Source organism: Natator depressus, chromosome 15 (assembly GCF_965152275.1).
Source record: "Natator depressus isolate rNatDep1 chromosome 15, rNatDep2.hap1, whole genome shotgun sequence".
NCBI classification, from domain to species: domain Eukaryota; kingdom Metazoa; phylum Chordata; order Testudines; family Cheloniidae; genus Natator; species Natator depressus.
In genome coordinates, this window is record NC_134248.1 from 25,187,984 (window position 1) to 25,304,414 (window position 116,431).

The following is a 116,431-nucleotide window of genomic DNA, read 5'->3' on the forward strand; positions in this document are numbered from 1 at the left end:
TTGCCTCTAAGCTGTGCGTGTGCGCACACACAGATCCTAAACCCCGCGCACACGGCAAAACACTGTGCACACAAAAATTTGCACAGAAGCACAAAAATTTGCATTGAAGAAATTTTTTGCGCACACGGCCTGTCAAAAATTAGAGGGAACATTGCCAGTGACCCATCCAGCTTGCCTCCTAGTGTCTCCCCTCAGCGACCCCAGCTCCCCTCCTCGTGTCTCCCCCTCAGTGACCCCTCCAGCTCCCCTCCTCATGTCTCCCGCTCAGTGAACCCCAGCTCCCCTCCTAGTGTCTCTCCGCAGTGACCCCTGCTCCCCTCCCAGTGACCCCCTGCTCCCCTCCTCCTGTCTCCCTCTCAGTGACCCCCCCAGCTCCCCTGCTAGTGTCTCCCCCTCAGTGACCCCTGCTCCCCTCCTCGTGTCTCTCCTAGTGACCCTTCCCAGTGACCCCCCCAGCTCCCCATCTAATATCTCCCCCTCATTGACCCCCAGCTCCCCTCCCAGCGTCTCCCCCTCATTGAGCCCCAGAGTCTCCCTTCCTCACCCCCGCGCGCGCCCTAACCGTCCCTCTCCTGCAGGGGGCGCTGCGGGTCCTGGGGCGTCACCCTCTACCCACCCGCACGGGGAGCAACCGCAGCGGCACTTCCGGTTTGGTGGCGGCTGCCGGAGCAGGGCCCGGGCGGAGCAGGCGGCGGCTGCGGCGCGGCCGGGATGGCGGTGGACACGCGGCTCCTGGAGGGTCTGACCCTGTGTCAGCTCAACGAGCTGCTGGAGGACGAGGAGCAGCTGCAGGGCATGGCCCTGGGGATGGACGAGGTGAGCGGGGCGCTGGGGCGACGGGCCTGGGGCAGTGGGCGCGAGCCGACGGGGGCTTTGTGAGGGGGCTGACACTCCGGGGGTGGGACGGGCGGAAGGGACGTGATGGTGGGGGGCGCGGGCCTGGTGGGGGGGCCCCCTCTTCGGGCAACTTCTCGTCCTGTCGCCAGGAAATCCCGCCTGTTGGGGGGCGTCTGCCCCGGGCCTCGCCGCAGCCGAGGGGAGATAGTGACACCCCCCCCCCCCGGACCGGCTCGGAGCTGCCTGAGCTCACTCTGGCTCCTGGCTGGTTTGGGGGGGCGGGGTAGGGGTAGGGTTAGGCCCCTCCACCAAGGAGAGTGATTGATGGGGCAGGTTAAAGAAACCTACTGTCCCCCCTCCCCGACCCAGGGATTGCGGGGTCCCACCTCCCCTTTGCATTTGGTGCTCTCCATTATAACTTGGTAAATGTGATGAGCTCCTGGGGTCACAGCTTCCAGTCTTGGGTGTAGCTCCCCGCCCCCCGCCATTTTCACTTAAAAGCAGGTGACCTTTTTCCTCTTTATTTGAGTTGCTGTGTCCCAACAGCGGATCAAATAAGGTACCTCTGGGTGTTGGCTCTTTTCTGTTCCATATCATATTCTCTTTTGTTTGTTGGTTGTCTACAAGGGAGTGTTTCTGCTCTGTTGTTCCTGGCTAGTACATAAAGCGCAAAGCCAGCCTAGGCTATGGGTTTGAAATGTGGAAAGTACTCAACAGATCACTGTACTCAACTATAGAGACACCACTGTAGCTGAGATTGTATCAGTCTTTCCATTAATACACCTCTTGTTTCCATGGTTTTTGTGCCTTGGGCATAAAAAAAATTGTGCTCTAGAATAAAACACGTTTATGCTCTTAGACTGAGAGCAACTGTTTTTTCAAGCTAACAGGAAAGAGAATTCCATGTGGCGCTGTGTGTATGCTGAATGCAGAAGAAAAAATTAATTGAGTTTTGGTGTTGCTTTTTACATATTTGTTTTGTTAGTGTATTAGATCCTTAGTAAATTTGGACTGGGTATACTCTTAAAATTAGTGTCTGTTAATTGTTAATATCTGTGTGAATACTGTATGCTGTAGTCTGATATAAGGCTAATTCAGTTTTACAAGATCACAGGTCCTCCCTCAAAATTTCACAGATGTTTCAATTATGTGCATAACATATGAGAGAGCCTCTTCGTACATAAAATTATTAAAGAAGCATAGATGTACCAGAGACCGTTGTGTTCCTCACTAGATTTAGGATAGTGCTGTTTTAAATGCAGTGTAAAGCCATGGGAGGAATGTTGGTGGCAGTTGGGAGATCTGCTTTAAAGAAAGCAACTTAAAGTTTTTCTTAGTTTATCTGCATGAACTCATATCCTTATGCACTTATCCTTATGCAATCATACGGGGCTGACACTGAGTCTTGTTATATCATTCTGTTAAGGAAGTAACACAAATTGAAACATGTTCAAAGATGAGTCTGAAATAACTACTGTAGTGCACCCTTTTGTGATTACCTGTTGCATTACATATTGCAAAATGCGAAATATGGAAATAAGTAGGTGATTTGGGGAGTGCCAGACATAAGTGAATTTCCTTTCTCCTGTAGGTTTGCCACTCTTTTTAATGTTAAAGAAACAGTATTTATTTGTTATCTTTATTGCTGTAATAACTAGGGTGTGCAGAGAACTTAGAGATTGTAATAGATCATATGAGAACATTGACAGTCTAATGAAATCCTATTACTAAATGTGAAGTGAATTCAACAGGGTTATTCTTCAGTCTGAGATAATGGGCCAGATTCTCAGATGGCATAAATTGGTGTTGCACCTTTCAGTGGAATCTGACAATCTATGCCAGTTGAGGATCCGGCCCATAGGGTGTGTAATTTTTTTCAGGATGTACAGGTCAAAACTGGATGTGTGTTGTGGGAGACTAGCATGAGATAAAAATGGTAGAAACCCTTTTCAGTCTGTAGAACTAGATGGTATTCTAAAGTTCATCCTATGGTTTTCCTCTTTAGTTGGCGAGAGAAACGTTTTAAATTGTAGAGTAAAGTTCCTCAGGCCTGAGGGAATATTTTGTGGTGTATGGAATGTGTGGCTAGGTTTGAAGGTATTCAGTGTTGGGCCAAAACACAACTATGTTACTGTCTACTATAGTATAGTCCTTTTTTTTATTGTGTGTATAGAGGCTTTACCAGAGTCCATTCAATTAAAAACATATTTGCCCAATTCTGGAGTGGTTAACTCTTACTAATGAGTGCTGTGAGATGTCCCTTCTCTGTTCTCAGCGCAGTCCTAAAAATGGTGAAATCACAAATTTTAATAATTTGGATTTAACTGTGTGCCAGCTATCACATTGTTTGTTTAAAGTTTTCTAATGTTCTGGTAAAATTTGTCTTCCTCCAGTTATTTCATTAAACTTTTTTGAGTATAATTGCATTTGCAATACAGGGTCCTGATCCAGCAATGTTGTGCACATGGGTGGACCCCTGTACCCATGAGGAGACCAGGTGGGATCCATTCATATACATCATGGTGCTGGGTTAAGCCCCAAGTCCCTACAAGGAATAATTTTAATTGAGCATGCTCATAAGTCATGCTTCCAGGAACATAATTTTGAGGTCACTTAGTTTTTTCACTGGCAAAACTGACTGGAGCTAATTATTCCACAATTGACAAATCCTTTGTTGTCCTTATTGTAAGAAGAACCCAGCTCATCATAGAACAATATTTTGCTCACAACAAGGAGAAAGATTTGGGAAGCCATTTGGATTTTTTTCTCAAAGCTAAAATTAACCAGCCTCTATATTAAAGGGAATGTGGCCGTGCTGTAATGTGGGCAGTGTAGACATACCCTTTGTAAGGTTGTTTTTGAAGCCTGTAGCACTTTTAACACTTGAACAGAGAACATCTTATCTGTTAGAATGAGGAAGGAAGCCAATTTTCTAACTGGGCTCCTAATCTGTTAAAGTTCTTCTGAATTTTATAAGCCTTTGGGTTTAATCTTTTAGTACATAAGAAATCTACAGTATTAATCTTCATGGAATAATAGTACTGTGTTTACATAAATCAGAGAATCTCAGTGTGACAGATTCTGAACTGAGTTGAGCAGCTAATGGCAGTATATGTGTGATCTGAGTACTAGAAGATCCAGAAACCTTCTCAGGTTCCATGTGAATATGGATTTTTCCCTTGGTACATGTGTTGGAACTATACATTAGTAACAGTGAACCATCATGATATTGAACTCTGCAGTTCTTTAAAATGTTACAAAATACAACTGGCAAAAGCATACACTGTCTATGCATTTAAATATGTAAAATCAAGAAGCCAAAAATGTAATTTCTTCATCATCCCCATGACTTCAAATACAGCAGTAAGCACAGGAAAGTTTTCAAGTGTAGTCTTTTTCTCAAAAGCTGCTTGAAAAGAACTGGCGATAAAACTCAAGCTTAAACCAAGTAAATAGATGCCCAGATCTCTTGGATCCCTAATCCTGTTTTACTTGTGGCACCTTAGAGACTAACAAATTTATTGCATGACATGCATCTGATGAAGTGAGCTGTAGCTCACGAAAGCGTATACTCAAATAAATTCGTTAGTCTCTAAGGTGCCACAAGTACTCCTTTTCTTTTTGCGGATACAAACTAACACGGCTGCTACTCTGAGACCTGTAATCCTGTTTTAAAACCACATTGTGTATGTGGTTATGTACTGATTGGCCAACATGAAACTTGGTTACAACGTTAGGAATTAATATGCCTACAACTACAGATTATTTTTTCTTAAGTGTCAAGTTAATAAATTGCCTACATCTAACAAGCACAAATTACTGTTTTGTGCTTTCTTCTGATGTAAAAATGTTTTCTTTATACCATAATTACTGCCCTGTATATTGTCATCTTTAATGTAATTATAGTTACCACAAGAAAATAAATAATTTAAACTTTATTAAAGGTCTTATTTTGAAAGGTGAATTACATGTTATCAAGAGGGCTGTCAAGCAATTAAAAAAAATAATCTCAATTAATCGTGTGATTAATTGCACTGTTAATAATAGAATACCATTTATTTAAATATTTTTGGATGTTTTCTTCTTTTTCAAATATACTGATTTCAGTTACAACACAGAATACAAAGGGTACAGTGTTCATTTTATATTTATTTTCTATTATAAATATTTGCACTGTGTGGCAAGGCACCTCCTTCGTCTCGCCAGACCAAGAACTTCCCCCTCTGGCAATGACGGGCCTGGGGTAAATCAGCCCAACCCCACTCTGGGCAGTGTTGGTCCCCCCCCACCCCCCCCAGCTGTATTTCCTGGGTAGGCCTACGGGCTGATCCTCCACCAGAAAAAAGCGGAATGGTCCCATACACGTACAAACAAAGGGTGATACCTTCCCCTGCCTCCTCAATGGGGCTGGGTGTCGCCCTGTAGCCTGTCCCGGGGTGTCAGTCCTTCCTTGAGCAGGTACTCAGGCTTGTCTGCTTCCCCTATGGGGAGGAGCATAGCCTCCCCTTCTGGAGAAGCTTACTTCCTTGCTGCCACTAGCCTGGTAGCAGCTTGTCTCTCTCTCTCCCTTCTGGTTTTAAAAGGTCTCAGGCAGCCCTTAACTGGGTCCAGGTGTTCCTAATTGACATGAGGTAACCCCTTCTCAGCTTATAGGGAAGAGGGCCTTTAACATTATAGGGCTAACATATCTGCCTTCCCACACACTCTTGCAGTCGTCCAGCCTGACTTTGTCACAATGATAAAAAAAGAGAGAGTATTTTTCTGTTCACCTAATACAAGTACTGTAGTGCAATCTCTTTATCATGAAAGTTGAACTTGCAAATGTAGAATTATGTACCAAAAAACTGCATTCAAAAATAAAACAATGTAAAATTTTAGAGCCTACAAGTCCACTTAGTCCTACTTCTTGTTCAGCCAATCGCTCAGACAAACAAGTTTGGTTACATTTGCAGGAGATAATGCTGCCCGCTTCTTGTTTACAATGTCACCTGAAAGTGAGAACAGGTATTCTCATGACACTGTTGTAGCTGGCATCGCAAGATTAATTTTTAAAATCGCAATTAATTTTTTTTTAGTTAATCGTGTGAGTTAATTGTGATTAATCAACAGCTCTAGTTATAAATACATATTTTATAAACCATCCAATTTTATAGTGTACATATAACTCACCAACACTGATGGACTCTCTTATAAAGGCTATTCTGTAAGAAGGCTGAACGCTTTCCTCCTCTGTTCTAGTTCTCTCTTTTACTGTTCCAGGATTGATCCATCCCTCCATGTTTGTTGAGCATCACTCTGATGGTTGACCTCTTGCATTGTTGCTGTACATTTTGTTCCTAATTTTAAAATATACATAGTATGTAAATCTGTTCCAATTCTCATAACTATATAATGTTTTTCCCCCCTGAAATTCATAAATTAATCTACCAACAAGCTCAAGCAAAGTGGATTAAAATGTCCACAAATACAATAATGGTTTCAGCTTCCGTTAATCTGTTTATCAGTTGCTAAGTAAAATAGTTTTTTCTTTTGTTCTGGGTTTTGTTTATAGAACTGCTAACAGGCAGTTTATAAATTTTCTCATTCAGTTATAGTGTACCCCAAAATGTGCTGGTTGCATCGCAGACAAATAAGATAGTGTACTTGCCCTGAAGACTTTGTACTGCTCTTCACTGTACTATCATCAGTGCAGTTGTGCCAGTGGAAGCACTAGTGAAGACTGGCAGCAGATATTTCTACCACTGTTGTCAGATCATTGAAACACTAGCTAGGAGGGAAGACTGGCGTGCCTCTGCACTTATTTATAGTCTGCTTTACGGTGCTCATTGCCATAATATTGTCTTACATATATTTTAACTCCTGCAACACTCCAATGAGGTAGTTATCCCCACTCTATGCATAAGGAATGATGGGTTTATGTAATTTGTTCTTGGTCACCCAGGAAGTCAGTGACAGAGCCAGGAATTGAGCCTGGGTCTCTTGAGTTCTAGTCCAGTGCCTTAACCAACAATGCCATCCTTCCGGTTCATATCTTCAGGCTGCTGTTACTGCTCTTTCAGCAGAACTTGGGCCTTAATATACCACCCTGAAAGACAGGAGGCAGAAGATCAGATGGCCTCACTGTTTTCTTCAACAGCTAATCTTTGCAATTTTGGAGAGAGAGCTATCAAAGTTTAAACTCAAATTGGTATATTTTGGGATAGTTCCATATACTATAAATAAATCAGTACTAAATCTAAATAAGATGTCAAAAACAACCCAGAGAAAATATATGCTAAATATCCACAATAACCTGATGATTTAGTTCTATAGGACAGGTACTGCCATTTATTATCTATTTCTACAGCACCTAGCCCAATAGGTTCCTGACCTGGTTGGCTCCGCAGTGCAGCAGCAGTGTAAATGTTAAATATTAAGAACTTGGACTGAATCAGCCAGACTCTGCTGTTGTAGGTTTTTGATCCATGCATCTCATCCCATCCTACGTATTTGAGTGAATGCTTGGATTCTGTGCTACATGATAGAGTTCATACACTACCACTGAAACAAAGTGAATAAATGTTGTAATGTGTAGAAGCTGAGGGAGACGGCTTCAGTCTGCCTTTCCCACAGGGCCCTAAAATCTAGTATATTCAATCTTTTGGAAGAAGGGTTTTGAGTGCACAAAAAGAGGGGGGTGTTGTAGCTTTAAATACAGTATGTGCAGAGTATAAAATCTGAGTCTGATGTTAAGGGAAAATGTGCCTCCTTCTATTAACTTAATCAACAAGTTTAATAAAAAAGCACTTCAGTGATGTATTTCAGTGCGTAAATTTAAGTTAACATTTTTCCTCCACCTGACAATGAATACATGACAAAGGGTTTTTGTTTAGCATGGACTCAGAGGAACATATTAATTTGTTGCTTTCAGTAGATTATCTAAAGCTAGACTCTCTGGAACTCCACTTAATAGATGTGAAAGTAGTGAGGGATACAAAATGAGGAGGAAAAACTATTGAGGAAAGTCCTCATCTTTTAGGTTCAAATTTGAAAAGTGAGAGTATTAATGGTTAGTCTTGCAGTATGCTGCACGTGCAGCATTTTAGAGCAAGTAAAACTATGATCATACCAGTTTCACTTTATGCCACAAGTCCTAAGTGTACTCATGCACTGAAACACTGGTATTATGAAAAGACAGAGGGTGCAGAACTGGTATTCGGTGCTGGTTCAATGGACTTCAGTTGGTAAAAATAAAGGAAACCTGCCAAAGTACCAACATGTATCTTAGAAATGTGGACTACCAACTTGTTCATAAGTACAAACTTTGCTCTGGCTTTTCTGAAATACTCCCTGTGTTTACACTAAAGAATTTTTGCAAAAATTTCCCTCTGGTAATAAAATGCCAGCAGCAGCTAGAGCTTTGTCTACACTAGATCTCCTACCAGTGATACCATCAGGTCTGGAGGTAGCAGAATGGGAGTTACTTTGCTAAATGTCTCCAGTGTAGACAGAACCTCCTTGCATCTAAGGTTAAGTATGTTGCAATGAAAATAATTTTCAAATAAGAAATTGTCACATTTGGGCAATTTTCTTTTACACAGTTTAATCTACATACCTATTTGATAAGCGTCTCTTGTTTTCTAACATACTTAAAACACAAGGAACTGTGTTGTGTATGTATAAACACTGCCTTTTAACCAAGTTTTAACCAATTTCAAGACACTAAAATTCCTTGACCATTTAAACAATTACGGTAAGAATATTTTACTAATCAAATATTAAAAATTTGCTGTCCTGCTTTAAGGAAGACTTAGCACTGTCTTAACATAGCTTCTTATTTTGGCTGTTTTCTTTTGTGTTTATACAATAGTGGTAAAAGAAAAGAGAGGACAAAAGGTGGGTGTATTAGGGTATGTGGGGTTGGGAAGGGAAGCCTGAAATTTACTGTGTGTGAGAGTTAAATCTAAAGCAGGTTAAGGGATGCAACTTGGAACATTTTTTTTTGAATTTATAATTCACTTAAAATAAGGATTTTTAATGGAAATGCTGACAGTGTATTTACTGTATTGCCTGCCAATGCAAGATTATAATTATGGTAGGATTTGCCAGACTTTGTGGCTAGTTGGGGTTAGTCTCATTCAGACCTTGCATTACAATAGGTATCTGGTTTGGAATTGTTCCCTTAGGAACACACATTCTAAAACTAAACTACACAGTAACTGACCACCATTGCGCCACACAAATGAGTCTTGGAGAATCTCTTATGTAAACCAATGTTTTTAAGTGTTGAACAAGCTTCTTTGGCAAGGCAGCAAAATCAGGGTTTTGCTCTCTTAAAAAATATATGCCTAGGTATGTGTGACTATGGTTTCAATTTCTTGCCGCATAGTCTTTTGCCTTTATAATTATATATATTTAGTTTCAGAATGACCCACTCAGCATTAAGCAATCCCTCTGTCATTAGGTCCCTCTTCTGATTAGCTCAGTATTGTTGCATTGAACATTCAGTGGGATCTGGTGAAAGCTCAAGTAGTTAAATTAGAAAGATGAGTTTAGATCCCTCCTCTAAGGCGACACTGTCTTGTTGCCAATTCTGACCAGTGCTCTGCATCTGTGTTTCAAATTGCATGTTGAAATTTTTATCTAACTTTCATTAAGGTACTCTACCAATCCCATGGGCAATTCTGCAATTGTTTTATGAGCTGCTGGTTTGTTTCATTTGGATTTAACTATTTGTCTGTACTTGGATTATGTACTTGAAAACTAATGCTTGTAGTTTGTGTTTTAATTTCCAGATTTGATCTCTTCTGAGCAAGTCTCAGAGGGAAGGCTCACATACAAGTAGCTGAAAAAAGCATTCCTCCCTGCTGGCTGGAAAGGGATCTGAGGGAGATTGCTTGAGACAGTTTTTGGTTTAGATTTCATATCTAGATTTACTAAGGCTTGGTCTTAGATGCAATCAGAAATGGAGTCCGCCACCTACATCAGAGTGCTGTTGTTGGAATATTTGACTGGTCAATTGACTGAATTGCCAAACTACTGTTACTTTAATTGGCTTGTGTGTCAGTTGTTGGGAATGGGGCAGGTTTTGAAATAGGGAATATTCCTTCATTACACAACAGTGGTAGGGCAGCCTGTGAGGCTCAGGTAATGAAATCATAGAATAGAGCTAGAAAAGACCTGTTAGGTTATCCAGTCTGTCATCTGCGTGTCAAAACCAGTTTGTTTCCTTTTGTACGTTTACCATAGTTTTGTCTAGTGTTAAACATGCCAAAGATGGAGCCTCTACTCCTTGAGAAACCGTTTCACATCTCCTCTCACTAAGAAGGTTTTCTTCCCTTCTAAGTTTTTTCCTTTTCCTAATTTTACACCCTTTATTACATTAAATAATCCCTTTTCCTCCTGGTGTTTACACTTCTCAGCTATTTGTAGATTTTTGTCTCCTTTATCCCACTGGGTGTTGCTTAAGTATGTTATATGTATTTAACAGCTCGACCAACCTGAGGAAGATCAGAGTCCACTCATAAATTGAGAATTATAGCCACCCTTACAGTTCTACAGTCCCTAGATTTGATTGTAAATTGGTGTGATGGGGAAAGCCTTTGTCTAATATTCCATTGGTGAGGTGAGGGAGAGAAGCATTTTAGATTTTTTTTTGGTCCCTGTATATACAATGTGCATCTCCTGTTTCTTCAGCAGATATCTAAGCTGCTAAAAGTTGTGCTGATGGTAGATGTGTTAATGGGAAGCTGGTGATGTATAAATTAGGTTGTTAACTATGAACAGGCATGGTTTTTTCAGTTCTATTCAAAACCCAGGGAAGGGCAAAGAGGGTGGAATGATGTTGAGCAAATGGAATCTGGCAAAATTGCGGGAGAGAACTTATTTTCAAGCTTTTAAGAATGACAAACCATTGCAGGAGTTTTTTTCAGTGCTTTAGGTGGCAAGATGAGGACGAACAAATGGGAGCAACCATGAAATATTAGACAGTCTTTATAGCATTGGATTTGGGTAGGAGTGATTTTTTTTTTTTTTTTTCCCCCTTCAGGGAATGGAGTGAATGAGGTTGAAAATATGTGGTTGGTTCTTGCTGCCCTTTATTCTGGGGAAAATCCTGTGAAAGTAAAACAAAATAGCAAATTCAGTTTGTCCTAAATTGAAAGAAATAACTTGAGTTTTGGATCCATATCACCGTTGACTTACTGGTGTGCTGAGTGGATGAGATGGGTCAGGTAGAGGAGTACAAAAAACAAAGGCAAAATAAAGCTCTTACTATACCTCAAGTACTAAGGATGATATGCATTTTAAATATAGCATTAGTCTGTGTTTGAAGTTGGCAGATTAAAGCATTACACACAATTCAGAACCTTTCAAAAGGTAACAATTACTTCTGAAGATATTGTTGACACTGCCCTTAGTACTTTGCAAATAAACATTATTTTTATTTTGATGCAGTCTGAGCACAGGACTGGAAACTAGGAACACTTGGCTTCTGATCCTCGCTCCCTCTGTGGCATGGAACAGGTCACTTGAACTCCCAGCTTTCCCGTCTCAGAAATAGGGAATTTCATACATACATACCAACTTCAGAGATGTTTCTGAGGATTCATTAACATATAGACAATGCTTTGAAGATAGAAAGTGGTATATAAATGCAAAGTACTGTGAGCCAGATTCTTCCATCCTTTCTAATGTTTAGTAGTATTGTACTCCACAAGCGTCCTTACTGAATTAAATGGGATACATCTTAATTAAGGTACTACTATCCGTGAATAATATTGGTATAATCTGTATTTTTAATGATAAAAGGTGGTTTTGGTCTTGGTGCTGGGCATGACATGTTCTTAGTAGTCATTGGCATTCTGTACTGGAAGGAGTCCTTTGGCCTGACTGTTAAAAGTATCTGTCTATCTCTGTATAACATGACTGCACAAAATACTACATGTAGGTGTGTCTACAGCACCTTACAAAACATTGGCATTGTATTTGTTGGTCTTGAAAGATTTAGTCCCTCTACCAATTTAATCAAAAATACCAAGTTTTAATCTGCATGCACACTGGCATATTGGAGAATTAAATGTTAAACTAGGAAATGGGCAGACGTTGGCATAGAGTCTATACAAAAGGCAGATGAGAGGAAGGAAGCAGCAGCTAAAATAAACAGATGGGGGTGGACAAGGCGGAAATATTAAGGAGTAAAACTGATAACACAGGGAGGGTTAGGGAGAGAACAATAAACAAAATGGAAAAACTTGCATAATTAAAAAACAAAAAACAAATAATTCATTAATAAGATCACTCTGGGGACAGTGAATTACAATTGAATTTAATTCAAGGAGAAGGGAAACCAGAAGTCATGTATGCAGAGAGATTTTTTGGCAGTTTTGACTTAACCAAACATTTTAGGAACGCAGACACTAATGGGGGCTAATATATTTAGACCTTTTAGGCAACAGAAGTGGAAGTTGTAATTTGATTATTAAATCTATCTTTATTGGGTACGCAAAGAGAGGTTTAATGCTCAGCTTGTTGATCTCTGTGTGTTGCAACTGATCAATTCCAGAATTTCAGGGAGTATTCCAGGCATCAGTGGCCAGAACCCTATTGATCTGGGGGAAAGGGGATAAGGGAGGACACTTGCAGCCCCTGGCATCTGGTTAACAAAGGCCGCCACTTCAATCACTTCTATAGTTGTCCATGGATCTACGAATCGCTTAATGGCAGCCATTAACATGTTCCAGCATCGCAATACCCCCATCTTAGCTCTGCCTGTTCTACCAATATAGTTTTAAAATGTTGACACCCTGAAAGAAAGGAAAAATATGGGGGAATGGGACACAGAGAGCTCCTGATATAGAGGAGAGTGAGGCCCTTGCATGGGCGGGGGAGGGGGTAATGGGAACACATGGAGCCCTTGGCATGGATGAAAGGGGAGTACACAAAACCCCTAGTGGGAGGAGATAAGACAGTAGTTTGGAGGAAGGTAGACATGGGGAACACAGAGCCCCTGGCATGTGGCAAAAGAATGAATGGGGGCCAAGGGGTTGAGGGAATGAGCTCCTGGCATGGTGGGGGAATGGAGAATGGGGAGAGACAGAGCCCCTGTGATCTGGTGGAGTGAATGAGGGGAGACGGAGCCCCTGACATGGGGAGGGGACAGCTGGGTTACACAGATCCCGTGGTATGAGGGAGGGGGAGTGAAGGCTGCAGGGGGTCTGAAACTGAAGGGATAGGAGAGTGGCACACAGGTCACTTGTCGGGTGGGGAGAATGGAGAGAGGCAAGGAGCTCCTGGTGTTTGCGGTGCGCTCACACTTAGCCTATAGAAGTAACAAAGTGTGCAGCTCTCTAGTATAAAGCTGATTGGAGATTTTTGAGGGAGGAATTAATCATTGTTGGTTTGAATTTAATCAAGGAGCACATTGATAGTGTGGAGAGTCACCTAGAGCATTGATTAGTCAACAAAGTGCAGTGTGGTGAATCTGCTACTGCTCTTCTCCTCATGCTGTGGAGCGACTAGCTCACAGTTCTGTGGCAGTTGGAGGAGGGGTCACAGAGGCAGGCCCTAGGAGAAGCATAATGCTGAAAGCTGTTGAGCAGACGTAGGCTGATAGAGCCTTAGCCCTGAATTGCCTACAGTGTTTGCGTGAGGCGTGATGCACCTTGAGGCATGTTACCAGGGATCATTTCACAAGGGACACTGGTGTACCACTGCACTCCCAAATTTACCACGGAAGCAAAATCTTCCTATCAAAAGGCACAAGAGGATGAAGAAATAAATAAAATTTCTTGTGAGACTAAATAGTGTGGGAGGGTAGACACTGTGTTAGTCCAGCAGGCAAAGAACACAAACTACTGAAAGTTGTAAAGATCTTTCATTGGATTAAATAATAAAGGCAAGCTTCAGAGAATCAGTCCCCCTAGCAGGCCATGGGGAAATAGTACCATGGTGTTGATTCAGACTGAACAGCTGAAATAAAATCTCTTACATTTTTCCCCTTTGATGTCTAAATCTTGTTTTGAAGTCTAAATTGAAATCCTGCCAAGGCAGCCTTTCCCACAATGCTCTGCTTTCCCAAAGTCTCATGAAGACTTTCTTGAAAAATTACTGTTTTTGGACAAACTTGGAATATCTCCTACAGTGGTCTTTGTTTCTTGCTTTTTGAGAACTGGCCATTCATTCTTTGAGAACAGTGTCATTCAAACTAGGATGTGTCAACTGGAAGGATTAAACTGGGGGGAGGAGAGGGGGGATGTCTTTTGCATCATTTCCACTTTGTGCCAGAGACAACTATTTCATAAGCTTTCTGCTTATGTGTGAAGGAAATGAAAGCAAAATCAAAGAAATGAGTCTTTAATTTCATTCTGAAAGTGATAGATTCCACTCTTATTTCCTGTGGTAGAGATTTCCATAGTTGAGGTGCAGTTCCTTTTGACAGGTTTGAGAGTAGCAGCTGTGTTAGTCTGTATTCGCAAAAAGAAAAGGAGTACTTGTGGCACCTTAGAGACTAACAAATTTATTTGAGCATAAGCTTTCGTGAGCTACAGCTCACTTCATCGGATGCATTCAGTGGAAAATACAGTGGGGAGATTTATATACATAGAGAACATGAAACAATGGGTGTTACCATACACACTGTAATGAGAGTGATCACTTACTGCTGGAAATGGCCCACTTTGATTATCACTACAAAAAGACACACACACACACACTCTCTCTCTCTCCCCCCCCCCCCCCCCCCCCCCGCTGGCAATAGCTCACCTTAAGTGATCACTCTGGTTACAGTGTGTATGGTAACACCCATTGTTTCATGTTCTCTATGTATATAAATCTCCCCACTGTATTTTCCACTGAATGCATCCGATGAAGTGAGCTGTAGCTCATGGAAGCTTTTGCTCAAATAAATTTGTTAGTCTCTAAGGTGCCACAAGTACTCCAGTTCCTTTTAAGTTTGTCTCCAGCGTTCATGTGCCTCTCCCAGAATAGTCCTTTCTATTGTAGGCATTTCTAATATGCTCCTTGCCATATACATCTTACCTGTGTCTTCTAGAGCTGCTTTGTAACTTTTTTTTATCATAAGGCTAAAGCACAGTTTTTTGAAACGGATTTTCATACTAGACTGGACAGAACACAGAAGATATGGTAGGAAACAAATCTACAATGGTTGGAATAAGGGATGTACAAGATGACCGAATAGGTCTTTCCCATCTTTAGTTTTTTGGCTTACTATGCATTGTCCAAAAATATCAGCATGTGTTTTAGGATCTGATTCAGTGGTGATGAGGATGACTCAGTTTGGATTTTGCTGCTCCGTCGAATTTATAGAAGTCTTGTGTTGTGTGCATATATATCAATATTTATCTAATATATCATTGTCCCATTATACCTTACACATCTTTCTTTTGCAGGCCCAAAATGTTCAGCTTAGCAAGGAAATGACTCTTGCCAGCAACCGTAGTCTGGCTGAGGGCAACCTTTTGTACCAACCAAAATTGGACACTCTGAAAGCAAGTTTGACCCAAAAATATCAGGAGCTGCAGGTTCTTTTTGAAGCCTATCAGATCAAGAAAACCAAGCTAGGTATAACATGTTCTTGTGGTTATATGTCTCCTATTTTCCTGTACTTTTCTCTATTATTCTAAAATATGGATAGATATACTCTTTTCTGATGCATGTCCCTAATTCTTAGCTGTGTGCGTATAGAGTATCTGTATGTGTAAAAGAACTGAAGTGTCAAAATAGTAATGTTTGGATTATAGATCATTCTATATTATTATTTATTATTTGTGCACTGGACCCTCACTAGAACGCGCGTCTATATAGTGCAAATTCACATATAATGCGGTCGCGGCCATGGATCCCAATTTAATTACTTTAATTGCATTTCATTTTAACGTGGTCCCGCACATGGATCCCAAATCCCACGTTCTAGTGAGGGTCTGGTGTACTACCATAGCACCTAGGAGCCCTAGTCATAGATCTGGACTTCATTGTGTTAGGCACTCTACAAGCACAGAACAAAAAAAATCATCCTTGCCCCTGACGAGCTCACAGTCGATAGTAGATCTGGAAAATACCACTGTTCTCAGAGATGATTAATAAGGCTGCGAGTTTGTCACAGAATTCACGGATTCCCTCTATGACTTCTTCAGTGGCCTGTGTGCCTGGCTCAGCAGCAGCTCACACAGCCCCTGTGCCAGTCGTACCAGCCACTGCTGGGGCAGTCTTGGGCCACCACCTGCTCCACTCTCCCCCCAACAGCAACAGAGTTTGGGTGTGGGAGGGGGCAGGGGGTTGGGGCACGGGACGGGGTGAGGCAGGCTCTGGGTGGCACTTACCTGGAGGGCTCCCTAGAAGAGGTGACACCCCTGTTGCTCAGCTGCTAGGCGGAGGAGTGGCCAGGTAGCTATGTTTACTGCCCCCACCTGCAGATACTGCCCCCACAGCTCCCATTGGCCACAGTTCCCAGCCAGTGGAAGCTGCAAAACCAGCACTCTGGGTGGAGGCAGTGCGCAGAGCTCGTGACCTGTCCGTGACTTTTACTAAACGTACCTGTGACTAAAACATAGCCTTAATTATTAAGTACATATTCTGCCACCTAGTAAAAAGAACTAAAGAGACGAGCATGTATTATTGGAACACGCATTCCTTTCTATGATTAAAAGAACATACATATATCTAACTACTGTTGATCTTTTGTCTGAATATGATCAAATTTCACTTGATGTTTAAAAAAAACACAATTTTTTTTCCTGAAATTGTCCAACCAATGACAATTCAGACTGACTGAATATAATATTGCATTTAATATATTCTTGTGTCATACTTCGTTATGAAGCATTTTATCTTAACACATTTACCAACTTAAGTTCATTTGATTTTTTTTCAGTTTACTGTAGTGAGTAATTTTTAAATGAAATTCTCAGAAAACACATTAAAATTTTCTACTTAGAATCCTCCTGTCTGGAGTAGAACAAAGAATAAATAATCAAATAGTATGTTTGGCCTTTAAAAGAAGTCTTATACTTACCGGAAGTGTATAATTTCAGTCAGAAATTATCGCTTGTAGCAGCTGTTCCATTAACTATTCTTTTCATATTATTACAGATAAACAATCCAGCAATGCTTCCCTGGAGACACTATTAGCACTACTTCAAACAGAGGGGGCTAAGATTGAAGAAGACACTGAGGTAACGGCAGTACATATGTAGTGCAAATAAGAGATTCTGCTACTCATCTCAGTTACACAAGGCTTCGAACAGACACAGTTGTAACATACTATTAAATAAAGATATCATAGATCTAAGGGATTTTCAAAGAATAGGGCCCAAACCATCACTTCAGACTTTTGCAAGTTGAGTTCACTGGGAATTATTTTGTCTGAGTAAGGATTGCAAGCTTACTTTAAAGATTTTTAACATAAATACTATAATTCTTCTCTAGCTTGCATGTGAAAAGCATGCTCAGGCCATAGGCACATAGCTACGGGCCTTGGGGGTGTGTGTGAAAAATTCACACCCCTGAGTTCCGTAGCTATGTCAACCTAATCCCTGGTGTAGATGCAGATAGGTGAACAGAAAAATCCTTCTGTTGACTTAGCTACCATCACTCAGGGAGGTGGTGTTCCTACAGCGACGGGAAAACCCCTTCCATCACTATAGGCTGTCTGTGCTATGGGGTTACGCTGGCATAGGTAAGGTGCCGTAGCTGTGTTGCTATGGTCCCCATAGTGTAGATGTGCCCTCAGGTTGTTTTCAACCTAATAGCATATCTGTATAGAACTCTTTAAATAAACATCCAGGTGTAATGTTGTTTGCCAGGTGCATGTATTAATCTAACACAAAATGTCAGTCGCTCTTGGAGTCTGGGCGAGATGAAAAACAGAGGTGAGCCATTCTGTCTTGCTCAAACTGAAAATGTAATATCAGTAATGAAGATACAGAATGCGCAGTGTTCTAGGGTAGGAAGAAAGCCGCCTCAGCAGCAATGGAATATTCCATTACGATTCTTCCATATCGGTCTAGTCTCTGGTCACCCCTCACTGTGCTCAAGTTTTTAGAGGCATTGATGTGGTTGGCTCTATTTGTGAATTGCGTGTGGGACATTGGCTTGTTTTTACTACATTGCTTGTTAAGGGTAATAACCAAACCTTTTAAAACTGACTTGTAATCTCAAAAAGTCATTTTCAGGGCAAATGATAATTGGTTATATTGAAATGTATTGTCGCCTGTCTTGATTAAAGTAGCATTTACCAAAGCCTCACTTTGTCCAAGCAGTGCGAATGAGTAGACTAAAAACATGGCTTAATACTGATCTCTGACTCTCTACCGATGCTGGAACCAGTTCTTGCTTGCAGGGTTCTAAGTGGTTTTCTGGTCAGTGTTGGCAGTGCTAAATCATAAAATGACAGGTTTGGCCAGCCATCTGGAAGACTGTTGAATGTGATTCATACATGTTTCCAGAGGTCAGGGAAACACGAGAGCCCTGCTAAGCAAGAGCTAGGTTTAAATGTTTCTTGCTACCATGACTTGGGTACAAAATGATAGCTGAACAGAGATGAACTCAAATACATCTGAGAAATAATTGAGAAAAACATTGCTTGGAATTGTAAAGTATACCGTCTTCCATGTCTAAGCTGGAACAAATGACAGGAAAGGAGACACAATGCTGTTAGGATATAAGCTATTTCTGGTTCCTTCAGAACATATTACTTTCTAACAGGGTTATTCAATGTTTGACAGAATATGGCAGAAAAGTTTCTTGATGGTGAAGTATCCCTGGATTCATTCATTGATGAATACCAGAGCAAACGTAAACTGGCTCACTTACGACGTGTAAAAATCGAGAAACTCCAGGAGATGGTGCTGAAGGGACAGAGACTTCCACAGGTTCAGCAGCAGCCTCAGCCAAAAGCACCTGAGACAACACCAGCACCTCAAACTTCCTACTCTTCAGATGCAAACACTCCTCCCGCAGTTTTGCCCCGGCGAATACCACCCCCACCTCCTCCATCAGTCCCAGCAGGACGCCTCCCCACTCCATTTACTGCAGCAATGGATTCAGGACCAGCTTTTCCTTATCCAGGAGCTCCATACCCTCCCCTTCCCCCACGAGTGGGAGTTCAATCTGCAGGTCAAATGCCACAGCCAGGATACCCATCTCAGTTTGTATCACAGTACCCTCCAGCACTGCCCCAAAGACCACCACCTCGTCTTCCACCACATCCTGGCTTTATCCTACAGTGAATACATCAGTACGCCTAACTCATGTATTGGTGCTTAAATTTTTGTTCTTTATCTCTCCCTCCCAGGGACTTAATATAGGCAATGGAAAACCTCTGTGCTTTGCACAATGGAACACAAAGTTTGGGCTGCAACATGGGGTTGTGAAATTGCACTCAGTAAATGTAATCCTTCTCTTTTCTGTTTCCTAAAATCAGTGACTGTGTAAACTGTTTTTTTGTAGGAAGGTGGTGGGGCTGAATTTTGTAACTCTGGCAAGTTGTGAAACAACACAGTGGATTTGTTTGCATTCTAAGTATAGACTCAATACTCCAGTGATGGTAAATGATTTTAAGGAAAATAGCATACTTGTCCGATGTGGTATTGTGTTCTCATTGCGACTGGATTTTAAGCATGGTTAATTGTGAGCTATTTATATCTCAGAAGAATTTTCTGTGCTGTCAGTTCTGGTATTTGGATGGTAACCATTGTATCTAAATGCTAAGCATAAAGCTGCAGTGGAAATGACCTGCATTCTTTGAAATAAACCCAAGGCTCCACATTGGTGGCTGGGTTCACTAACTTTGTTCTCAGAGCCTGGTAATCAGAAAATGTTCAGTAGCTTATTTTGAAAACCATTAATTCTTAAAATATTTTTAACTCCTAAATTTATTGTTGCTTTGGGTTTTTCACAATAAATATGCACACCTTTCACTTCTGTACATTGTTAATTTCCTGAAAGTCCTGGTCTTTTGAAATAAGTAACCGAATATCTTTTTCTATTAGGTGATTGATCCTGGAAGCCATGTAAAGAAAGCTATTCGTAGTGCCAATTCAAATTTTTGTACAAACTGCACCGGCCGCACCCTCTTGAACCTAGTCTCACCAGCCTCCTTCTGTTTTCCCCACTTTCCTGCCTTGCCTGTTAGGGTAGCTGCTTACTTTTTGCTTAATTTGTTCTTCCCATGCCATGGGGTTGAGAAGCAATTTTTTTTACACAAGTGTAACTTTTGATGTTGTCTTGTGATTTTAGGAGCCAGAGTGCTAGGTCTAAATTTGTCTTAATCCAGCACTGGGCAGTCATCTCATTTGGTGCCCATTCAAAGTCCACAAACACATATTTTCAACCTCTCTGCGCTCTCTTATTTAGAGGCACTCCTTGCCACTAGACATCATCATCTTCTGTCCTGCAGTGTTTGAAATTCTTTTTAATCTGAAATGTACAATTAACCTTCCCTCCAATAGTCAAAACACTCTAGGATGGCTGTTTGCATCTTGCTTAATTTGTCCTCCCATTCCCATGCCATTTGGGGGCAGAAGGGGGATCTCTACACAAGTTTAGCTTTCAATGTCATTGTGTGACTCCTGGAAGGCTCCAGTGCCTTTTTTCTGATAAAGGTCAAAACCAGATTATTTGACCCCCCCCCCCCTTTCTGTGTAAACCCTCTGACTCCCAATTAGTTATTTCCCCCTGAAGTTTGGTAGTTGCTAATAATAAATAATCTCATAACAGGAAACCCTTTGGTCTGAAAATAGGACTACATGGCTAACTCTCCCATTTGAAGATCAGAGACTGCAGATTGGTACCTGAATAGCTCCCCCTACATAAATCTGGAAAGAGGGGGAATTTTGTAAGCCTAGCAAGTTGTGAAACAATGTGCAGTGGATTTGGTTGCATAAGTATGGTCTCTCTGTAATCAAGTGGTTGTACATGATTTTTTAAAGTGTCTTTTCTTGGTATTGTGTTCCCATTGAGGCTTCATATATGCATGATTAATTGTGAACTGTTAGTCTTTCAAAATAAGTTCTGTGCTACCAGTGCTAGGATCTGGATAGTAACCATTCATTCTGAATGCTGAGCATAAAGCTGCTATAGAAATAATAAAGCCAGGTCTAGAGCTACAAGATTGATAGATGGGTACAAAAACTCTAAACAGACACTCACAGATTAGATTTGCTAAAGCTTTGTAAAAATAACCAGGTAGATTTTGTGCTTATCAATTGCCAACTTATTTTCTGAGTTAAAGAATTCCTCAGAAATGACGGTGGGGATGAGATAAGGGTATTTTGAACTTTACACTGCATTTTATATACCTAACTCTTTTTCGAATGGTATAGCCCATTATTGGTATTACTGAGAAATAGTCCAAAATATTTTTTATTACTTGTTAAATTTGTCTGGTTTTAGTACCTTTAGTGATAACAGGATCATTCAGGGATACTTTGTTTAAAAAAACCCCCACTGTATTGTGCAAACTAAATACAGATTAATTTGATGCAATTATCTGAAAACAATGCATTATCACATATGCATGTCTCTGATGTGCCTTAGAATCACTACTTGTGATTGTAATATTCTTACTAGACTATTAGCCTATCTTTCAAATCAATGGCCACTGCTTAACCCTTTTGATGTAGGGACACTTTCTTTTATGAAAGATTTTTTTACCAGTACTTTAGACTAAGACAGTATCTGCTATTTGTTTGCTTAATTGCTCTCAGTGGATGAGTAGTTTGGTTTTTAGGCACTGTCACAATGACTGACTGTTTCCGTTGTTATAAGAGTCTCAAAACTGAACTCCAGATGTTCATGGAAAATGCTTGGCCATCAATGAGTATTGGTGTATGCGCAAACTGGTTTCTAGTCACTTATGTGCTTGCTTGATGGCAGTGTTTGGTGGGTGGAGGAAGAAGAGAGCTTTGGAAAGCTTTTTGAGTCTTATTTTCAGAAACACAAATTACACCACGCTAATCTGGCTGGGTAGGGTGAGAGATGCAGGGGCTATTTCACGCCTACCACTAGCTGACACTGTTTCGAACTACACCTGTTAGAGGTAAAGAGTAGACTGTGCTATAGAAAGGATGTTTAGAACCATATAAATCTGTACTGTGTATACTGAAAGTGTTGTTAAAATGCTGTTGGCAAGTTGGCTCCTATATAAGGGGATAGCTCCATTCTCTTGCCAAAATGTTCTTTAATATACAGTGTGGTTTGATTTGAAATGTGTGCTACAAATGGCAAATACTTCCTAAAAAGAATCAGAGTTAAGGAAACATTTTTATAACATAAAAGTGGACTTGGAGCTCAAATGGCGAGGTGTAACATGGTTTTAGAATGCAGGTAGCATTTTAAATGCCCATTTTGAATGGTTTTTGCATCTGCTAACCTTTTGTATGCAACTTTTAAATGATGACTTTATTCACTTTACCTGCACTGGGTAATTAGTGTTGAATAGTAATAATTTAAGAACACTTTCGCTGCCCTGGAAAGCCATCTCCAAGGGGACCAACCAAACAGTTGTTTAGAAAGGTTGTACTGGCAACCCCTGTGATACAAATAGAGTCACTGTTTAGAGTAATCTTACATCATGTGACTCCAGGAGGCAGGATACTGAGCCCAAGCCTATGTCTTAATCCAGTCCTTGGTAGCTATATCATTTGGTGCCCAGTTAAAGCACCACAACCTCATATTCACAATCCCTTCTGAACCTTCCCGCTCCAAACTGGATCAATGATATCGAAGCAGAGTCCAAAATGTGTCTGTCTCGCGCTCTCTCTCTCTCTCTCTTGTCTGGGGGTTTCTGTGTTCAGTCCCTCATCTCCCAGTGTCCTGAAGCTTCTGTAATCTCTCTTTGGCTGGAATGATTCATGAGCTGTCTTCTTCTAAAGGTGATAATAGAACTTTTTAGAATAATAGAATATAGAACATAAAATAATAATTTTCTCTATCCAAACCATGATTTTTCAATAGGCTGTTTTCCTCCTAACACTTGGTAGTTGCTAGCAATTACTAGGAAATCTTATCAGGAAATCCTTTGGTCTAAAAATAGGACTTTTGGCTAGCTCTCCCCCTAGGAGTTCAGAGGCAGCAGATTGGTCAAAGTTCTTGGCACCTGAACCGTCCCTTAGATAAACCCTGAAAGCACTAATAGAGGGGTCATTTTAAAAGCCTAGCAGGTTGTGAAACAATGTGCAGTAGTTTTGTTTGCACAATAAGTATGGTGTCTCTGTAATCTAGTGGTGGTACATGATTTTAATAAACTAGCATATTTGTTTGTCTTAGTATTATGTTCCCATTGCAGCCTGATTTAAGCATGGACAATTGTAAACTACTTGTCTCAAAATAATGTTCTATACCATCTGTGCTGGTATTTGATGTGTGGTAACTGTATTTGAATGGTAAGCATAAATCTGCAATGGAAGTGTGCATTGCTTGAAAAACTAACCCCAAGTCTAGGCCACAGTGTTGGTGGTTGTGTACAGTAAATTTGCTCTTAGAATCAGAGGTGCACAAACTCTAAACGGACACACTTGCATTAAGAAAAGGAGTACTTGTGGCACCTTAGACTAACAAATTTATCTGAGCATAAGTTTTCTTGAGCTACAGCTCACTTCATCAGATGCATTCTTTTGCGACTACAGACTAACACGGCTGCTACTCTGAACTCTTGCATTAGATTTTCTGAAGTTTTAGAAAAAGCAACCAGGTAGATTTTACGCTTATCAAGTGCCAACTTACAGAAGAGCTCTTAAGTTTCTTTCCTTTGGTTTCAGTTTCCTGCTACATAACCTGGCTAGGAAGATAGAGCTTGCACATCCTAGATACTAAACTCTTGAAGACTGACTGTGTGGAGAAAAACCTACACATTGCTCCTGTTTTCATGCAGAAAAACTTTACACTGAACGTAGTTAAGACAATTTAAATATGGAGAAATAAGACTACCAAGTCTACTTAGGCACCTGAGCCATAGGAAGGGCAGAAGAGATACCTGGGGATACGCCCCCAAAATATCTGCCACTTTAAAAGCAGTATTAAGCAGAAACTCGAGCACAAGTAGACTGATCACCCGCTATGGTTAAGAAATCTTTTCTCTATAATATTGTTCCGTTAGCTGCATCTTGGGTGTGCAAGGATTAGGGACAGGATTTGAACACACTTCCCCCTGTGTTGCAGGAAACTGGCAATGTTGAAAGCTGGGAATATAAAAGGCTTTCTTACTGTGCCTTTAAATGATGTGGCCTGTGGGGGAAAACAGAATCAAGAAGTTGCAGTTCCTGAGCATTGATTTTCTAGGAAGTTGGGACAATGGCTGCGTTTGAAGACTGTTCATATGTAACTTCTAAAGAAGTCTGTTAAAAGCATTTACTCTGAGATCCAAATAGGCCATCCAGGAAGTTGTCAAATGTTTGGTAAGCTGAAAGCGATATTTATTCTGCATGGGCAAATGTTTCTTATGTAGATTATTGTCCAAATGGTGGTAACCTTTAGCCTTTCAGTATGGTGAAAAATGCCTTATGTTAACTCCTGGAGGTGGGGGGGAGACAAATTGGTTGCCTAACTCAGGCTTGTCTTAAATATAAAACAAAGGTGTAATATCATTAAAACTGAGATCAACATGTCATTGGCATACTGGCAACCCTGCGGATATTATAGAGCTTCTGTTTCCAGCTAGGAGTTGTGATCTATCATGAATGTTCACAGTCGTGAGAAGTTTGTGTGTATGCACTGTTCAGCTTTCCATATCCTTTTTCACCAGAAATTATTATAGATTCACCACTTTTGGTACTAGATGATCAATTCTTTTGGCCTATGTAAAGAAAACTGCTAGTATCAATTTAAAGTTCAAAACACCTCCCACCCCAATCTCAGTTTTCTCCCACACTTGCTGTGCAGGGGCGGACTGTGTGTTTGCTTAATTTGTCTAAGTATGTGGGTTAGAATGTATTTTTACATGACTTTGGAAGCTTGTATTTCATTGTGGTGATTCAAGAAACTGGAGCCAAGGTCACAAGCCTACATTTTTAATCCACCGCTGGGCAGCCTAGCTCATGTTCTAAACTCCCTTTGACCCCAGATCTCTCACCAGTGCAGCCTAAAACAATGACACCCACGAAAATGCAAGGCCCAAAATCTTTTCCATCTCTCATCTAGAGGCACCGGTCTTTAAACTACCATCTCCCACTGTTTAGAAGTGGTGGAAATAATTTTCCATCAGGAATGGTCCAGGGACTTCTTTCCCTTAAAGGTCAATATAAAATATTTTTTCTCTACACAAACCATAACTCATCTCGTTATGTCTCCCCTAGAATTTGGTAGTTGCTACATGCTAACATTAGCATAATAGCTTCTAGTCTGGAAGGAAGGCTGTTGGGCTAACTCTGCTCCTAGAAGATCAAAGGCATCTGAACAGCTCCCTGAAAGCCTGGAAAGTGATGAGAAGGGACTTGGTAAGCCTAGCAAGTTATGAAACAATGTGTGGTGAACATGTTTGCAAGTATGGTGTCTCAGTACTCTTGCTGATGGTAAATGATTTAAAATAGAATAGCATACTCTTTTCTTGGTATTGTGTTCCCATTATGGCTCGCTTTAAGCATGGTTAATTGTGAACTACTAGTGTTTCAAAATAATTTTTTTGGTGATGCCATTTGGATGTTAATTGTAGTATCTGAATGCAAAGCACAAAGCTGCAGTGAAAATGAGCTAGGCCACAAGAGGTTGTGTACAGGGAGTTTAGGGGGTTTGTGTGGTAAATATGTCCCTAATCAGATTCTGAAAAGGATAGTAAAATCAACCAGGTAGATTGCACACTTAGCAAGTGCCAATTTATTTTGAGCTAAGAAAAGTTCAGTCATGGAGGGGATAAGAAGGTGTGGTCTGAATTTTGTACTGAATACTATCTACCTACCTTCATGGGGGGAGTGGTATTGCCCAACTATTTCTAGTAAGAAATAGTCCAAGTAAAATACAAGTAAAAATTTCTATTAAGAATAGTCCAAAATATTTTTACTTGTTAAATTTTCCTCTTTTTAAAGTAATTTGTATAACGATGACAGGACCATTCAGGGATACTTTGTGTAAAAAAAACAAACCTGTACTGTGCAAATTAAGTACAAATTAAGCTGATGCAATTAGCTGTCTGAAAACAATGCGTTATCACATATGTATGTGGCTGATGTGCCTTAAAAATCACTATTTGCAATTGGGCCAGTAAGACTATGAACATACCTTTCAAACCAGTGGCCATTGCTTAACTCCTTTGATTAAGGGCTCTAAAAGGCATCCTTATTTATAAAAGATTTTTCAGCTAGTACTCTAGAAGATTAAAGGGTGGTATCTGCTATTTGTATGCTTAATTGCCCTCAATAGATGATGGATTTGATTTTTTTTTAAAAATACACTGTCAAGGAATCTTGTATTAAGTCAGTTGTAACAATCTTGTAACTGAACTCTAGCTGTTCATGGAAAATGTTCTTTCATAAAGTGTGTGTGTTCAGACTGGTTTGTGGTTACTAATATGCTTGACAGTTAGCAGTGTTTGAGGGGGGAGGAGGAAGAGAGCTTTGGAAGGTTGAATCCTGCTTTCAGAAACCCAGTTGACACCATATTAATCTGTCTAGGTGGGATGAGAGATGCAGGTGATATTTCAGGCCTATCCCCATGTGACAGCTCCCAACTATTTTTGTTAAAAAACGAGTAGTTTGTTGTAGATAGGCTGTTTAGAACTATACTAATCTGTACTCTTTATAATGAAAGAGAGATTAAAATACCATTGGCCAGTAGGATCCTATATAAAGGGACGGCTCAATTCACTTGCCAAAATGTTCTTTAATATACAGTGTGGTGTGATTTTTTTGCTACAAATGGCAAATACTTCCTAAAAATAATCTAAGTTAAGGAAATGTCTTTATAACATAGAGTGGGCACTGAGCTTAAATTGAGAGGTGTAACTTGATTTTAGAATGTAGGTAGCATTTAAAATGCCCGTTTTGGATGGTCTTTACTTCTGCTGACATTTGTATGAAACTTTGTAAACAGTGACCTTGTTCACTTTACCTGTACTGTGTAGTTAGGGTTTTAAAAAAAGATTATAAAAGTACTACAGCAATGAAGATGGACGTGCCATGTTTGTCCATAGGGTTCTTTAAAAATCTCATTTGTATACATTATCGTAGTTCTATAAACATTCAGCTAAATGAGCTGTGGATAGACAAATGGTGATGAGTTGTTAGTGGTTATAGTTCTGCGTTAGCCAAAGTGTTTATTCCTTGGAGGTACTTCCATCATGGAACTCACTGTGTTAATTGGCTTTGCTCTTCCTATGAATAAATCACTAGCACTGTTTGTACATATGCTGGAAACTTCAATGAAACTGAAGAACTACCTTCCCCTTTTTGTGCATAGTGTGACAAGTCCACTACGTATTATTTCTCAGACCTTAAAGGATGAAATTCAGGATGGAGTGAAACTGAAGAAAGCTAAGAGGTATTGGACTTACCTGACATAGTGCTGAGAACCCTATAATTATGACTAATCTGTCAACACTACTTAGCATATTAAAATAATAAACTGGTATGTAAATATCTCCCCCTCCATGCGCACTTTAATGTAGAGGTTAGGAAGGATGTAAATCTTCCAGGCGGGGTGGAGGGAACTCAGTATAGCTTGATGCATTAGACATGTTACTTGCTTTGTCAAATGACACACAAGATTAACACCAAAACCCCTATTTCAAAATCTGTATGCATTTCATACAGGGAAATCAGACCGGGGCAGCTGGAAATCAGAAGAGTCTCTAAGCAGGTTTGAACTCTCACTACGCTTACAGTGGTATTTGTTTCTAATGTAACATAATACTATAAAGGTTTTTATTTGTGCTGTATAAGAATGGAATTGTTAGTGGTTAAGAGACCACTAGTACATTTCAATAAATGATAAACCAAATTCCTTTGGTGTTTACTTTTTCTTTGGAGTTGGCGATCTGTAATTAACAGTTACAAGAGTACATTCAGTAAATGAATAGAGTGGGCTCTGCTTTGTGCAAATTTCTCCTTTAATGACTTGAGTATTTGTTGGGTGATTATTTTTTTCCTGAAAAAAATACGATTACAATTTAATCAGGTGAAAATATTAATAATTTAGATAATTAGAGGAAAGAGTGCAATATCCTCTTACACATGAAGCAAAGTCACTTCTATTATATCCATCTAATTTTGTGATAGTTCTGCGGGAACCAAAATCTGTTCTGAATATGTGTTCAGTCTTTCCTTGGCTCGCTTTCATCCCTGATGTGTGGCTTCAGGATAGATCTCAGTCCTGCAGAAGGGTTCTGTGAATGATTTGAATAAATAAAACCAGGGGCAATAACTCTCTGGCTGCCTTCCAGTGCTGAATCCTGCAGACACAGGTAAGGAAAGGAACCAATGCCTCAGACAGGAATGGTTATAGTCTACTATATGCAGGGTTGTTACAGCTGTGTCGGTCCCATTACCTCAACTAGACTTTTTTTGCCAAACATTTCTCATGGTAGCCACGACTGTTTTGGCTCAACAAGTGGTGGTGTAACCAAACTGCTGCAGCCCAGTCCAGCCCTGACATAAGCGCTAAAAGACTTTCCATTTAAGGGTTTTCTTAAATGGCTTGAACTTTGATCATTTTCTTCACTGATGTAAAAATGTAACTTGTAATTTATACAAGCCAGTCTGAAGGCTGGCCCCTTACATTACAGATTTTGAGATGTGGATATGATCTGAATTCCAGCATGTTTAATTGCTTTTCCTAAGGTCCTTCCGTGTTGCAGGCTACACATGTGGATTTGAATGCATGAAGGGAATAAGCATGGTGTTGGGAACTGAAGGCCTGAGTTCTAATCCTGGCCCTGCTACTAATCTGCTGTGAGACAAGGTGGGTGAGGTAAAATCTTTTATTGGACCAAGTCCTGTAGGTGAGAGAGAAGCTTTTGAGCTTACACAAAGCTCTGATATCCTGGGACCAAAGTGGCTACAACAGCACTGCATACAACTAATTTGTTTTAGCATTCAGCAAGCTGTTTCGCGTCTGCCATTGTTTTCCTTGCAAATGAGACAGCACTGGTTGAGGATTTTAATTGTGCAACATTTTGAATCTATAAAGACCGAGGTCCATTGTGCGTAGTTATTAAATAGCGATGGCATGAACTTTTTTCCTAACTCTGAATAAGCCAAACAGTTCTAGAGGGGGAAGAATAAGAAGGGATGATGTAAGGGAGTGGTGTAAACTTTCTGAGGTTAACAGAATGAGATGGACCCTGCCATTAGTATTTATTTAGAGTTTTGGTTGAATAGTTGCAGAAATGCAGCTCGACTCTCCCCATCTCCTAAAACACGAGTAGTGCGAGTGTACTAGCTGTATGTGGCAAGGTGCATGTTGGCATGCTTTAGAACGACGACAGTAACCTGGCAACACTGGGTCAGTTTTAGACCAAGTCTCCCAGGGTTGGTTTGTTTTTCCCTAAGATTCTCATTAATTGCTGACTTTAGCAGCTATGAGATGGAAGGATATTGTCCCTTGCTGCCAGATGGACTAAAGCCACAGGCTGCCGTCTCCCTTTGAGCTCTGTGCGCAGCCTCACTGTCACCTAAAGATGCCCACCAGTTCCCTGTTTACACTGTGAGGGGCTGACCTGTTGCCAGTGCCCCTTATATCAACGGGGATGTTAGGGAACAGGCTGAGAGCCCCTCCATGTGAGATTTCCAGCAATAACTCTTCTCCCCTACAACTACCCTTCCCCTCTCCCTTAACCATATTCTCTCCATTTCCTGAAAACCCTTGGTTGTGTCTCCCTAAATATTTGCCCTTCAAAGATGCTCCTAAGCTGTCAGTCCCTGAGCCAGAAGCATAGAGAAGATGTGTCCAGCTAGGAAAAGCAAGGAAATGAGCTAGCTCAAGCAAGTATGACTGAGCTGATCTGTCCTGGTGCTGCCTCACCTCCACCCAGACAAAAGTTTAGGGCAAGGCGAGGAAGAGACTGATACTCATCTGGGGGATGGGGATGTGCTCGCCTATTTTGAGGGATATGAATATTTACTAAACATTAGTGGTTATTTAGGGGCATGTGATCAGGTGCGGTCTTTCTGTGCAAACCAAACAGTCCCAACCAGCTGTGGTGTATTAAGAAAGGCCAATTTCCATTTCCAATGCTAAAAAAAATTGAACAGTGTGGGGAAAAGTGTGAACAAAAACTTGGCATTCAAGAACACTTCCTTAATCATAAAAAACCCAAACCTTAGCTATTGTCTGCATTAATTTGACTCATTAGCAGAACCTGCCTATTTGTTAAATTGTCTCCCCTTACCGGCTACAATTTATAATAAAGCTATTAGACCCATGAACACATTTTATTGCTTGTTTGAGATTTACAAAAGAATACAAAACCAAGCTTTCCTGCTACTAAAATATAACAAACAGATTTCAGTATAAAAACAGTTACAAGTCTTCAGTTATCCATCATGTAGTCTTGTCTTCACACTGAAAAGTTGATCGCAAGCAACTGCTGTAGACTACCTGTCAGTACTACTTTTAGAAGTGATTTGTGGTGTGGTTGTCTACATGGAAATACCTTCAATTAACTGGGGAGGGGTGCAGTGACAGGCTACGTTGTCACCTGGATTCACTTCAATTAACAGAAATCTTGGTTCTCAGTGGTCAGAAAATAAAGGTACCAGATTTCTTGTTTGAAATCCTGAAGCGACAAAAATCACTACCCTGGAAGCAAAATGTGGTTTCAGAAGACATATCAGCCACCATTTTCAATCTGGGGTGTATTGCTGCATAAATTAACCTTGTACATCCACATTTGAAATGCTGAGTACAGGGCTCTTTGCACAGTGAGCAGGGCTTAAATTCTCATAGAGTATTTCCTGGAGCCCTGCGGGAGGTGCTGGGTCTGAAAATATTTACAGGAGCTGCTCTGCTCCAGCTGAATTTAAGCTCTGAGCGTGAGACAATTCATTCTAACATACAGCAGGGGGAGTCCATTATTTTTTGTCAAAGTATAGTCAAGGTCCAGACTCCAGAGAGACATTTTTTCACACTGCAATAACCATAACAAGGAAATAAGATTTCAAGGTCTGTTCAAAAGTGTCTGGCAGTCCAGATTTGGTTGGTGGTTTGCCTATTGGCTCCCCCTGCAGTATATAGCCTGGGCCATGCTCTCACAGTGGAGGAGGCTAAGTACAAAATCACTGGTGTAGGGGGGAAAAAGGCTGCTGATCAAACAATGCCTGAAGACAACCCCACTTCCCATTTGAAAGCCTGATGTGGCAGTGTGCCCAGTGCCCTTCCCCCCCCCCCCCCCCGCAGTAGAGAATAAACAGGATGGCGAATGGGAGTTGGAGCCAGTTCCCTAAGTATTCTGTACTGAAGAGCAGTCACATATTCCTATATACTACACTTCCTAGTGACAGAGAGAGACTGTGTAGGTCTAAAACATTCCCACCAGTGCAGCAGGGGAGACCTAGGACCTGAAACTGACTGGACTTAAGAGATCTACAATGAAAGTGACTATTGTCCAAAAAGAGCAAGAAAGGGGAAAAAATACATTATTTAAATAGTGTTCTCCAATTTAAATGTTAGTAGTGACTCAGGGGAAGGAATTTTATAGTATTTAAACCAACAGTGTCTCTCTAAATTAATTAACATCTCCCCAAAATTTCTTATTGCTGTAGACTTTTTAGCAATAATTATTACATGGTTATTGTACACCAAGATTGTTTAATTATCTTAACTATAAACACAGTGAAACTATTCCCCTGACGTTGATCCATTAATAAGAAAAAAGTTTGCACACTTATTGCCATCATATATATTAACTAGTTCTCCCATGTATGAGCCCTGTCCTTTAAAGACATCTAAACATTGACAGTTTAAAACTAAATTATGCCTCTTCCTTTGAGTACTTACCATGGAGAGACATCAGTTACCCTTTCTCAAGCTGCCACATTGTTTAACTCAAATGGCTGCAAGAAAAGATCAACTCCCTACTTTAAAAATGTTTCACAGTTCCTTAAAGTTTGTGCACGACAGTACTGAGACACACCTACATTTACTTAAGATTCCTATTGCTGATAAATAAAAAGTCAATCAATGAGCTGCTCCAATCTCTTTCTGTATAACTGATGTGCCACGTGGCAGCGTTAGCATTGCTGTAGTAAACGACGGTAACCCAACTGTTCTAGTGATAGAAAGGAAGTGTAAAGTCATGTTGTTCTTCACACGTGGCCGTCAGGAGAACCAGCCGAACAACACAGGTGTGCCAGCTTGAAGGCAATTCTCAGGTTAATCCAGTTAGGATCTGTTAAAAACACAGATATAACAGCTTTGGAATGTCTACATCATGGTACGTGCCTGCACAGTCCGAGCCCAGCAGGAACAGGAGGGGCAGGAATCCTAGCCCCCTCCACCGAGACGAAGCGTACTGTGGCTGGAAGGCGACTGCAGCAGCCCACTCCTCCTCTTCCTTTTGTGCTGAATCAACTTCCGTATCCCCCTAGAAATTTACGATGTGGGCCTGAAAAATGCCGTCCTGCTGCTGCTCCAGCTAAAAATGCAATGTGGAAAAAACCCATTAATCGGTTCCATTGGTAAAAGGCATCATCATCACCAGCGCGAACAGCAACCGCCACAGCTGGGTCCTTTCAACAAAGCACTGGTGAAAGCTGTCCAAGTGCCCTCCTGCCCCATTCTCTGAACCACAGTAACCATCATCACAAGGGGAACTCCCTGCCCTTTGTCTGGAACTTGACTGTAGGTTTTTTGGGGCAGGGACCTACCTAGCCCCCAGTGGACAGGTGCACTGCTCCTCCATTCCTCCCCCCCCCCCCCCCACCAGCCCCGCTTAAGAATTCCTGGCTGGGTGGCAGGACTGTGACCAGGCAAATTGAGACACCCCCTGGCCTTCATTTGTAGGAATCCCACCAGTTTATTGACTGAAGTGTATTGGGGACTATTCATGCTGAAAACACTGAGTGCATGCAGCAGACATGGGGTTGGACTGGGCTCAGCCCTGGGAACTGCAATTCCCATGTTCTAATTCCAGTTCTGCCACTGACTCGCTGTGTAGGCCCAAGCCTGTTGCTTCACTTTGCTGTGCCTCAGTTTCCCCATCAAACAAGGATAAATAAGACACAGCAACCAACCAGGGGTGTTTAGTTAGCACTGCTGAAGGGGAATGGATCAGAGAGAGTACCTCACAGTCCTGTTTTAGGGGGTAGGCAGGTTTCTGAGCCAGTGGTGGCTTCTTCAAGATGCTCTGCTTTGGAGCCATAGCTGGTTTCCCCTCCCCCTCATCTGGGTCTTCGTACACCCCAGCCAAAGCGTAATGCTTCTTCCTCAGCTCGCCAAGACGAATTCGCTCATTCTCCAGCTTCTTCTCTAGTTCCAGCACCTTCACCTGCATAACAAGAAGCCCTTTACTCTCTAACCCCAATCTGCTGGGTGCACACCACTATGATCCCTCTAGTCATAGGCAACAAGAGTCAGAGAAGGGGACTGTTCTCCCATCACATTATGGTTTATGAAGCTCTCGATCATGGCTATGTTCTTTTCCAGGTCTGTAATGGGGCCTAAAGCACTTAACAGTATCATAGGGATCTCCTACCCCAGAAATGCAGCCACGTCTGGGGTAGAATGTGGCAGCCATTCTGCACCAGGATCACCATACAATGAGGTTAGCTTTAGGAGGGGATGTGACGAAGACATTTCTCCTGTTGAACCACAAGCTGAATTTTAGGCAGCTCCAGTATCCCATCCAAATTCAATCTTGGCTAATACAGTCTGCCATATACTCCTATTCTAGGAGACTGAACTCTTTGGCAACAACCGGACAAGGTCATTTATGTTCTGTTTTGTTGCTGAGACTGGATACACAACAATGTCTGCTTAAATCCATACCAGAGATTCTCAGAGACTAGTTCTGAGAGGATGGCTGGGAGCACTCCGTTTGCTAGATTGTAAAATGAACCCAGCCCTGTTTGCCTATTTTCAGCAAGGAGTGCCATACCTGCGTCTCCATTTCTTCCTTCTTCAGTTTGATCAGCGACATGCCAGAGAAGTCCATAGTATCTTGTGGGGGGAGAGGGAGAGAGAGGGGGGTTTATCCTGTAGCTTACAAGGATCATGTCCCAACAACGATACAGAACAGAGCCAGCTGGACACACACAATCTTTCACGCACACACACACACTCACTCCAAATAGGTGTGGAAAGTGCTAGTGTAACCCACTGGTGAGTGTGTTACTGACCCTCTCTCTGTGCCCAATCCACAGGTGATGCAAGTATGTCTCCACCCCAGGTGCAGAGTCATGATGACTCTAGCTAGATCAACCTCTTTTAGCTTTGGAGTTCCCTTGTTCGATCCCCGGTGTATCAGCGAGGATGGCCGTTGTCACACTACTTCCCTGGAAACCTTATAAACAGGGACCCAAATGTTTATAGGAAAAGACTGAAAAGTCTGATCCTGTAACAGCTAATTTTCTCTTAGTCCCTGTGGAAGTTATTAGAAATCCCTTCCTATATTGTGTCTCCATTATGGAATATTTCACATTAAATGAATGCTAAACATTCCAAAAATTACTTTTAACGGTCAATCACTGAAAAGTTGTAAGAAACAATTGCAGCTGGTAGTTGGTGTGAGACTGCAGGCTAACGACACTCATCTCATCCTGGCTGCATTGCAATTTGGTCCTGTAATTCACCGTCAGTAGTTCAGGCAGGCCTGAATGGTTGGTACCTAGACAAAGTCCCTAAGATGGCCCTGTGGACGCTGTAATATGAGCAGTGGTGTAGATGGTGGTAAAAATGACTGACTGTGCTTCCCAGAGCCCAAAGAGAGGCATAGGACTCTGCAGGCCAAGAGCCCAAAACCCCAGAATGTGGGAATCCCATAGCACTTAACACTGATCTATCACTCCATGTCTAGTTGGCAGCCGGTATCAAGTGGAGTGCCCCAGGGGTTGGTCCTGGGGCTGGTTTTGTTCAATATCTTCATAAATGATCTGGAGGATGGTGTGGATTGCACCCTCAGCAAGTTTGCAGATGACACTAAACTGGGAGGAGTGGTAGATACGCTGGAGGGTAAGGATAGGATACAGAGGGACCTAGACAAATTGGAGGACTGGGCCAAAAGAAATCTGATGAGGTTCGACAAGGACAAGGGCAGAGTCCTGCACTTAGGACGGAAGAATCCAATGCACCGCTACAGACTAGGGACCGAATGGCTCGGCAGCAGTTCTGCAGAAAAGGACCTAGGGGTTACAGTGGCTGAGAAGTTGGATATGAGTCAACAGTGTGCCCTTGTTGCCAAGAAGGCCAATGGCATTTTGGGATGTATAAGTAGGGGCATTGCCAGCAGATCGAGGGACGTGATCGTTCCCCTCTATTCGACATTGGTGAGGCCTCATCTGGAGTACTGTGTCCAGTTTTGGGCCCCACACTACAAGAAGGATGTGGAAAAATTGGAAAGAGTCCAGCGGAGGGCAACAAAAATGATTAGGGGACTGGAACACATGACTTATGAGGAGAGGCTGAGGGAACTGGGGATGTTTAGTCTTCAGAAGGGAAGAATGAGGGGGGATTTGATAGCTGCTTTCAACTACCTGAAAGGGGGTTCCAAAGAGGATGGCTCTAGACTGTTCTCAGTGGTAGCAGATGACAGAACAAGGAGTAATAGTCTCAAGTTGCAGTGGGGGAGGTTTAGGTTGGATATTAGGAAAAACTTTTTCACTAGGAGGGTGGTGAAACACTGGAATGCGTTACCTAGGGAGGTGGTGGAATCTCCTTCCCTAGAAGTTTTTAAGGTCAGGCTTGACAAAGCCCTGGCTGGGATGATTTAGTCGGGGATCGGTCCTGCTTTGAGCAGGGGGTTGGACTAGATGACCTCCTGAGGTCCCTTCTAACCCTGATATTCTATGATTCTATGACTCTAGTCTCCTCCCAACAACCCTTTATGTGTGCTTAGCAGAAAGCATATGAATTATCTGCTCATTTGAAATGCACATGTACTGACACTTGGAGAGCTTAAAGTTCAGTGTGAGAGTCATGGGGGTTTCAGTGCAGAAATAGACAAGGCTCTGTTTACACCTCACCTTTGTCTTCAATCTGCTCTTGTCCGGACTTAGTGGAAGCCACAACATTGGCAGCCATTTCATTTACATTGCGTGAGCACTCCTGGAGCTTGACCAGGTTCCTGCTGTTCTTATCGGCTTTCACCTGCAAAGATCAACCAGGTGCTTTCAGAGTTACTTAGCTACAAGGGAAATGCAAAGAGAGGCCAGTCTTTTGTATATATGTAAACACACTTCCAAATGTTTGTGTGAATGGAAACCTGAACTCTTTAGATTCTACTCAGAGCTAAATGAGACACAGCTGAACTCCAGAAACGGGGCAAGATATCATTTGCTTTTATTTGAAAGAATCTGGTTATTTTTAAGAGACACGGCATCAAGCAGGTTAGGCCCAACCTCTAGGTTTTGTTTTTAAAAGGTTATTAGAAATGTTTTTTAATTTTTTAAATTTAAACATTACTGCAGCAGCATGCTGCTAGTCCATAAGAACCTGAAGATTAAATGGACTAGAAGCAAACGTGAAACTGACTAGTTTATTTTCATTGTCCAATGTGACTAAAATAAGTGAACTAACAAAGCATCAGTGGTGAAAAATAAAATAAGCTTTTAACATATTTTTAGTTTTAATCAACTAATGTTGCAAGGCAGATAAAAGGACCCAATATCTATCGACCTAGCAATCATTTTTAACCTTTAAAAACCTCTTTTGTCCGTATATATTGGAAAGGTGGCAGAAAATGGAATATATATAATCTCCAACACAGATGTCTACAGTTATTTATTCTGGGGTTTTGTGTTGGTATCAGAAATCTTGCTACAGAGTCAGCTCACAAGGAGAGGCAAGAAGGTTTTGTATCCTCTTTTCAGAGGCCAGCGCTTCTGGAGATGAAGGATTCAACATCTCACTTAAAAAAACCCATAGTTAAATTGAAAAGTAATAATTCCTCTCCAAGAGAGAGTTTTGCTTAGCCTGCACTGATTCTGAAGGGGAGGCAGATCCCCCCACCACACTGACACCTAGAGGTGTCCCCACCAGAACAACGGAGGAGAGAGACACTTGTCACAGCTTTACACCTCTTTCTGTTCAAAAGTTTACCTTGGATGCAGCCACCAACTGGGCTGTGCTGGCTGCAATCTCACGGGAGCAGACAATCAGTTCTTCATATTTGCCCATATGCAGGACCACTCTGTCTGCAGATTCTCTAGAATATAGACCAACAGTGAAGTCTGATTAGAGAAGCCTGACATAAATTTAAAGTAGGGAAGTGCAAAGCTATTTATCCTTAGAACTCTGCATGTGGCTTTAAATAATTGCTTGCAAAGCTCTTCTTTGAAAGGGCTCATGTATAGAGGAAACATGCTAAAACCCCAGAGTCTAGAAGTACTTGAAGGGTGTAAAAACCAAGGAGGAAGGGGATGATTAGAGTGGTCCTGGATTCAGGCTATCAGAAAACGAAACTTCCTTGCTGTGAAATGTATTAGGCTGTGGAATATTCTCCCACAGATCCAATCCTACCATTCACGCCAATCAGAATGGAGGTCAGCTCCTGGCAGGACTGAGCCCTACATTATTACTACTGTTTTGATTGTGGTAACACTCAAAATGTATTCAGTATTTGCTAACAAGAGGAAGCAAAAATCCTTCCCCATGGGACAAAGCTTACAATCCAACATCTATATTATTAGGGGTCAGTGACCAGGGGGAGGTGGGGCAGCAGACAGGGAGACAACACTAGCTCTTCAACTGATTGAGGGGCTTGGGTACAGAGAACTGGGCTCCTAGGGCATATAGTCGATTTGGTCAGCTCTAAATTCAGTTGCTAGGAAACCGGAGCTCACACTGATTACAGGTTACAGCATATACAGAGGTTCTGTACACCCACAGTGCAGCACCTACTGAGAGTAACCTCCTGTGCAGTGCATGAGAAACATTTCCAATCGGTGACTATTTAAAACCGACAGGCACTGCAGATACCTACACAAGCTGCGTGGCTCCCCATCCCACAGCTTTGGAAGCAGAGATCAAGCCTTCTGTCCAACGGGAGTTCTTGGCATAAAATTCTTGTGTCGTTGCTGCCCCCTGTTGTCACAAAAATGTTAGGTTGCATTTAATAGGACACACTTTGCACCAGTTTCTAAATAAGCAATCAACATATCAAAATAGATGTCACATTTTCAAATTGTTCTTCAAAGTTTCAGCTCCCCTGAATACACCATACACAGCATGCCCCAGGGCACCGTGGTCAAACAAACGTATGCGACCAAAACCATAGAACATGCAGGTGAAATTTTCCCAACCCTGTGAGGCTCCTAAATCCATATCCAGGCACCTACCCAGAAGTGGCCCAGTTTGCAGAAGTGCTGTGCCCAAAGTCAATGGGAGCTGCAGGCACTCCACATCCCTGACAAATCAGGTCACATTCACTTAAATATCTAAATCTATAATTCTAGGCCCCCCTAGGATTGAAAATTTTGACTTCTGTTTAAAATAGACCGGATTGAGTTGTCGGCATCCTCTGTACCTTGACCAGGCTTGTTAAGATGAGAGCAAACATCTCCTAAAAGCACAAGTTATGGATGCCTTTTTCAATAAACACCCCACATTTCATGGTGTACAGTCTGCTTTAGAAACTGTGACGCTGGGTTAATGTTTGCACAAGTCGAGCAATTTTTGAAAAAAATTCCCCCAGTATTTCATGTCAACCCACAAAGAGGAGTGTCTGTATGGTCCCAAAGTGAGCCTTACCCTTCCACTTTCGACAATCTCCTTCTGTAAGTTGGTAGATGTTATTACGAGAAGCCTAATTGCCTGAAACAAATCAAAGCAGACAATTGTTTTACAAGGATTTTATAAAGAGCAATTGCTCAGCCATCCATTTTAAGTTACCCCACATATTTCCAGGAATTTTAACGTAGGTTTAATATCAGAAGTACCGACCTTCATCAGATCAGTGCAGGAGTTCAAAATTCTGTTGGAAACAAGGAGAAAATATTTAGCAAGTTTGATTCGGGGAACATCTTCCGTGTGATTAAAATAAAATGGAACTGAAACCGGATCAAGGGGAACCTGGTTTGAGGGACCCCAGAAAACAGCTTCAAACAGATGCAGCGATGTACAGTACGTGTAGTTTTGCAGTAAAATACATCTGAGCCCAGCATCTTATATACTCTGCGTGAGGTAACGTTTTGCTTGAACTAAGAATCCAGCATTGCTGTTGTACAGTAAGTGGTGATTCTACAAGGCACAGGAAAGGCAGGCTTGTCAATAGAGACACCACTACACAGATGGCTTCATTTAAAGAGAGCTATGTCCTCATTAATAGCTCTTCCCCTCAAAAACAGAAGCTCCAGATTCCACAAGTGCTAACTCTCCCTTAGTTGATGCTTTTTACTCACCTCTCGTTCACTTCCAGTTTAACACCAGAGCTTTTATTTCTGGCCTGATTCATCATTTCCTGTTGAGAAGACAGGAAGAGGTGCTTAAAAACTGCCACCTGATTGGCTGTGGTAGGAAAAATAAAGGAAGAGGGTTTCCCTTCATGAGATCCTGCCAAACGAACTGACGTGGTCAGGTCTGAGAATTCTGGATCCTTGTCTGCCTCGGGGGCCTTGACAGACACTCAGCTTTACTGGGACTCAGGCCAGAAGTCTGTCACACACAGATTTGCAATTTTTTCTCTGCTAGACACAGAGTCCACAGTCTTCATCTCACCTCTATTCTTCTGACAGCATCTTCAATCGCTGCTGAGGTGGAGGACATTTCCTTATCAACCATATCACCCAGCTCTTCTTGCTTGATGTCTAAGCTTTTAGGTCTTAACTCCTGGCAAAGGGAAGAAAGCGACGAGCCAGTGTGAAATCAGGCGCCAGGATAAAAACTTTCCTAAAGATTTCAAACAAACAACTAGCAAGAATCTCTCTTTGGCCTGGAAAGAGCAAAACCCCAAGAACAAAACTCTCCACAAAGATGAAGAGCTGGGAATGATCCAGGTGAACTAGATTCTTGCAGTAAATATATCAGAGGAAGCTCACAGAGATTCAAAGGGTCATAAAGGAAGTTTGGTTTTCTATTTAAAGAAAACACTCCGAAAACAGGGATAGAACTACACTTCACAATGGTGCCATTCTCAGCCAGCAGGAGTGCTGCAATAGCTTTGCAGAGTACACAGAAGGCAGATCAGCTCATTGTTCTATAAGTTAGCAGCATATTAATGTATAATGCTAGTGGGGATTTGGGGGCAGGAGGGTGTATGTGGCTTTGGAAGTTTTTCACAGTTTCAGGGAGCCACTTACTGGGCTAAAATAACTTGATCTGGTCTAAGGGTATTTCCACTGAAATGCTACCTACGATCATGTTATTTCAACCTCTATAAATGGCTCCTAGAATTAAAATAAAGCACACGGGGAGTAAAAAAAAACACCAAATACAAAAATTGAGATATTGGACTTTGATCAGGTTCCTGCAGAACCCAAATGCACAGGAGAGAGAGATTCAAATTAGATCTTAGATCAGGATTGTCCCCCAATCTGCGTTTGTACAGCCCCCAGCACAATGGAGCCTGCTCCTACATAAGGAGGGTGGGTGCTACAAAAATACAAACAGAATTAATGTGTGAAGGCTCCAGGCTCTCAGTGACGCCTTCACCAATATTACGTTCATTTGGGATTTGCTCTTTTAATCTAAAAAGAAAAAATAGGCATTTGCTCCACATTAATATCTAGTCAAGATCATAAAGAATAAGACATGAAACCAATTCCAAAAGAAGGTTTCCTTTTTCCAGCGGGGGCTTGGAATGCTGGATGAGAATTCAATACACATGTAGATTTTAAAATATTACCAAATACAAACACAGAACTCCTGCCCCGTGATTGCAAGAAAAAGAAATTAGAGGGGGGTTTAAATACAGAGCAGAGGAAAGAGGACTAAGGGAGGCTGGAATACATCACAGCTCTGGATTTATGGTGTAGAACAGTGAGGAGGGAGGGGCAGCCATAGATGGAAGCGGAGCAAGTCCCTCATGCTAGCACTCACCACAGCGAATGCATCATTGCCTACCAGTCTAAGACACAATGGTGGGGTCCTTTGGGGGCCTGCTGGTGGTACCAAGAGCAAACGCCCATCAGGACGAGACTCAAGGAGGGAGATGTTCTGGGACCTGGAATAGTCATTTCTGAAGAAGGTAAAAATGCCATGTCTAAAACTCAAGCCAGTCCCCAGCCTCGGGTATAACAAGCTGGAAGGATCCGACAGACTTTCCAACAAGAGAAAAAAGTGAAAGGTGTTAAGCTCCTTGCTTCTAAGCACTAATCTGCATTCATCACTAGCCAGCAGAAGCCACATCCTTGTAGAGCAAAGGCTTAACTTTGCCACTATAAATAGAAAGCAGGAAACCACCAGGCTCCGCCATGCACGTCACCGATGGCAGAGGAAGCCAGGGGGCGCCACTTGCAGACACTGTATTTCGTTTGCATCTGAATCATCTGAGCATCCGCTTACTTGCATGTCTCAGCCCCAGTGGGTTAAATCCATTCTTGGTGTGGCTCCTCTGGAGAGGATGGAGTTACACCAAGGGTGGATTTGTCCCAAGACAATGATGTGTGTCTAAGACGAAGTGCTCCTCCACGAGAGTAGCCCCACTTCCGAGAATCGTTCCCTACCTGGCCCAGTTGAAGGATACCCTGTAGAGTTCTCCTCACTTCCTCCGGGTTTGCCTGTCTCAGCAACTGCTTATCCTTCAGCTCGTTCAGATACTCCAGACTCCGATGCCCACAGTCCCTGCAGGTTTCAGTTAATTCTGACAGGAGAAAGAATCTCAGTTACAGCAACGGATTAAAAAAGAATGCAGGCAGTTTGTTTCCTTTGCGCGAGGGGGGTATGGTCTAGTGGACCAAGCACAGGACTGGGGGCCAGGAGCTCCTGAGTTCCAATCCTGGCATTGACACACAGACTCCCTCTGTGGCATCTGCCTCAGACACATTGGGTGGATTTAGCGATGTTTGTAAAATGCTTTGAAGAGTGTGATCTTGGTGCCACGTATTACAGTTGAGAAGAGAAATTAAACAACAGGAAAGACCACCAGCCATAGGAGAGAGTCAGGTGAACAAACAAGACGAGGCAAGAAATAGGGAGGCAGCGTGGCCTAGTGGCCAGAGCACTGGACTGGAGCTTGGGAGACATGGGTGGCTGTGCCACTAACTCATTGCATGCCCTTCGGCAAGTCACATTGTCTCTCTGGGTCTGTGTCCCTGCCCACTCTTTGTCCATCTTGTCTAGTTCAAATGGAAGCTCTCTGGGGCAGGGACTCTCTCACTACGTGTTTGCACAGTGCAGCCCTGATCTTAGCTGATACAGCAAGGTGCTAGTGTCATAAAAAATAAAGGAGAGCCTGCTTCAGGGACGGCTTTGCATTCATTCCTGGCAAAGAAGGAAGATTGCCCGTAACATTCAATTAGTGCATGTCCAGACAACAGAAAGGAAGATCTGCTGAAGCCTGCACCACATTTAGTAACCGGAAAGAGGCCCTGAGTCAGATCCGCCCTCCCCAGCCCTAACCAACACGCAGCGAGTCACTCAAAACCGCTCCAGCAGACACGAACCTTCCTGCTCATCGTCAGATGTGCCCCTTACGGGGCTAGGGCTGCAGCGGCACGAGCAAGTACCGGCTGCACGTGCATGTCCTCTTTCCATCAGCCAGGCGCCGACAGCAACAGTGGGTCCTGCCACCCTCCCACATTCCATGTGGGTTGGGGGGCCCCCAGAGGCCCAATGCACTAGGCAAATGGAGGGTGGGTTGTTTTCAAACCTGCACCAACCTCTGGCATCTGCTGATTACGTGGAGCTGGAAATCTGGGCATGTTTGAGAGCAGGGGAGAGCCCATGAACTAGTCACTATAAGGCATTAGATGTATTAGCTGGTTGGATCTCAGTCCAGTGTCTGCATCACACAAGTTACCAGCACCTTTGGTACTAAAGGGCACCATGCTGGCAGAGAGACCAAGGCCTGCCTGGACCACTGAGACCAAAGTCCCCTGCTCCCACCAGGGCGATCTCTCACATCAGGTTGGAGGCACCTCAGCAGGGTAGTGTGGGGGATCCTGCATTGGCCCGGGCTACACCATGGCTGCCCTGGGAGTGGACAGGACGCAGGGCTGCCTGGCTGATGCCAGTCCTCACTGCACCAGGATTTTTGAAAGCGCCTAAAGCAGGCTTTGGGTTAATTACTCACTGTCAGCATGGTCAGTGGGTGCCATGTGGGACGTGGCACTGCCATTCACGATGGTGTCAGCGGTCAAGTGAGCAAACGGGGCCAGGGCTGCTACCAACCCAGTGGCATCTATCGAAACAAAGAGAGACAGGCCACAGGGTGAGCACTGGACACCGATGCTCTCACACAAAGGTCCCTGCACCACAGAAACATTTCGGGGACCATTCTAGGCGGGAAGTTGCCTGCTTGGTAGCCATTGGCTCGCCCTTTTCCTCCCCTACACCAAACGTTTGTCAGCGACCCCCAGAGCAGAGAGCGAAGGCTAGTGTCCGAAGCACCAATGCTCAGAGCTGGGACACACGGTGAATCGGTAACCGCATGGCAAGCGCAGAGCTGTCCACGCACAGGCCTGGGAGCCAGGGACTCCTGCACCCTAGTCCGAGCCCCAACATTGACTCACTGGGCGACCCTGAGTAAAATCACCCTGGCCAACCTTTGCACAAACAGGAGCCTGATGTTGAGGCCAAAGGGACGTCTGCACCTAAGTCACTTGGCTCCCTTTGGAAATTCCACCCGGGGGAGCCTAAATATGGATTTAGGAGGCTGAACTATTTTGGCCTTAATCCCTCCAAGTCTCAGCGTTCCCCCACCTGGGAACAATAATCCTTAGCTCCCAGATAGAGAGGTTGGGACTTGAATACCCTGAACACAAGAAGAGCCTCATTAGTTAATTCACGTGCATGTATTAAAATGCGCCCGTCAGAGCTCTGGGCTTGCAGGCACTCTCCATAGAAATGACAGCCCAGGGCTAGCACACCCCATGCTCCCCAACCCATCCACAACCAGAAAGTTTCCAGCGCTCTCACTGCCCAAATCCCCCACCTCCTCCCTGCATGACTATTGCTGCTTCCCGGCGGGAGCCCAGCCTCTCAGCACGGGGGCAAAGTTACAGGGTATTGAACGTGGCCCGTTGCCGTGCGATTTATTTACACCGCACGGATTTCACAAACACATTAAGCACACGGAATTGTTCAAGTCTGGACCAAATCGCAGTGACCACGCCCAAACTTCCTTGTCTGCCCATCTCAGACGCGCCCTCCCGTGGGACTGGCCTCGGTGCCAGCTTCCGATCCGGGCACACAGCGCCCAGGCACCTTTACCTGTCATGTTGGTCATATACTGCGCGTGCCCATTCACCAAGGAGTTCATGGACTCCAGGGCTGCCTGCGCCTGGCTGATGAGGTAATCTGCAAAGACACCAAGGGTCAAGTGAAGGTGAGGAAGGGGTTACATGGGACATGGGCCTGAACTAGGCCACGTACCTGTCTGAACAGCCCAACACTTTGGAGGGTTTGGATGTTGCAGCTAGGCCCCCATCAGGAGAATTAACCTGTTCCTGGCTTTACGGTCCACACTGTCCTACCCTGACTGCATTAGTAAGACCATACCTCCGCATACTGAGCAAGGAGTCGCAATCCAATCGGAGGCTGAGCCTTTATTTTGCCACAAACCCTTTTGAGTGCTACAGTGATTTTGAGATGCCTCCTGTTTACTGAAGCCCAACACTCCTTCAGCTGTGACCGAGCTGCTGCTGACCTGAGCCCCCTGGTTCGGAAGGCCCTGCAGCTATTCGGCACCAAGAGCCATTTCCAGACCTGCATCTGAGCCAGGCATCTAAGCCTGGGCACCCAGAAGGGCACAGACATTAGCACAGAAAGTGGAGCTAACAAACGTTCTGCCGAGGCTTGGCTGGCCAGATGGGAGCGGAGGGTGGGATCAGCATTACCTATCTCTCCCTGAGGGGATCTTCCCTCTTCTCGCACTCCAGCATCACGTGTCCAGTTGACTAAGCCAAAGGGTGGTTCAAGCAGGATTAGGGTCTGACTCACGAAAGGAGGAAAATTCTGTGTCGCAGATAATTCACCTTAGGGAAAGCCAAGGAGCCCAGAACCCCTCAGGCTCAATATTTAGCCAAGAAGACGGTCTTGGGGAGGCTTATGGGGCAGCACCACCCACCTGCCAGGGAGACGGCACAGAGCCAGCTCTCATCTGCAAAGCTCGGGTCTCCCTGGCTGCCAACGGCCATCAGCCGAACAGCTCCCTACCTGGAGAGCTGGTGCATTGGACGTGCAAGGGGTCATCCAGCTTGGCAATGGCATCTTGGATGATGTTCTCTGCCTCCTTCACCATCCCCTGGAGCATACCAAACTGGTCATCCAGAAGCTTCTGCTGGAGGCTCTGCTCCTGGTTTTTCTGTAGGTTGTAAACAAAAGACATTACACATGCTGTAGGGTCTCAGAGTCCCTCCCAGCCTGCAGTTGCAGGAAGTGCTTTCTCCACCTCTGCAATAATCATTTCCCCTCAGCAGTGCCCTTCCTCCCAGGGTCTCAGTGGGCTCTACAGACATTGCTCCAGAGGCTGGTGGGAATTTCACAGATGGGGAAACTGAGAAGAGGTAAAGTGACTTGCCCAAAGCCACATAGGGAGTCTCTAGCAGAGCCAAAAGAGAATCTAGGGTATGTCTACACTGCAATTAAAAACCCGTGGCTGGCCCGTGCCAGCTGACTCGAGCTCACAGGGTTCAGCCTACAGGGCTGTTTAATTGCAGCGCAGACATTCGGCTCAGGCTGGAGCCCTCTTCTCTCCCACTCCTGTGCCTCACCCACAAGGCCAGCCTTCACCACGCAGCCACACTACACTCCAGTCCAGGAGAGGGAATGAGAAACGGGCTTCGGCAAGCCAGGGGGTTATCCGGCACGAGGCCAGAGTGAATCTTGGGGATACTGAGGAGGCCTTTCGCTGCAAGATCGTACAAAGCCCAAATTAATGGCAGAGTCAAGAAGAGATTCTCAGCTCACTGCTCTGACCACTGGGAAATACTCCCTCCCAGAAGGGCAGAGATGTGGAGGGGCTTGGTTTATTGCTGGCTGCAAATCACCTGGAGATCTGCCCATGAGAGAAGCTGAGTCACTGCGAGTGACCATTCAGGTTGTAAGGGGTTCACCGTGCCAGCCACGTGACCTTCGCAGTCTGGCCACAAAGGTGGTTTCTTTGGCATTAGGTAAATTCATTCCACATTGGCTAAGCCTCCTGCCTGGCTCTTTTCTCTGCCTGCGTGTCACTCGGGGCCCCAGCAGGTTCTGAGGGATGCTTGGGAAAGGGGCTTCTGCCTTGAGATCCTAAACATTTCTCCCCAGTACCTTTTCCATGAGTTTCCCCTGCAGCTCCCTGATTTCTTTAGCACTCCTCTCTGCCTCCTGGTTCAACAGCAGCTCCTTCTCCTGAATCAGGCCCTTTACGGACAGCAGCTCACACTCCTTCTCGCTCACCGACTTTCTCAGCGAGTCCTTCTCAGCATGCAGGGCTTCCACTTGGGAGTGGAGCTCGGAGCCAGCCTGAAAACAAAGCAGGAAGATCCAGGGTCTCAAAACTGCTCTCACACAATCCAAGCCCTCAGCATAAATCTCTGCCTGCTCCACTAAGCACCAGGTACCAACTAACCCCCATGACAGCCAATGACAGCCAGCCATGGGGGATTCTTGGCTTTCTAAAGATCTGGGAAGGAATTCAGTGCTCTTAGAAAGTGATGAGGGACAGCCCCAGACACAGAGACCCCTCCCGTTATCCAGCAGCAGGGCAAGCTTCCCTCAGACTGTTCTCCTGGAGAGACCAGCACAGGGAGTGGCATGAGATCACCATGGCCTTGGCCTCTCAACTAGTTAGCACCTAGTCCAGTGGTGGCTTCTGCAAAGAGGACATGCACCAAGTGGGAACGGGCCTGGGACCCACCGAATTCATTTACACACAAGCTGCTGGACAGCCAGCCACAGCCACTGGAATCAGTGCCCAAGACATGAAAGATTTACAGCCCATGATGAATCCCCTGAGACAGCCCATCCCCATGCAGCATCTGGGGTGAGATTCTGTGCTGCTTATCTCAGAGGCGCAGCACAGGACTCCCAGCCCTGGGCGAGTGGGCCTACAGTGGCTTTAAGCCGCCTCTGTGACCTCCGAACCCTGGGCTGCTCCAGGGCTGGACTGGCCTCCGCGGTAGCTTGGGGTGGTCCCGGGCGGTCTGTCTAAGTTACAGCAGACTCCCAGGGCTGCCTCATGAGCCACAGCTCTGCCCGGAATCTCTGCAGTGCTGCTTGCTGTACCCCAACCACGCCCCCTCTGCTGAGACTTGCAAAGGGGGGCTCACGAGGCAGCTGTACGGCTGTCTTACACAGGACCTGTGCCCCTGGAGAGAGAGGGACCTTTTAGGGCCCCTTTATGCCTTTCCAGCCCTTGTATTCGCAATAGAGGGGTTGGCACCAGGGAGACGCTCTCGGGGTTTATCCCATGTTCCTTATAACTCCAGTTCTCCAAGCTGAGGTCCATCTACAGCCTGCACAGCCTCTGCAGTATATTCAGGGTGCCACCGGGAGGCTCGCGCACTCAGAGAACCTGGTTTTAATGAGCGTGGGGAGTGGGAGAGGAGATCTCCAGGATCTGAGTGGGAGCAGTTGCCTGGTGCCCTGTGGGTCTGAAATGCTGCCTAAGAAGAGCAGGAAGTCTGCCAACATATTGTGTGGCCATCTACACAAACACACAGGGGCAGGGCATCCTTCATTTCCTTTTCCAGCGAGTCACAGGGATGCCAGAAAGTCCCCCACAGTTGAAATGCATCACCGGGAACTCTCTTACAGGCAGGATTCTGCCTGGAGTCCAATTTCCAGAGCTGCTAAGCAGCCCTGGCCCACTGCTTAGCACCTCCAAAAAGCAATCCCCTTCGTGGGTGCGTTCCTACCATCTGGGCCATGTACCTGCTTGGAATTGCTGAGTGAACTCTGAATCTGGGTCAGCTCTTCTTTCTTGGCTTCCAGTTCTCTCTTCAGCTGCTCCATCTGCAAGGTCTGGTCTTCAAGCTACATTTGCAGACAGACAGATGGGAATCAGAGAAGGCATCAGGATAGCTCTCCAGTTTTACTTCTGTGCCCATTTATACAATGGCTTTCTACAGCTCTGCAACCCAGGGGGCCACAGGCAAGGCAGGGCAGGGCAGCCTAACTGCTTAAAGAAACAGGAGCTTACATTTTCCAGAAGTGACTAGGGATTTTATTTGAGACACCTTAAAGGGCCCAATTTTCAGCAGGCAGGTGCTCGGCACATTCTGAATACCAGGCTCCCATAATCTTTAGTCACGTCTGAAAATGTCGACCCACCCTGGAGATTTCATGGACAGATGGACAATGAATCTGGAGGAGATGTGGGTGAAATGTGCCTATAAACCACCTGACTGCCGAGGAATCTGGGCAGCGACAATCTGGTCGTTAGGAAGGGTTTGAATCACTAATTGCCCTTGAAGGCAGAGGGCAGGCTATGTACTGGACACAAGGAAGAGTACTAGACCGTGTCTTGATCACACATGCAATGGGCTAGTCGGGGGACTGCTCTCTGCTTGGAGAATTTCAGTCCCATTCGTTCAGGCAGCTGTGCTGGAAAACACAAATGCCAATGGCTGATTTTTCAGAGATGCTGAGCGCTCCCAGCTTCCACTGACTTCAATGTTCAGGGAAGGCTGCCTTGGTGCTGCAGGTGCTCAGCACCTCAGAGAAATCAGGCCAGAGATGATCACTTGATCTCAAAGCAGCCTCTTATTTTGTGGCTGCCAAACCAGCAAAGACACCTGCGTGTGCAGGAGCAACGCGGCTCTATGCACCATTTTTTCAGGTACAAACACGTGCACACGCATTCCTGCAGGAACAAGACCAGCCCTCGAGGCTATTTTGGTCAAAAGCAAGGCAGAGCTTTGGGCAGCAGCAGACATACCTTCATCTCCGACTCCCGCTTCACCTGCTCCATCTGAAATGCCAGCTGCTCTTTGACACGAGCCACTTCTTCCTGGCTCTGCTGGGTGACTGTCAGTTGCTTGGCAGTATCTGCATTCTGAGCACAAGAGAGGAGGACTGGAGAGTTGTTTCAGTATATCGGGGGGCGTGTGTGTGAGGGGTGGGGATGCGGAACATCCAAGCACCACTGCTAGGGTTGAAAGTGTTTCATGGCTCATTCAATCCAGTCGATTCAAATTCCAATTTCCAAATTCCTCATTTGATCCTTCGCCTCTTTAGTCAGGCCAATGAGCCCTGGCAGGAGCTGTATTTTGGACAGCACTTTGCATACAAAGTACATATCCCAAAATACTGCCGGTAACAGAAAGAAAGAAATTGACAGGCCCAGGCAAAGATAAAGGGGGTCATGGAGAGACATAGAAAGGTTGCAGATGGCAGGAAGGGACTCTTGAATTAACAGTGCCGAGACTGCAGGGACGGACAGAAAAGAGGCCAGGGTTAGACAGGCAGTGGCAGCAGGGGAGTGGAACAGGGAGAGAAAAATATACAAGCTGATTTCTGTGACACCCTCTGGCTCCGCTAAAGCCCCAGCCAGCCTGTAGCCACACTAACCAGCCCTCACCTTTCGCAGCAGCTCTGCATGCGTGTTGATGAGCTCGCTGTGTTTCTCTTTCAGCTTGGCATAGCGCATTTCCGTGGCGCTGGCTTTCTCTGGCAGAGGCAAGAACATTCCCAGTGTCAGTTACACCCAAGAACTCCACCCCAGCGATTCAGTACTAACCAGCCTTCTCTAACCCACAGCTGCTCACACACAGGGAAAACACAGGAGAAAAGAACAGCAGAGACTAGTTGCTAAACACAGGGGCATCCTCTTAAGCAGTTTGATCCCGTTTGTTCCCATCACTTTGACATAAGCAGCTAACGGCATTTCCCTTAAAAATATCTGGTCAAACACACTGCAGCTCCCAATAGCGATACTGCAGGGTTTGGAGCTGTTCCTGACGAAACAGTGAAAGGATACATGGAACATCCTCTCCACCAGGGACAGACCCAACACCGCAGCCCTGGATTCAGCCGCCCATGGGCACCAAAGGTTTATTTTAGTTCTAGGCCCCTTGGCTCATGCTCTCCTTCTCTCTCTCAAGTCCCTGAAGATGTCACCTACTTTCAGCTTCAACGTAAAGCCCCTGCGTCCGGCTGCTCTCCAGCTGTGCCCTCTGCAGTCGCTCCACCTCATCCCGGAGTTGTTCATTATCCACCAAAGCTTTCTGCTTTTGTTTCCGTTGCTCCTCCAGCTCAGCCTCCAGGCTGTTGATCTGGGCCTTGAGCTGCGTGATGTACCGCTGAGCCTACAGACATAGCCAGCTGCAGTTACCCACCCGACTCAGCGAGCCTGGCACGGAGTGAGCACAGGGCTGGGGGCCAGGCACTCCTGAGTGCTAGGGGTGGCTTTGACAAAGACTCTGACAATGGCCTGCTCTGGATTCCCCAGAGTCTACATTGGCCTGTGAAATCCTCAGCGAATATGCTAACACACCCAATCTGACACGGGATCTCTGGGAATGGCCACTAGATCCAACTGGAGAGGAATATATTTTTCTAACTGCAAAATTGTCTTCTCCCCAGTACACTGAGCTGCCCAACTGGTGACACATTCAGCGAATGGATTTCAGGCCTGTCACCCAGCTGTGGTAATCCGGAAAGTTCTAACATGAGAGGACACAGTGCAGTGGCAGAGGACAGGAACTGGGTTCTGTTCCCATCTCTGAGAGACTTTGGGCAAGTCAGGCTCTGAGCTATCATGTGATACAAGCCACACCATCCTCTTCCTCCTCCACCCCAGCTCACCGCAGTGCCAGGCTTTACCTCCAGTTTAATTTTCTCTAGCTCAGCTCGAAGCAAGTCCACTTCTTTCTTTAGGTTTTCGATTTGGAGATCCCTGGGAATAAACAATGAGCCTCATTACTAGCCCCGAAAGCAGCAGCACCCTCCTAACGTCAGCTGACCGCGGTCCCCCTCACCTGTCATCCCGAAGGCCATTGGGGGGGCCGAAAGTCTGTTCAAATATATCCGACATGTTCTGCAAAAGAAAAATGGCACCCGAGTTAGGCTCAGCCCTTCAAAGTGTCTGACAGGGGTTGGCCTAAGTCTGAGTGGGCCTCGATTGCCTGGAAACCAGTCACAGAAAGTCTGGGAAGGCGGCCAGGTTAATCTGTTTTGCACACAAGCTGTCAGTAAAGCCAGAGACAACAGTTGCAAGAAGCTCAATACCCTGGCTACAGGAGAGAGCACTATTCATGCCACTTACTCCCTACTGGGACTCATCCACCCCAGCAGCCTCCATGACAAACCAAGGCTCTCAGCCTCCTGCCAGCCACTCAGATTGCAATGATGTGAAAAAAATAGCCCCTTTCTACCACCATGGTCCTTGAAAACATTGTTAAACGTCAGTGTCCTTCCAAATTAGAAGGCAAGGAGCTTCCTAAATCACTGGGTCTGCATCCCATGCTGCCATCAACTTCCCTGCCCTTCCCGAATCCTCACACCCAACCCAGCCATACTATACAGAATGATGCCTGGCCTCAGCTGTAACCAGCTGTTCAAAACAAGGAAGAGACAACTGTGTGGAAGGAGAGGAAGTGTCCCGACCAAGGTGGTTGTCCAGGGAGACTAACAAGGCCAAGACCAAACATCTTGTCCTTCAGCACAGCTACATGGATTGCCAGAAATGCTGCAGAAGTTTCTGTACATAGTGCAAAGAAGAGCATGTGGCTTGCTCCAATTCCATTTTTAAGCAGCACTCCTAGTTTTCAGTGCCTTGGAACGGAGAGTAACACAGACCGTTAGCACCCTAGACAGACTTTGGTTTTCTTGCCTTTCCAACACACCCCTGAGAAGAATCTCTGAGCTCCCACCTGCTGTTCCCCTGGAGGAGCCGTACTGTCCACTGCAGGAGCCGTACTGATCTCAATTAAGTTTTCTGGTTCTTCGTCTTCAGGGGCCTCCTCGGGGATGACAACCACTGGTTTCACATGCTCTGCCAGGGCAGACGCCCGCAAGAAGTTAGGGGGGCTCTGTCAAGACAACAGAAAACCAGACATGTTTCACCTGGTTGTGGTTAAATGAACTGAACAGTGCACCCAGAGTACAGTCCCGGGGGGGTGAGCACATTGCTAGATCAGAAGGGTACTGGGTACCACCATGATTATGTTCGGTTAGGCCTTCTGCACCTCAGGGTATGGGAGAGAACAAGATAGTTCAGTGGTTCTCACACTATGGCCCCTGGGCCACTGGCACCCACAGAGCCATTCCTGGCGATCTCTGGAATTGAACACTTTGAGAGCCAGGCAGCAGGGGCAGATCCAACGAGCGTTTTGCTTTCTCTGACAGAGTGGCCTGCAGAGTGAAAAAAGGGGGGAACCCCTGACATGGACAACCAACACTCCCCGATTGTCCATGGTGCAATAGGCACTGCTGCCTTCCTTTGAAAGTTGATGGGAACAAGACACACTTTCAATGTCTGGCATCGTTCCGGCCATCGGATCATCCAACGTTCCCTCTCTCTGAACATGGAGCCAGCTGGCCATCGCAGCAATCAAGGAAATTCATTGCTGAAGCTGAAGACTTCAGACCATTGAAATAAAGAGACTCCAGGACACACTCCCTGCATTGCTGTGAGCACCTTGCGATAGGCAGTCATTACAGGGAGAATTAAAGCTCAAGCGAGGCACCTCTAGCTCTGAATTCCCTTGCTCTTGGACTCTGAGGTGCATTTGGACACCTGGAGAGCCATGAGTTGCCCCATGGCAACTGAGATCAACAGGGTTACCCATTTTCTACCCTGAAGCGCCTGGCTTGGGTTGCCGGCACACCTTCTTGTTTCAGAGACCTCACTACAGCACTCTGCTTTCCATGCACCGCACGCACTTAATAGACTGCAAGGCCTTTGGGGCAGGGTATTCTGTAAAGTGTAGTGTATGTTTCTGGTTCTGTGGCTAAAGACATCAGCACGCAGTAAGGAAAGTGGATGGTACCTCTGGCAGCCTGGGGATCTGGATGAGCCGCTTGAAGTACAACATGTCTGAAGCCCTTTTAAAGAAGTTTTTGAGGCTAGAGAGAAGAAAACGGAAATCATTAAAATGGGAGTAGTGGGAGTCTTGGTGAATGGAGCATTCGGAACAGCTGCGAGTCACTACCCCGCACTAAAGCGCCCTTCGTTACCTGCGGAACTGCTCATGGAACCGGTCTCGGTGACCTTGCAGTGTATCAGCTGGCAGACCTAGAACAGTCGAGGAGATAAATGAATTACCAGCCCAGCCTGATAAACACAGCAGGTGCTAAGACAGTGCACAGAGCACAGTACCACTCAGTGCTTCAGCGGGGAAAGGATCTTTCCATACACCTGATCCAGCTAGCTGGAAGAAACTGCCCATGAAATACTGGGTGAGAAAGAGACCTCTGAACACTCCGGAGAAAATGTACTAAAATGTGATCTGACCACAAACTACTTTTAAAAAAAATCCAGGTAGGCTCAAGGTGCTAAAGCCAGTCCCCAGAAGTTTTCACGTTTGGAGATGCAGTTTAGTTACTGGTGCCTCAATAGGAATCCAACCTATTGCCTGTCAGATGAAAGTGACACTGGAATTCTACTGTGTTCTACCCCAGCTGTGGCTGCAGCTGCTGCTATATCTCTTTTACGTCTCATGGGGCACTGGAAGGCTTAGCTAGCGAGTGCTTGTGAATCATTTTGCGCTATTCAGGGGGAAGTTACTCTCAGAGTCCAAAGTGTTCCAGAAATGTACATTTCATTAAGTTTGTCCATAAAAGCTTGGCCTGGAAATTGGGAATGCAGGGTGGAAGACGGCCATTTGTGTTTCAGCCAAGCTCGATTTGATCTTTTAATCCAAGTGGGAAGCATAATGCTGAAAGGAGACAGGGCTTTGACCCTCTCACATTTCCTGGGAATGTGGAGTACTCAGGTTCCCAACCTCCAGGTGAAATCAAACCCTTCCTCGCGGCTCCCTGGGGAACCAGTAACAGAGCATGTACTGCAAACAAGGGAACTAGTCAAAAAGTCAGCAATGGAAACAAGTGGACTATAGTCCACAATCAGAGCGCATACTTTATAAACCTTCTGTACACACAGACAAGCCTGATAGTGTTACTGAGCTGCAGGGATATGAAAACTGAAAGCTGATTGCAGGGGAAGGTGCTCTGGGATTAAAGTGTATCTTTACAGTGGGGGAAGGGCCTTTAAAAGGCATCAGAAACCCAGGCACAGGAATTACTGCTCAGCTCAGAACTGTCACATGCAGATCCCTGCTTTAACTCTTCCAGCAAGAGGAAAGTGAAGCTTGGCCCCTGAAATCAAGCAAATGGCCTCAGGTGAGAGACCATCATGAAGGGAGACGTTTGCAAAATGCACCATGGGGCACCATGCACATGGCTCACATTAGTTATCTTAAGCCAACACTTGGGGTTTAATAGTGTAGCTGGCACCCAGTCACGGGGATAAAAGGATAGATTAATGGCTCATGTAAGGAATTGTATATTAGCAATCACCTACCAACACTCAGTGACAACCAGCTGCATTCACGGACCGGAGTCCGCTCCAACCTAGCACCATTTTTAAATGCAGTCATTGCTAGAAGTGTTCTAGCTGTTTCCTGACTATGGTGCACCGGGATTTTTTACTTCCAGAATCGTATTCTAACACCAAGCAATAGATACCCTGCAGGGTTAAGTCTACAGCACAGAAAAGAGAGTGCCTGTCCCCACCAGCCAGAAAATTCATGCGAGAGCCCTGCTAACACCTTGGCTGTCAGCCAGCCTGGGTCTGGTCTCACAATGGACAGGCCCTGAAACAACTGGATATTAAAAGAACAGATTCATAGATTCCAAGGGCAGAAGGGACCATTAGCTCACCTAGTCTGACCTCCACAGAATTGCACCCAGTTACCCATGTCCCCTGCTTGCACAGCCGCATGGCTCCCCTGTCCCGTGGGTAGTGCACTGAATTAGATATTAAGCCACACAGTGTCTGGCACAGTCAGAAAGCCTGGGGCGGAGGAGGGAGCAGGGGCCTGAAAGTGTTTATCACTGTCGTGAGGTGAAGGGTGCCAAGCTACTGAAGACATTTCAGTGCCACAGATAAAGCCAGCTCAGTGGTATAAACAGGAAGCTGTTGCAGGTTGGCACCTGTTAATGGCTTTAACCTGGCACCCAGGGAAGCTGAACTGCCACAGGTGCAGTGGTGGCTGCAAGTGGCAGACGCGACTGTGAGTTCAGACGCCAGAGGGGCAGAGCTTCAGGAAATCATGCATGGGGGGGTGACTCACATGCGTGGAGCTTGAACATTAACTGGACGGTGTAGTGATAGAGGTGGCTGCAGTCCTGGATCACCTGGATGAGAGGAGCCAGCCTGCACTGAACAGACGACATCTGAGACACAGCCATGGCGGTGTTGAGCTGTCTGAGAACTGCAGGAGGAAGCGGGGTTAGGACTCTGCAAGGGTTTCATCTGGTAAGAGGTGCAGTTAAATACAGGCTGCCCGGGGGCATGTTCAGGCAGGATGGAAGGGTCTCACTGACAGGCTGCTCCCAAGAGAGGAAGAACGGCCTCCTGGGACGCAGGAGATCTGGCTTCTAATCCTGAGCCGATCACAGACAACTCCTGCCTGCGTCTATCTACTGCTACCAGGCAGAATCGGGACCAGAGGGCGAGACCTGCACAAACGAAGTCTTTACCCAGTGTCAGGTTACAGTGAGACAAGTTAAAAGCCAGTTCAGTGCAGCTGGGGTGGCTAGCGAGATCTTGGATCAGATAGGTACAGACTTGGTGTCATTCTGGGGAAGCAGCATACGGGAACCCTGACTGAGCCTGCAGCTGGAGCCCTACTGTCTTTGTTTACTCAACTTCCATTGGGTGGAGTGGAGCGTGCTACCGGGATTACAAAGCTTTATAATTAACTACGAAGTCCATGTCTTTACCTTCCACAAGTGGAATGAACTCTTGGTTCACATGCAAGGCCAGTGCAGCTAAGCTACACCAGTGGGGCAAAGCAGCCGCCCTCCTTGTGATCAGAACTTTCAGAGTTCTTCCTGCTAGTCAGAGTCACTTATGAACTACCTGGGTTATCTCCAGGGGCTGGCTGGCACCGAGCACTTGAGGTTAAAGAGACTGAGACCGAGATGGGCGGAACTTCCCTAGCTTTTATTCTCAATGTAAGACACCTGTTCTGTCACACACTGATCCACCTGCTCAGATATCTCGCCTCAAGCAGCAGCCAATATTTGATGCTACAAAAGGAAGAGGGGGCAGGTAAGCAATTGTGAAGGGCGATGAAGACAAAGGGGGTATAAGATTCCCTCCTGCTCCATGCTGGAATTGTCTCACACCCTGACCATGAAACTGGATTGCCATTATTGTCGATTTTATAACTCCATGTCATCAATGGTCAGAAAATTATTCATTTCTTTTACAGAATATTCAACTTCCACCTCCTCTGTGTTCAGATTCAAGTATTTGTGACTATAAAATGGCAGTTTTAATTCCCCCCCCAGCCATCTTGGAGGAGACAGTAAGAGAATCAAGTGCTTTTAGTCACTCGGGAAGTGAAGACCATTAGAATATATTACGTTTCCTGCCCCCTCTCCAGCTGCACGTTCCTGGCTGGTTAAAAAAATAAAAAACAAAAATTTTAAATCATCAAAAATTCTTTCAGAATGAGACTAGGCAAGTAACTAAAAGCAGCCTCGCTGTTTCCACAGGCCGAGTCCTTCAGCTTTCAAAGAGGACATTTCAGAAAGGGAAATGAATATTTATAAAGAATACATTACTGACTGCAGTCTCCGGTTTATGGGAATAAAAGCCTTGTGTAATGCATGTAATTAACATCTCTGTATCAATGAGCAATAAAAATACATCCTTTCCCAGCACTACCACACATGGTTTGTGATCGTTCAGAGCCCATATGGGTTTGCTACAAGCAGTCAGATTGTTAAATATCTTCCCCAAATTGGCCTGTTTAGACAGCTGTGGTTATAAGCAAACAGAGCTGAACGACTACTTTAAAAACCTGTGCATCTCATTATTAGATGAAGAAAGACTAGATTTTAACTAGATTACTGACCGAGATGAGAACCTAACATCTATCAGCCTGGGGCCTGGAGAAAATACCCCAAACAGTAGGGGACGGCTTCACATTGCTTACCTGACTCTGTGAGTCTGAGTTCACAGTCCATGTAATCAAACATCTCGACTGTGAGCTGAAAGCTGAAAAAACAAAATCCCCCCCATCATGTTACACGAAGAGCAAGGTCAGGATCAACATAGAAACCCTTATTTAAAAAGATGCTGAAGTATTGTACAGCACAGTATTGCAAGACACCTTCACAACACTGTCAGCTGCACTGTTCAGACCACAGCTCCAGTCATTTATTTTTACTATCGGCACACGGTGGCAGGGGTAGCAAGCAGGCTATAAATACAAACCTAACTGCCACTCAGCAAGTGAGAGGATTACTACAGTACTAGATACACCCTTGGTAATACTGCAGTAACAGTGCAAAGCGATACTACTTGCATTGGGTTCCCACTGTGTTTGGGGGCCATGACTGTAGGGTGCTGTCTTATGTTTAGTACTGCAGTTTTGTCATTGGGATGGAAAGCATTCCTGCAGTGCTAACACACAAAACTTTCTTCCTCCCTCGTCCCTGGAGAAGCAGTTATTACTATGGCACTGGGGGCCCTTTCGTCAAAAAGTACTAAAGCACTCTACAGTAAAGGCTATCAACCACGGTGGTAACGCAGAGGAAGGTGCATGTTTGGGGCCAGGACCATAGAACGTTGTCATCTCTTTCCCCCAGCATCGGTGCACAGTCCTGTTCTATTATCACCTTTAGACATTGCCATTAGGACCCAAGATGCTGCAGAGGGCCAACAGGTCCACGGAGGGAGAAGCAGATTCTCCCCCCTTACCCCATCCTGCTTGTGGATTGGACTATCAGACCCCCTGCTGTGCAACAGGGTCAGCTCCCTCCTTACAGTATGCAAGTCACTTCCTGAGGGTTCCCAAACAGAATGGGATGAGGTTGGGAGTGGAGCCACTGGGCTATTTTTCGTTGCATTCTGGTGCACACAGAATAAGAGAAAGTCAGCCATTGACCCCTAGGGACTTCTGGGAAGCAGTTATCTGGGCATTCTTACCACGGGGTCCTGGCTGCCATCTCCTTAACAGATGGACTTTGGTATCGGGATCACAGAAGTCAGAGGTAGATAGATGGAATGTCCCTATTGGGCCATCTAGGCAAACCCTCCCAACCCAGCTTGTTCCTGACAGGGTCTTCTCCACAGCTCTGTCCAGTCTTAAGAGACAAGGAAAGGGGCTTCCACCGCCTCCCTTTGGAAAGAATCTAACAGATCTGACTGTTTCCTGATGCGCTGCTTAAGATGACAGAACTTTGGGGCCCGCTTTTCAGAGGTGTCGAACACCCAGGACTCCAATGAGAGCTGCAGGTACTCAGGTCCTCTGAAATCAGGCCTTTGCTTATTTGCACTTTGGCCCATGGCTGGAAGGGTTGGCTGATGTTCCCTGCAGGAGGAGTATCATCAGCATGCACTTACCTTTACACTCAGCACCATCTTGCCACTTATAAACGATGAACAACAGTCTCACCCACAGCTCACGCAGCACTCCGCAAAGGTGCTTCTGTGCAAAGACGCTGTTTGCCTCACTCAGATTTATGATGCAATTTATGGCTATATTAATCTAATAAAATAAGCTGGCCTCTGTCTCCCACACAGAGCACCGTGAACTTTAATGTGGGGTACTTCATCAGCAGGATGCACCATTTACATTAATGGTGCTCAGGACAAAGAGAGTCATTATGCTTTGTAGAAGGTTTTAAATACCTAAAAGGAAACTTACATGTTATTCACATCTGTCCCAGCAGCCTTTTCTAGCACCTCATCCGTCACTTCTAGGCCTGGGGGAAAGTCAGGATGCTTCAAAAAGAAAAGTCTTCATAAATTCAGTAGCATTTTTTTATGGCAGGTCCCACACCTCCACTCCAGACACATAGGTACATTTCAGGCTAAGATCCCTGCTGAATCATGGCTCTTCCTAATCTAATATTCACACCCGCTCTCAGAACAGTGTGAATTCAACAAATAAGAGAAAAAGAACAACAGCTTGTAGCAAAAATCTGTCAAAATTTCAGAGGGGGGGGGTAGGGGGGGAGATGGAATTACCTTTAGGTGAAAGGATATCTTGGTGAGTAGAAGTTTGGTATAAATATTCACAAGCTGCCCATATCTGTCGTGCAAGTGCCCCTGCCAAGGAATATCAGGAAAACGTTACAAAACTTCTGGGTGACACTAAACATTCATCTTCCCACCCACCTGAACAGGACTCAGCCATCAAAGAGAGGAGTGTCTCCAAACTCTGGCCCAGACTTTCCCTTGGTATAAACAGGCGCAGCTCCACTGAAGTCAAAGGAGTGCCACTGATTTCTGCCACCCGAGGATCTGGCCTCCAAAGGACCAGGAAGAAAAATGTAATTGTGGGCATAGTAGGGTGGGACCTCACACGCCTCTAAATACAGCTCTCATTCACAAACACAGAACCACATTGCTAGTCCCATCAAGAAGAAGAAATCACTGGCTCAGTTCCAAAGGGTAAATCACTTCCAATCTCCTGACGAAGGTGGAAAAGACTTTCCTTTTATTCATGATCCAAACACGAGAAGAATATGGACAAATTCCAGTTTAGGCTATAAATGTAATTGCCTATCTACCCTCTCCCATCCCCTCCTACCCCCCTTTGCAGTGTCAGTTAGATGCAACAGTCTCTCCCACCTCCTCTCCTAAACTCTCCTAGAGTTGCTGTGTAACACAAAGCTCCTGCGCTCCATTCACTCAAGATGGCCACACTTCAACAGATCCTTGCTACTTAGGGATTACAGCTGGGCGTTAAGGTGATGGTTAATGATTTCCATAGTATCCAACTACCACCCAAAAGCCTTCGTATCATAACACAGAAACCTTCAACACCCCACTCAGAAACAAAGCATTCACCAACAAACACCCTCACCCCCCGCACTTCACCAAAGGCCTGACAGCTCTACCCCCGTTTCAATGCAAGGCTTTCAGTGGCCAGCACAGTCCATTGCTGCAACTCACCCACAGGTCTCCTGTCTCTCGGATATTACTCCGATATCTTTGACAGTCTTGAAGAACCTGGGGGAAAAGGCAGAGGGGTCAGATATGCAGCCTGTGTGCTCAAGGGTATGGGGGCGGGGGAAAAAAGAGGATCAAGACAAGCCTGACCTGAACTGTCCCACCCAAGCTTCAGTCTACAACCCCCTCTCAGCCCCGTCTGTTGCACCGTACAGATCTGGATTTGTCAGTCCCCCCTTTGCTGGCCTATTGCAAGGAAGCAACACAAGGAAATTCCAAGGGGAAATTTTAACTGGTTCAAAGTGGCAACAAGATTTTTGAATGGAGGGATGGATCTAATGGTTCCTGGTCCTCTAGCAGAAACCAGAAATGGATCCGATTTGTCCACAGAAGGTGGAGACTGAGCTGAAGTTTCAGTCTAAAAACAATGGGGCTGTTCAAGAAAGAGATGTGTACATTCTTAAAGGACGTGTTAGAACAGAGCACTTTAAACACAATGCTGCATTTTGGGAAGCAGATCTAGTAATTAGAGTTTCAGAGTAACAGCCGTGTTAGTCTGTATTCGCAAAAAGAAAAGGAGTACTTGTGGCACCTTAGAGACTAACCAATTTATTTGAGCATAAGCTTAAGTAATTAGAGTAGGGAACTAGGAGTCAGGAGACCAGGTGCTAGTCCCCCTTCTGCTTCTGTGACGTTGGGCCAGTCACAAACTCACTGTGACTCAGTTTTTCCAACTATGAGGCAAGAAAAATGACCCCCACTTTCAAGAAGTGCTTTGAAATCTACAAGTTAAAAGCACTAGGCAAGTGCCTATGTATAATCATTAAGTTGGGTGACTGCTTTACTCAGTATTTACTAAATTGAATGTAGTGAAAATTAACATTTTTGGAAGCTTCACTGAATTGTTATCTAGCTAAGGCTTTTCCTAGGTGCCTTTCACCTTTGTATCCAAGTGCTGAGCTAGTGATCTATGTATTTAAAACCCAAAGCTCGACTCTCTCTCAACACAATCAGCCTAACACTAATGTCTGTATCAGCCTCTGTGGTTAGCCTACAAGCTGACAGGAAGAAGCCTCCCCAAGCTCACTGCTGCGTCCCAAACTCCTTGCATTAAACATTAAAAACAGAGGGGTGGTACTGGAACAGGAGACCCCAGCAAGCCCTCGGCAGTCACAGACGGCACAGCTGATTGCAGCCAGGCCTCGCCAGTGAATTGTAGCCCTGTATTCGCTGGAGGGCCAGGGAGCAGTGAGGGAGGAGAGCTCTGGAATATATGTGAGGTGAACATTAATGATACTCACTGGAGGAGTGTGTTAATACACAGCAGAGGAAATGAAGGGAGTTCAGCAGCAGAAACACACCAGTAAATGCTGCAGCCCACGAAGGCTTCCTTAAGCACGGAAGACCTTGCACCTGCTGCCCAGACCGTAAAATGTTGCTGGGCCAGCCAGACACACTTTCTCCTATTTCCGATACCTCTCTTCCCTCTGACTTTTTAAATGCCTCTCCAGGATCTTTCCACCAGGTTGGTGAAGTAGGGCAGATTGGTGAAGTTGGGGAAGTATTTCCCTCCCATCAGCAAGCAAGAGGCAGCAGAGAACAGCGGTCACCCTCTCCTACATGCTCAGAGTCTAACCTACAGCCCCACCAACTGGGAGCCAAGAGTCCTGGATTCTACTACTGGATCTCCCACTGACTTGCCACGTGCCCTCAGGCAAGTCACTTCATCTTTCTGTGCCTCAGTTTCCCTCTCTGCCAGATGGGGAGCAGGAAGCGGGACAGGCTTTGAAAGCTACGGATGAGACACGCTCTATGAATGCACAGTACACGATTATTAAGCGGAAGGGAAGGAGCCACTTACATTGGGATGGCCATCTCTCAGGACTTTGTGCACAACATGGCAGAACTTCCAGCTGAGGATGGAGCTGCTGGGCAGGGGGAGGCCAATAGCGTAGGACCAGAAAGTAAATGCTCCTTTCTCATGGTGAGTTCCCAAGATAATTCCTTTCCAGACGTCAAGGCTAATTGAACAGCTAGAAACTCAGGGCAGCCATTCCAATCAGACACGCTCATTATCTGTGTTTTCTTTATCGCAATCAGCTTCTCATTACGACTCTCGCCTCATCAAAAGAGCCAGGGTTCGGGTGACTAATCACCAATTTATGTTACATTTACTTTTTACAAAAGGCCTCAAGCTGGACTCTGGTGTGACGGCACACCAAAACGATGGCCTGGGAATGGACTGTGTTGCCAGCAGTGGGACATCCAAGTACAGCCCCATGTCCCTGCAAGCAACGGAAAGAGCAGAACTGCCTCAGCCCACTTTGTACCCAGCTCCTGCTCTTTGTCAGCGAGTGTTTGAAAATTATTTTGTGTTATATTTCTCCCGGTGCTGCACACTTACTGATCGCAGCAAAGACACTGGAACGTACAACACGCCATCCCACATCAAACCAGTGGTCTGTCAAGTCCAGTGTCCTACCCCCAGCTGCAACCTATGACTCAAAGGAAGGCAATCTCCTCCCCACCTGCCCCACTCCCCAAAATACCCCATTATCTATTGGCAAATTCCTTTCTGATCTCCGGGGCAATTAAAAGAAAGACACCCTGAAGTATGAGATCTCATTGGGAATTGTGTGATGATGTGTAGGGAAATCTGACCATGAGATTACAAAGCTCCTTTTGAAACCTGGCCACAGTACTGGGCTCTGAGAAGCAGGGGTCACCGTCATTGCAAAGGAAAAGGATACTGCGGGCATGTTTCTCTTTCACTGGTGCTTCTTGTGTATTGATGGCTTTGCTGATGCTCATAGCCTGTGTGGGGAGAAAAGAAGAGATGTCAGAGGCAGAATCAGCACAATCCTTTACTGCCAAACATTGTTAGTCCATAAAAAACTCAGGCACCAGGTCTGTTTCTGGATCCTTCTCGTCATTCATTAGGCACTGCCTGGCCATATGGAGCGTTTGATAATGCTCTCAGTTTATACAGCCTGCATTCCAACTATTCAGCCTTAGACTATCTCTGGGCAAAGAGTATCCTCACCCCACTGTACAGATGGAGAGATGGAAGGTCAGAGCAGGCAAGTGACTTGTCCGAAGGCCCAGGCCATGTTAAGTGATAGAGCCAGGATTAGAACTCAGCAGCTCCCGGCTCCCAACCCAGTGCTCAGACTCCTGTATGGTCTCACGTTTAATGAGTTCCTTGGTTATAGTCGGAAAAGCTAGTCTCTCAAACCTGAAGCCCAAGACGCCTCATGCCTTGACATCCAAGCACTAAGTTCTCAGTGTTCCCTTTATCAATGACTTGATGTCAAGAATTGCTCAGGACATCTATCAAATGATTCCTTTTGTACCTGCCAGCAATACAGCCTTGTCTTTGTACCTGACAACCATCTTGAGTCTTGCCTTGTACATCACCGACCAGAGAGATTCTAGCTTTTGAATTTGGGAGTCAAGTTGACGAGAGCAATTGACATTCTCCATGGCTGCTATGATCATAGTAAATACACAGACTGCATTTTCTCAGCAATAATTCAGAGAGGTGTCTACAGAGCAAACACGCATAACAGCAAAATGCCAATTTCAGAGCTGTTTATCTAACCATAACAAGCCTTTGAAATGTTTATTTCTTTTCACACAGTAGGTGACATTTTAGTGGATCATCTTCTGTTGGTGAAAGAGACAAGCTTTCGAGCTACACAAAGCTCTTCTTTTCACAGCTTTGATGGCATTTGCCTTTATGTCTCCTTAAATCAATCTCTTGTCAGACCTCCTTTTGTAGTTTGAACTCCTAAAATTTAGAAAAGAGGCCACAAATAAATGTGGGATTAGCCTCTGCCACACCCATTCCAAAGAACTCAAAGTACAGGGCAACATGATGAAAGTAGCAGCAAAATGCTATGAGAGTGATGCTGATTGCAATCTTTATTAGGTGGATAAACTACACCTTTAGGGTCTAAACACTTTCAACATGCCCCAATCTAAATCACACAGTTCTACTCTGAAGACTGACCCTATAAACAATGCCATCCATTTGCATTGGGTCTCAGTGACTCCAAATCAAGATATACTCAGTCTACAACTAAAGATTTTTCCCCCCTAATTCCTAGTCCTGCAACTCATCCACGGGTCCGAGCATGCAACCTGGGCTTTCTTCCTTCTTGCATGACCAATAAAAGGGTCAGCAGGCTGAATTCCAGCCTCAACCATATCTGTGTAACCACATTGTCTACAGTGGATTTGTATAGGTGTAACCGCCCAACCCTGTAATTAGATCTTGGTGAACAATCCTCCCAATGGTGCATATACCAGAACAGACTCCTGCTCTCTCTCAATGCTACATTAACTTTGCAGGGCTAACAGCGGTAAAGCCTTGTTATACCATCCACAGTACGCAGACAGGATACTGAAGACTCACCAGGAGTAGGCCTGGTGAATATTAAGATGCTAATTTTACATTGTCAGGGGAGAGTTGCAGTTTAAATGCATTATGATCCTAAGGGGCTGATCACATAAAGAACAAGCTTTCTAGTCATAAGTAGAGCAGCAATCAAACGGCCAGATTGAAAACATTCCTGTAACTTTGATTCTTATCAGTTTCCTCCTGTTTACTCTGGGAGTTTCTGCCTGTTGCCTCAGAGCTTCAACACAACAGCAAACGCTAGGCTGTGGTTTTGCACCACGGATGGATTTTCGGGAAAGGAGGCGCATTGATCTAGCGTCAAGACACCTACAACTTGAGCTAGGATCCCAAAATGAGAGAGCGGCATCTCAACACACACTGCATTCTCCAGCCCTTCGCCCTGCAAAGGCAAAAGGTTATTTTGTGTCTGGGGAAGAAGGAATGTGAATGGGGAATCTGGCTAACAAGATGAAGAGGTGAAACACTTGTCAGGAGAAGCATCAGATGAACCATCCACTGCAAAGCCTGAAACACTCAGCATAGCTTTGAGAAATCTAGTCAAAGCCAAGGCTCAGTCCAGTGCCCCACTCACAACCCCACCCCCTGAACAGCATTTCTTGAGCCATTTAGTTTGGTCCTAAACCCTATTTCTCAGCCTCCCAACATTAAACATTTCAATGTGCTGCAGATTTGGGGGCTGACAAGATGTAAGTGCGGGAAGAGCAGCTCTACAGGCTTCACCACAATATCCTACCAACTGGATTCTCTCCTGCCCTGGAGAGACCGAACGGGGGCAGCCTCTGTAGCCATTCAGTCTCTAGGCTGTGCTGAAACGGACAACAAGAACTTTTGTTTGTGTGAACTGGGGCAATGACTTCTAGGACATGGAGAGACACCTGATAAGATCTGTCCTTGTTAACTGGCTTCTAGCCTTAGGCCATGTCTTCCCTCAGAGTTCACTCAGATGATCTGTGCTCAAGTCTAGCCTGGGTGTGAGTGGCCACGCTGCCAACCAGACTCAAATTACTGTGTCCACGCTGGCACTGCGCTCACTGTGCAAGGCCCTAGGATTTCTGGGGTCGGAGCTCATGGTTCTTAGCACTGCAGTAAGATGGGTAGCTCTGTGATTCTTTCCCAGCGACTTGTGGGAGAACTTGTCTATCTTTCTGGGCACACAGGGTGGGGAGGTGAACTGCGGGAAGGCACTGGAGGAATATCAGCTCTCAGATGGGTTAGCCTGTGTCCTCACCACAGAGCTGTCAGATTACCAGCTCAAGTGTAACCAGCATTTGAGTGTTAGCCTATAATCCAGGCAGGCGAGCTAGTCTGGTTCGAAAGGACCACCAGACTCAGGTAAGAGAGCGTTATGTGTGAACGGGAGCGGGGTTAGGGGGTAATACCCAAGGAAAAGTCCAAATTAACTCTGCAGTGAAGACAACCCTTAAGTTTCTCACATCACTGCTGTAAGAGAAAGGCTGCTCTAGGAGTCCTAAAACCACACTCCAAGCCTACACAAACACACCCTCCCTGCCCCCGACACACACAGCCCTACCTCCTTGCCCCCAACACACATACCCCCTCTTACTTGTAATGGGGGCTGGAAAAATGCACTGAGAGAGGAGAGGAGCCCTGCTACAACACACAGAAACACTCGATCTCTAAAGTGGCCATTCCATGATGCAGAAAGGAGAACCAGAAAACCACAGGACAAATGTGATACATTGAGAGGTGGCACGTGACCTTACTGCTCAGCTAGAGAGATGAGACCCTTCGCATCTCTACAGAGGGAGATGTGTAACACACTGACCCAGACCAATGGGTCACACACCCCCTCTGGATGGAGGAAACTTACCCCATGCATTCCCACAACAGTTCACATCCCAGAAGAACCTCAGTCATGTGATGGGTGCCATATTGGCCAACCCTGGGAACTGAAGCAGGGAACTCCAGGGCTAAAAGCATGAGTCTACAGCTCGAGCTAAAAAACAGACCTTCAAGCAAGTGCTATAACAGACCTGTATCCCCTGTGGATGGGGCACAGAGGGCGGAGAGGTACACACACAGACCCTGACTAGTGGGTTAAACAAGCTTAGTTAAAAACCCCAAATATGGGCCAGCTTCCCCAAAAGGCTGTAGAACCCAAGAGAAGATTCAAGTTGACTGTTTGGATGCTTTTAGAGGCTTGTTAATACTAATCTTTGTATGTCCCTCACAGGGCACACAATTTCCTCCCAGGGGGAACAGAATTCATCTCCAAAGCTGGCTCTACCTGTAAGTCTATGATGTTACATTCCGCACCCCGTACGGTTGGATCTGCATGTTTGAAGGTCTCCAGGAAACATATGGTGTTTGAAGTTATTATTGTCCCACAGCTCCCACCATGCAGAGTCCTCATTCAATTTCTACATGCCTGACCTCATTTCATACAGAAGTCTATTGTGCCATCAATTCATTTACATTCAAAGAACCAGTGCTGCAGCTGAACTGTACAAATAAACGAAGACATCGCTACTCAGAATGATATACGACTGGTTAATTGTTCTTCATGTTTAATGGTACAACAATCTGTAAGACTTCCATATACAATTAAAAAAAAATCCCTGGATGTTATGGTCATCCTAGACGTCTCATTTGTACATATTCCATTTAGTGAAAACAGTTGTGCTTTGCTTTGTCCGGTATCACTACGCACTACTCCATCCTGCCTGTGAAACCTGGATTATAAAAGGTTTCAGAGTAGCAGCCGTGTTAGTCTGTATTCACAAAAAGAAAAGGAGTACTAAGAGTAGTCTCTAAGGTGCCACAAGTACTTCTTTTCTTTCTGGATTATAAAACGCTCTTTGCTAATGACTGAGAAGCCCAGCCTCTGATCTTTCAAACACGCACTATACAATGCAACCAGTGAGTTGAAGGGCTGCTCTACACTGAAAATTGACATGGACATAGGTATGTCCCTCCCATCGCAGTGCCGCTACAGCACTTTAAGAGTACACATACCATAAGACAAGACAGTGAGAATCTCTCTGCTTACAGAGCACACACCAAAAAGGTATCCTTCTGAAGGAGAAAAGGTGGACCTCTGTTTACTTTTCTAGAAAAGAGGAAATCTCTCTCATGTAAGTTTTTAATAGACAACAATCATCTTAGTGTCTAGGGGCAGACTACAGCACAAAAAGGGATCAGAATGGATTCTGCTCGTCATCCTGGAGTTCAGCCAGTGAAACTGAGTTTGCCTCCTGCCCAGCTGTTTTGTTCTATTCAAGTTCTTGTGCTGTACCCATCACCACAGTATCTGGGCACGAGGGGGAAAGCTTTTGCAAAAGGGCAAGAAGCCGGATGGACTAGAGCTCATTCCAGTCTCCTGTCAGGATATAGATTCATAGATATTTAGGTCAGAAGGGACCATTATGATCATCTAGTCTGACCTCCTGCACAACGCAGGCCACAGAATTTCACCCACCACTCCTGCAAAAAACCTCACACCTATATCTGTGCTATTGAAGTCCTCAAAACCACAGGGTAGGCTGCAGCACCAAGAACGCCTGGTCTGTGAACGTTTCATCCTGCTTCCTGCGTTCTGAATAAACACAGCTGTCTTAGTGGGTCACAGAGGTGACTCTGAGGCCTGTGGATTAGGCCCAGCAGCAAACAGTAGTCGTCAGCGGAGGGCACAGTGACAGGAGCGCTCAGGAGACATGCAGCATGTGGCAGCCCAACATGGAGTTGCCGACTGGCAGGCCTAAGCAGAGTGAATTACAGTGAGTGTGTCCTGAGGCAGGGAAGGAATGGCTACTAGGGCAAGGGGAGTGGCCATATCTTCTGACCGTCTGAAGGTGGTGGAATCCTCCACCACCTCAAGGCTGCAGACACTACTTCGACAAGCAGGCGGCAGATGCCTTCCCAGCACCCCTTCTGCATGCCCTGGGTTACACTCCATCCAGCCAGCCACTTGTTTTCCCATCCATCTCTCTCGGAGAACACAGTGGGGTGTGCATACTCCACACCAGAGCAGGGAGACAAGGGGTTCAATTCCAGCAGGAAAGGCCAGGCTCCAAGACCTGCCCACCTTATAGAACCAAGAGGCAGGGAAGGGCCTTTCCCCCTCTACTCCCAGCCGAGACTGAACAGCCTAAGGCCTGGACTCTGCCTGAGGACACCAGGCAGGTACTCCTCAGGGTCCTGGTGACAGTGGAGCCTGTAGCGTTGTCCAGCTACTCCCAGGAGTGGAGTGGGCCATGCAGGACTCCAGAGGTGAGAGCAAAGAGCAGCAGAGGGAGCCCAGAATGCAGTCAGGAGGGACGTATGAGTCAAACGCCCCAGGCAGACATACTGGGACGTCTGATGTGGAAGGAAATATCAATTGTATAACCCAATCCTTCCACCACATTGACCAGAGTAATGAGCCAGCTCAGCAGATAGGCCTGAGCCACAGTGTTTGGATCCAGATCAGAACTTCCCCAACTTTCGGGGGTTTCTGGATCTGAGGTTTTGGTTCAGCCCAATAGAGAAATGAGAGTCAACCACAAAGATCTGAATTTTACCGGAGTCCAGAGGCATTCGGGTCAGGGCCCGTCTCCAAGTTAAGTAGCTCACTAGGGAAGTGTCCGGATTGTCACAGGATTGTTCCATGTCAGGAGGAGGCCGCATCCCCCCTGCCCCCACAACTGATATAAAGGTGAGATGTGTTGGGTAAACAAGCTCATTCGACCACTGACTCCCCGCTTCTCTCCCATGTCCTCCTTCAGAACAGGACCATTAAAGGCTGCTGCCCAGCTCCTCCTTAGACAGGCACGCCCAGGACACAGACATTCATTAACTGATTTAGAAACAGAGAGGTTAGCAATGGGGCACTTAAAACCCAGCTGTCCAGGACTCCTAAGGAAGCACTTCAGCTAAGGATTCAACTTGGTTTGTTTAAGCCACCAAGGACATTTAATTTAATAGCTAATCTTCCCACTCAGCTTTAGGAAGGCAGACAGAGGGCCTCAACTGCAAAGATAGGTCCAGATTTGTATTGGAACCCACCCAAAAAGGGGAGGTGTCTGGCTGTGAAGGTGGGGAGGGAATGGGGCTGGCTCAGACCCAGCTCCAGAAGCCACGGCCCCTCTGGAGTTGAAGTTACTGCACCTACTAAACTCAGCTCTTTGTCCAAGTGACAGGCTGAGGAAGAGAGTTCACTGGAGCATGACATGCCCTGCCTAGGCAGTCACCCATCTCCAGAACATAAACACATGGCTGTATGTTTAATGAGCAGATGCCAGTGCAAATACCACAGAGCCAGCCAGCAAGGAAACTTAACAGGGCAAGCTCAGAGTATGCACTGAACAAAGCTCGGCTTCAGCATACATTACGCCTAGGCCGTACTCCCAGAGCCTCTGAGCGAAAGCTTTACAGAACACATCTCAGTCCTGAGCATAGTGAGACTCTGTTACATTTCACAGGATGCTGGGGGGAAATCACAACTTCATGATAAGCATTTAATAGGTTACATGCTATTTATAATCATTTCTAAACTCATTGGCCCTTAAATGTCTGGCACATCTGGGGAGACCAATGCCTTGATTCATTCAATTATTGGCATTTCGGCCTGCAATGAGGCTTCATTACATTCTGCTCTGTCAAGCTTGCAAGTCTCACTTCTGTAGTGACAAACAGGGCTAGAATCTCCACCGGAGAGAGAGACCTGGAAAAGAACTGGCCTTTATTGCAAGCACAGAAATTCAGTACTGAAACAGGGAGACTTTACAGAAACACTAGTAGAGAATCTCTTCAGTAGCTCATCGGTTATCTATGACCCAGTCCAGAGTGGGATAACCATTTTAACATGGGTCTGGGTCACAAGCTCCTTGGGGCAGGGACCAGTTTGTAAAGTGCCTAGCAAAATGGGCCCCAATCCTCACTGGAGACCCTGGGTGCTACTGCAGTAGAATAACTGCTGGTCTACAAAAGGTAGCCACATTGGGCTACTGTAATGTGATGGAGCCACAACCGTCTTGTACCATGGTCTGGTACCATCCTCGCAGAGGCCAAACTCTGTTCTAGTCATGATCCTGGTATGAAATATTTATAGAGCTCCATAAAGACACCTGCCACTCGGCAAAGTTAGTGAAGGTGGAGTCCCCACCCCAACCAGCTTACAAGGACAGATGATCACAAGGACAGGGCTAGGAGATGGGGTGGGGGGAAATAAGGACAGGATGACAATCTCTTATAATAATTCCTAAGGCTAGTTATAACTACTCAGGGATGTTGGTGGTGAAGAAAAGGATGGATACAGATCAACTTGGATTTAGAGCTCTCTCTCTTCTGTAGCAATGGAATCACCATTGATGGGGCTGGAAAAGGAGCTTGAACCAATCCCTCCCATTCATCCCCGTGCAGGACTGTTGCTCAGAGAAAAGCTGCATGGCATGGCAGGAGTTAAACAGAGCACAAGCAAGCTACCTACCTCACTTCCCTCCACACCGGGCAAGGGAAGGTATCAAATTCATCTCACTCTCTCTCCAGTGACCTAGTTTCTATGCACACAACGAGTGACCAGCAAAATTAACAAGAGCTTGTTTTTAAAGGGAAGAGCTGTGAATAATGGAAGGATCTATATATGAGAGGCTAGGGATGCGCCAGGCTGTTGTATGCAGCAAGGAGGTTCTGGAAAAGTGTCAACCTGGTGATCAGAGCTGGAATGTCAGCATGTGAATGAGAACTTTATTTTTTGGTGGCTTTCCTCAAGCACCCTTTCTCTGGCAGGGATGTACAACTCAGGCTTTCACATGCCTTCTGCAAAACTCCTCCTGAAGCTGCAGGCCAGGATATAATTCTCTGCCCAGACATTTGGGCAGAGAGAGAGAGAGAGAGAGAGAGAGAGAGAGGCTGCTTAGGAAATGCCATCTTTGCCCCATCATGCAAGTGGTCCTCCTTTTAATTCATTCCCTGCTTCTCCCATGCTTTTGCCATCCATCATGCAGCTGCACATCTTAGACAACTGGCATTTAAAAGAAAAAAAAAAGATTTGCTTCCTATCGATCAGCACGTATATAATGCAGCCGTTTCATACACATCCAGTTGTTCGCTTGGATCTGATGCTTACTGGACTCTACAGCTGAAACTCCACTGTCAGGCAAAGGTTGGAGTTAAGATTTCCTCCATGATGGAGGAGAGGGTGAGTTTGCTTTCCTTGATCAGGGAAAAGGCATCTTTCTTCTGCAGAATGGGACTGCCTTGCAGGTGTTAATTACAGAGCTATTAAAAAGCCTTTCTGAGTCGTGCATTGGGGATTGTAATACACTTTTCAGTTCCATCCCCCACTCCCTTTGGAGCACAGCAAAAATCCAGTGGACGGTCACATCTAGAAAAAACTGATGTAAATAAGCAGCTTCTGTTTCAGCTACTAAAATGGGGAGATCTACACAGACCCAGATAAATGCCCAATGCCAATTAACGTCACAACATCTGTAGGCACTAATGGCAACACATTTTGACTTAGATCACTGCTGTCTTTGTCAGCATTAGCTTTGAGAAACTGCACTTCATCATCCATGTTTGCACTTAAAAATGGAACTGAGCGCAGTTAGGAGGTGCTGGTTTAAATGGGTAGTAAAGGGCGCTCAGCACCCTTCAGGATTAGGCCTTCAGCTAGGCTGTAGCTGAGTGCAAGAACCAGCTGCTGGTATTAACTGGTTAATACTCTGACAGCTCTTTGAAAACCAGTTGAGTAGCAACCGGCGCCTTCCTTCTACAATTTTAATTTGTGTACACACATGCGGACTTGTCTGATGCTAAAGATACCAGCCCTCCCAGCAAGACTTTTTACGGTCTACTACTTGCCTTAAGGCCCCTTCAGTGAGTTGTCTCACAGAGACACTGAACTGGCATCTGCCAGTTGCTTTGCTTTTCATAGCATCAAACAGTGTGCAGGCTTCAGGGCTAACTTACCCCGGGTAGGGGTGTTGTGTCCGTTACCAAGCAACCTAATGGCTTCTCTTCCTAACCAATGCCTCTGAAACAGTGTGGAGCATTACCCAGTCTTATTAATGCAGCTATAAAAAAAAAACCATTGAGGCTGACCCATTTTAGAAGGTCGTGTAAATTGTTTGGAGTCTCCGCCGCACTGTCTGACAAGCTGAGGACTCCATTACCAGCTTTGTTTGTTAGTTTTGGGTTTCTTTAGTAGAGCATTCCATGGCCAAGGCCTTCTCCAGGGGGCAGAGACTGTCTATTGTTTCCTTCTCCTGTTTCAACAGCCCTGGAAGCGGACGTTCTCAGGTGCAGCACAGGAGCAGAGTAATACGGGCTCCGCTGACATGTATTCAGTCTCCACAATTGGCCCCTCCTCTACGGCTGCTGGCATAGCCTCCAATCAGTGTCAGCCCCCGTGGTGAGGACACCTGTTCATTTAGCACTTGTCAGGCTCACGCCTCCAGCTAGCAAAGGCTCTAGGAATTAGTCGTGAGCCTCCAGCTAGCAAAGGCTCTAGGAATTAGTCGCTTGGACGTTAGATATTTGTTCATTTCTGGGGTCCTGCCGGTGGCCATGTGGCAGAAACAGATGGGCAGCAGCTATTTCCAATAGGAACTGGTGAGGAGGACAATGGCTCCCGTAGACATGTGAAGTAGTGGGTGCTGCGTCCAGCTGAGCAGGAGAGGACAGTTATTGAACACTGACAAATTAGGAGGAGGTGTAAAGTTACCGAAGTGAAGCAGTTGGAGAATTTAGAATGGAAGAACTATTCGCTCAGAGCCCATCCCCCTGAGTAAGATCCAGACCCCAATTCAGACTGTAGCAATGAATGAATGCAGGAATTAAACAGATTATACCTGATCAGTCTGCATGTGCATCCAAATGGGGAGGAGGTGTGATGTTTGAGATTAGTCTGGCTTCAGGAGTCAGGGGAACCCCAATGATATTAGGTTTAGGGAGGCCCTAAACTCAGTCTGCTCAAATAGTTGTTCCTTCTTACAATGCAATGCTGTGGCTGTGACACACAAAATAGGTCAGGAAGCCTGACTGTCCCTCTCGAATGTAGGCTAAAAGCATGAAAACAGACTTCCACAAATTTTAGCACTGGTGGCAGCCACCCTCATTATTGGAGGCCACTTGAATTAATCCCCGCTCCCCCAAACACAGGTAGATGCGGTGTCTGAGGCCCAGTGTGTGTGGTTATAGAAAGGTCCGTCGGGTTATTTGCTCAGCACGGAATTTACTTTTGCAGAAGATCTTGATTATTTGAGGCTCAGCAGTACAGTGCAGACACACTCAAGCCTGCGTGGCTGGAAGGATCTACTGTAGGGGCAGGTTATGGGCTTGGAGAGAAGAGATGCAGGATTTATTTTCAGTGTATTTAATGAAGCCTGTGGGTTTAAACTGACATTTGGGCTGTAATTGTAGTAAAGTAGCTAAGCCAATAATTTGATCTAATCCTCTTAACCCCTAAAGTTGATCAGTCTGAAACGTATAGCAAAATGCACTCACAGGTCCCTCACAGAGCTGCTAACCCAGGGCCTAATCTTTCACAGGGGTGAGCACCCTCAACCCCATTTCAGTCCTATCGGAACAGAGGGTGTTAGCACCTCGCAGTACATTGCAGGCTCGGGCCCCCTTAAACTCTAGCTCTTAGTATGGGGGTTTGCAAGTGACCAAATGTCACTGGGAATTAATTTTAGATACACCAACTGTCATGATCTGATTAAGGATGGGTTTCAGAGTAACAGCCGTGTTAGTCTGTATTCGCAAAAAGAAAAGGAGTACTTGTGGCACCTTAGAGACTAACCAATTTATTTGAGCATAAGCTTTCGTGAGCTACAGAAGTGAGCTGTGGCTCACGAAAGCTTATGCTCAAATAAATTGGTTAGTCTCTAAGGTGCCACAAGTACTCCTTTTCTTTTTTTGATTAAGGATGGTTTATTAATAAAAACAAGACTTACAATGCAGGATACAGACTGATGCAAGAAATCAGCAGTTCCTATGCCAGTAGGAAGCAATGTTTCTGTGCTGATCAAACAGGCACGAAGGATTTTATTTTCATTCTTCCTAGATTTATTCAGCCAGTAAAGTCTCATAATATCCACACAGGTGGTTTACCGTGTGCCTGGAGGAAGTGTGTTAGGAACCCTTCCAGATACAAGGAGACAGTGTTGCCTAGTGGATAGAGCATGGGACTGGGACTCAGGAAAATGAAGCTCTATGCCCAGCTTGGCCACTAGCCAGCTGGGTGACCCTGGGCAAGTTGCTTCCCTTCCCTGTGCCTTTATCTCCCCATCTGTAAAAATGGGATAATGGTACTGAGAACCTTTGTGATGTGCTTTAAGAGCCACTGAAAAGATCTAATTATTATTACAGTGTGCTGTAGTGTTCCCATGAGAAACGCCTGTCTTTTAGACCCAAGGGCTCAATGTCTACCTGTTTTTCCACCTCCATAAAACCATCTCTGCAAGAGCCTGCTGTAGCCAGTCCCCGAAAGCTTACGCCCAAATAAATTTGTTAGTCTCTAAGGCAGGGGTGGGCAAACTTTTTGGCCCGAGGGCCACATCGGGGTTGTGAAACGATATGGAGGGCTGGGTAGGGAAGGCTGTGCCTCCCCAAACAGCCTGGTCCCTGCCCCCTATCTGCCCCCTCCCTCTTGCTGCCCCCTGACACCCCCCCTCAGAACCCCTGACCCATCCAACCCCCCTCCTGGGACCCCTCACCCCCAACTGCCCCCCCGGGACCCCACCCCCTATCCAACCCCTCCGCTCCCTGTCCCCTGACTGCCCCGACCCCTATCCACACCCCCACCCCCTGACAGGCCCCCCCCGACGCATCCAACCCCCCCTTGTCTCCTGCCCTCCCCCTCCCAGGACCCCATCCCTAACTGCCCCCCCAGGACCCCACCCCCTATTCAACTCCCCCTGCTCCCTGTCCCCCCCATCCCGAGTCCTCCCGACCCCCTATCCAATCCCCCCTGCTCCCTGTCTCCTGACCGCCCCCCCACCGAACTTCCGCCCCCTCCAACTGCCCCCTGTCTGCCCCCCGGGACCTTCTGCCCCTTATCCCACCCCGCCCTCCCCCCACCCTCTTACCAGGCCACTCAGAGCGGAAAGCCCGGGAAAGCCTGGGAGGTGGGCGGGCACAAGCCGCACTGCCCGCGCAGCAGCGTAACTACAGGGGAGGGAGAACAGCGGCGGAGGGGCCGGGAACTAGCCTCCCCAGCCCGGAAGCTCAGGGGCCGGGCAGGACAGTCCCACAGGCTGGATGTGGCTCACGGGCCGTAGTTTGCCCACCTCTGCTCTAAGGTGCCACAAGGACTCCTGGTTGTTTTTGCTGATACAGACTAACACAGCTACCACTCTGAAAAAGATACTCTCCTCCCAAATCGATTACAGGGTCAGCCTAAAACCCCATCTGGCAGACCTAGGGGGTTGCAGCAGGATTCCATACAGGGGTGTCCTCAGAGCCTTCCCAAGTGGTTTTCATATGGTCACAAAGCACTTACGAGCTGTGCAAACTTTCAGTTTACCTCCACCCTGCAATACCGAATAGAGAGGATGAGATCAGTTCTGTGTCTCATTGCACAATCATGTGACTCACTCCCATAAGTAGCCTCTTTGCTGAGAAGCCAAGCATTAGGAGAAAGTCAATGGGCCTATGCATGTATACAAACATGAGAGCAGGATTTGAGCCCCTTATGATCCCATGGGCGAAGTTGTTGTGTTTTAATTTCTCTGGGGGACGGGAGCTTGCTTTTCAGTTCTCTTCCACTGAGAGTTGGCTCTGTGTCCCAGGCAGTCTTTCATAAGACTAGAGCATGATTATGATTTTTCTTTTTTTATTACTCAGAAGACTGAGCTCATTTCTAATTCTGTAAGTAAGGCTCAAAGTATTAGCACTGAAGAACTAGAGAAGCCTGTTTTAAACAACAACTTTTAACAAGTGATTCTTAATAGAAGTTAGATCCTTTTGGATCTTAGTAATTTTGAGTAGAGGAAAGGTGATGTGAAAACGTCCTGGCCAGAAACGCCATTTCTTCTGAACTGATTGATGGAATCCATTCACTGACTTTTTGATATGAGAGTTTCACTTAGACATAAGAATTCACATCACTAAATAAACCGGATGTGGAAACACATGGATCCCCCTCGCTATATGCTAAAGGCTTTCTCCTTTAGCCAAGACTTCAAGAAAAACCACTTCTTTAGCTATTGCTAAAATCTAAGTCTCTCCCACATGCCAATGAAGGAAGGCAGTGGTTCCACAGCTGGAGTCTAGTTCCAAATAATTATGCTCAGGTGATGCAGGTAAGCCTAGGCCAGCACTGATCTACAATGCCTACTGATGGATGGCTCTTCGGTGCTAATGTGGTTTTAATTTGGTGGGTCTCAGTGCAGTTTCCAATGGACAGGTGTCCATGTCATAAATCACTGCCTCACTGACCACTAGCTGGTATCTTTGCTGGCAGTGTGATGAGAGGGTAAGGATTAAACAGGCATGGAGACAGAGACTTAAACTCTCACTTCTGGGGGTGCTCACTTCAAGGAAGCTTGTACTGCCCATCCTATACCAGTTGTGTGGATAGTGTGTGTGATGCTGGCTGACCTGGTCATGCTCGAGTGTATTCAGGCCAATTCACTTATGTATTAGTATAGGTCAAAATGAATGTAAATGTAAGAGTGTATTCAGGTGTTTAAACTTCATGAAAACTAGTGGAATGTTACTTCTGTTGTTTTCACGTATCTGTTGCCGTTATAATGTAATAGCTAACATTTCCATTGGAAATACCCCTGTAACTAATAGGTTTCAGAGTAACAGCCGTGTTAGTCTGTATTCGCAAAAAGAAAAGGAGTACTTGTGGCACCTTAGAGACTAACCAAAATGAATTCCACTCCATACGGCTAAATGCAGTGCCTTGCATAATGACAGGTTTCAGAGTAACAGCCGTGTTAGTCTGTATTCGCAAAAAGAAAAGGAGTACTTCATCCGATGAAGTGAGCTGTAGCTCACGAAAGCTCATGCTCAAATAAATTGGTTAGTCTCTAAGGTGCCACAAGTACTCCTTTCCCTGTAACTAAATAACTCATCAGACATCAAAGACGACTTGGGGAAGGCTAATGAAGGACTTTATCAGAAAAGGTGCTAATTTCAAAGCAAATGGCCACTGTGTGTGGTGACCTGAGGTCAGAGACTCAAAGCGCATTCCTCGCCCCTCATCATCATCAAAGGAAAAGCAAAACTGGGTAAAGAGACTGTCAGCTTATCTTCTGTGAGAAGATATAAATATGGATTCAAAGATCCTTTATCTCAGATTGTTTGGACTCTTACAGGGTAGTGGGCCAAATACAAAGCAGAGATCCCCAGAGACACCTCTGGGCACCTTGAAATTTTTCTTGGGAAACTGGCAGTTTATTACATCTCTGCCACCATTTGGACTTACAAACTGTGACTCACCTGTTAATATATTTTACCTGCTTTAACCTCTCAATAACTCTCATTTCCTTTTCTTAGCTGATAAACCTATAGTTAACTATAGAATTGGCTGGCAATGTTGTCTTTGGTGTAAGATCTGGAATACCAATTTATCTGGGGTAACACTGGGAGAAACCTGATCTGGTGTGATTTTTGGTTTAAGTGATCATTATCACAAAATCCAGATTGTGTGGGTGGCAAGATAGGCTGGAGAGTCTAAGAGGACTGCCTGTGACTCCATGGTAAGACTGGAATAGTGATCCAGTTAGTTACTGGCTTGGTGAAATCCAGTTATAGAACATAACACCAGTTTGGGGTGTCTGCCCTGAGGTGGGCACTCAAAGTTGTGAGCTACTCCAGACAGCGTGACAGAGGGAACTTTGGTCACCAGGGCTATCAATTTCACAAGCTTTAAATTCACTCTCTTTTAAAAAGAAACTAAATAGAACAGTCCTGGGGTTGATGGTAAGACTGCTTTACAACTAATGTGGAATGAAGCAGAGAAGAGCTCTGAGATGGATGCAATGCAGCAGACTCTAGCCAGCATAGACAAGCAGGTCATTGTACACACCCTGTACATGTGCTGGGGCCGACACCTCTTTTGGTGACCAGCAGGTATTTGAGGGAGGGAGGAAAGAGACTGGCTCTTTTATCTGGCTTTTTTCTAACGTCACTAAATCTCTGACTGGGGATCCCATTATGTGTAATGGTAGCTCTACCTTGGGATATCAAGGGCCAGTTTCAGCCCTGCTGTAACTGGGTACAAAAGCCTCTGTGAAGTTATGCCATTGTCTGCTCACAGTACAGCTGCCTTTGGCCCTGGGAGTATATGGCGCCCAGGGCAATTAGCAAGGATGCGGATACATTTTTTAAAAAGGAACTTACTGCACCCTTCTAGTTACTCCCTAGCAAGGATGAGACTCCCATCCCACAAGCAGCTGTCACTGATGACACCATGTCCCTCTGGGACCTGCAACTCCATGACTAATAATGGACCATGGGGCTGCTCTATTTACACCAAGGGAGGCAGGAGTTACCCCAGGGCTAGATTGGCAAATGTTGTCCAGTGAGGAACTTCCCTTTTCCCCAGTTCAGTGAACTCATTCCTTTATTTATAGGCTTTAAACCAGGGAAGCTGCGTTCTCTGCTTCGATTCGAGACCTGAGCAACCACTCTTCTGTCTGTCCAGGAAGTCGCCCAACCCTGATGAACATGTGAGGTATTGGCTCTGACCACAAGGCAATGAGACAGAGGCTCATTCAAGCACTATTGACAAACAGTCATGCTGCCTCCACTAATTAAGGCACAGGGACACATGAGATGGTTCCAGCCCCAAAGGCAGTTGAGTAGGATTCCAGGTCATCTGGCTTCCTGCTTCCACTCTGCGCTGTAGCAGGGATAACCGGAGATTGGCATTTAGTGCGACTCTGCAGCCAGGCTGGGAAAAGTGCCCCAAAGGGCAGTACTTGGGGCACCTTAGAGACTAACCAATTTATTTGAGCATAAGCTTTCGTGAGCTGGATGAAGTGAGCTGTAGCTCACGAAAGCTTATGCTCAAATAAATTGGTTAGTCTCTAAGGTGCCACAAGTACTCCTTTTCTTTTTGCGAATACAGACTAACACGGCTGTTACTCTGAAACCAAAGGGCAGTGTGAGACCTCAGGGCCTGGGCATTAAGGACCTCTGCACACTTGAAACTCTACTGAAATAGCTATTCTGGAATAACGTCTTCCAAAGGAGACCCTGAATGCACACTCTTATTCCAAAGTAAGCAGGGTCATGGAGTCATTCCAGAACAGCTATCTTGGTAATTTCCAGTTGTAGACAACTCTACGGAAAGCTGGCCAGAGAAGCCTCCTTGAGCCAGAACACAGGAAGCAGCTGTAGCAACAGTAGCAGCTTGTTCTTCCAGATGCATTGCCTTAGCAAGACTGTAACGGAAAGGGAGATGATATTTGCCAAGCTGGGCACTAGTCTGAATCAACTGAGGAGTTTATCCTGGCTTCTCAGGTTCCTCAGTCCAGAGATATGGGTGGAAGAGGATTTCATTTGGCGTTTTGATGTGTCAATCCTCTCTCCTTTTGACATGACATTACTAGGGAACCTCGCATTTCCCAGGCCATCGATTCCCTGCTTCAAAGTCCTCACTATATAGATTTTGATTTAAAGTTGAAGATAATTGAACTGCTTGTGATGAGGCCACACTGACAACTTGGGAACCTATTGTCCACAGAACAGGTAGAACGTAGCGAGTAGCCACACAAGCTACGCCACTGTCAACGTGCACCACCCTGGCTATGGGGAGACCACAGTAGTGAGAAGCGGAGTTCAGATTCCAAAATCCACTCTGCCTTTGGTCTCTCTCTGCTGAGACCAGGATGCTAACTGGAATGTGGACACCTGACTCTTGGGAACATAAACACGCAAACCTTCTTGATGCAACTCACTAAGAAGGCGTCAGACTATAGTGAGCTTCAGATTGTACTGAAAGAAAGGGAGTACTTGTGGCACCTTAGAGACTAACCAATTTATTTGAGCATAAGCTTTTGTGAGCTACAGCTCACTTCATCGGATGCTTCAGTCCAAGGACCTGAGGGGAGAGGCTGTGTATTCTATTACTAATTCCCTGAGCCTTCCACTCTGTGGAGTGCTGTTGGGTTTTTTTTAAAACTTACTCATAAGAGGTACAAAAACTGAAGTCTATGTACAGAACTATAATGTCAATAGTGATCTATTATCCATGTGTTACATTTATTTTACAGTCACTCAGGCTTATAACCCAAGTTATAAAGTTCAAAGCTCTGAATCAATTAAGATGTTTTAGAGCAAGAGAAGAAATATTTGTAATTATTCAAATGGACTGGAGACAAAAGCATTAAAAATGGAGGGCCAGACCCTTGGCTGGTAGAAAGAGGCAGTGTTGCCTTGTGGACAGAATACTGCACTGGGACTCAGGAGACCTGGGTTCTCTTCCCAGCTCTGCTATTGGGCTGCTAGTGACCTTGGGTAAGACATGTCACCTCTCCGTGCCTCAGTTTTCCATTTGTAAAATGGGGATGATACTGACCTCCTTTGTGAAGTGCTTTGAGATCTATGGCGGAAGCACACAATATAAAAGCTAGGAATTAGTATTATTAGATTTAAATCTCAGTGTCTGATTTACCCCAGCTATGGATCTCGCCCTCCAACTGCACATGCCTGTCTATTTACTAATAATGCAGGGTCAGAGTTCTAGTCGCTCGTGTTCAGCCAAGATTCATCCTTTTGACTCTTCAGTCCCAGTTCTCCACTGGACGTAAATCATCAAATCTGGATGTACTGCCAATCCCCTTGTCAATGTCTAATTTCCATGGCAAGAGGCCATTACTCACTGAACTGCCTTGGGAAAGTCAGACTATGCAGGGATTGGAGGACGTCTTTGAAATAGGTCAATTGGAATATCCACCTTGACTCATTCACACTCATGATCACCCAGTCCAAGGCTCACCCTTCACTTTTCCTGAGGATTGTGGTAAGGATTGGCAATTCCTAGACTGATCTTCATTGGAAAAACATCACGGGGTCGATAGGTGTTCAAACTCTGATCACTCAACTCTTTAAAGGATCCCTTTATGCAATTAAAAAAAAGATGCTGAAGTGACTATACGACAGAGCAGACGGTACCCATTCTGGCATTTCTAGAGCCAGTCAGGCTCTGCCTGAGCCAATATCGTATGGCATGCCAGACATAGTGACCCCATTTGTTTTGACTGAATTTAGACTCTTATTTTTTATGCCTATGAGTATAACCTTGCAATAGCGCTGAACGTTCTGAACTGCCTCCCATCCATCTGACTGGGATGTTAGCTCCATAGCTCGGTGGAGACAATTTAAATATGAATATGATTAACTCTTTCACTGCTGCTCATTTAAACTCCCGCTACTCTGGGATGGTGAATGGTGCTTAGGTAGAATGGCCCCCAAGGGAAGCCACTCAGTCTGACAGAACAAGATGTACAGAGATGAAAGTGGGATTTGTTTGGAGCCCAAGTAGGAAATATTTGACTGAAATTTAGACTATTGGGGGCTGTATCATATCACTGAACCTTGTATATATGAACCTCACGCATATAATTCCACATCCTCCATTTTCACTCTCTCTAGCCTTATGGTGCAGAATGTAGGAAAATTGGCTCTTGTGTTCCAGGCATATCCAAGATGCAACAGAGTCAGCAATGGCCCTCACAGTCTCTTGGTATCCTGTGTGCTCCAAGAAGATAGAGGGGCAGGGTGAATGCTCTAGTGACTTTGGACACAACTATACATCAAGTAACATTAGAAGGAAGGGCTTGGGGTAAGGCAGAGTGTAACCCACACACCTCCTGAGTGTGGTTTTCTGTCCTGGGGGGTGTGGGGGCGGGAAGAGTGTGATTTTTTATACATGAAGTTTGCTCTACAGCCTTAGCTAACAGACAGTTGGCTTTTAACTCATGCCGTAGAGGCTCATGCACTAAGCTCCAGAGGTCCCAGATTCAATCGCGCCTGTCGCCAACCAGGGTCTGTAGGCATTACAACAGCACTAGGAGTCAAGACACCTGGGTTCTACTCCCAACTCTACCACAGATTTTCTGTGTGCATCTGGGCAAGAAATCACCTCAGTTCCTCCAGCTGAGAAATGGGGAGAATAAATACCTGCGTCAGACATTTTTCATTCTTTAGTGTTTATAAAGCACTTTGAGAGATACTTGGATGGCAGATGGTCTAGCAGGGCAAAGTAGGTTGAAATGATGTTATCGGAGAAAGAATAACTAAGACCATTTCAATGTCTTTCTTGAGCTGTAACCTGCACTCCCGTTCACTGAATACATAGTTCATTGGAGCCAGACCCACCTACCCTGCCTATATTTATTTCCAGAATCAGGACTTTTGATGAGTTATGAAGGGACAACCAGTGGCCAGATTTTTTCCCCATTAGGCCAGACTATAATCTCCTACTCAAAACCCTTATGTACCAATACAGTGACTAAACCTAATGATTACACAGTCCGGCTGATGGAGACTGGTGTTTCACCCACTCTTTCATTTCAGGCCACATTAATTACTGCTAGATACTTCCACCCAATGCTCTTCCAACTGTCTTGCACAAGGAAGTGATGCTAAAGTGCCACCATCTTCCCCATCACAGAGGTGGAACCAAGTTTCCTGCATGACAGCGCATAATGCTCTCTGTAAGGCCACCCTTATCGTTTATTTTTGGTAGCAGAACAGTGCACTGTAAACCTTTTACAGTAATTGGCCCAAGGCTTGTCAAATTGGCCTAATTCCCAATGGCTGCTTAAAAGGATAAGTGTCCTACTAACATTTCCCCGCCTTCTAAACAAACCAAATGCAATATGAAAGTGATACCAAGTGGAAATATACATTGTGTTCTGGGCATCTGCCTGGTTCATTTGATCTTTGAATCTTCTGGTGGAGATGTTTATCTTTGAATGCCTAAGGAATGCAAAACCCAGCAGGATTTTATTCCAGGCTACACTTTACAACTCCTGGGTTCTATGCCTGTATCTGTCATGGATTCACTAACACCTCCAGTATGCATGCTTACAGGGACACAGTCTGGGTAAATTCAGCCCCAAAATGTAGAGTTAGGGGACACAACAAAATTTAAGACCAGTGTTCCTATTAAATCATGCTTAAATAATTTAAATGAACATTTTATACATGCACCCACACAGACACACAAGTAGCAAAACAAGCAGCATGAAAGAAAGGATTATTCACATTTCTATAAATGATCTACATGGGGAAAGATAAGCTGGAGGGGGCATGAAGCGACTGGTGATGAGAAACTGGACTGCAGTCATTCTGAAGCAATTTTCATGCTGTGCCACAATTTGGCTCCTAGTTCCAAAGAGTGCTCAAGCATGTGTGGGGGAGGGGAGGAGGAGTCTCAATCCTGCAAGGTGCTGATGATCAACACCGACTGACTTTGAGAACAGGAGTTAAGAGCTCCCAGCAGCTCAGAATCAGGCTGTAATACCCAAATGAAAGTGTGAACACAGAATAAGGATTTTAAAGCTCTCCAATCATGTATTCCAACAACAGCCCTAGACAGTTCCACAAGGGTTACTGCCAAGAAAAGGTGCTGGCCAGTAAATGTTTCTTGAATCCATCGTATTCCTTTCTCCAATGGCTCCCAACAACTTGTTCTACTAATTGAGTGTCCCTCAGCTGGTACGGTGTGCCATACTCTAGAGAAGGTTTCCTGCTTCTGAGCAGGCTTCCTCAGTCACCCAGCCCAGCCAGGAGCAGATGGCAAGGGCAAACTGACACCATTCCAAAGGAAGTGACTCAAGAAGAGGTCAGGCTTATTCAGAGGCAGTCACGAGGCAATGTGGACAGGCATTGCCCTGCTTTGCTCAATGGCGATTCTTGTTTGGGAATGGAATGTACAATCAGGCCTCTTTGTGACTGCATGTCAACAAGCATCACTTCCTTTGGGATGGTGTCATCTCCCCCTTGGCATCTGCTCCCAGCTGGGCTGAGTGGATGAGGAAGTCTTTTTAGATGCATAAAGGTGGCTATGGGAGGGGAACTGTTCCAGGTGAGGGATGCTTTATTTGGAAATAGAAACTACTTGTAAAGCAAGGAAGGAAATCCACTATGAGCTCTTTGATACGACAGTTTTAGTTTCAGTCTCTTGGCTGAAGTGCCAACTCTTACAACAATATTCTTCAGTGAGGTACAACAGATTGCCCTAAGCAACCATACAGTAAAGATACCACTATCACAAAGCTGTGATACATCAGAGAATAGTGATCATTCTGCACTGGTATCAATTGGACCTCAATGTGATACTCTCTTATTGTCTTTGTATCAACCAAAGGGGCTGCTCTAATTAAATTGAAAATGCCCATCAATATAATTTACGACTACTCTGAAGGGTTTTTTAAAGTGATGTTGGTTTCAAAAAAGTACAACAACTCAGTCATTAGAATCAGTCTTACATTAAAGGTGTCTTTGGATGGTACAAAAAGAAAAGAGGTCTGTTTCATACAAGGCATACTGTTATTAGCCAGGAATTCACTAAAATGTATTTAACTGATTCAGGCACCTGCCCCAGCTAGCCCAGGCACACATAATTTGTAGCACAAATACATTTAAAGGTGCACCCACAACTTTAATAAAACCTCTCACTTCTATCTGGACTGTTTGTGGCACTAATTATGGGAGCTGGATGAAATTTTTCAGCTAAAATTTTTTTTTTCTTCAGATGATAAATGCAGATTTGGGTTGACAAACATTTTGTGAATTCGAGTCAATTTCGCTGAATTGTTTCAGTCAAAGTCCTAAAATAAAATCAGAAAAAAAAAATCAAGACATTTTTTCTGATTCATGACGACTTATTTCAAAATTGCTTTCCATTTTATTTAAAACGCTTTTTAAAAAATTCAACAAAACAAAATGTTGAGTTTCAGGTTGAACAAACTGTTTAGTTTTATCTGAAACAATGTTTTCTTTTTACTTTTCAATTTGCCAATTTTTTAAAAATAGTTTTAGGTTGAGCTAAAATTTTAATTTTTCAGAATACCCCCCCCCCCAAACCCTAGTTATGTGCACAGCGCTACTAGTGACACTTTGCACTCTCCTATGAGGCTCAGGAAAGTGAAAGATCTTGAGAGATATTTGTTTAAATTAAACAATCTAACTTGCCGAGATGTTAAGAAATTTGGTCTTGGATAGATAAATAGGTGCATGATCAAGACTTCATTTAAAAAGATATCAATCTGAAAACCTTCCCAATATAAAACAAATGAGTTACACTAGTTTTGGACACTAACCTCTTGACAATATTTATGCTTTTGCAATTCTATTTTCCTATTTTAGAAAAATTTCTCTACCTTCTGTGGCTGTGTGAAAGACCCACACAGAGACTATGGGAAAAACTGACAGTAATTACACCCAAAGTGATAAATGCACAAAGCAAACTGAAAAAGTATAGAGAAATATTTCCTCTCTAGTCTCCTTTCAGTTGTTCAGAGGGTTACTTGTAACAATAGCAGGTAAATCTAACAAAGTAAGAACTTTGCTTGCAGTGCTATTCTAGCCGTGTTGGTCCCATGATAGACACACAAAGTGGGTGCCTCTCTCACCAACAGAAGTTGGTCCAATAAAATATATTACCTCACCCACCTTGATTCTCTCTAAAGTAAGAGCCTGTCAAATTTCTATATTGACTTGTCCAAAGGGAACCTGAACTGCAAGTTTGGTTCTCCCAACAAAAAGACAGCCTGAGTTTCCTCAGTAAATGCCAGTTATACTTCAGAATAGGCATTAATCAGCTACCTGCCTTTCCCAGCACAGCTGGACAAACTGAAAAAGAGGAACATAAAGCAGCAGTAAAGTCAGCGATTTTTTATACTGTTTGGTGGTGTTTACAAGGAAACTGAGACTTGGCCTGTTTTCATTCACTTTGTTCTAGCTAAACTGGATACCTATATATGGCTCCCATTACTGTAGTGTGGGCATATTAGTTAGCCAGTGGGACAGGGCAACATGGAGTGAGATTCCGTCCCCCTGCAGAGAGAAAGAACTATCAGAACATCTGGGGACAACAGCTATGCGACAGGAGAAGTGATCAGGTGTTTGAATTAGCAGGTTGAGTTAAAGACTTGGTCCCCCACAGCCTTTCAACTGTAGGCCACAGGAGATGCCCTTTGTATTATTCCAAGAAGAAACTTATCTGCCCCTTTTGTCAGGAGAAGATGGGAAACAAATGATCACTTGAGATATTCTTATAGTAGGGAGCAGAAGGGAAAATTTTCACACACTAAACATTAGAATTGCCATAAGACATAAGAGTCTGTTTGCAGTATGTGATAGCAGTAGAAATTAGAGATGAAAAACTTGTTCAGCGTTATCCATTCCAAAATATTTCACTTTTTTCCATAGGGTGACCATATCAAAATAGAAAGATATTCCTGAGCAACCGGCGCTCCCATTCACAGTGCTGCAGGCCACTATGCCTTTCATGTGAGAGCACATAACATCTCTAGGGCAACTATAGCAGTCGCGTGCATGTAAGCGATCAGAAAAACAGGTGTTTATTTCTAGCTGTCTTCTGGGTGAAGAAGTGTTTTGCCCTTTTAAAAGACAGTCAGCTATGTCTATTTTTATTTTTCCTCTTCTCTCTCCTCCATTTGTTTTGGCACCTGGAGTGAACCTGCTTCTATTACACTTTGCCAACAACCAAATGGGTCAACTTAATGTACTTAACTTTTCAATCCCAGAGTGCATCCTATACTAGTGTCATGAGTGAAACAGACCTGGTTTTTTGTTTTTAAGTCTATGCACAAGAACAGCCTGTGATCTACAGAAGATAATATGGGACCAGGACAAACAGACTTTACTACCTCTATTTTAAAAAAAGGTGATCACTGCAAGACTTAAAGTCATTTGAAGGGCAGCAAAGAACAGCTTGCAGCATGTTTACCTGGCCTGCACTCTGTGTTGATAGAGTACTTGTTCAGCATTCTTTGTTGCTGCTATTCCTTTAACCTTCAGCAGCACCACTGAATTCCAAAGGATTGCAGGACCCTCATGTCCATCAGCCTGGAGTTATAAAACTTTCTATTCAATAATTTGCCAATATTTGGAGTGTTCAAACAGGAGAACACTGTGGGGAAAAAAACCTTTTCTTAAGGGTTTATTACTGTTCTTTAGTGCAATCATTTAAAAGGGGATAGTCCTGCAGCATCAGTCTCAGGCAATTCAAGAGCTAGAGGCTTGATGTTCAGGAATGCAGGGCACCCATTTGAAGTCAGTGAGATCTGCAGGTGCTTAGCACCTTTGAAAAAGAAAAAAAGCAGACCCTGTGTGCATATTTTATACACAGGTAAGAAAGAAGCAAAGAAAAACTATAAAACCAATTACTTCAGCAATTGTGTATCTGGTATGTCAGTGAACTCACAATATACAACTCTTGGATAAACTGGCTTAGACTTATTTTATCATGCCTTAGGCGCCCTATGTAACTTATTCACTGCCCCTCCTCCCAAACTAAGACTCCCCCAAACAACCAAATACACATGCATAGGAACTGCATGACTAGGTAGACAAGACTCCACAATCTTGTGGGCCAAATTAGGAGAGATTATTCAATTTTGCCGCAAGGGAGCTGAGTAGGGTAGAAAAATGACGTGATCTCAATTAATGCTGCTATTTCACATGACTATTGCTTAAATTCAAGTTCACTTGCTGTTTGAGGAAGTGACCTAATACATCTAGTCAGCCATAGAAATATAATTTGGTATTTGATATTTAGCCAAGATACTGAATTTTGATTAGCCTATTTAGTGTATTATATTAGCAAACACCTGCATTAGAAATTACAGTTATTTAAATCTCCCTAAAGTTATTAAATTGTGGAAAACTATTTGACTACATTCTTATTTTAAGCTTCATGCCAATTGACAATTGAGTTATCTATTCCATGTGAAAACAACAGTTAATTGCTTATGCCTCCTAAAAAAATGTAACACAGACTTTCAATTATGGAAGGGCTTGAACGCCAAATAAAATAATAATAAAATGAACAACCATCCCACAAATTCTGTATTCCTCAGTTTCCTCTTTAAATATCTGTATTTTAGGTTATTTCAAAGTGTCTTTATACCATATTTTAACTCCCAAAACTTAAGACCCACAGACATTTCTACACCTGATTTTTAAAATCTATTATAAAGGTATACAACACATGGAAAAGCCAATTTTTTCCATTTGCTAGAAAAAACAGTCTCGTTCATTTTCAGAGAAACAGGTATACTAAAGAAAGTTAAAAATAATCCACACCACAGATATTTAAACAAGAGGGTGTATGTTTTAATATACACATAACATTATCAGAGTCAATTACATGTGAAACTTTTCACCTCACAGATTCCTAGATAATAATGGACCTGTTTTGCCAATGGAAAGAAAAACAGGTTTGCTCCTGCATCAGGCTTCTGTAACTGTGTCAAACCGGATATACTAGGACAACTAGAAAGAGTACAATCATTGCAACACGTTTCTTTAAAAATAAAATAAAAAAAAAACCCCTTATAGGCAGAGGAAATGAGAGAAATGTAGTAAGACTGATTCACTTTTACCTGTACAAAACAAACCAGCCTGATCAGATCTTTCCTAATACCACTTCTTGACACCCACCCAAACACATACTACACCCCTGAGTCCCTAAAAGGAAAGAACTGAGTTGGCAGCTGGCCCAGCCAATGAATAAGGTTGAAGGTGTCTGTGATTTAGACAGGCCACAGTTTCCTTATTACAGGAAGTGTAAATTGTATCGATGCAATCAACAGGGGGCATTTCACATCCAGATGTGTTTGCTTTTTTTCCCCCCCTTGGTCTTAAACTTCATGAATTTTATTCACGAAAATTAAAGAGCAAAGGTAGCCAAGCCAGAGATAAAATGCCTGAGCCAGGGACGACAAGTCCCTAGAGCCGTCAAGAGCCCAGGCCTGCCCTGGGAAGAAGCAGTGGAGATCCCATAAACCACTGACACACACACACACACACCCCTTTTCTCTGTCAGAGTCCAGCACACCCAGTGAACACACAAGCCCTTTATGGATTTACTTCCTGTAACAAAATCCACCGACTGCTCACCCCCTCGCTGGGGTGTTCTTTGGCGGGACCCCGCTCTCGCCCCTTCCCCAGCACAGACCCGTCTCCACCTTACGCCGCCCCCCGCCCTAGAGATGCTCCTCTCCCCCCGTCCCCCCAGCAGGCGGGCTGCACGCTCCCCCCTCCCGCTCGGGTACCATCCCGCTGCCCCCCCCCCGCCAACTGTGCAGGGTGGACGCTGCTGCCGCCGCCCTGCCCCTGCCCCGCTCCCCGTGCCATGCAGCGCCCTCCTCCTCCCTTGGTGCCGTCCCCTCCTTGCCTGCGTCTTGTCAAACTGCTCCCGCTCCGCCTCCAGGCTGTGCCCGGGCCGGCGGCTCAGCACCCGGGCCGGCACGTTCTTGATGGTGTTCATGCTGCTGCTGCCGGGCAGGGGAGCCCGCTGGGCGGCAGGGAGAAGTGGCGGCTCGCTCCGCTAAGGGCTGAAGCGCGGAACGTTCTGCTCCCGCAGCCACGGCGGCCACACGCTCAGCCTCGCAACTGCTCGCATCCCGGCGAGACCACGGCCAGGGAGCGCAAGGGCGCCCCCAGCGGGCGGGCCGGGCCACTGCTGGGGCAGCAGCAGCCACTCAGAGGCGAGGGAATCCTCCCTTCTCAACTCCCAGGCAGCCACTCACAACCAGCAGCTGCTGCGCGCCCTCCCTCCTCAGGCAGCATCCTCCCCTGCTTTGCCCAGGCAGCGGCGGCTCCCCTCCAAAGTATTGTCTCCATCTCTCCTTCCACCCACTGCAGCCCCTAGGCCCAGCCTTAGTCTGAATTCTAGAATCACAGTCAGGGTATGAAATGAAGCATCCCTCTCTGCCCAACGCAGAGTAGTGGAAGATCCTGAAATGATACCAAGGGCGAAAGGCTGAGGGGGAATCAGTGCCTGTTTACTAACTAGGATTGTTTGTATTTAATTACTCCTCTTCCCCAGTAGGGTAATACAGAATTCATAGGGAGACTGCAGAAACTGTTCTGATTTCCTTAGAGTGAATTATGCAATGAGGCCCAAATCCTGATCTACTTTAAATCAATGACAAACCTCCTTGACTTCAAGAGAAGGATTTGGGTCAGGAAGCAGGTTTCTAAACATTTAGCACTCCACCTTCACTTGCATTCACTCATGTCAAATTGTTATGAAAACAGAAGATAAGCATTAGTACTCCAACCCTCCCCTAGTCCATAATACACCCTGTTTATCCTAAAGCCAGTTTTGTCTCTATTTGTGTAACTCAAAAATAGCTAAAGTGATCTTATAAATACAATAGAATCCTCTTACTTGGAGCATACTGATGGACAGCTTACCACACTGATTACACCAAGAGATCATTTTAAGTCTGAAGGCTTTAACAAAATGTTGTAATGAATAAAAGTATAGGTGGTTCATTTCAATTTTGACACTTGTGCACAGAAGCCTGTCTACCAACAAACAGTAACTGAATCACTGCTGAACAGTTAATTGCAAATGCAGGTAAGGACAAACAATGGAATGGTCGTGATGCTCTGTCTAGTAAGAAGTGGGCCACACTGAAAAAGCTTAAGAAGCCACTGCTGTTTGATTTCAAACCCATCAAATTCTTTGGCTACTTTTGTGCTTGCCCCCATCTCTATATAAAAGGTACTAAATCACTTTTACAGCGCATAGTAATGCATCATAGAACCCGTGTTTTGGTAAAAACCAAAAAACCTTCGCAGGCACACCTGAATAGATTTTGTTCTTTAAACTGGATTTTTTCCATTCTTTTTGAAAAACTTAAATGCTGCTGTACTATTCATGTGGATGTCATTTAGGATTCTTTGATTGGGTATGCAGCTATAGAAATTTTATACTACTGTAGCAGATAGAGCATGCAAACAGTGATCAAGGCCCCATGTGACAGGCAGTGTACAAACACGTCATAAAAGAGTCCCTCTGCTAAAGAGTTTGATTAAACACAACATATAACAGGTATGGGAGGCAAACAAAAGGGTAATAGTGGGGGATTGGGAGAATGAGATACCAATACCACAAACACATTTTCCCGTAGACTAGATGTACACTAATACAAACTTACTACTTGTCTTAACAACTGGCCGTGTTTCACAGGCAGCACAGCTGAAGTGAGTTAAAAAAGAGGAATTTTTCTTATTCTTTTGTTTCACTAAAAGTTCTTCATTATCTAAGACATTGATTTTTTTCCTGCAACAGACTAGTTCATTTAAGCGCTGTAAGTGAGCTATAATAGAAAAATTGCTGAGTAAATTAACTGATAATATATTAAGCTATTACAACATTTATAGATAGAACAAAGTATTTGAATTGGAATGATCCTATACATGTTTTCTCATAAGATTAGTCACCAAAACTAAATGCATACAGAAAAAGTAATTATTTGAAACCATGAGCTGTTATGATTAGTTCAAGAATAGTGTAGTTATGTGTTGTAAGATATTTGAATATAGACATCTAAATACCAGCTGTCTTTAGGAGTTGAGATACTTTACCTTCAGGGCGTTAGCAGGATTTGCCCTAATTAGCAGAGTTCCAGTTTATCTGGTAAGGGAAAAGGAAAATATTTGAGACAATTACGTTAACTTTTCTGTCTGTACTGTGTAATTGTTAACTCTCTCCAGGTTTTCTATTTGATGAAGCTTTCCTGAATCCAGGCGTGTTTTTGTTTTATTTTAAAATCAAGCTTGTTTCTCTATACAAAACTACATTAACAGAAAATGTATAAATTAGTTCAAAAAGCTCATTGCTATCTTCTTCTGTTTCTCAGATCTCTAATTAGAAAGGCCAAGTAGCTGGAAACACCTACACTCTAGCTGAAAGCAGTTAAATAAAAGTCTAATTTCTTTTAATAGTATAGGTTTCCAAAGATCCCTATTGTTAGGTAAAAAGAAAAGGAGTACTTGTGGCACCTTAGAGACTAACCAATTTATTTGAGCATAAGCTTTTGTGAGCTACAGCTCACTTCATCGGATGCAGTTTCAAAGAGTTGCATAAATTGGTTAGTCTTTAAGGTGCCACAAGTACTCCTTTTCTTTTTTGCAAATACAGACTAACACGGCTGCTACTCTGAAACGTATTGTTAGGTAGTTGATTTAGTTTGAATCTCCATAGAAAGCCTCAGAGCATGATCTGTTTGTTTTGCAGGTGTGTTAATTCATGAATAAATTCACCCAAGTATTTCACCTCTCTTTCAGTTTGAGAGTTGCAATCTTCCAAATCATCTCATGCCTAAAGAAAACCATATTCAGAACAAGATTAAGACACAGTGGTGTGTGAGAGTATGCCAGACATGAATCCAAACAAATACAGCAGCACTAATAAAGCATGCATAATATGACCAGGATACTAACTCTTACACTTGCCTACACAGTTTTTGCACCTTAACTAAACTCAGTTTTATGTATTGATTTAATTAAAAGAAAATCAGCACAACCCCTCTGGTATGAACACATGTACAAGTTTCAAAGAGTTTATATTATTTAGCTTGAGTTGGTTAGATATGAATACTTTTAAACTGATAAACGCATCCACAGTAGGAGATTGCATTGATTTAATTTAAAATAGCCTTTTTAAATGTACCAATTTAGTTAAATTGGTATAAAGATGGAGGATAGACCAGGCCTTAGTGCTAGCATCATGATCTTACCGTGTATGCGCTCCAATGCTACACTTAATAGTAGACCTTGAGAATATTAACCGCAGTGCTCATTAGCAGGTAGGGAATTTGAGTCTCAGCTGCTTTAAAAATTACTTTGGAAGTTTGTTTTATACTAGTTCTTGTCATGCAAATCTCAGAGCAGGGATCCCTCCCTCCCACCAGTGCCACAGAGCAAGCCAGGATTTATGCATGATAGGAGCTGTGATGCTAAATTTGAGACCTCGTACATTCGTGGTCAATAACTGGTTACATGTCATAAAACTAAGATGTAAAGAAGAGATTCAGAAGTGAAAAAACGGAATTTATTAGGTTGTATGGCCTTTGTTTGTTAAAAATATTTTCAAATGCAATAATGGATCATTTCTACTTTTCCGATAGGTCACAGATACAAAAGGCATAGTTAAAATATTTAAAAAGACTACACATTAAATCCATGTCATATACTGCTAAAAACATCCATATCAACTCGTGATCTTATAAGACGCTTGTGTTAGACTAAATAGCCCATGACTGGGGAGAGTTATTTTGCCCATCTTGTGGGTGAAGGGTCTCATAAATTTCAGCAATGTAGGAGGTATATCCTTGTTACTTCACTAATTAGCAACTTCTTATAAACATTATTCATATCTATTTACATGGCAAAATGTCCGGAACTAAAACAGAGTGAACACTGGGCTGTTATACACTGTAAATACCAAATATTTATGCACAACTATGGAAGCAGTAATAATAATAGTTCTATATTATAAAAAAACCTCATCTTCATGGAGTAAAGAATTACGCATTTTATATTGTAACTTTAAAAAAAAAAACCTAGCATTTAACCTGAGTACTGATCTATAAAAAAGCAGTTTTTCATCTTAGCGTAATTCTAAGTTATTATTCACAAATATAGAATACATTCTAGAATACGGTCACATCTTTTTGGCACTTGCAAAATTTTCAAACATTCATGAGAGGTAGAGCCACATGTTTAGTAACTGTCCATTGTAGCGGAAATGTGGTAATGATCTTCAGTTCTCAAAATGTATTTTAATTAATAAGGACAACATCTTCTTTGTTCCTGCCAGATAGTCAGGATGTCATCTTTGTTTCTTCCAGAGAACATGCAAGAAATCTGGTTAAAGGAGGGGGGGGAAAACTCAGTTAAAAACATATTGAAAAGTGACTACTAATAGTACAAACTGAAACTACAACTCTAAATTTTTTTTTCCCATGGCATAATAGAAATAGAAATACCAGTAAAGACATGAAATGTCAAGGTGACAAAAAAGGTTATTTTATAGAGTGAAGTGCATATGAGCAGTCTCCCTCAGGGACATGACTGGAGGGTCGCTACATAGATTCTTTTCATTTCTGTGTAAACACTTAACAGGTCTGCAATTCTCATTGCACAAGGACTACTCCTTTTTGCCCTATGTAATCCCAAGAGTCAGGATTTACAAGCCATGGTGCATGCCACAGCTACCAAGAGCTTAGAGTATCATTTTTCTCATTGCTTTCACCTGTTTTAGGGCTTTTAGACTCCCTCCAAATTATTCTCTCTTTTCTAGAGGAAAAATGACAGACTGATGAAGCCCAAGATGGCCAGAGCTTTGGCAATTAAATAGGAAATTAAGACAGAGCACCTTCCAGCTAAGGATTTCAAAGCAGTTAACATTAATTGATTATGCCTTTAAATAAAAATGTACAAACATACATTAAAAGTTATTTCTGGTCTGCTATAAACTTTGTGATGATTGTTTTGGATTCAGTTATATCAATTTTTAAGGGAGTTTAAATAGGAACTATGCAACAGTCTCTAGGAGTATTTGTTAAGCATTTGCAGTGAGTGATTGTGGACAAGTGCCTTTCTTCAGTTCTCTCTTGGCTGAAGTAAATGAGATCACTCGCAAGCTCAAAGTTAAACAGTCTCTTAGTGCTCTGCTGGATCAGGCTCAGGCTGCTCAGCATTTTGCAGTGTGTTGCCTCTGAGCATATCACATCAGCACTCCATGCCTGACTGGTTTCCAGATGCAAGTCAGGCTGTTGGTATTGATATATAAAGCCCACAATGGCTTAAAGATTCTATACATCTTTGGCTGCATCTATTGTGGGCTTTTTTTAATTCAGCATTTTTCCTTTGTTACTAACTCTGGTTCATACCCAGGCAGCATTTAACCATGTCATCTCACCCTGCTCAGAATAGGTCTAGATAACATGGTGCTTAAATTGCTGGCTGCAAGTCCCTTGTCTACACTAGTAGTCCCTTGTCTACACCAACTGGTGGTGCTGGACAGTGGGAATTGTTTTTGGGGGTGGGGGTGGGGGAGGCGTAGAACAACAAAAACACTATCAAATAATACTTTAGAGTCAGCTTTATTTCCTTGAGGCTTGAGGTCACCTCCATATGACCATCTCTAGATTTGCAGTTCTCGGAGCTGGGGACAAAGCATTCTCAGTAAAGGACCTCCGACTCCAGAATTCACTCCCCACTTCTTTGGTCCAGTAATGCCTCAGGCCTTCATCCTGTAATCTGTTGCACATGGAAAGAATTGCTGTGCCCTCCCAGAGATCCACTAATTTAAGTGGGGCTCTGTGCGGCACAGACCATCACCCACATGGACTGAATTGCAGGATCACGGCTTGAGTTGCAAGGCTTAACTGCCCAGGGGTTTTTGGAGGGAGACGTCTGAGGAGTTACTGGCTGCATTAGCTAACATCGGTTTGCTGCTATATGTCTCATGTATATGGGTTTTATTGTAGATGCACTTAGAGCTTTGTACTAGGCCCATCTTAAGTAAAAGAATACATATTATTGCTGCATTTCTAAACATTACAAAATAAAAAATAAGACTTACTCAAGATCATAAAGAAAACAGTGAAAGTTTTGTCTCACTTTCTTCCATAGCTGGCAGCTGCGCTTTGCAAAGAGCTTCTGTAAGTTCTGTTGTCTATATTATAAAATAAAAAGATTAAGTACAGACTTAAGAACGTCATAGTGGATCATAAAAATTGATGCAGCTGCTGAGTTCAAAACTGGAGAAAAGTAATTATGTGCTCTCCAACTCATCTCATTCTTTCCCACCTTTTTCTTTTCACCCGAGAAGCAGGGATATGCATATGCATTTATCTGCCCTAACTGAGCAATCTACCACTAAGACAGCATCTAATAGTCTCTATAAAATAGCATTGTCTTTCATGCAAAAAAATACAATTATGATGTAAAAATAAAATTGTAGCAGGAGGGTGAAATTAATAGGTATAGGCTAGGGAGAAAAATAAATTTTCAGATGAGATTTGAAATGTGATGATGAGTACATAAGGCAAAGAGGTAGGGGAAGAGTTTCATTTACACCTAGAATAATAAAATAATCTCAATCATTATAATCCATCTATAACTGTCCCCCCAGCTGATAGCAGAAAATAACTAAAATTAAGAGAAAGCATAACCCAGCAGGGACAAACGTACACCTGCCAAAGGCTTATGTTGGATCCTTTAAAATCAAGCTTTAAATGGTATAAAGCCCAATTTAAAAACAGCCTCAGTGAACTCAGTTTCAAACCAAATTAGTTGGCCAGTGTAGATTAGATAAACCCTGTTAAATATGGTTTTTAAAAACTATTTTGAAACTAGATCAAAGTTTTCATCTTCATGTTTGAAGACAGCTCATACTTCAAAAGTTTAATATATCAATATTCTGTGTACAGAAATCTTCCTAATAGGGCACACTGATAAGATCTACTTTTGTGATAACTACATACAGATTATTTTCATGCACTTCCATTGAGACTTAATACATTATCTTTAATCTTGCAATGAAAGAACTAAAGAAATTAACCTATTAAAAATGAGTATCTATGCCTGTACCAGAACAGATCATATATACCACACATTAAATCTCTGATATCACCTTCCTCCCCGCAAATGATACGAAGCATAAGAAAAGGATGAGTTAAGATCAGAATTATGTTCATTATCTGCTGTCCTGCCACAACTTGCTCCAAAACAACTTCTTCCTTCCCTGTGTTTAGACACATAAGCCAAATTCTGTTCTGATCATATGAAGACAGAGGGATGCAAGACTGAGCCAAGTTTAGCTCAGACACTATCATAAATATCCAATCATTTTCCCATCGGTAAAGTGTTAAGAGTGCATTGTCTATGTCATAGTACAAGCCAAACAAAAGGAAAAGAATGTTCACAGTAACTCTTCCCAACATTCTAAATCTAGCCATATGAAAGTGATAAATACCATATTAACACTGCTGCTGTTGGGACTGCAACAAGGGTTAATGTGGAGCAGCGTGCTAAGCTCCAGATCAGCAACCATCTGTCGAGACTCAGCCAGCAAACGCTGGAGCTTACTTGTTGGTGAACAGGAGTCCTAGAAGAAACAGAAATTGAACCAAAGTTATTAAATGATCATTTTAAAACATGTTCACTGATTGCAAATGTGAAGAATTACCACTGGGCATTATTTAAACAAACAAAAAAAACCCTAACTTTGAAAATACATTGTACCATACAATGCCATTCCAGAATCTGTAATGGTTACAAATTTAAATGCTAACGTTTTCATTGAAAGGTCTGTGCAGGGTAACAGCTTGCATCTTGCTATGCATATACACGGACACACTCCATTACTGTTAAAGACAGGTGCCAGTGACGAAACAAAAGCTAGTGTTTCAAATAGATGAAAAGGCAGCAAATTTCTTACTAGCTTCAATAAAGCAACTTGTCCTGGCAGCTGCTGAAAGGAGAGAGAGCTGGTGGTAACTGAAAATGTGATCTTCCCCCATTTCTATACTTATAAACAAGCAGCATATCTCCAGGTTTAGAGAGGCATGCTTAATTCTTAGGCCCAGATCCTAATCCTAGGCCTATTAGGTCTTCAGTTAGCCTAAATGACACCACAAAAGGTGCTGTGCTGGGTTATTGCTCATTTTCTCACACAACAGGGTTCCCACAGACCCAAATGATACTGAAACAAAATGGTGGGTTGATGCCTAATAATGTAAAGAATGGGAATTTGGGGATATACCATATCAGAGAGGGACCAAGAGACAATTCATGCCTGCCCCAATAGTTTTAATGACTGATTTGAAGTCTCCTATGTGGGAATGGTGAACTAACCTCCTGCTCCTAGGATCAAGCTTGAGTTGCAATCCTCATCAGATGGACAGAACAAAACTCACAAAAGGTGCAAATAGAAATCTGCTCAACATTTCCTGCAATCTATAAATAAATCCAACCTGCACAACCCAAAAAGCAAACACAGACTGGCAACAAGTGGAATCAAGACAGTGCAAAAGCAGATTATAACCACGCAATAGCAATATTGTAATGACTAAGAAGAATATGAATAGAGAGATGGGAAGGAGGGAAGTTTCCAGTCAGCAAGCAGAACAAAGGAACAACCTCTGCCCATCAACCTCTAACAGTAGCACCCAGTTAATCTCAGATCCCAAGATTTACTGGGATTGAGTAATGGTGACTAGCATGCTTGCTATTACCTGGTCCCCTGATGCAAAGGGGAGACCCTCTGGCTTTGCCCCCTATGCTGGCACCATCAATAAGGCCAGCATCATTTGCCCTGCATCATTTGCAACCTAAATACTGCAATATCATGCTAACTCATGGTGGGAAACTGGAAGTGAAATTAATTATTATTTTAAAATATTTTTAAAAAGGCAAAGACATGACAAGCAAGTGAGATTTTTTAAAGTGATTCCAGTTTTAATAATCTATAACTCAGTGTAAAAAAAATAAATCAGGTTTTTTAAACATGATTTGTGACTTGACTATACACTTTAAAACCCTTTTAAAAAGTCTAATTTACTTCATATATAGAAGGGAGACAGAATAAAAACCAGACGCAAACTCACTCTTTTGTGAAAGTAAATTCACTCTAACTTTAGCCATCCTAAAACTAAATGTACCACATTATGAAGCTAGATACTGACATAGTTGATAGGAGGACTGGTGCACTTATTTGCTGACTGAATCACTGATAAGTTACTGATCTCTGAAGGGAGGTCTGCATCGAAGAATTTCTCACATTTCTGGGGCCCATCTCTCTTCTGTGTGGACGTCAAACAACAGGGAGAGTCCGAGTAAAAGGAATTCAGATCCACACGTTCTTCACTGTCAATATAATTAAGATATTTCCTGAAACAATATCACCAGTAAATTCACTAAGAAAAGTCATAATGCAATATAAATACACTTGGGCCTTGATCTAGCAAAGCAGTCAAGCACGTGACTAACTAAGTTAATGACATTACTCTCTTAAAGTTATTTACATGCTTAAGTGCTTTGATGGATTCAGCCTTATTTTCTGAATACAAGAGAGGAATCCTGAAATACTTTCATGAAGAAGCGGATATACTACCATATGCTTAGCATGTTTACCTTAAACGACAGCACAAAAAGTATCAAGGTTCCTCAAAATATCTAAATGAAGGCAGCACCCCATGCTTTCATACTCTGACTCCACCTATTCCCCTATTGAAAACCTCCTTTAAACAAGTCTAAAAATGTAGCTTTAAATATTAAAGCGAAAATGTTAAGAGTTTAAAAGTTATTTGCCCACTTTGGGCATCACTGGTCAGCTTCCTCCCACCCTTCTCTACACTGGATTTTTTTGGTGACAGTGGGTGGGGGGGACAGAATTTAAATACAATTTCTCATAAAATTGTAACTACAGCTAAAACTCAACTGCCTGGATAGGGTTTCAGAGTGTGGAGCTAAAGGTGTATTGTTTCAGATGTCAGGAGGTAAACATCAGGCAGTGTAGGATCAGGCCTGACCTTTGGACACACACCCATCAGCGTGCAAGACCTGTTCAGCCTAGAACTTCACATACAGCATCATCTCTTTATACCTTCAGCTTTCTCTGCTGAACTTTAGACCAGGTAGTATACTGAGAAGAGAGAAAATTCCAAAGTTGATATCGCTAATATTTTAATATGTATGTAAAGCTTTTTTATGCCAAAGGACTTCAACCTATACATAATTCCACATACAAAAAAAAAAAAAAAAAAAAAGATTAATTTAGGGTTCAGGTTGCTCAAGTATATTTCTTCACACCACCACATATTAAAAAAGCAACTGAATTGTAAGTTAAGGTAATAGTCACACCCAACACAATACCAGTGTCCAAGCACGCTGACCCACTACTATCAGGATACTCAACCATAGCACCACAAAGCCCTCTCTAGCACACTTACTTTCAGTTCAACAATAGGATCTCCCAAAATATGCCCATCAAGGAACTGAATGTTACACATATTCTTTCTTTCTCTAATAAAAATTAATTTTACTTTCTACCCTTGATAAGAATATTGCTCAAGGATAGGGGGAAAAACTACTTCAAGAAGATAAACATCTTGTCGCAATACACCACATGGAATCTATGCCAACCTCTCTGACTGCTCTGTAGTTTGACCAGCCACTTACTAATATTAATTAGAAGTTTTACAAAAAATAATAAAAACTTCAGCCAACCAGAAATCAGTCTATTCACATATGGCAGCACAGGAAACACACTATACTAGTGCTCTAAATAGATGTTAGAGACACTGAACTGGGATAATTGCTAGAAAGCCAGCAAGTTGCAATGATTCTAAACAATAAATAGGATCACCTGCATCCTGTGGTCTGCTTACACAGAATGTCTAGTGTAGTCTGCAGCTTATTCACAGTTGTTTACATGTGTGCTCAGGGGTTTACTAGTAGTTTCTAGCTGTGCAACGACTTGTTTATTTCCAGCTGCTAAATGAATCAATTTCACTTTAATGGAGCTTTTTAAATGTTGTGTGTTATTCTTATTTTAAAAAGTTAAAAATAAAGAATTGACCATCTCTCAGCATGTTTTCCTATGATCCTCCCTCTCTAATAAGCAAAATCACCTTTTTGGACACATTTCTGCATCTATAGGGAATTACCAAATACCAAATGCATTTTTACATGCAACCCGACATTCATTAAGGACCACCATTAAGCACCACACTTTACAGGGCCAATATAGACAGTCCCTATCCCAAAGAATTTACAATCTAAAAAAGATGCTTTGGAAGACACAAAGGAAGAGGTTATCTCAGAACTGTTTTGTTTAATTTTAGTTACCCACTTATAAAATGGTACGGTCCAGAGTGCATTTGATTGACATGCACTAACATTTGTGAGCCTTTAGGAGGGATATGAATGAGGAGAAGTTGAGGGCCTACCACTCTTGGTTTAGGAGGTCATGCCACACAGTGATCCAGCTTTGAAGATGACAGCGTGCGGAATGGGAAAAGGAAATGAACAGGCTTGAATTTGGCATTAGTGATTTGGTTCAAGATACAAATGGGCCTTGTTCAAACCAAATGGAGTGCAGGCCAGCAACAGTACAGTGATCAGCCAGTTTCGTGCTCCAACTTCAAAAATATAACCCACATTCACGTCCATTAAACAAAATGCAGCAACTGTTAGTACAACAGAAAGAGTCACTGTAGTCTGTAAAATAGAGATTATGCCATCAATATAAAATTTCACACTCTCTCGTGATAAAAATATGGCAGTTCATCAGCTGAGTTAAGATCCCTCGACAGTTATTACAAAAACGGCAATGACTCATGCCAAAATGTCAGATGGACTGACAAGGGAAGCACCCTCCTTTGCCGACTGAATACCCAATTAAGCTTTCACCAAGAGACTACAGAATCAAGAGTCAAGCCCTGGATAAGAGTGCAAACCCTAGCAAAGACCCCAAGCAACAGTAAATTCACACTGAGCGGGTTTGTGGTGGCAAAAGGTACCTTCAACCTCCCCTCATCCAAGGAGCGAATAAGCATTTAGTGCAGATTCCAAAAGAGGATAGCACTGGCTGGGAAATGGATGTGGCCAGGACAGCACATCTTCCATCAGTTGGGCTCCTATGAAGAAAAATCCTCACGGGAGGGCAACAGTAGAAGCACCTCACAGAGCAAATCCCATGCAAGGTAGAGTGGCCTTCACTGGCAGAAGGAAGTGACATCTACTCTTCCCTGCACTACCAAGGTTGAATCTGTTCCCAAGTGAGACTTTTGGGGGGCAGAGGCAAAGTGATTAAGTTAACAAAGTTTATAACTAATTCTCAAACAGGAATTCACGGGAATGGGAGTGTAGGGTTTCTAGGAAAGGATGCAAGGTTTTTGGGATGGGTGGGATGGAGGAGGTAGAAGAAAGGGGAGTAGAGGGGGAGAGATGATTTATGGACAGTACAAAGTAACTCTAACCAAATGAAAAAGCTGGTTTACAAGTGCAAAAACTAAGCTATGTGGGAATGCTCTGGAACAGCATTCCATTTCAAACGGATGTCTATTCATCAAGCTTTTGTCCCTGAACGGAGATGGACCTATACAACTTTTGTTGTTGTATTGTTTTAAACAAACAAGAAAGAGTCAGTACTTTAAACGTGCCCCTACATAAAGTTCATATAATTGGATGTTGGAATATAGTCTCTGGGCAAGATCCTCAACTAGTGTAAATCAGTGTAAATCTACTGCAATCAATTGTGCTAGCTAATTTGCACCAGCTGAAGAAATGGGCCTCTTCTGTGTCTAGAGGAGAGCTAAGTGGGAACAGGGATGAATTCTTTGTAAAGTGATCCAAAGGATTACGTCCTTGTATAATAATGTTGATAACTGAAAAAAATTAAGCAATCTGAGGAGGGAAACTGAAGCGAAGTGCTCTTCAGTGAACAGCTGCTGTCATGGTACATCCATCAGAATAGTCAGAGCTTTGAATTTCCTTGCCTATTGTCAGCATAACACTACGTACATAAATGTTTCCTTAGGGGGCTCCCAAAGCCTGCAAAATATACCAGTATTTCTTTAAAACTTCTTAATATGCAGAAACTCATTCTCCATCCCACTCGCCTCTACATAATTATAGCTGTATCTATAGATTTGGATTTTCAAATGTAACAATACATAACCTTTTTAAGCTGGTACTTTTTATTCCATGTGCAGTCTTGGGACAGTTGCAAATTGCTCTGCACCACACATTTCCATCTCCTTCTATGGGTCTGAAAATCTGCATCCATTCCAGATCTGTTAGTGGCTTATAACATGCAGCTTTATCTATGATGGAGTTAAGAGTACAGAAGCCAGATTCATCTATGGGAAGTGTACCAGGAGACGCTCTGCTTTTTCGGTCACATGAAATTCCCACTGTCTCTGTCTGATCATTACATTCAATATCAGTTCTGTCAGACTGCTTTGACCCAGGATGCCAGCAATTCAATGAATCTAAATGAGGACTGAAGTTGAGCCAATGCTCGTGTATAGGTAAAGATGCTCTGAAGTTTTGTTGGTCTCTGCTTAGAAATACATCTTGTGAAGTTTGAGATGTTTCCCTGCCTTCCACAGACCTCATACTGTTTCTATCAGATACAGTTCTGCTGTCTAGTTCATCTGTGCTTACTGAAGCATTCTGCTTTTCATCTTCCATAAACAAAGTCTTTTGTCCATGTGATAAACCTTTACAGATTTTCTGAAGCTGATTTAAGTGAGCCAAGGTACCTTCCTCCATGTCTGACACATTAATTAGCTGGCTATTCTTTGCTTCACACATATTACAGATTTTTTTTAGACTGCATTTCTGAGTTTGCGTAGTCCCATATTCTCTAGGTATCTTCCGAGTGCCTTCACTGCTAACTGTGTCTTTTTCGTTGCTACTTTCAAGGTCTGATAATACCAAACCGATACTACAACGGCATGATAAAGAACTCTAGTTATAAATACTGCATTTAATATTTGAATTGTATTTGGTAATAAACCATACTTTGTAGGATTGTGGCTTCATCCTGTGCTAAATGTGCGATACAAAGGCAAAGAGCTGTGCCCACACAGAACCCCACTGGCACACTGGTGGGGCTGTCAACCCATGCATTGTACATTGCAGGATCAGGAACAGAGTCTTTTTATATTTTACCCATATTATATACTGTAGGAATTCTACTTGAATCTATAAATTGTGCTCTGATTTTCCAGACTGAAAACAAAAGCCATTTGAATTTTTAAAAATTAGACACTATATTAATAGGCCAGTTTCATGATGCTCCATATCTCCAGACCGCTCTTTAGCAGTTTCACAAAAGAGAGAGAAATGGACACCAACATATCAGTCTAAGGATTGAATTCATGCTGGGAAACAAGGAAAGTTTAATCTAGGACAGCGATCAACAAAAATTTTTCATCCGTGGACCCCTGAAAAAATTTCAAATGGAGGTGCCAGACCCCTTTGAAAAATCTTAGATATAGTCTGCAGACCCCCAGGGGTCTGCGGACCACAGGTTGAGAACCACTGCTAACATTCAATATAAATAACAAAAAATATTAAAGGTGAGAGAAAATATAAGCTTTATACTGTACATGTAACCACACGTACAAACAACAGGCGTTAGGAATAAAAGTCATTTGGTGTAAAAAAAAAAAAAAAAAAGTTGTTTGAATTCTACACCATTTTTGAGGAAAAGCATGCAGCTAAAAGTACGTGGCTAAGAATAGCGTAAGGTACATCCACTAGAAGAATACTCTTCTGAAGTGCTCCCAGCTACTTTTTTGCAGACACAGTAACTTAATGTTGACTAATTAAAAACAAAAACAAAAAAACAAGGAAGCCCCAGAAGCCTGACAGGCACTTAATCTGAAACACTAGTAGGGATCAAATTCATTAAAGAAATGTTACAAGGTAGAATGATTAAGCAGGCATAAAGAGATAGTATAGTGAATAATAGTAATTTTTACTATGGCTTATTTTACTAGAAACGTTTATGACTAGATTTGTTATGTTTACTCCAATACTAGTTTATGTAATTTGATTTTATAAAATTTTATCTCTTACACAGTAGTAGTTGTTGTCTGACTCAGCCGATGCTCTAGTCTGTGACTAACATACACTATGTCTCTTGACCACATAACCGAAAACTACATGAGAACAGTATTGCATATTTGTGGCTCACAGGCCAGAGGTGTCATATTTTTTAATGTATAAAAGTGTTGAAGTATACTTTTTTTAGAATACTAAATGTGTCATACATGATTGATTCTCTCCTTAAACAATTATGAAAGCCACATCACCAAGCTTACTTTGTTTCGTGTGCCTCCCCCTTGTGTTTCTGCCACAATTCTTGAGAACTCTCCAAGTTGAAATGAAGAAATTGCAGATCATGCTGCTGTTTTACATAGATCTACTTCCAGACAGTGATAAAACAGTTAGTGAAACGCTGAAGAACAAGGAATATTATGCCATCTTACTTTTATATACTGCTTTTCATCTCAAAAGATCTCCAGAGCATTTTACAATCCAACACTGATATTCAAACAGAAAAAAAAAAAGTGTCTGATCCTGCATTTCCAATGGGAGTCTGGGGTGAATGGGAATGTAAGATTTGGCTCTACCTAGGAATTACTTTAAACCCTATTAAAAATGCAGCCATCCCTGATTGAAAAAAAAAAACAGTAGCTGCTTAGCAAAATAGGACAATACCACACAACACTGTAAGGCAAGAAGTACAGAACACTATATTCAATTAATACTATGTGGAAATTGTATAGACAGAATAAAAAAGTTACCAGAGTTGGATTATGGTCAAAACACACACAGACTAAACACTGCTACACTTACAAAAAGTGCCATGTGATCATTTAAAGATTCCAGGTCATCAGGACATTGGCTTTAACTCTCTTCTGAAAAAGGACAGCACATCTAGCAACACAGTGCCCCTTAATACCAAGTGAATTCACTTCAGTCATAAAGGATCTGATTTTCCAAGGTGTAAAACACTCACAGCTCCCATTTGCTTTAATAGGAACTGTGGGTGCTCAGAAAACAAGGCCCAAAATTTTTACAATTTAATTCCACAGATAATGACAAGTTATTCTGAAAATGTATCTTATTAAATATCAAAGCAATGCATATTTGGTAAAGTTGTTTATTTTAATTCACGGTCATTTTCCCCCCCTAGACAATTCTGCAAAAACTCATGCATGTGCTTAACTTTACACTGGCAAGGTGGGACTCCTCCCACTGGGTGAAGCTGAGCACATGCCTAAGTCTGTGTGGGTATGGAACTTATTTGTCACAACACCAAACATTTTGACATAAATCAGTGCTCTAACCTTTACTTACTATAATCAGTATGTAAAAAATAGGGATTTATACCATAGGTTGCTAGTCATAAGCAGCTCAAGATCTACAGTGGGTCCATGATTTAGCAATAGTGAACAAAATTTATTACTTAATTGAACTGTTAATTCTATTTATTTGTATATAGTTCTATATAGACAAATGTTATTACTGAAAACTGCCTTCATAAACACAGAAAAGAAATGCAATGAGGATCATACCTGCCGCAAATTGGACAGTTCTGTGTTGGTCCGGACTTGTTTAGACTTGGCAGATTGAAGAAGCTGATCTTGTCTATTTGCTTTCTCAACTGTTTTAAAACAATTATTTTCCCCATAGAAATCAAAAGTGCAAAACAAAATACAGCCAAGAGAAATCTCAAATACACACAAGAGAGAATGTTATAAAAAGTAATATTAACCTAAAAAGTCTCAAGATCAACACAATGCTTTTTCATGAACAAGACAGACACCTCTTTCTATAACTCATGGGCCAACTAAATAAAACATTCAGGTATGGTTTTTCACCTCAACAGGCACCCAACTTTTAGCAATATTTTTAGAATACATTTCATATTACCATCACTCACTGGCTTATCTTTGTTGTTATATTTTTAAGATTCCTTTATGAAAAAGCAAACTCAGAAATAAATTCCAACTTTGTGTCTGTGTGGGGGAAACAGCTGCAAGTATGGTTTTAAACACACGAGGGGTCAATGCTTGGTGCAGATGAGATGGGGGAGGTCAGTGGCTTAAAGCTCCCCGCAACAGGGGACAGAATCTCTTATTTAGTCTTCAGCCTCCATTGTACATTTTGAAGTATGGAAGAGCAGCAATTTGCCATTCTCTTAGTACTATTTTGCTGCAGTAACAGCAATATCTACACACAAATGCAAAGTGCACATGCCAAGACATACACTCACTCCTTTTTGCTATTCAGGTCTTCATGTTAGGGCATTTTAAACCAAGAAAGAGTTCATTACGGGAGAATAGCAGCCAAATGAACACTCTCCCTCCTTTCCAACATTTGCTTACTGCTAATGGGAGAAGCTGAAGGCATTCAGCACCTCACAAGCTCAGCCTCAGCCATGTTGCAGACTCTTGTCTTTTTATTAGCTCTAGCTTTAAGAGTCATTTTTTTGTTTTTAATTGTTTCACCATTTTCTATGCAGTTGTGAGAGAAGGGGAAAAATGTCACTCATGTTTACCTATGTTACTAATACATTAGATCAGAGGTTCTCAAACACTAACACAGAGACTGACCCCTGTACCACCTATCCCCCCCATTCACAATCCAAATAACCACCTTCCCTCCCATTCATGCTCACATAAGATCCCTGTGGCAACTACATAAATTGCTTTAGTAGAAAAGCAATACTATGAATATATTTTTAGCTTCTTTTAATATAATTTAACAGGGGCCAATAAAGGGAAGGATACGATGAGATAGCTCTCTCTAGACCACCAGCAACTGTTGCAAAGACCACAATCTGAAAACCTCTGACCAATCGAGAATTGGGCACTAAAGCCCTTCACTCACCATTAAGTACGAGCTCATTCTTCAAGTAGTTGTTTTCTTGTTTGAGGCGTATGATTTCTTCCCGCTGTTCATTATTTTCTTTTGTCTTTTCACTGAGGTCATCTTTAAAATAAAGTGTGTTCTTGAGTGAAAGGTATACGCTCAGATTTACAGTGGAGTAGGTGTCAGTTATATTACTTACCTTTTAATTTATTCATTTCAAATGTTAGTTGTTTCAGTCTCAGTTTGAAATCCTGCTTTTCTTTATTGATACTGGATTCCCCCATCTTAGCTGCACGCAATGCACTTTCCAACTTTTTAAATTTAGACGTAAATTCAGTAATGTGATTGGTTGCTTCAAGTATATCTTTGTCCTACAAAAATAAGAAAATAAAGCATACTTAAATATTTTTTCTTTTATCTTCTTTTCTAGGTCTTCTCATTTTGTCTGGTAGATGCTGATGCAATAGTGAAAGCTTCCCACTCTACTAACAGTCTCATGCTGAATTGAAGACGACTTGCTCTGAACTCTGGACAAATCAGAAATGGTGTTTACAGAAGTCCACTATGCTTTCTGAATACATGGGTTTCTGGTTCGTTGAAGATTTTTCCACTTTCAGTCAAGTCAACCATCCAGCAATCTGATCACACCACATTAGGTAATGGCATTGGAGTTTTGTTCAGATACTTTGGCATGCAGTGAGAAGATGACAGATGTTACCTTTAGCTTTAGCATCGTAATGAGTTCCTGTTCTCTAGCTTGTAACTGGCCTATTTTAGCAGACAGCTCCAACACTGAACAGTTGAGACTTTGATTTTTCTCCTAATAAATAGGAAGGAAAAAAGTATCAACTAGTGACTAGTTACACTGTTACTAAATAAACTTTCAGTAATGCAACATCAAGGGGCTCTTTCTTCTGATAAATATATGCACAACTTTAAATAAATGTCAAGAGGGAGGCAACATAGTTTAGAGAGTAGAAACTGGGGCTTGGGAGCCAGTTGTTCCTAAATTCTAATCCTGGTTGTCCTCCAATTTACACTCTTACTTTTGACAAGTCATATCTCCTCTCTGTGCATTAGATTATCCATCTGTAAAATGAGGAGGGGTGCTGAAAGAATTTATAAATGGCTTTGAAGACATAAATCGCTATTTAAATAGCAACAAGTTTTGGAGGGATAAAATAGGACTCTTAAAAAAAAATCTTAATACCATTAACAGCTCACTTTGCTGTTAATTCTTTTTTTTTTTTTTTTTTTTTTTTAAAGGTAAGAACAAAAACAAAGTTCAGAAATTCTTAAGTATTGAAACACCAAGTTTGGGAAACACTATTCCAAAGAGTTCTAGATCAAGGAAGGGAACAGAGAATGAGGGGATAAAACAAGAGACAGCAGAGGCAGCTCTGCATTGTTCAGCTAGTATATATCAGAGCTAAACTTATGGATTTCCCATTCTGTATTATAGTCTAGTGGTTAGAACAGGGCATTAGGAGTTAGAACTCCTGGGTACTATTCCCAGCTCTTTCATATGATCACAGCCAAGTCTCTTACCCAATCCGTGCCTCTGCTTATCCATCTGTAAAATGGTTATGCTACCACCTACCAGCCTTATAGAGCTTGTGTGACACTTAACGTTTAAAAGATCATCAGGTAAGAGAGGATATAGAAAATGCAAAGTATTACTGAACTATATTGTAATAGATAAAGTTATAATTGCCAAATGAACAAAAAAACATTAAAAAAATCTGCAGTTTTAATTACTTACATATCTTTAAACTGATGACAAGATTTTATAATTCATGATAGCAAGTTAAATTTATAGCAATGGCTTTCTAAAACTGTTCATAATAAAATGGCAAGTACTGCAGTTGGTCAGTTTAATGGCTGCAGTTTTGGCATCCCCTCACTGGTAAGTGGCGCTCCCCAGAAACCAATCAAATAGAGACCGCAATCACAAAACCTTATTAGAGTAATACCTTAACCTAGTGTTATTTGACCCAAAGACAAGAACAATATAGAAGCCTAAATCTGCAGTCCTTATATACAGAAAATACCTGCAGACTTCAGTGGGAGTTGCATGATCACAACCAATACCTACCTCCAGGGCCTGACAATGAAGAGTTGTATCTGTTGCTTTTTGAGACAGCTCCTGAAGCTTCTGTTGAGTATTTTCAAGTGTTGTCCTACGATCATTCTGCTGAGATTCTAAGAGCTTTAATCTCTGTGTTAGTGTTCTTATCATCTCATTTCTTTTGTGTAGTTCATCTGAGGAAAGAGATCAGGTATCTAATGTGAGCAAATAGTTTAAATGATGTTTCGCACACCATCTTTTAAAAAGTAGCAGTTCTTTAACACAGCATTTTAAAGTACAAAAAACATTTAATTTCTAGAAATGGATGCACAGTGGCATAATCCTGAAGTAGACGTATTGATTTTTACCTGACATATTTCTTCCCTACTTAATTGTACTTTTTTGAGTTTGCAGAGAGAGTTATCAATATGTATTTTATATAAATTCTACACAGGTTAAAAGGTTATAATAATGAAGTAAATTTACAGTCCTTAAAACAAAAAATTATAACTGTTTTCAGGTAATAGTTTCTTTCAGAAGTGCAAAGGATCTCGCTGCTTTCAGAGTTGCTATAACAAATCATCTTTTAATAAGCTCTAAAGAGATCCTTCCCTCCATGACATTCTAGTATTTCCATGGTAATCTAAGACACATGGAATATTCATTCTGTTGTGAGATACCATTTAAACATGGCTGAGGGGACAGATCGCCCAAAGTCTCATTCTGATTGGCTGGCAGTGCCTTCCTGATGATATCACAGCTGTGCCCTAATTCCTGATGGTACAGAGCTAAAATCTCATTGTTAAAATAACGCAAAAATCCCTACACCCTTAATGTTCAGAGAATGTAGAGGAAAAAGTTAGTGAGGAAAGAGGTAAAAAATAAGTACCCTGTGGGGCTGACAGAAGAAGACACACCATTGAGGATAAGGGGACAGCAAAGGGATGAACAACAAAAAGTGACAGTCACGATTTAAGGGGCACCCCAACCAGATTGACCTTTCAGTAGCAGGTTGTGACTTGAAAATTAAACTCCACAATACTCAATAGACCAAATTATTTTTATAATCAGGTTAAAAGTGGCTGTTAGATTATAAGGATATCATAGGAAGAGCAGCTAGATTTCTGTGGGACAGAAAGGGAGATGGTAACATCCAAATAATCCAGGGAATGTTTAAAAAACAAGAGAGGTTCAGGAAAAAAAAAACAAAACAATCCCAAATAGCCAAGTTAAGGACACTCTGCTATAGTTTATTGCTACATTAAAACACTCCTAAGATATGATTTACAACATTATGTGCTTTTTCCTACATATTTTATGATGCAATTTTTTTAAATGATACTTTTCATTAGTAAGGATTCATGGAATCAGCATGTGGTTTGAGAAGGAAAAGATCATCAAATTACCAGGTCCATCTCCTTCCAATCAATAATCAGACAATTTTAGTACCACTGAGGAAGTTGTTGTCTCTGAAAGAATACTGACAACAACATTTGGAAAGATGGAAAAAAAAATCAAAATCAAAAACATCCTTTACGTGCTGTAACATTATTACACACAGAGGGGGCTCTGCAAGGGCACAAACATCTACCCATAAGAATCTGCTGACAGGACCAGGGCCTTACATTGTACAGTACTTACTTTCTAGCCTGCTGCATCGTTCTGCCAGAGTCAGTATTTTTTGTCGATCATCTTCCCAGGCTAGTAGCTGTCTCTGATGCACTGCAACCATGTCATTGAGCTCCTTATCACGATCTTTCAGTTCTGCTATTAACAGCTGGAGTTCTTTCCTCTGTTTCTGAATGGTGCTGCTCTCAAGGTCTGTGCGAGGATTCTACAGAAAGAAACTGCTCCATCATATACAAGCAACAAGAAATTAATCACAAAACTATCTAATTAACATGTTATGTCATTATATAATGCTGTGAGGTGGCTACTTGTATTTTTAAAACAAACATTTCAATAAGCCATTTAAAATCACCAAAAATAAACCCAAGGAGAGCACTAGAGCCTTCCTAAATTTCAATATAAAAATCAGAAAAATTGCATTTTTATAGCTCAATTAAAGCCTACTCTTAAAGCTAAATAGTAATTTACTTTTAATAACCAAATTCCAACATTAAAAGAAGAAGCGATAATGTGGCAATAATCACCCACGCTAATTAGTTAGCATCTTTAAATTTAATCTAAAATTAAACATCTTTTCACATCTGAAATCAGATCATCCGAGATCTCGTTTACACTTTGATAAATACACAAATAGTTTAGCATTTTGGGGGGAGTATTCAAACCTTATTTCTTTTATTTGGTTACACTGACATTTATTAACTCTTGATAACTATCTGATGAAGAAAAAAGTAACTTAAAACAACAGTTCAGCCTCTGATACTACCTCAGGCCTCAATCCTGCAAACATTTACACACACGCTTAATTTTATTCCTGGTAGTAAAATTAAGGATATCTCCTTGAAGAAATTAAACGAAAATTATAAGTATCTGGAAGATCAGGGCCTAAATCTACACAACAATCCCCAGAGATATTCAGCTTTCTGTACCGTTACCGGTTTCCAGGATTCTACTAACATTAAATTAGAGCAGATTACAATGTTTCTTTTTACAAAGATGTATAAAGTAGGAGAGCATGCTTTACCCTATTCTCCATCTTACTTTGATGTACGACTTGAAGAAAAACTAATACCTAGCAGTTTTGATTGAAGCTCTCTGCACTTCAATGAATGCTTTCCTGTTAAACAAACTATATATGCTACGTTTCAGAGTAGCAGCCATGTTAGTCTGTATTCGCAAAAAGAAAAGGAGGACTTGTGGCACCTTAGAGACCAACCAATTTATTTGAGCATAAGCTTTCGTGAGCTACAGCTCACTCCATCGGATGCATAAAGTGGAAAATGCAGTGAGGATGTTTTATACACACAGACCATGAAAAAATGGGTGTTTATCACTCCAAAAGGTTCTCTCTCCCCCCACCCCCCCACTTTCCGGCTGGTAATAGCTTATCGAAAGTGATCACACTCACTCGCCATTTCCGGCACCTTGATTATCCTACACATTGTAAGGAGAGTGATCACCCCTGGCCGCACCGGAGCCCGCTCGGAAACCCGCGCCCGCCGCCGAGCTCCGTGCGCTCGGAGGGACCCTGCGGCTGGGGCCGGCTCCAGAGCCTGTAGCCCGTCATCTGAGGGAACCGCTGGGAGCTCAGCCCCATCCCCGAGAGGCGCCCCCGTTCGGAGGCTGCTGGGCAGGGTCGCCACCTTGCTGGGAAAGTATCGGGGACACCTGGCGAGTTTTATACCATGTCGGTGCCCGCGCTGTGCAGCCGCTCCCGTCCTGAGCGTCCAGTTTAGGGCCCCGCCCCAGCCGATCGGAAACCCTAATCCCGCTCCCCGCCGGCTCTAGTTCCACTGCCGGGTCGTGCCGTGTTTTGCAGCTCCTGGCTGCACTCCATCGTCAGCTGAAGCACACAAAGCCCCAGACCTCAACCGGCGTGTGGTCTCCCATCCAGCGGCTGAATCCCCCGCGATCCCGCTTAGCTTAACTGATGCCTGCATCGCAGCTCTCCCGCCTCAGCCGGCCCACAGACCCCCCTCCTCCTCCTCCTCCTCCTCCGGCCTCCATTAGCCCCACCCTATCGGTTGCGTCACTCGGCTCACGCGCTGGACCCGTTACCTGGAGAAGTTCGAACGCCGCGCGAGCGGTTAAAGTCGTTGGGTCGCGAGCAAGCGCCAGCTCGGGGCGGGAGGGTTTCGGAACTCCGGCTCCACGGCTTGGGGCGGTGCCCGGCGAAGGAGCGCTGAAGGGGGGCGGGGCCAGGGTACGGCCGCCCCCTGCCGGCCACTTTTCCAGTCCCCCCATAGGCGTTAATTGCCCGGCCGGCGACCGCCCCTTGGCTCGGCAGCTACCGGGGGTGAGGTGAGAGGCGCGTGAGCTGGGGGTGCAGCTCTCCCCCTTTCGGGGACACGCAGAGTCTTTTGCCCTGGAGAAGGGGAACGGAGTGGGTTAGTTACTCCATTTCTGCCCTTCGTTAGTGCGGAGGGGGAGAGAGTGTTGCAATATCTGGTTTTTGCACAGCTTGAAGAGGAAGTGTATTTAGTTTTTAGAAGTACTGTATAAGTGGCTACTTCTGTGCACTTATAAGTACTTCTGTGCACTCTAAGTGCACTTCATTTTATCTAATTTTATGATTACATGAAACTTGTCATGATAAAATTATTGTACTTTAATACACTTTAGGGATTTAGAACAATTGAGCTTTTCTGCTGTCATGCAGAAGTGTAATGGGTGAAATTAGAGAAAACATATATGCTTGAAACTGAATTCATAAGACATATCTAACAAAACCTGGCACGTATATGCAGGTGCCACAAGAAGGGGTGTTTTTATGAAGGTGACTAATATCCTGAACATCTCAGGGCAGTTGTTGCTTGTCAGATACAGGGCATAAGATTAATTAAAACGATCAGTTTATATGCTATGATGACTGAAGTTAGGTGTATTTAAAACCACTTTATCAGAGAAGCTTTAGCTGCCACTGTATATATATTGCAAGTCATCACAGTAGCACCCCTTTATTAAAAATTTGAACATAACAGTTGCAAAGAGAAATTTCGTAATACTCAAGTACCAACATCAATTCTGGCCATCAATTTACAGACTACCTATGCTAAAACATTTAGCAGGAAAAGTCTTTGGTATGAAGTTACTTAGTTATTTGTCACAAAGGTGTGGCTACAATCAGATGAAACAATATCTTTCAACATCAACATAATGCCTACATTGAAGAAATTTGGCCCCTAGGCCTAGAGGTGGTTTGGTTTAACCACAATTTGAATTTCTCTCAAGCCAGCTACATGCTAATACTACTAAGAAATCAGTTGAAGTCTTTCTAAAGATAATTAATCTTTTATTACATGACTGACAGAACTAGTTACAGTTTCATAGTATAAAGCTGAAAAAAGAGCTAGGGTGTGTTGTTCAGCCAGATTGATACATTTATTCACAATACTTTTTCCTAATATTCAGTTTCTTAATTAGCACTGTATTTAAATTCAGCAAACATTTATCTTTAAGCATATAGTCCTGGTTTGAACTCTATCAGTTTTATACTAGCAGCAAACCAGAAGTCAGATTTCCAGATACTGTTTATTCCAGACTCGTACGTATTAAGTGAACTAACCATATGAGCCAATATAGCATGAGACTGGTAGGAGTCATGCAAATCTTATTTTACAGTTTTTGTTGCAAAAAGCTTGTCCTTCATTCTTTCAGTGCTCCTTGCTCTATCAACCCTTTTAATATGAAACTATTAACAGATCTTGGGAACTTGAGGCCCATTTCTGATCTTACTTTTAATTTACACCAATTTAAATAACTCCACTAAAGTCAGAGGAGTTACACCAGTGTAAGTGCATCAAACTGATTTCCACTTGGATCATCTAAAGGGGGGAGGGGGAAGGGTCAAGTGAGAACACAGTTTTACTAGGCTGTCAATTAATTGCAGTTAACTCACGATTAACTAAAAAAATTAATCCTGATTAATCACACTGTTAAACAATAGAATACCAATTGAAATTTATTAAATATTTTTGGATGTTCTTCTACATTTTCAAATATATTGATTTCTATTACAACACAGAATACAGAGTGTACTCTGCTTACTTATTTTTTATTACAAATATTTGCACTGTAAAAACAACAGTATTTTTCAGTTCACCTCATACAAGTACTGTAGTGCAATCTTTACCATGAAAATACAATTTACAAATGTAGATTTTTTTTTGTTACATAATTGCACTCAAATACAAAACAATGCAAAACTTTAGAGCCTACAAGTCCACTCAGTCCTACTTCTTGTTCAGCCAATCATGAAGACAAACTTGTTTGTCTACATTTACAGGAGGTAATGCTGCCCACTTCTTATTTACAATTTACAGAAAGTGAAAACAGGCGTTCACATGGGACTTTTGTAACTGGCGTCACAAGGTATTTACATGCCACATGTGCTAGAGTGTCATATACCCCTTCATGCTTCAACCACCATTCCAGAGGACATGCTTCCATGCTGACGACACTTGTTAAAAAAATAATGCGTTAATTTTGTGACTGAACTCCGTGGGGGAGAATTGTATGTCTCCAGCTCTATTTTACCTGCATTTTGCCATATATTTCATGTTATAGTAGTCTCAGATGACGACTTAGGACTTGTTCATTTTAAGAACCCTTTCGCTGCAGTTTTGACAAAACACAAAGAAGGTACCAATGTGAGATTTCCAAAGATAGCTACAGCTCTTGACCCAAGGTTTAAGAATCTGAAATGCCTTCCAAAATCTGAGGGGGATGAGTTGTGGAGCATGCTTTCAGAAGTCTAAAAAGAGCAACACTCCAATGCGGAAACTACAGACCCCAAACCACCAAAAAGGAAAATCAACCT

At 43.4% G+C, this 116,431-nt stretch overlaps 3 protein-coding genes across 4 annotated transcripts; 1 reads left to right on the plus strand and 2 right to left on the minus strand.

Annotated features, from left to right (window-relative positions):
- The first annotated feature begins 639 nt into the window (after positions 1-639).
- Positions 640-27,732, plus strand: VPS37B (VPS37B subunit of ESCRT-I). Its single transcript, XM_074972327.1, has 4 exons — positions 640-816; positions 15,225-15,396; positions 16,924-17,006; positions 18,558-27,732. The coding sequence occupies exons 1-4, from the start codon at positions 712-714 to the stop codon at positions 19,059-19,061; spliced, it is 864 nt and encodes a 287-aa protein (XP_074828428.1). The 5' UTR covers positions 640-711; the 3' UTR covers positions 19,062-27,732.
- Positions 27,733-31,220: 3,488 nt separating this feature from the next.
- HIP1R (huntingtin interacting protein 1 related) lies at positions 31,221-90,167 on the minus strand. The gene is made up of 32 exons (XM_074972435.1): positions 89,890-90,167; positions 62,881-62,944; positions 61,992-62,134; positions 60,134-60,190; positions 59,204-59,284; positions 58,881-58,957; positions 57,165-57,226; positions 55,290-55,430; positions 53,173-53,230; positions 52,986-53,061; positions 51,867-52,025; positions 50,973-51,031; positions 50,818-50,890; positions 50,117-50,300; positions 49,574-49,662; positions 48,932-49,048; positions 47,926-48,027; positions 46,321-46,515; positions 45,226-45,373; positions 44,281-44,367; positions 43,142-43,249; positions 41,574-41,710; positions 39,628-39,738; positions 39,312-39,370; positions 38,854-38,884; positions 38,662-38,724; positions 37,895-37,995; positions 37,012-37,117; positions 35,937-36,060; positions 33,854-33,915; positions 33,041-33,244; positions 31,221-32,392 (listed from the first exon to the last, which is right to left on the minus strand). Exons 1-32 carry the CDS (start codon positions 89,980-89,982, stop codon positions 32,342-32,344), a joined length of 3,222 nt encoding a protein of 1,073 aa, XP_074828536.1. The 5' UTR covers positions 89,983-90,167; the 3' UTR covers positions 31,221-32,341.
- A 3,409-nt stretch (positions 90,168-93,576) lies between these two features.
- CCDC62 (coiled-coil domain containing 62) lies at positions 93,577-113,790 on the minus strand. Of its 2 annotated transcripts, XM_074972330.1 has the most exons (13): positions 113,671-113,790; positions 111,628-111,820; positions 110,014-110,180; positions 108,637-108,738; positions 108,118-108,289; positions 107,937-108,038; positions 106,619-106,707; positions 105,359-105,459; positions 103,204-103,974; positions 99,206-99,386; positions 97,495-97,626; positions 96,100-96,192; positions 93,577-94,376 (listed from the first exon to the last, which is right to left on the minus strand). In XM_074972330.1, the coding sequence occupies exons 2-12, from the start codon at positions 111,716-111,718 to the stop codon at positions 96,106-96,108; spliced, it is 1,995 nt and encodes a 664-aa protein (XP_074828431.1). In that variant the 5' UTR covers positions 111,719-111,820; positions 113,671-113,790; the 3' UTR covers positions 93,577-94,376; positions 96,100-96,105. The 2 variants fall into 2 exon arrangements, with proteins under 2 accessions (XP_074828431.1, XP_074828432.1); XM_074972331.1 differs by lacking the exons at positions 103,204-103,974; positions 113,671-113,790 and adding an exon at positions 113,479-113,569 and having other exon boundaries at positions 99,206-99,410.
- Positions 113,791-116,431: the final 2,641 nt, after the last annotated feature.

What these genes read in the sequence shown, in the direction of transcription:
- VPS37B (XM_074972327.1), top strand. Translation starts at nt 712, where the DNA reads ATGGCGGTGGACACGCGGCTCCTGGAGGGTCTGACCCTGTGTCAGCTC. An exon ending in TGGCCCTGGGGATGGACGAG is followed by an intron (nt 817 to 15,224) that starts GTGAGCGGGGCG and finishes TTTCTTTTGCAG; the next exon opens with GCCCAAAATGTTCAGCTTAG. An exon ending in AGATTGAAGAAGACACTGAG is followed by an intron (nt 17,007 to 18,557) that starts GTAACGGCAGTA and finishes AATGTTTGACAG; the next exon opens with AATATGGCAGAAAAGTTTCT.
- HIP1R (XM_074972435.1), bottom strand. Translation starts at nt 89,982, where the DNA reads ATGAACACCATCAAGAACGTGCCGGCCCGGGTGCTGAGCCGCCGGCCC. An exon ending in TTCCATGAGCAGTTCCGCAG is followed by an intron (nt 53,062 to 53,172) that starts GTAACGAAGGGC and finishes TCTTCTCTCTAG; the next exon opens with CCTCAAAAACTTCTTTAAAA. An exon ending in AGGAAGAAATGGAGACGCAG is followed by an intron (nt 33,245 to 33,853) that starts GTATGGCACTCC and finishes CTTGTTATGCAG; the next exon opens with GTGAAGGTGCTGGAACTAGA.
- CCDC62 (XM_074972330.1), bottom strand. Translation starts at nt 111,718, where the DNA reads ATGGTTGCAGTGCATCAGAGACAGCTACTAGCCTGGGAAGATGATCGA. An exon ending in ACGATGCAGCAGGCTAGAAA is followed by an intron (nt 110,181 to 111,627) that starts GTAAGTACTGTA and finishes CTCTTTCCTCAG; the next exon opens with ATGAACTACACAAAAGAAAT. An exon ending in ACAGCAGCAGTGTTAATATG is followed by an intron (nt 96,193 to 97,494) that starts GTATTTATCACT and finishes TTTATAATATAG; the next exon opens with ACAACAGAACTTACAGAAGC.